The sequence below is a fragment of the Stegodyphus dumicola genome, chromosome 10 (assembly GCF_044657685.1).
Source record: "Stegodyphus dumicola isolate Sdum_Otavi_A_Nest chromosome 10, ASM4465768v1".
Lineage (NCBI taxonomy): Eukaryota > Metazoa > Arthropoda > Arachnida > Araneae > Eresidae > Stegodyphus > Stegodyphus dumicola.
In genome coordinates this window covers 32298276-32431575 of record NC_140777.1, presented here as the reverse complement: position 1 = coordinate 32431575, position 133300 = coordinate 32298276, and the positions used below count along the sequence as shown (strand labels likewise).

General features: G+C 32.8%; 1 protein-coding gene across 2 annotated transcripts; it reads right to left on the bottom strand.

Moving 5' to 3' along the window:
• Positions 1–38566: 38566 nt before the first annotated feature.
• LOC118184367 (sodium/potassium-transporting ATPase subunit alpha-B-like) lies at positions 38567–129124 on the bottom strand. Of its 2 annotated transcripts, none has more exons than XM_085824848.1 (21): positions 129004–129124; positions 118973–119122; positions 113310–113369; positions 109706–109909; positions 108769–108882; positions 107590–107842; positions 105598–105866; positions 101273–101471; positions 92768–92879; positions 92271–92403; positions 83897–84089; positions 82513–82688; positions 79342–79478; positions 78100–78317; positions 67196–67297; positions 62263–62417; positions 60942–61036; positions 47101–47275; positions 45056–45186; positions 44175–44276; positions 38567–41371 (listed from the first exon to the last, which is right to left on the bottom strand). In XM_085824848.1, exons 1-21 carry the CDS (start codon positions 129115–129117, stop codon positions 41251–41253), a joined length of 3213 nt encoding a protein of 1070 aa, XP_085680974.1. In that variant the 5' UTR covers positions 129118–129124; the 3' UTR covers positions 38567–41250. The 2 variants fall into 2 exon arrangements, with proteins under 2 accessions (XP_085680974.1, XP_085680973.1); XM_085824847.1 differs by lacking the exon at positions 60942–61036 and adding an exon at positions 50249–50343.
• Between the last annotated feature and the right edge of the window lie 4176 nt (positions 129125–133300).

Sequence of the window (133300 nt, the reverse complement as noted above, 5' to 3'; positions counted from 1 at the left end):
TGACATTTAGTTTTGAAACACACACATCTTTCTTCACAATAAAAACACTATCGGAACCTTCAAAGGAAGCAAATGTATTGGCATGATCGCTCAATTCTTTCCATACTAGAGGAGAAAGCGAAACTCCATCTTTGCTAGGATGTAGCAAATCGTTGTCATCAGTCACATATTTCCGAATGTGAACACGAGTCAAACCTAAAAAACACGATACAGTGACAAAACTATCCCCTCCGAGATGAAACATATTCTTTGGCAAAGAATCAAGCTTCAGCAAAGTTTCGTCATATGAAGCACCGCAAAACTTCTTTGATGATAAACATGAATTTGCAGCTAGACGTTTCATTATGCACAACAGTACAACAAAGCAAACACAAAACTAAATAAGCAACGCGTGGTAACAACTTCCAAAATTTAGCAAGTAATGAATTTCGGAGGCAATCCAGCGGTTGAAACTCGGCTCCGAACTGTTTACTTTGTCTGAATACGCGGATTGGTTAAGAGGGCATGACATCATTTTTCTGCTTTCTGATTGGTCTACAGAAATGTATTCGTTCACCTACGCGGATGTCTACACAAAGGGAGTGAAAAGGCAGACGCCATTTCCCAACCAAATCATGCACAAACATGATAAGGGTGACGTCATTTACCCACCAAGAAAATTCTTCAAAATGGCGGCTATAGAGGAAATCCAAGATGGCGGAGCACGGAAAAACCTTATGCAGATAATTAAAAACCATATCAACCAAGGAATTGTGGGGTATCGCTTAAAGACTTGGATGCGGTCCCCCTCAATCCCTTTTTTATTAATTATTGGGTGGTAGCGAGTTCGAACTCCGTGAAAAGGAAATATATTACATTTTCATATTATTTTTTTTACGATCCTGTTACTTGTAGATGATGTTCTGGACGCTAGATGGCGCCAGCAGTAACATAGCTTCAAGAAAATCAGTACAGATGTAAAAATATCATTTTAACTCTTTTCCTGCAGATAATAAATAATTTTAAAAAATTTCTTCCATTCGAAAATAATATCACCCACTTAGAAGAAAAAAAATTCATTTGATAAATTGAAAATATTAATTAAAAATTAAGCACAAATAATCTTTATAATATCTTAAAGAAGGTAATCAATGTTCGAAAAAAAAATTAAGAAATTAAAATATATGTCTTCTACCCCTCTTTCATCGTTTAAAAGAAACTTTTCGATCGGTAAACTCGTTGAACGCTTCGCCTTTTTTTTTTTCTAAGTACGAATTTTTAGTCTTCTGTGATAACAAAAGCGTGGCTCAGTGGTTAAAGCGCGTAGCTGGAGATCTCGACATCGTGGGTGCGGGCCCACGCAATTTTTGAGACTGTCATGAAGGGCAGCATAAATCACCGTACAAAACAAAATGGCCGATGTTCTCCAAAGACCACGTGATTAATAAATTAATTAGGTAAGTTAAATAATAATTAATTAAATCCTTCATAAATACTTACCGAATAAAATTAATGAATGCCTCGGCGATTCAGCACGCACGGCATGGCGGGAAAAGGATGAGTCATTCCAAAGGAACACCACGTGATCCAATATGGCGGACGGACACCACGTGATCCAATATGGCGGACGGACACCACGTGATCCAACATGGCGGACGGACGTCACGTGATCCAACATGGCGGATGGAAGTCGCGTGATCCAATATGGCGGAGGCCACGCCCCCGTTGCGTCATCCTTTGTTCTATTACGTCATGGCGGCATTTGATTGACAATTTTAAATTTACTCCATGTTCAGGTCTGAATGGCACGGCGAAAATCTGTAGAAGCGCATTGATTTAGAGAAAGCTAAGTGGCAACAGTGCGAAATTTGGAACTTGGCTTTCGACATGTTTGATGCAGCTTGAATGCTGCTGATAAGATATTATATTAGATTCTAAATTAGATTAATTTGTTTTGGTATTGTTATACACTTTTCTTGACGTGGGTTCTTTATATACATTTACTGCTTAACGTGGATGTGAACGCAAAGTGGGCATATCATATAACATACATTTAATAGCACGAATACTTTATTATCACACCAACAAAACAAATAGTTTACACAAAAAATAGAGCCATCTTTATCATTATTACGCTGGCATATAAGAGCGTTCCTTTCGTTACTATCACATTTTCTTCTCTTCTATTCTAAGTCACGTGAGAGAGAGGCGATGTGTGCCGCTCTGCTAAAATACGCATGCTTGGGCATCAAGTCATCACACTTCCATTCTAAGAGATTTGATTGCATCTTTCAATGGCTTGTCAAATCCACATATAAACGTTTCTTGAACCAAAACAAAAAGAGGGGAAAACTAATATTCATAAAATTTTCGAACTTAATTAATCAATTCTTACTATTTTAAATTAGAGTTACTTCAACATAAATTCAGTAATCTTAATCATTTAAAAAATCTAACATTCATTTAACTTTTCTTTAAACTTAATTAAACTAAGTTAAACGCGTGCACCGAACCCGATAGATATCCTATTCCGTATTTGCAAGATTTTAATAATACACTTAGCGGAAAGAAAATTTTTTCAAAAATTGATATCGTTCGGGCATATCATCATATACCAGTTCATCCAGATCATATACCGAAAACTGCAGTTTGCAGCCCATTTGGTCTTTTTGAATTTCCGTTTTTAAATTTCGAACTGTGCGGAGCAGTTCAAACATTTCAAAGGTTTATGAACGAAATTCTTGGAGATCTAAAATTTGCCTATGTCTACTTAGATGATATTTTGATATTTAGTGATACAGAAGATGATCATAAATCTCACTTACGTACTGTTTTTGAAAGATTAACTACATGTGGATTGACAATAAACGCTTCGAAATGGGTTTTGTCGTTCCCGAAATATCTTTCTTAGGACATTTAATTAATAAAGATGGTACCAAACCTCCGACGAACAAAGTTGAACCGATACTTAACTACCCACTTCCTAAAACGGTAAAAGATTTGCAGACATTTTTAGGATTTTTAAATTTTTACCCTCGATTTTTACCCAACGTAGCCCAGAATCAAATACATTTAACTTCGTATTTAAAAGGGGTAAGAAAAATGATAAGACAACCCTGAATTTGTCTGAGGAACAGCGTAATGAATTTCAAAAGTGTAAACAGTTAATCGCGAATGCGGTTCTTTTAACACACCCGAAGAAAGATGCCCAGTTGGTTTTACAGGTTGATGCGTCAGACTTCGCGATAGGCGGAACGCTATCACAAATAGTTGATGGAAACTTACAGCCTCTCGAATTTTTCTCACGAAAGCTTTCGCAAGCAGAAAAGAACTATAGTGCGTATGATCGGGAGCTATTGGCAGCTTATGCTGCTATTAGGCATTTTAAGCATATGTTGGAAGCACGGAACTTTTCTTTAATCACCGATCACAAACCGCTTACGTATGCATTCCGATAGCGTTTGGATAAGTGTTCACCTCGTCAGGCTAAGCAGTTAGACTTTATCTCACAATTCACCACTGAAATATACCATATAAAAGGTTCGGATAATATCGCCGGGGACGTACTTTCGCGCATAGAAGCGATAAGCCTGCCTAACCCTATCGACTATGAGGAAATTGCTAAAATGCAACAAATTGATCCAGAATTACAAACTTTACTTAAAGATTCAAAAGTTCTACAACTCAAAAAAGTTACCTTACCCAATTGTAGTTTACCAATATATTGTGATTTGTCAACAGGTATCGCCCACCCTTACATTCCCCCGGCATTCCGTGAGAAAGTTTTTGCCACATTGCACAGTTTGTCTCATCCTGGCATTCGTGCATTGTAGAAAAAAGAGATAGAGGGCGCTACGCCGCCCGTATGTTTAGCTAATTAAGAGTTTTCAGCATAGAAGGTTGATGAGAGTGGCATAAACTAGATACTCTGTAATCTGTATATAATATTTGTACATAGTCCTCTCTTCATTAAATAGATTTAGTTAAAGGAAAGTGTCTTTGTTTGGCCAATAGAACACAAGAACCACCGATAATAGAAGATTAAGTAAGTTATTACATACATCAAGTTTTTTGGTAGCATCAGGCCGAAAGGTGAGTCATTTCATTTTATCTGCATGCAATTTATCTTTGAAAATGAGTTTTGAAGAAACCGTCGAGAGAAATAGAAAAATTAGAGGTTCGGTTCGTACCAGTGTAACAAAATTAATAAGGAAATTGGATGAGGAATTGCAAAGCGAGAATCCGAACCTAGAAGTGTTGCAGGAATCGCTTTCAGTGTTAATCGAGAGAGAAACTAGCTTGTTAAAATATGATGAAGTTATTAATGCTCAAAGCACTGTTCAGGAATTAGGGACAGAAGTAGAACATTGTTTAGAATACAGCGAATCCATCATTAGATGTAAATCGAAAGTCAATAGATATATTCAAAATGTGGGTAAAACCGGAACAACTTCACAAGTTTCGGAAATCAAAACTAATTATAATACTAAATTGCCTCGCATTACCTTAGAAACTTTCAGCTGCGATTTATGTAAATTTACTGAATTTTGGGCTCAGTATAAAGCTGCCATTCACGAAAACAATACGCTTCAAGATGTTGAGAAGTTTAACTATTTAAGATCTTTACTCACCGGTTCAGCTGCAAAAGCTATACGCGGATTACCATTAATAGGAGAAAAATATATAAAGGCCATCGAAATCTTAACTGACAGATTTGGGAATAAAGAAAAATTAGTTAGCGCGCATATGAACGTTCTCCTAGCTTTGGAGCCAGTGCGTCGTTCAAGTGATGTATCCAGTTTAAGAAAACTATATGATGAAATAACGGCTCAAACAAGAAGTTTAGAGACATTAGATATTAATTTTAATTCTAACGACAATCTATTACTTCCTATTTTATATAAGTGTATACCACAAGATTTAGGGTTACAGTTTAGTAGGGAGCAAAAGGTCGGCACAGTGTCAGATTTATTGTTGTTTCTAAAGAGAGAAGTAGAAGCGCGCGAAAAGCCATTAACTCTGGGTCTTAAACAACAAACACTTAAACGATAACCAGTGAAAGAAATACCGACAACTATCGTAAGTGTGTTGCTCCAATTAAAAAGAAAATGGTATCAGCGACGACGCTTAATACATCAGTCGAAAATTATATGTGCGACTTTTGTCTTAAATCTCACTTCTCAAAAGACTGCGCCTTAAGTATTTCAGAGAAACACAAAGCGTTATACAATCAATTTAAGTGCAAGCGCTGTTTAAAAAAGGGTCACAAAAAACCATTTTGTAAGGCAAAGTGGGTTAAATGTAATATTTGCAAATCTTTGTCGCATTTAGAGAGCCTGTGTGATGCAGATAGGCAAGAAAATAAATCCATTAAAAATACTGCTAGCTCAGCAAAAGAGAGAAATGTTTATTTTGTATTGCATGAAAGCATATTCGGTTGGACGTTGAGTGGTAGAGTGGGGTGAGAGAGTAAGAAGCTAAGTTCAGGGTTAGACTCCGGCTTGTTTATACACATCGATTCGTAAGAGGAATTAAAAATATCGGAACAGATTCATCAGCTTTGGGAGATTGATTGCGCGTTAGAAAGGAGTGCTGGCGATGAGCGAATAATTAAACAATTTGAAGAGGATTTGAAATATGTAGACGGGAGGTATGAGGCTCGCTTGTTGTGGAATAGGAGTCCAGAGCATTTGGAAAATAATTTTGGTTTAACGAAAAGGCAGTTCGAAAGGGTGCAGCGAGAGTTAAAAGTAACAGCTTTGTGAGGGAACAATTTATGGAAATAATTAAATTTCAGACTCAAAACAACATTATATATTATTTAAGATTTGTTTTTAAAATGGTGGAAAAGCACTTCTCCAGCTTTACAGAAAGCTTCTTTTATCAATTCCCCATCTTCGAATGGTTTTATCAAAACTTCTGTAATTTTAAACGACGCCAATGTTACTGCTTTAGCTTTGGTGCCTGGTCTTGTAAATAACGATTGCTGTAAATGTAAATTCGACTTTGATTCATGCACTTTAACTTTTCGAAGTTCACTGCCGATTGAAAAGTCTGTAGCGTATTTTAAGTGCTAAAATGTCTTTCGACGTTTGCCTTTTTCTTGGTAGTGCCACACTTGAGTTACATATGAGACAAACACATTTCTTCTTCACCATAACAAAAAAGAAATCATCTTCCCACTCATTGTGATAATGATATGTTTTACTTCTCTTAGCACTGGTACCTGGGTGAGTCATTTTGGATGAGTTGTTATAACAACAAATTATCGTATCAGTGCGGTAGGAAAGAGCGAGACGATTAACTGAGAACTGAAACTAAACGGGCGGGTGTGACGGGTAGACTTAGTCGACTCGCCGCGTCGCTATCATCGCGCCACCTACTGGATGTAATCTAAGCATCCCCACTTTGTCAAGTTGTTTCTATTTAATTCTCCACTGTAAAACGACAAATTCATTGTATTACTTTACACAGTTTGTTTTAGGTTTTAAAGCGTAAACTGTAGTAAATTTTGATTTTAAATAATTCATTAATTCTGTGTCATAAGTCTTAAATTAAATTTTTAATATCCGAGGTCATTATGGGGATGGTCGCGCGGACTACCTAAAATGTCTTCGCGGTCGGCCGTCGACCTCGGTCGACGTATTGGCCATCCCTGATATATAGCATTGTTCTAATATAAGTATTTTAACGCAAAATCGGATTTTTTCTGATATAATATGCCAATTGTTTTCTATATTTCGATTCTACAGCTCAAATTATGCCTGAATATTAGATCTTGTAAAATTTGGTGTGAAATTTGTGGAGAAATTCGAAAATTTATCTTTCCACGTTTTTTTAGTTTGCGCCGAGAATACTTCACTTGCGAATTTCTTGGTACATGGCGACCTATTTTCCTGTCCCTTTTTACTTTTGCATGATTGAAAAAAAAGTCACTTCATTCCTACTTTCAGTTAATTTTAATAAAGTGCCTAAACCGCATTTGATGTTATTATCGCTTTCAAAAAATATGCCGAATTTCAAAAGGTACCAATATATCAATGCACATATATCTTCGGAAATTTTGATTAGAAAACTCTAAACTTTATGCTTAGAAATACATCTACTTTAACTCTTTGATGCACACGATATTATTTTTATAATTTTTTTTAACTGAAAACTCTAAAAATTGAATATTATGATTCTTGAGACAAATACAGTATAAAGTCTTTAATCGAGACGTCCACAATCCGGAATAATCTATAATCCAGACCTCAAAGCTACAAATTTTCTGCTCATGCGTAATTGCATAATGTGTTTACGCATGCGCATAGAATCTTTACGCATGCGCATGTGCGTTTAATGTATAACGGACGGTATAAGCTAGGCTAAAATTAAATAATTATCTATTTCAGTTAATGTTGCAGATTGCGTTGTTCCTTAATCTTCTAATTGGATCCGGGTTATTATTTTTTGCAGACTGTTAGAGCAATTTAAAAAAAGTAAGCTTGAACTTTCGATTATGTCAAAAAGAGGTTCTGATTCTGGAGCTGACAAATGATCTACAAAGCGAAAGCATGTTTCGATGTCCCTCAAACAAAAAGTGGAATTGCTGCAAAAAATGAATAAAGGCATGAAGAAAGTGACAGATTGACAAGTTAGTCGGTATTCTCGGAACAGCAATTACAGGACTTGAACAGCGGAACTTTGTAACTGAACAAGAAATTATGTTTGTTTATAGAAAAAACAGAGAAAGTATTGGCACATAAAACGAAGCAACTTAAACAACTTACATTGAAAGAAATGTTTAAGTAAACAAATAAATATTAAGCTTTTTATATATAAATTTTGATACCCTTTAGATCATAATTGCTCTTTATTTCATAAATTACGGTTTCATATTTTTAATTGTATAATTTCTGCATGCCATCTTACCAGATTTAAATTGATGATCTATAATCCGGAAAACCCCTAATCGCCGAAGTCCCGACGAGTCCGGAGTAAAGACTTTGTACTGTATTTATTTATATATTTATGTAAAACAGGTTTTGTGTGCCTTAAACTTTTATGCTTCAGAAAGTTACCAGAGATACGTAGGTAATGACCGATATATTGAACTGAGTCAGAAATCTGTCAGTTGGTGTATTCGAGAAGTCACAAATGCTATTTGTTCTGGCCTTTTCAACAAATGGATTAAATTTCCGATAAATGGTTTCCAACAAAACAAAATTAAATTAGGATTTAATCAAAAGTTTGGATTTCCTGGTGTCATCAGTGCTGTAGATGGCACCCACGTAGCTATAAATGCACCGAAAGACACGGAAAAATGCCAAGAGTTCGTTTATATAAACAGAAAATCATTCCAATGTGCAGTATAACTTTTCCTTCCATTTTACATAATATATATGTGTGTCTGTGCGCATTTATATGCAAGAGGATATATTTTGTGATTTAACTCCAGTTATATAATTTTTTTATTTTCCTTTACTTTTGTGAAAAATTTCTGATATTTTTATTCACTAGTAAATCGCTCTTTAGTGGATCATTCCAAAATTAATTGTTATCGTATGATTCATACATAATGCTGCTGGCACACATACTAACAAGGTAGTAAATGTGAACTTTTTTTCTCATTAGTATTCAAATCAAAACTTTATAAAGGAGTAATAATGAAGTGATACTATATCTGCCTATTTAGAACTACATCATTTTTAATGCAAATACCAGTTATCACTATTTTGTTCTCCCACATGTTCAATTAAAACACGGTTTTTTTTAATCTCTTTATTCACAACTGTACTGTTATAAATATATAAAATGTGTTGAAATTCTTAAACTGTGTTACGTACTTGCAGTATTTGGATTACTTCATTGTGCTTAATATTCTATGGATTATGCTGAAAGAAAAATTACACATGAAAGTGCAAGAATTAATTCTCAAATCAAAACTTTATATATTTTTATTAAACAGCTTCATCAAGTCACACTCTAAATTTTAATCGCACACATAAATTTGCCAAATAGTATATGTAACTGCTTGCTTGAGGTTTTATATCCTATTAAAATTACACAGACATGTTATTGCATATTATGATTTATTTACCTAATTACACATCATAACAAATTACTTTCATATTGCAGAAAAGTGAAAATTGCACCTTAAATACCGCAGAATTTTATTATGCAAAATGAAAAGAAAAAATTAGTCTTAACCTATGCTTCAGAGACGTGAACTCTGACTATGAGGGCAGAAAGAACCTAGGTGATCTTTGAAAGGAAAATTAAGGGCTGTCCTGGCAATGCTGATGATGAAAGTAAGTAAAACTAACGTCTGTCTGAATACTTGAAAAATCTCAATAATGAGATATTTTTCCTACTCCCTGAAAATGCAGGGCATATTTTCTGTTACTCAAGTAGTGTATGTGATGATGCAAAATATTAGATTGTTTGCATAAAATAATACAGTCAAAAGTGTTTAATCTGGACTTATCGGGACTTCGGCGATTCCGGATTATAGATCATCGATTTAAATCTGGTAAGATGGCATGCAGAAATTATAAAATTAAAAATATGAAACCGTAATTTATGAAATAAAGAGCAATTATGATCTAAAGGGTATCAAAATTTATTTATAAAAAGCTTAATATTTATTTGTTTACTTTATTAAACATTTCTTTCAACGTGCGCATGCGTAAAGCATACATTATGCATAGTCGAAATTAGAAAATTGCAACCAAAAAACTATTTGATGTGTATTTGTGATATTTATAACGACGAGGAATTTGATTTAAATCATATCAAAGACGGAGTACATCGAGATGAAATACTACATTTAGTAAGGAATTATAAGCCGAATAAAATAAAATCATCTGCCCTGAAGATGAGGATAGTGCTGACAGATCAACTTTTAAATCATTGCGCGCCGCGAGGTCCCCCCACGCAGAGCAGCGTGAAATTGATAAATAGATTTCGGAATGGTTAGAGAAACAAAGGATATGCCTTTATCCATTTTTTTGCGGCAATTCCACTTTTTATTTGATGGACATCGAAACATGCTTTCGCTTTGTAGATCCTTTGGCAGCTCCAGAATCGGAAATTTTTTTTGACATAATCGAAAGTTCAAGCTTACTTTTATAAAATTGCTCTAACAGTCTGCAAAAAATAATAAGCCGGATCCAATTAGAAGATTTGGAACAACGCAATCTGCAACAGTAACTGAAATAGATAATTAGGTAATTTTAGCTTAGCTTATACCGTCCATCATACATTAAACGCATGCGTAAACGCATGTATTATGCGCATGCGTAAAGGTATTATGCACATGCATGCGCAGAAAGTTCGTAGCTTTGAGGTCCGGATTATAGATCATTCCGAATTATGGACGTCCGGATTAAAGACTTTTGACTGTAATGTAGTATTTCACCTATTAAATTCAGGCAAAATGCTTATCACTCTCAAAAATTAAAAGGAGTGGTCAAAGCCATAAATACTGCAATTGCTTTGTTGAAATGGAATGATTTGGCTGTATCAGTGTATGCATGGGCTTTCTGTGGTTGCAATTTCAGTACTAACATCTCTGACTTACTGTCTACTTTAATGGAAACTTTGGAAAATTAATTGTTCTAATCCATTTCTAATCTTGAAAACCTGTGGATCACTGAGTGATCCATTTGAATTCCAATAATAATGTGTAATATACATAAAAATAAATTACAAAACATACATATGAAACAAACACTTGAAGATTACATAAAAAAATTTAACTGAAAATAAATAATACAGTAAAACGTTGTTTATGCATCTCTAAAAATATAAATAATCGGTTGGAATTTGATCAGTATATCGTGTTATGCTTCAAATAATAAGAAGAAATGCTTACCAGCAAGTGTCGGAATTCGATAGTGGCAGGATCGTTGCCTAGCGAGAGTGTGGATTATCATTCCGTGATATCGCCCGTCGCACTGTTGACATCCAAACACAGTCTGTGAATATAAAATCAATGGGTTGCTGAGTGTCATACTGAATAGCATGCAGCATCTCAACGCCCTCCCATGACTAACGCCCGAGAGGACAGATATATTGTGAGGTCAGCCCTGAAAAACCATATAACCATATCACGGATCATTAGTCAGGAAATGGGCATGTTTGCAGCATGCCCAGTATCCGTTCATAAAGAGCGTCGACTTTGCAGCAGCGTGGACTATCAGCACGGCGATCATTTCTTCAACTACCCTTAACAATGCAGCATAGAGACAGATGACGACTTTGGTACATTGGACAATAAAGCTGGATACAGGTGTGGCACAGTGTCATCTTTTCAGATGAGTCCCGGTTCTGCATACAGTAGTCTGATCCAGGACTTTGAAGAGAAGGGCCAGCTCATAGAGCTTTTCCCCCTGAAGCAGAAAATGAGAAGTGATGACGTAGCGATGATGACGCTGAGCGCGCCAATATAATTCACGGCTTGGAAATTAGCGTTTTTGAACCAGCGTTTAAAATGAGCTGTGTGTGAAAGATAGCTATAATTTGGAAGAGGCAATGTTACTGCTTTATGCATTTTAGACTGAACCATTAAAAAATTTAATAATGCTTATTCAATTTTAAAATAATAGATAAAATGTGCTACTCTTTTAACATTAAGTTTCGTGGTTTTTTTTAAATTTTTATTTGCAAGTTTTTTTATTTAATGCACGTTTATTTCTAATCATTTCTTTATTTGCATGCTAACTGAGAGAATTTTTATACTGCTTCTAAGATAACTATAATAGCAGCTATTTAAATTTACTCAAAAAAAAAAAAAAAAAAAACTTTACATTGACATAGGTTTAAACATATATGGCAACATTTCTGCTAACCTACGTTTGATTTTTTGCCTAATTGTAAATTTTACATTGTTATAATTCTTTTCTGATTCAATATAATAGATATTTTTTAAATAATTTTGTAATTTATACTTATACCTATATTACAATTAAATAAATGTATATAAGATTCTTACCTTAATTTTGACAAAATAGCTTTATTCAGAGTACCTAAAACAGTTATTTATTTAATTTTTCAAAAGTGTGAGTAAAGGAAGCAGGTTTTTTTATGCCAATTACTTTGATGTTTTATACTATTATATTTTATCTAGAATGCTAATCTAGCACAAAATCTAATCAATAATTAGTTACAAGGGATACAATAAGAATAACTTTAACAAGTACTTAACAAAATTAGTTTGTTAAGTACTTGTTATTCTTGTTGGTACTATTTTGGTACTATTCATAATACCGAAAATATTATCGATTAACTCATAGAAGTCAGATGCTTTCTGATTTCCTGTGGGGTAGAGTATACCTTTCGCGGTACTTTTTGAAAATAATGTTTTCTCTGGAGCGACTTTTTGTTTCTCGTTTCCCTTGACCATTAAATAATTTGGTTTCAGTTTGTGACACAATTTGATTTCTTCTCAATCTCTATTTAAAACCTCTTTAATAATATCAAAATTTAAAATAGTTACATCTTCTAAAACAAATCCTCTCTCTAACACGCGGTTTCTCAGTAATTTGAGGCAGAGCGCGAAATGAGACCTCTGATTAAAACGAACTGCTCATTTTTGAAAAGAACCAATTGAGTCCAGTTTAGAGTCATAGCAGAGTTTTCAATCTATATGCATTTCGTCGAAACTGAGAACGCATATTTTTTCTACAGAATACAAATATTCGCCTCTTTCCTTCTTTAGAGTAAGAACATTACTTTGAATTCTTGGGCTACACTAAAATTTAGAAAACACTAAAAAATAAAATAAAACCATTTCTTTAATTTGATAATACTAGGTAAAGATATTCCAATTTTTTTCTTAATTTTTTTTCTTTCCAAAAATCATAGCTTTAAGATGACAGAGCTCTTATGACGATGCAACGTGAAATATTTTCACTAGTCCACCTGATTTTTTTCTTTTTCAGTAATGCATTAATCTGCGTCTTTATAAAAATAGGCTTTAGACATTTTTCCAAATTCTCCGATTTGTGCCCCCCCCCCCCCAAATTTCGCTATTTGAGATTTTAATTTCTGATACCAATTTCTGTCTAGATGTCGTCCACCTTCTTTGTCGCTGAACAAACATTCTAAAATTTTTCTTTTCTCTATTTTTCAATACTTTAATACAGTTTAATACAATTTTCTAAGGATATTATTTTGTTCTTCAAATTATCAATACATTCTTGTTTATCCTTAAACATTCAGGATGATTTACATTTTCATTTGTGAGTTTTATTTCAAAATCATTAAAATTTGATTTATTATTGTCATCATCAATTTCGATTTATTATTGTCATCATAATTTACTTTCGGCACAGCATTCCATTTCAACAGTTTCTTTTTGTGGCTATCCAAACAAGCGATTTTTCATATCATCTTCATAAACACTGCATAGAAAATGTTCGCTGCAGATTTTTCCGCTCTTCACATTAATAGAATCTTCTCGTTGATATTTGTGTATCCATTCTTTCGTCAAAAGCAAACTCTCATTTGGATCCTTTGGTCCCATGAAATAAAATATCTCATCCTTTCATACTTCTGTAAGTGCTACGGCTCGAGTGTAAAAATTACATAATTTTAAAATAATATTAGTGTTTAATATTATTTTAAAATTATGTAATTTTTTAAAATAATATTAAACACTAATGAACATGAAGTTATATAATATTTTAAAAATAATATTAAATCAGTATGAAGATTTCATGTGACCTCGTTTTATTTCAGATTTGATGACCACCAATGTCAATGCGAAATTTTCTGGTAGTTCCCATGATTCATTTGTGTGGCGATCTTCAGAAGTTCGGCATGCACTTTCCATGCATCAAGAAACTGGCTCTTGGCTTTTAGGAAAGCAATTTTTTAGTTTTGTGAGATATATAAATTGAAATCGTTTTGTGTCAGTAATTTATGTAAAGTTCCATTGTTTTTCATGTGGTATATATCTCTCTCGTTAGTATATATTAAGTATTTAGTACTTAAGACTTTAATTGCAAAGTATTTTAAAATAAATTACTTTTCAGAAGTGTAAAAAAAAAATTCAATACTTCAGGTGATGCATTCTATCCTTTGGAACCATGGTTGTTGACTCCTGTGTCTTCTCCAACTGTAGGATGTGCTAATGAAATGTATAATAAGAAGCATGCAACAGCCAGAAGCTGCATTGAAAGATGTATTGGGGTTTTGAAATCAAGATTCCGCTGCCTACTGCATGCAAGAGAATTAAATTATGAACCAACAACTGCTGGGAAATTGCAAATGCCTGTGCAGTGTTGCATAATATTTGCAGGCATTACAAATTACCTGATGTTGAAAATGATTGCAGAGAAGAACCATGGGGACCAATTCCACTAACAGTTTTTGAAACATCATTAAGAGCTGCTGCTCTTAAAATCAGAGATAATTTAATTTTAACACGATTTTAAAACTAATGATAATAAATATTTTAATTGAATAATATGTATTTGATTCAGATTTTGAAGTTATAGAAGCACAAATAATACACATCCTAAATATTTTTCTTTTTTAATATTAAATCAATTTTATTACAAAAATACACATTAGAGTTATTTTAGATTTTGTTTTCTCATTTGAAAATTTATTTTCTGATTATCAGTCTTAACTTTTTTATTTTTTAACTGGAAAATTTTTTTCTGTCCACGCACAATGATTTTCTGCAGCCATTGCACTCTTATGTTGAGCTATTTTAGCTACTTTCTTCTTGATTGAAAATTTGTAATCTCTTCATGTCTACATACAGCAGATATATTGATGAAATTTATGATTTGTATTTTATCCGAGTCAAAAATAATTGCTGATAAGCTCATGTTGTATTTTGTCACACTTCATAGAACTTTATACATGTAGTGACATTGGTGTAATTTAAATATACAATACTTTTTTTCATATAGTATAATAAAAATATTTTCTAACCTGTTAATCATTCGTGTGTAAGTACTCCTATGTATAGAATGCTTAAAAAAGGAATCATATAAAACAAGATTATATTCATAAGCATGCTATACAGAAAGATATACTCTAATAGAATTATCAAAGTAAATTTATGTTGTGTAATGTGCATATGATTTGTAGTAATATTCCCAAGCATTTGCAGTTTATGGAATTCATGGTAAATCATAGCACACAGATTCAGTTTTCTGCTTGACCTGTCAATTCCAGCATGCAGGCAGCTGATAAAATTAGGTTGATTAAATTTTAAAGATAAATGAAATACGTAAATTATATTAAGAAAGAATTTATACAAATGTTCTAAATATTTTGAACAATTATATCATTGACTAAATGAACTGTAATCAGTGGAAAGAATAAACCCCTTTCCATAGAACACATTTTGAAAATCTTAGAATCATAGCAAACAACTGAGAATTTGGCTATCAAAAATATCAGTCACGTTCAGATTGTTCCTTTTTTAATAATATCAAAAAGCGACTTCGTTCCTTACTGTTGAATTTTGTCTTCAATTTATTGTCACAAGAGAATTCAATAAGATTTCCTTCTGGAGAAGTAAGTACAGATAAAAGTTTGGCTCTGAAAAGACCTGGAATCTATGCAAAGATGTAAATATATTATGTTTTTGAGCATTTCTGACACAACATTCAGAAAAACAAATACTTAATAACATCTAAAATACATACTTTACCTGTAGTTACGTGATTGGTATAATTCATGAATAAATAAAATCATTGATATAATCATAAGTTGCTAAAAATTTAATTTTTTTAAAATTCTAATTCAATAGGAATATTAACCACGGGTACGCGATGCTATACTTCAATTATTTGATTTATGATATTGTTAAATAACCTTTTAAGACAAAAAACAAATATTTTTAACATAAAGTTCCTGGTAATAAATAGTTTACAAACATGTAAACTTTTAAAATATCTATTTTGCGAAAGATCATATGTAAAATTATGCTTACTTTCCTCCACATATCTGCACTTTTGGAAGGGCAGTTCCTTCTGCGTTTAAAATATCCATTAAGTCTTCACATTTTTTTCCTATTCTCTTTATTAAATGTGCTGTTAATTTTCCCGCTTACAGCTGCGGATATTTTTCGAAAAATATCACCATTAATTCAAATTGATTAGTAGTTTTTTTTTTTTTTTTTTTGCTGCTGCTATTTTTTGTGAAGCACGTGCGAAGCAGCACTTTTGACAACAACTACCTCCTTTCCCTGAGCCTAGAGCGATGTAGAAGTGAGAGAGACTTGTTGCTATGCAATAAACGTCACTTCCGGACGGAATTTCCACTTCATTTTCCATCGACCGAATGAGATACATTCCGGAAGAGAAGAATGACATTGCTTGTTTGCATTAGCTGTACTTAAGTCATGTGATCTCTGAGGTCATCTGCATTGTCTGTTCACAAAAGGTATACATAAGTCACGTTATCTATGAGGTCAGCGGAATGTACCTCATTAGGAGGGGTCAGACCAAAGCCAATTAGATATCTAGTTGGCCTTGGTGAGACTCACTCTCCCGTTTGCTATCGAGTGGAAAGAGAATCCCGACTGGTTTTCCGATATCGATCTCGACAGGTGTCCAGACTAGACCCCTTAGACTTGATGAGGCCCTAAGCTATTTGAGATATGGGATCCTTTATTAGTCTGTTTTACTACATTTTAATACTATGTTTATACTATATTTTAAATTCTTGGGGTTTGTTTAGCTTGTACGTAAATCCTGCACTGCCCGCGCTAGGTCGGTTATAAGACAGCTGATTTGGAAATGTGTGAAATGTCATCATATACGTGCTAAAACATCTACCCAGATAATGTCGGACATACCATCATCTAGAATCGTTTCGCAGAAGGGTTTCTTCAAAGCTGGAATTGATTACGCTGGTCCTTTTCAAGTCAAGCACAGGCAAGGACGAGGGACAAAACGAATGGAACGCTATTTTTGTGTATTCTTCCTTATGTTTTACTAGAGAGCTGTGCATATTGAATTAGTAGGTAATCTAACGTCAGAATAATTTAGAGCTGCTTTAAAGCGCTTTGTATCTCGGAGAAGAAAACCGATAGAAGTGCATAACGATTGTGGCGCGAATTTTATTGCTGCTGATAAGGAATTGAAAAGAGTAATAAATTCTTTGAAGGAAAATGAATTGGATAATAAATGGGAAGCTGCTGTCAAATCTACAAAGCTCAAGCGAATCGTAGAAAGAAGACAACTTTTGACGCAGGAAGAATTTACGACACTGATAGCTCAAATTGAAACTTGTTTAATTTGAGTTCAATGTCTGAAGATCCATCAGAATTTTTTTCACTGATACTGGGCCATTTTTTAATTTGCACACCGCTAAATGCATTACCCGAAGAAAGTTTACAAAATCGAAAAATTTCCATTTTATAACGCTGGAAGCTTGTTGAGAAAATGCTTCAAAATTTTTGGAAAATATGATCCAATGAATAGATTTCTAATTTACAACGACGTACAAAATGGTTTAAAGTGCAACCTAATTTAGAGATCAATGATTTAGTTATCATAAAGGAAGACAATTTATCACCTCTACAATGAAAATTAGGAAGAATTCTGGAAAATTTTCCTAGCGCAGACAATATTGTGCATTGCGAAGCTCAAAACTGCAAATGAAGGTTTCAAAAGGCCAATTCACAAGACATTGGTTAACATCCGTCGAAATTTGCGAGAAAGAACTTCACATGTCACACACTACTGTCATTGACTGGAATAATTAATTATCTACGGGAAATTTGGACCGAAGACGTTTTGGGCCAAGAATGGAAAAAGTTAGAAGGACCACGGCAAATTGTCGAAGTCGACGATACTCTTTTCACAAAGAGTAAAATAACACTGGGCATATTTTCCCGCCACAATGAGTTTTTGGAATAATTTGGCGCGATACAAAAGATAGTTATTGTTCCAAATAGAAGGCCAAAGTGTTTGCTCAAATGTGTTCAAGAAAACGTAATCGAAGGGTCCATTATGTACTCCGACTGTTGGAAGGCGTATAAGACGAATGTACTCGAAAAAGCAGACTTTTACCACTTTAAAACAAATCACAAATTCAGCTTTGTAGAACAATAAACCGGTGTTCATATGCAGAAAATAGAGCGCCTATGGGAATTAGCCCCAAAACGGAATAAACAATAACGCTGAACAGGCTGATGACATTTACCATCATATTCAGCAGAATTAGAATGGCGAAAGAAAAAATAAACAAAAAGGATTCATTCGAATCTGTCATCGAAGCGATTGTTAAACAGTTTCCTCCAGAAATCAACATTGACGTCTGAGAAAGCCAATGAAGCTTATGGCACTAAATAATAATTATTTAATCTCTTGATATTGTATATATTTTTTAATATTTATTTTGGGCACTTTACAGAATGTAGGCTAGATTATCAACAATTTGGAAATTTGTTTAGATGGCGGGCACGTATTGGTAAAGTACCTTATTTTCTTTCAACAAATATTTGTGAAATTCTTTACACACCATGTATTTGAAATTATAGTTCACCATAATGATCCCTTTAAAAAAAGAAATTGCGAGATTTACTTCTTTTATCCACTGAGTGTTGATTAGAGAAAACACTCTTTTCGTTTGCTGTATTACTGCTTGGTACTGGGAAAAAATGACAAATTTACTTCACTGAATTTACTAGTTGACTGAATGTTTTGATGCTATTGCTGTTTACACCACTGCTTATTGAGAACTGAATTTTATTGAACACTAGAAGTTGTGACATATTTTTGAACACCAGAAAACTGATAAAAAATCATACCTATATAGATACTCCAGACGAAGAAATAACTCCATCAAACTCTCTTTGATTACTCCATAAGAAACACTCAGATAATTTTTCATTTTTGCGGGTAGTCAATACATGCTTCATAAAAATCTAGAATTGTTTTCTGGAAATGCATTACATTTTATTTTTAAATCATTTTAAAATATTGTTTTAATTTTAAGGTCAAAAATTTATTCTCAATGGCTTTCAAAGAAAACGGAGTCTACCCCTTCAACGGAAATTTTCTTCTAGCTGTAGCAGAAATTTTGTCATCAAAAATATGCATGTTAGAATGAAGAAATTACAGCAAGTTATTACAATTTATTATCAAACAAAGTTGTTAACAAAGTAAGGAAAGATTTACAAGCCTAGAAAGAAACAGCCTTTAGTCACTTAACTGCTGGAAATAAAGTCAAACTGTCTAAATCTGATCTTGCTGTGAGATGTTGATAGTTGATTTCAATATGTTCACAAAAGTTTTTGAGTTCTGTTCAAATTGTATATGTATATATATATATATATAGGAAAATAACTGAAAATTTTATGAACTATACAACTCCCTAGGAATGCATCAGCACCATGTTGAAAACAATAATACTTATTATGGGTTTACATAAATTAAATCTTTATTTACATTCTTTTTAAAATCAGAAACTATATTCCTTCTAGTCTTCTGAGTAAAACTCCCAAAACTCACATCTATGTTGGCATCACTGAAACTAATACAGTGTAACGTCCTTAAGCTATTTCTATCGACAATCTCGGAAGTTCTAAGAAAAAGAATATTTCTAACGACCACCTTGGAAGTTCCCAGGGAAAGAGTATTTCTTAACGAATCTTCGGAAAGATGAACTTAACCCGCAGTCACAAACCAATTTCAGTTTTTTCCCCTCTTATAGTGGTCCGAAGGAGAGACATTGTTCCTTTCCTTTACATCCGTTTATAGGTGCATTGTCTCAGACCACCTACTTTGAGTCCCAAGTCGGACTGGAAAGTTCTCACGGAGTTTTTCCCAAGCCTCTCATCATTATATCCAGTTTTTAACCAAGGTGCTCTCGCCAATCAACACCAACAGACGCTGTTAAACTCACGGACAAATAAGGATCATGGAAATCATTCCGATACACCCATAACAAGATGAACAAAAACAGGGAACGCAGTTGTAGAGAGAGAGAGAGTGAGAGTGAGAGTTAGTTGCAGAGATAGAAACCTTCTCTCGTGTTTTTCAGCTCTGTCAAGAGCAAATTTTGTTTCGCTCTGCCAAGAGCAATTATATCTCTGCCATGAGATTCAGTGGTTGGTAGCCGGGTTCGCCGCTACCTTACTGGAGTGAATCCTGCTCAGAGAGCTCATCACCTGGCCGGTGATGAGAGAGTCAACCACAAGGTGGGCTTTAGCATATCAGAATTTTGCACATTGAAACGCAAACGTAAACACCACGTAGAAGTGAAGTAATTCTAAACAACAGAACTTTTCCCGCATCCATGTGTTTTGTGTTCTATATTTTTCCCCCACTCTTTTATGAGAACATTATTTTATCCTGCTCGGAACGGCAACCACCGGCCAAGAGATTGAAGTAAATCTAAACGGAACTTTGCATAATTTTTCCCGCGTCATCTGTTTTGTGTTTTATATTTTTCCCCCACCTTTCGGTGAAATCCATATTTTAAAAGTTTATTTTTTGCATATTTTTTGCTGCTAGAAAAGAACCCTAATAAATTTATTTACGCTACCTCTTGTCTTGTAAGTTCGCCACAACAGGTAGAAGTTACGGTTTTTAACGGTCTCAGAAGTTAAGGTCTCAGAACTTTAAGTTACGGTCTCAGAAATGTCAGCGGAAATGATCTCAAAGTTTCGTCAGGACACATATTTCCCTTTCATAACAGCTGAAATGTAAATATTTATATATGCAAGTATTTATGCAATGTGTATAATTTATGGATAGTTACAAGAATTGTTATGCAAAATATTTATTAATCTAAGTTCAGGGTGACTATCTATCCCATTTACCTACTGATGCATCTGCAAATGCCACCTATCTATATGTCCACATATGTGAAAGAGTACAGGAGAGCAAGAGTCAGAAGGATGAAGCTACTCAAGTATACTTAGATATCTGAAGCAAGGTAAAAGCTTATGAATAGCATTTTAAGGCTAATTAGAAAACAAGTATATTTAGACTTTTATGCAAAATGGGATCCGCTTGACAGTTTTATTAAAATGAATGGATAACCAGGAAATGTCGAAAAAGAGATAGAGTTATAGGGATTTCCTTATTTTGCATAACAAATTTATTTTAAGTTTGACACTTTAGCTGAACTTCTCAACTTCCCCTCACATTCTTTCGCCAGAATGTAAATTTAAAGTTAAGTGAAGTGCTTATTTAAACGGGTGATTCTTTGAGTTTATTCAGAGGGTGTTTCGCTAGTCAAGCGCACGTTTCATTGTTGTTTCGCTGTTACGCTAGTAAGCCTCTTGGTCACATCGGATTAATCATCATGCCGGTTTAGGTTTATGTGAGACCACCTGGTAGGCGTAACTTGAGTGCTATCTTGCACTATTTTATTTTAGTTTTGACTTAAATTATATTCTACGTTTTAGTTTCACCGCAAGTTGGACGGTGCCTTTGTGACGCACGAAGACCGTGTTTTGAATTAATAAAAAGTTATTTTTCACCCTTCTTCTTGAATCAGTAGTTTTCTTCACGCCTGCGGGAGAATTTGCCAGGTCATTTTAGGATGTACTCTAGTTTATGTGGAACAAGAGAGTAAGACTCTATAAGTGGCGCCCGAATTTTTCCGAACTCATGGATGACAACGAAGCTGCACCTGAGCTAGCTCCATCGACATCGCAAACTCCATCGGCTCTTGGCAATATTATGGAAGGCTTTGGTTACCTTGTGGAAACAATGATGGCCTCCATGAAACCCCCAGTGACATTTGACGGAAAAACGTCGGTCACTAGCTTCCTGGAAAATTTAGTTAATCATTTTTTGCTTTATCCCTTTTCTGAAGTTCAGAAGATTACGATAGCAACGACCGTTTTACGAGGACAGGCATTAGGTGGTTTAAAGGCATCGATAAATTTCGACTGGAAGAGATTGGCAGCCCCACATATACGTTCGAAAACGTTAAAACCGTTCTACTAAAAGCTTTCCCCGTGGTTAAAGACAGAGATAGGCTTGAGGCTGAATTATACGGCAAGTAGCAACTTAAAATTGAAGAGTTGTCTAACTTCATCTTACGCAAGGTCCAAGTCGCTAATTTATTATATGGGAAAAAGCGCGACGAAGAATTAATTCAAATTATCTTGCCTCGACAACTGCCGCAAGTTTAAGATTATATTGAAGTGAGAAACCCCAGCACTCTAGAACAATTGCTCGAGCTGACGGTGAAATTCGACAGTAAGGGGGTAGCAGAAAGTACGCGTACGAGAAGTTTTGGCCAAAGACCAAACGGACAGTTTTCTAGGCCATATGCGGAACAAGCAAAGAAATCCTATACTGGGAATAAATTTCAAGATATAAAGAAAGACTCTCTCTAAAATAGGCCGCAAGATTAAAAAAGGGGACATTTAGGAAGGATTTAAACTAGTAGCCCTAGTCTGGACACCGTCGAGATGAAAGAACCGGTCGTTTTTTGCGATCTACTCGCCAAAGTGCGAGTCTCGTGTCTTCGTCTCGATCATTACAGAGATTGACGAGTCAGAAATTTTTCCGTCAGCTGAGTAGCTGCCGTTTAACTTTCTGACTGTCGGTTTGGAGCTAAACTGAGACGGCGGAGGTCACGGATAATTTTTGGAAGTATACGTAATGGATATTTTAATTTCTTAAGATTTATGAAAAACTGGAGTGTTTTGCCATAGAAATAACGTATTTGATGCTGACGATTCTACTTTTATTGGATAATTTCGAATTACCATGGATGGACCCTTATCAATAAATTAAGGCCATACTTTACCGGAGCATTCACATCAAAGACAGCAATAACTCCTCAATTAAAGGTTTGCAATTCGCTTGTTTTCACATCTATGTGATATATAGGCTTCTGGCTATTGATCTATCAGATAAGCAATAACTTAGTGAAAATAATATATGTGGTGCTCTCCTTTTCCGAAAAGGAGTTCATATTTTTAATTTAAAATTGTAATTTTTAATCTAAAATCTATATTAATGTGGGTAATTTCCTGTTTTGATAAGTAATTTATAAATTTTGAAATTTTATGTTTAAATTGTAATGTATTTCTCTCCACTTTTATTTTAACTTGCAGTGTATAAAAATGTAATACATTAACAAATGCATTAAAGTATATGCAGTATATACTGAAATTATGTACATCCTAAATTCAACATTCATATTAAATTGCTTTGAGTTAAAAAACATTATTTAAGTAGTTTTAATTGTACCAATATGAATATCAGTTTCCAGTAGCTTTTAGAATCTCCTGTATATTTTAAGTTAAATGCCTGTATAATTTTCAGTTAAATTAAATTCTTGTAAATATTTTAATGCATGATTTGTAATTAGTTATCAGATTTCTTATGTGGTCTGCTTTTAGATATTACATCAGTTTTGTGTATTTTTTATTCACATTAGAAAAGTGTTTGGATTTGTTTCTATGTGATTACGGCAAAGCCTCGAGAGCTATCTGCCTAAAGTGAGGGTTGCCTTCGTGGAGGACTTTATAAGGGCAATTAGCATGTATAAACGTTGCACAACATGTGGAAAGCCACAAAAACGCCCATGCACCCAGCCCCTTCGCGGGCTTCGAACCTCGGACCGAACTACCATTGTTCAGCGATTTTACTGCTCGGTCGCTGATGGGATGGATTTAAAAAGAGTATAAATAGAAATATATACTGCAATTTCTTTCACTACATATGTAGTATATTTATAATAGAGTTATATATTATATATATATAGTTATAGTTGTTTATTTATTTAAAACAGATTTTGTGTGCTTTAAACTTTTGTGTTTCTGGAAGTTAACAGATATATATGGATAATGACTCCCATGCAGCCCGTCCGTTCGGGGGATTCAAACCTCGGACCGGACAACCAGCATTCAGCGATTTTCCCGCTCGGCTACTGGTAGGATCGATTTAAAAAAGGTATAAATAAGAATATATACTGCAGTTTCTTTCACTGCATATGTAAATATATTTATAATAAAGTTAGATATATATAGTTACAGTTATTTAACAGATATATAGGGCTGAGCCGGAAACATGTCAGTTGGTGTATTTGAGAAGTTACAGACGCTATTTGTTCTAGTAATTTCACCAAATGGATGAAATTTTACAGTAAATAGTTTTCAACAAAACAAAATCAAATTACGATTCAATCGAAAGTTTGGATTTCCTGGTGTCATCGGCGCTGTAGATGGTACCCACGTATCTATAATTGCATCTAATGTGTGAGAACGGAAGTTTCTCACACCACGCAGTTCATTATCATGGACACTATCGTAACATTAATCGGAATAGCAGAATTACCACGTGCATAAATACCTGCCAAACAGGTTTTGCTTTCTCTTTGCTGACTACAGCTTGAAACGAGTATGCGGGGCTGTGGCCTTTGCATCGCTTGCACTCTTGGAATGCAGTCATCTCATTGATGGTAAAAAAAGAGAAAAGTAGGCCAAAAATTGCACGAAATATCCAGAAGTGATTATCCTGAAAATTAATCTATCTTGAAGTAATTAATCTATCTTGAAGTAATTTTGTTACTATGTGTGTTTCTCAAGAAATTGCTGTTATTGTCATCGGGTTGTCACCTCGTGGTGGAGCTGCTCAGACCCTGTCCATTGAATTCTCTTGCGAATAGCATAGATACCATTCACTCTGGAAATAGATGATTATTTTAACGGAATAGTCTACTAGACATGTGTAAAGCAACATCTGAAATGTGTGTACGGAACGCTGAGAGATACCCAACAAGATAAGGGAACGATGACTTTAAATTTAGCTTTGCTTTCTCTTTTCGTAAAACTGCGCAGTTTTTATATTTTTGTGTGCTATGATATTTAGATGATGTATTTAATCCAGATAATGCTTAAGTAATTAAATAAAGTGAGATTGAGAAAGAAAATTGTCTCTGAAGCCTCATGCTGTATTTTTGGGTAAATGAAGCATTTTATTACTCTCTATATTAGGGTTATAACGCAATGTACGAGATATCGTTTTTCAGGCCAGCAAATATTGGGCACATGTAACTTTGATTTGATACTTGTAAGTATCTAATTAAATATGGATTTACACGCAATACCACATAATGACACGGAAGAATGCCAAGGTTTATTTATATACACAGAAAATCCTACCATTTGCTTAATGTGCAGTTGTTATGTAATTTTTTCTTATATTTCATATAATATATATATATATATATATATATATAAGATTTTGGCAAAATACTTTTAATACTATTTTTTTTAATAGTTTTAAATTACTTTGATGGCCAATTCTACTTTATTAACAAATCGGGCCTTTTCATTTTTCATTGTAGCTTGATCGCCCTCTAGCTTGAAGAATTACGACTTTTATTAACAAATGACTTTTTTCCATTTTACTCTTACTTTTGTGGCCATGTTGAGTAATTTTGGCTGAATTAGCCATTTTCACATTTCGAAACAGTTTTACTCTTCTAACAACTTGACTGACGCCATTTTGAAGTCTTTCCATGTTTTTTCGAGTCTTTCAACTCCTTTTTAACTCAGTGGGTACGAGTTCCCGCCAAAGGACAATATAATCGCATTGGCTGTTACACAGTGACATTGTTTCCCCCGCCTACGTCACACGACGAGAGGGATGGCTTTGAAAGACACAGAGGGGATTACAACCCCTTTTCAACTTTGCTTCGCGATCAAGAGGACAGCATAGCTAAAGGTCTGTTTTTTATGTTTCTTTTTTAAAATTTTTTTCTTGGTCTTAGCAAGACCCACGGCGTTTATTTTCATTTGAATTTAATTTCAGATCTATAAAATTCATAAAGGTTTAATTCTTTAAGCTTGCAGGTCCAGCCCGTACGTTATTGTATAGTTTGACTAATAGCAGACCGCTATTTATTTTATTTTAATTTTAATTTTAGCTGTACATCGGAGTTGCATTTACATTTTTTACACCTTAATGTGCCATTTTTTGCGGACGCGTCGGAAAATTGGAACAGAGAATTGAAGCTCCAAAAGATTTTTTGGGACAATTAATATTATTTAAAAAATTTTTCTTCACACAAGAGTTTCAATTGTCTGTTTCGGCGAAACGCGTAATGGAGTTAGCTTGGTTCGACGTCCAACTGAAATTTCCCCTGAAAAGCCAGGTTGGAGGTCGAATTAAGCTAATTTACCATTTTCCGCTTTATAATTTTATAATTTTTGTAATTTTATGTTTTTCATATGTTTTAATTTTGTTTTAACTTGTTCTGTCGATCGGTTTTTTTATATGTGTTAAATTTTCACTTATCACATCCATAGGTTTTTACTGTATTTTTTGCCATTCACATGTTTCCAACGATTGATTTTAAATGTTTTTTATCTTCTATATTTTATTTCGCGTGTAGCCTAATTTTTCACCCTTCAATGTCATTGTTTTTTTTAAAAAATACTGTGTTGAACTATTTCTTGGAGCGACAGCTCCTGGTAACTTTTTGGCGAGCTCACTACAATTTTTCTTCTTCTTATTTCACAATTTTTGCAGCATATTGCGCAAAAAATTTTTAAGACCAAATAGGTCTTACTGCACAGTACTTACTAGCTTTTCAATTATATATATATGTGTGTGTGTGTGTGCATTTATATATATATACAAGATATGTCTTGTGATTTAACCTATAGCTATATAATTAAAAAAAATTTTCTTTCTATTACTTTTGTTAAAAATTTGTTATATTTTTACTCTCTAGTAAATAGTTTTTTAATGCATCATTCCAAAGTTTAATGGTTATTGATGTCTAAGATACGTAGTATATATATGTAGTTACGTAACAAGTATAGTTCATGAATAAATAAAGTTATTGATATGATTATCAGCTACTAAAAATTCAAAAATTTTCTGATTCAAATTCAATAGGAATGTTAAACACGCGTACGCTATTTCAATGAATTTGATTTATGACATTGTTGTATAAACTTTTAAAACAAAAAATTATTTTAATTATAAAATTCCTGCTAAGACAAAGTTTACGAATATGTAACCACCTTTTAGAAAATTCCTATTTTGCAAAGGAATTCAATACGTGAAATTATGCTTATGTTTCTTCACATATCTGCAGTTTTGGAAAGGCCATTTCTTTCTGCGTCTAAAAATATCCATTAACTTTTCCCTTTTCTTTTTACTGTGATCTTTACTAAATGTGCTATCAAGTTTGCCGCTTAGCTGTAAACTTGATGCTGCGGAATTTTTCGAAAAATTTTACCATTCGAATTAATTTTCGATTCGAAAAAATTTCACCATTCTAAAAATTACCAACTCGAACTGGTTAGTAATTTTTTTTTGGTTACCGCAATCTTCAGTGATAAGCAAGTAAGAAACAACACTTTTGACAGCAAACCACCCCTTTCCCCTGAGCTTCGAGCAATATAGGGGTGAGACAGACTGGTTGCTATGCAATAAACGTCAATTCTACGCGAAATTTCCACTTCATTTTCCGCCGACGGAATTTGAAGGGGTCAGACTCGCTTTCCAGCTTGCTGTCGAGTGAAAAGAGAATCCCGACTGGTTTTTCGCCATCGATCTCGACCGGTGTTCAGCATACACCCCTAGGACGGGTGGCTGCGGAAAAGGGGGTACAGTCACCCCATTCGAATAAAATCCCTCAAAAGTTCAATTGAATACGGTGATAATAAAAAATTTATCCTTACCTGTGATACACATTTGATTAAATAAGGTGCTAACAGAGGCCTTGTTCGATACAGGGGAGCAAGCAAACTTCCTGTCCGAACATTTTTTTCGAAGTAATTAAAAAAATTCAAGTGAGAACCTTGAGGACTGAAGTTGGAGAAGGGTACCATGTGAACAGCAGTTGAACATGGGTCAGTCGGTCCTAAGCGATCGGAGAAGTCCGTTCCGAAGGGGGACTTTGAGCTTTGCCTGATATAAGCACGTTTGTCCCCCTGTCGACCGAAAGGGAATGGGGTTAATATTCCCCAACCTGGACACGGAGATTGGAGCTTCGGCTCCAAATGCGGTAACGCAATCGAACTCGGAGACGTCGACGGGAGACCCGGGGAAGAGTTATCTTTTCTTTGTAAGAACTCGTGTCCCTGGAATCGATCATCCGGATATAGGGATGGTGAGTTCGTAAAAGCACCACACAAAATACTAAAGTTATTGTAGCGTAGGTCGAACATTGTGCATGTATAGGTAAAGCGACGTTTAATGTAGAGATAAAGAATGAAGTTCAAAAATCTATATTTTTTGTACTGCGAAATCTACAAGCTTCGGTAATACTGGGGACCAGTTTTTTAAAACCAACAGGAGTCTAAATTAATTTTCAGAATGAGACTTTTCAACTACACATGAAACCGCTGGAAGTAGAAACTGTGGAACCGCCTGAATTGAACTTGGAGCATGTCAAAACCGAACACAGAAGAAAATTACAAGAACTGGTAAGAAAATTTATCTGATTTATTTTCTGGAACACCTGGCCTCACTCACATAGCGCACCATGAAATTAAGTTAAAAGTGAGAAGCCCGTGAAGGCCAGGCCATACAGATATGATCGATTTAAAGAAAAAATCATTGAGGAGCACATTCGGCATATGCTCGAAAATAAAATTATTAAGTAGCCCTTTTGCGAGTCCTGTCGTGCTGTGTAGGAAAAAAAAATGATCTGTCTCCTTCAAATTTTAAGGCCTGGAGGCTAGCTATCGACTACAAGAAGCTAAATAGCTTAACCAAATACCTCGTTTATTCCCTATCTATCATGAAGGAATTTATAAGAAACATTAGGTCCACCAAGTACATGACCACCACAGACCTTACCTCAGAGTATTTCCAAATAGTGATGAAACCAGAGGATGTGCCGAAAACGGCATTTATAACAAAATCAGGAAATTATGCTTTCCTTAAAATGCTTTTCGACTTATGTGGAGCCCCTGAGACTTTCCAACGTACGATGGACATTATATTAAAACCTGTCCTCGGAAAATCCTCCTTTATTTATCTTGAAGATATTATTATTTCAAGCGAAAATATTGATAAACACGTAAAAGATTTAAACGAAGTTTTTACTTTATTAAGAGAAGCAGACCTAAAAATGAATGCTTGTAAGTGTAAATTCGCGGCCGAAGAACTGAAGTACTTAGGCTAAAAGATTTCAAAACGCGGTATTGAAACTGAGGATTCAAATATAACTGCAATAAAGAATTACCCAACGCTCAATATTGGGAAAAAGCTCTTTTCTTTCTTAGGCATGTGTAATTACTATCGAGCATTTATAAAGGACTTTGCACATATAGCCGAACCGCTGTTACAATTGAAAAGAAAGAAAGCCAGATTTTCGTGGTCAGCTGAGGGTAACACGGCCTTTGAAAGACTAAAAACTGCACTAATTCAATCGTCGGTCTTAAAATTCCCGGAGGGGGATAAAAATTTCGAAATTTCTGCTGACGCGTCGGATTTTGCTATAGGAGCGGTTTTGGTGCAGAACAAGCAGCCCGTGGCGTATTTTTCAAAAACCCTGAGGCAAACGCAACTAGCATGTATGGCATTATACATAATTATACTGCAACGGAAAGAGAAACTTTGGCTGTACTTTTAGCTCTGCAAAAGTTTTGAATTTATTTCGGTAAGGCACCGATAGTCGTGTATTCAGATCACGCCGCCATTGGGCGACTATACTCTGGAAAAATTTTAAGTCCGCGACTCATAAGATGGGCATTAAAACTGCCATAATTTAACAATTAAACACACATTGGGGATGGAGAATATCGTGACAGACAGACGTGAATATCAGATGTTTTATCTCAAATAAAACTGGATGAAGAAGGAAAACAAATAAAACGCGCCATATTAACATCAAAAGGGTTAGATTCCATTGAAACAATTATTGCCGTAAAAACGGATCCAGAGTATAGGAATATTTATGCATATTTGCAAGGTCCGGATAATTTTGAACATCCGGATATAGTGGCCATAAGGAACAGAGCAGCAAACTATGAAACAGTCGATAAACTATTATTTTGTACTAAAACAACAAATGAGAATAGTGAAATCAAGACAGTCATTCCAGCCGGGTTGCGACTCAGTATTTTATAAGAATTACTTGATTCCCCTACTGCTGGTCACCAAGGCATCCGGAAAACGGTGCGAAGAGTGCGCGAGCCGGTTTTTTTTCTCGCAATTTCAAAGAGTGGTAACGGATTATGTCAGGTTCTGCCATACATGCTAGTTAGTAAACGATGTAAATTATAGCCCTGCCGTGTAGCTTAATAATATAAGAGCTACTTTTCCAAATGAGTTAATTAGAATAGATTTATTGGGCCCATTTCCAAAAAGTGAAAGTAATAGAAATAGATATTTATTAGCTATAGTCGATCATTTCTCAAAATGGTTAGAAATAGTCCCCCTTAAAAGAGCTTCTGCGAAAATTGTAGCCGATTCTTTTCTAAATAAATACATTTTAAAATATGGTGCACCACTTAGGGTAGTATCAGATAACAGCCCCCAATTTGTAAGTCAAATTTTTGAGGAGCTATGTGCAGGGCTTGGCATCCATCTTAAGATGGCCCCTTACAGACCGCATTAAAATATTGCCCAGCGCGTAAACAGGAACATAGTTAAAATCCTACGGAGCAATGTAAAAGCGTATCACCGACGCTGGGATGACTGTGTACCCAGCGTCGGTGAATGAATTGGCGTATGCTGTGGGAACGGCCAAGCACGATACCACGGTAAAGACCCCATGTGAATTAATTTTAGGAAGGAAGATAATTGCCCCATTAGACAAACTGTTCTTTGTCCAGAAAAGGGAGGCAGAATTGAAATAAAAGGATATTCAGAAATTAATTAATGATGCAATCAAAAATTCAGACGTAGCCAGAGGAAAAGAACAATTATATTATAATAAGAAAAGAAGAGACTTTAAACTGAGGACAAAGTATTGAAAAGGAAACATGCATTGCCATCCGCCCCAATAATACGAAGTTGGTTGAAAATACACTGACTACCAATAAATATTTGGACACCTGTGATAGAAAAGAAAAACTAACTTTATTCAAAATCAATAGTTGGTAGAGCCTCCACGAGAGGTAATTACAGCGTGGACCCTCCGGGGCATACTTTCCACAGGTCTTTGTATGACAGCTAGTGGTATTTTCTTCCACCCGGCTTGGAGTTCCTTCACCGATTTTGCACGAGTAGTGCACCCCTGAATTCAGCGATGCAACTCGTTCCTAGAGGTTCTCGATAGGGATCAGGTCTGGACTCTGGGCAGGCCAGTCCATTCGATGAACTCCATTGGCACCTTACGAAGCCTTGGTTAACGTCGAAACATGACAACTGACATTGTCGTCCCGAAAGTAACAGGGGTCCAACCCGTAAAACTGCCACAACGTAGGAAGCACATTGTCATCCAAAATAGTGCAGTAGGCATCGGAGTTGAGCTTACCATGAATGGGGACCAAGGGTTCCAGCCCATACCAGTAGAAACACCCCCAGACCATAATTCCACCTCCGCCAAACTTGACTGTTGGCACAATGCATTCTGGCAGGAGACGTTCTCCAGGTAGACGCTAGACCCAGACCCTGCCATCCGAACAGTAAAGGGTGAACCTTGATTCGTCACTCCAAAGAACCCGTTTCCACTGATTTAAGGTCAAATTTCGATGTGCTTTGCGCCACATTAACGAAGCAGCGCGGTTGGACTTTGTGATCAAAGGCTTATGGGCAGCAGCACGACCATGAAACCAAGCAGATGTGCTTCCTTACGGATGGTATTCATTGAAACAATACTCCCGGATGCCTGTTGAAACTCCTCGCGGATGAGGGCCATCGGTTGGGTGCGGTTCTTCCGAATTTCTCTGGACAGCACTCGTCCGTCTCTATCTCCCAGTTTCGTTGGTCTGCTGACTCGGGGCACATTCCGACAATCACCGTTCCCCTTCCACTTCTTAATCACATAGGCCACTGTCGAGTTTGGGTACTTCAGATCGCTAGATATATACCTTAAGGATAGGCCACATTTGTGATACCCGATAATTATACCTTTCTCGAAATCATAGAGCTCCGAACTTGCATGCGACTAAAGCAGATGCTGTTTCCTACACGATATATACCGGCGGAGTTCGTGACGTACCTTAGGACCGCAGATATCGTCATTTGCATAGTTGTCCAAATACTTATTGGTAGTCAGTGTATTTATTTCAGTTTTGCCTCGAAAAGAGAAATGTTTGTTTAATTTAGCAAGACGTTTACAATTTTGTATTTAACAAGAAGCTTACAATTTTGCATTTAGTGAGAAGTTTACAATTTTGTATTTAGCAAGAAGCTTACAATTTTGTGTATAGCAAGAAGCTAAAAAGATAATTTTTGTATTATGCAAGTAATTTAAAATTTTTGTATTAAGCAAGTAGCTTTAAATGTTTATAAAAAGCAAGAAAGTTCAGCAAATAATTTTGGCAGATTTAGAACGAAATGTTAACTTTGGTGGTAAAGACTGTGGTAGTAAAATGTTTGTATGATATCAAAAAAACGAACTTCGTTACTCAAATTGTTAGAAATTCATGCATGTAATTAATTTATGCTTATTTTCAGCTGAGTAAAGTAAGAAATTATTTATGTAAAAATGTTTGAATACTTAAAAGTATTTTGTATGCCTGAAATACGTGCATAGAATGAAAGAGTAGTCTATGTTACTTATGAATTGCACTAAAAGAAAGTTAAGATAAATTTAGAATGAATGTAAAGTAAAATGTTAGGATCTCCAGCCAAAACTAATTCTCACTACCGTTAGCACCTCAGGCTGAGATTTGATTGTAAGGTATCTGTCTAGGTCTAATTGGTTTAATTCTAACAAGTAAATGTGAGGTAGTCGGTAAGTGTTGTACTCGTTTTACATAAAGCTTCAACGCATTTTACAATATACAATGCTGTAGAGCAAGGAGATGTCTTAAGGTGGGTAAAGCGATTGAAATGAGTAAAGGTAGGAAAGGTTGAATTGTTAAAAGAAAGTGTGGCAAGTTTAAGATATGTTTAAGCACGTACTAAACTATTCTTCCGGATGCCTGGAAGGAGACAGAACAAGAAATGCTAAAGAAGATATTGTAAATATATACCACATTTCCCAACTGTAAAACCTTAAATTTACTTAAAATGCAGAGTAAGATTGTGAAGGTGAACTCACATGTAGATTTTAGAATTTAGCTATCTTATACAGGCTTTTAAAGCCTTGCTATGCAATAGTTTCTGGCGAGGGAAAATGTAGGTTTTTCCTTATTTTACATAACAAATTTATTTTAAGTGTGATACCTTAGCTGAACTTCTCAACTTCCCCTCACATTCACTCGCCAGGATATAAATTTAATGTTAAGTGAAGTGTTTATTTAAACGGGTGAATCTCTCAGTTTATTCAGAGCGTGTTTCGCTAGCATAGAGCACGTTTCCTTGTCGTTTCGCTGTTATGCTAGTAAGCCTCTTGGCCATATCGGATTAATCATCACGCCGGTTTAGGTTTATGTGAGTCCACCTGGTAGGCGTAACTTAAAGTGCTATCTTGCACTATTTTAGTTTAGGTTTGACTTAAATTATATTCTACGTTTTAGTTTCATCGTTGGACGGTGCCTTTGCAACGCATGAAGACCGTGCCTTTTCTGTTAACTATTTTGAATTAATTAAAGGGTTATTTTCACCCTTCTTCTTGAGTCAGTAGTTTTCTTCACGCCTGTGTGAGAATTCGCCAGCTCATTTTAGGATCTACTTTAGTTTATGTGGAACAAGAAAGTAAGACTATAGAGTCACATTCAAAATGGAAGCTATAATCAACTTAGTTAAGTTAGGTATTTTTGAAGTCTTAACTTATGATACATGGTAGAAAATAAAAATAGGCTTATAAGGTATTTTCTCCCTTCTTTCTGCATGCCTTCGACCTGTAAAGGTAGCACACTCAGCACGTATTCGAGAGGTCCAGGTTCGTGTCCTAACGAAAGGGTTGCTCATTTTTCATTTCTCCAGCATCAGATAACCTAATAAATCTACAGTGGATTAGCGCCCGAACTAAAAGTGGTGGATGATGATTCTTCACCACCAGGATTTGGCGATTGGGTCCCCTAATTCTCTTTTCAAATAATTGCCACCAAGTATTATCGCCCTGTATTATATTTAAAGAAATTAAATTATGAAAAATCTGCATGATTGTATGCAGGTTTCTCGCATTGTGAAAAAACAATGATATCTAGAGCCATCAAATTTTGAATAACGTACTCGTTTACCCGAATATGGGCACTTGGAAGCCCCAATTCTGAATATGTTTTATTATCTATTGCATATTCTGTAAAACTCTAACGAATTTTTGATTAAAAGACTCAATTTCAAAGCGAGCAATGTACGGAATAAAACATTTTTATCTCAAGCGTGCGAGACTGTCTATCGGAAATTCTTCAATTATACTGTTTTTAAATATTTTTAGCCCAAAGGAACGTTAGCTTAAATGCTCTCGAAAAGTGTATGTGTCTACAAATGAAAAAAAAAAAAAAAAAAAAAAAAAGTACTTTTTGGGCGTAATATAAAATCTGAAAGCTTTCAGATCTTTTTTATTGTTTGACTTTGATTTTTTTTGTTTTTGTTTTTTACGTGTATGTGTGTGTGTGTAATGTGACGCAGACATAGGAAGACCGGAAAGGCAAGCGATAAAAGATTTTTACTTGGTGCCTGAATTAACCGTGCAAGCAGAATTCTAGAAAATTGCGCCATTGGCTCAGAGCTACAGCAAGTGTTTCTGAATCTGATAGCCTTTAAGATGGCATCTATTCCAAAATACACACATTTTTTTTAAACATTTGTACAGGAAAATAAAGGTTATCCCAGAATGGAAGGAATACAGTAATTAAAAAGACTACGTTATTAGCAGAGACTGTTACTGACAAAATTTAAAAAGTTAATTATTATAAAGGATATTTTTCCACTGTAAATAATCAAGATAATGTCTCGTGATTCTTCTTTATCATATCAAATAATTATAAAATTCATCCAATTCTCCACATCATTCACTTTCAAGCTTTTAGTTCCTATTAGTATAAATCTGTTGTTCAATACTCAAAGTTTCTGTTTCTGATTTTTATGCTAGAAATTTTGTAATTTTTCTTGTCAGAATGTTTATTATTTCTCTGGGTAAATTAAGAGATAAAAATTTTCATTAAAGAATATGAGTCTTATGTTAGAAAACAGGAGAAGAAGGAGAAAATACTTTCAGAACTAATGATTTAAATATTCATTTAACTTATGCTGTTAAAATTAACTTCAAAATAAGCTATTAAACTTGCCCAAAAGATCTTTTTAGTTAATGGCTTTAAAAGCTTCAGTTTCAGAATTTATCTTTCGTTTGATTTTTATTTTGTTCTGCGCTAAATTTTATATAGCTTATTTAAATGACGTATATCTTATGCAGAAACACATTTCTGTCTTATGCAGAAAAATCTTTTGTTTTTTGGAAAAGAGAGGTCTCATCTCCGTCACCTTCAAAATACGCAGAGTTTTGTTTCAAAATCAAATAGAATCTAAAATAGAATTTTACCTTAATTATGTGAATCACATTATTTCGCTTTCCTTTCAGGAATTTCCTTTGTTAATAATAAGAAAAAAAATTAGCTCCTTTAATCATGTCGAATTTGGTATTCAGAATTTTATCAAAAATTTCCTGTCTAATAAATTAATTAATTACCAGAATAAAAATTACAAGAAAATTACAAGAAAAAAGTGTTTTCAGGACATGACAAAACTGCATGACATGACAAAATCGCATGACGAAACCGAACATGTTACTGATGTTTTTGTCATTTGTTATACGCGATTTAAAACACTAAGTTTTAGAAAAATGAATTGTCAACAAAGTAATTAGCTTAGTTTGTGATAAATATGAAAAGGTATTTTAGCAGAACAACAAGCATTACAACTTGTATAGAAGTAAACAGGTATTACCAGTAAACAGGTATTAAGCAAAATTATATTTCAAAGCAAGTATAATTTTGTTTTGTTACATTAGTTTACGATCTATCCAAATGCTTTCTTAGAAACAACAATGGAGGAAAAATCAATCGCATTAGCTTTACTTTAAATTGAAAAATCAGCTATGTTCAATGTCTATTAAGAAATAAAGTTAAATCCCACTACAGCGAACTCGGTCTACAACGAATCCCCGGATATAACGAACGAATGCTTTAGTTCCGTCAAATTTCCAATTAATGTTATTTTATTTGAACATAGCGAACTTCCAAACATATGAATATCAGATGTAACGAATTTCAGAGATATCTTCGACTGAAATGTTTTTTCGTATTTTTCAGAATTTAGTATTCCAGAATTTTTGCAACTTGCAAAAATTATTTACAATTAAAAACAAAAGTTATTAACTATTAAATATTGAATGTAAAAAATATAAAAATATTAACAGCGAAATGTCACCAGTCTTTAAAATCATTCGTGTTTAGGATGTTAGGATTCCATCCTTATTGCAATAGCGGAAACCTCTTTAATATTACTCCTTTTTTTTATCGTCGCTCTTATCTTTTTTCTCGTATTCTAATCAAAGGCTATAGGAAGCAGGTGTAATGTCTAGTTTTTGGAGAACCAGAATAAAACATAAGCATGTCTTAGGCCATTATATGGCGTCCTTCAAATGGGCTGTATGATTCCATTGAAGCTCTTTGACCGAGCTGTCAAGCAGAGCTCTGTTCAAGGCTGATGCTATGATGGAAACTTTGAAACTTTTTATTTTCAGGAAAATTAGTAGAAGCTAAATTCTTATAATCTTGGGGTTGTACAGGGAATTCATCTTTTACGCAAAGCAAATTTTTGATCCATATCGGTTTCAAAAATTTAAAACGCTGTTTAAGTTTTTCCTTTTGAATGGGAGACGGTTAGCATTCTTCAGATCTTTTGCAAGATTTATGACATTTTTTCTAACGCTGTCTCAAATTTACTGCAGTTAATTTGCAGCAATACATATCTTGAAGGAAATGGATGCTTTCTTACTAGACTGTGAATTGGACGGATTATTGAAGAAAATATCTTCATTTTATATATCATCCAGTGGCATCCTAGGATGCCGTTTATTGTTCTGGCAGAGATCTATACCCTGATGGTCTCGGCACCGGGTGTATAAAATACTCTAGGCCCGTTCCTACTAAAAGAGCTACCTAGGCTTTCCAGGGGGTAATAGTGAGTAGCATGATCCGAGTGGGTAACGTAACCACCAGTATTTTCTTCACCAGTTTCATTGGCTCCGTATCCTGGGTTGAGAGAGAAATTCTAGCGTCCAAGGATTTGGTCTGGTTCAAAATACGTTCGAAAATTTTTATCGGCCTCTTGATAATGGTGCGTCCGGGATGATGCGGCGTAGCTGAGTTTCTACAATTATCACACAAAAAGGAGTTACCGAACCTGCTCTTCCGCCTAATACGAAGAACTGAAAAACGGATGAGTGCCCGCAGTTGTGTTTATTTGTGGGAGCGGTTTATCAAATTCGACTGCTATCTTCCAGAGGGGCGAAATTTCGTATACTTTTTTTTTTTTTTGTTTAATTCTACTTCACTTTGTACCGGTGAAATTTTCGGTGTCTAAACTACATCTCCATGCCAAAGCAATCAAAATACATAGTCTTGCCCTGAAAGTAAGGTGAGCATTATTCGAAAAATACACAATGAATGCACCGAAATCGATATGTGTGGAAATACAATTTATGTAAATCTGAAGTTCTGGCTATGTGGAAAAATTGAAATCCGGTCACTTCTACTCACGGAAAAAAGATCTGGATACGACGGAAAAATTAAAAATGACCGAAAATAAGGATGTTGAAGAAGCACTACTGAAAGTGTTAACCATTCACAGAAGCTGCAATCAGCTATTACCCGGACAAATGTTAATTATAAACTAGCGGGATGAAGCCCGCTTTCGTTCGCCTGAATTCGAAAGTTCGACCGAACTAACAGTGTTCAGCGCTTTTACGGGGAAAACGATTCAGCGAAGTGTTGAGCGATTTTACGGGAGTTTTCAGCTCCCGGTCGTCGTACCCGGGCTAGCGGGAAAGCCCGCTTTATTCACGTATGCATCCACATGATACTGCATACACCTATGGAAAAACACTCTAGGGAGATCTATCTAATTTTAGAGATGCCTTCGTGAAGGACTTTTTAAGCCCGTCAGCTGAGCGGGCTGAAGCTCGCTTTCGTTCGCCGGGAATCGAAAGTTGGACTGAACTACCAGTGTTCAGCGAAATTCTTGCAAAAATTCTGCCAATTCCAGAATTTTTGCTCCTGATGAAGGGGGACCCGTTTTGTTCTCGAAATCGTTTGGGATTTTACAAAATCTGCGCCGAATACAAGGTTGTCGATTTTCCAGTTTTATTTTCCACGTCAGCGTGTTTCTCTTGCGTCTTGACAGACTCATTTGCTTACAAAGCGCAACTTGCTATTTTATGGTATGTTAAAATGGATATGGTTTGCGAGCAAAAGCATCCGTATTAAAATAATACCAGTTAACAGTGAATGATGATACAAGTAAAAACGTTTGACTCAGAATGTTTAACTTTTCGGAAATAAATTTAATAAAGTATCAACACCCATGTTTTGATATAAAACCGTGAATGAAATTCAGGCCACCAAGAAAAGAACAATTTTTTAGAGCTTTATTTTAAAGTGGAGAAACTAAAATACAGTGGATAACTGTCTATAATATCTAATTCATATAACTGGCATTATCTGAAAATATAAGAGAATTATTAAAAGTATATAGATCCATATGCTTTGCCAAATTTGAATATAACTGCTAAATACTGAGTAGTCAGATTGAAGTTTCTTTTCCATGTTAACAAAACAGTTATCTATCTATGTCAACAAAATAGTTATCTTTTCATGTTAACAAAACGGTTATCTTTTTATCTCATGTTTTACTTTTTCACACGTTACATATCATGCAAAATAAAATATATTAAGAGACAATTAGACTTTTATTTTGAAGTAATGAACGACTTTGCTCGTGTGAAGTAGCAAAAATAAAGAGTTTGAACGTCTGAAGTCAGAAAGTACCAAATGAAAATCATGTGAAGAAAATTTATTGCCTTTATTATTAACATAGAGGATAAGGTTTGAAAGTTTAAAGTGAATCTATACTATACAAAACTCCACCTACCAATAGTTTTTGGCTCTTTTTACAACTAATATTATCAGAAAAACATGTTCGAATCAAATATATCGAACAGTTTCCTTTAATTCATATGAAAAGAATATCTTATTTCGAAACTGAAAATATAAAAAAATTGCTAAAAAGTGTGAAAATTCTGATAATGAATAAGTGTTGATAAAATAATGTGAATAGATGATTTCCGTCACAGCTGCGCTAATGGAAGTTTAAATAAATAAAAACTATAATAAAATTAATAATTGTTGCATAAAAACTGAAGCACATAATGGAAATTGATTTTTCTGTGCTTCCTTCAGACCTCATTCCATACTTTACATTAAAATATAAAAAAAGTTTGTTATTTTTCTATAATATTGCGATCAATTTAAACACTTTTAAGCATTTTATTCTGTTATATATTTGTATTATGACAACAGTGGTAAGCATGCTACTTGAGAAAGAGGAATGACGTCACAAGCTACACCTCTTTTGACTCAAGCAGCGTGCCTACTACTTATGACCACTACAAGTACTATTTCAAAGTGCTTAACATATAAGCAAAGAATAAATAGGAAAAATTTCAGATTCCTTGTCAAAGCGAATTTCAATCGACAAAGTAATGGTCCTTGTATCATTTTATTGGCAATTTAAACCTCATCTCACAGCATGAAATATATACGCAAAAACACATATATCACATCTGTAATTTATTTCCCTTGGCTTTCTAAGAAACTACAATTGTATTATTTTTTTCCTGACAAATAATGGAAAAAGCTACAATACAGTTCTTTTCTTGCCATTCTCCCATTGGTGGCTTTCTCTTTTGACTACGTGGAGTGAGAATAATATGAATAAGCGTTCTTGACTAAATCAAGTGAAGATTGCCGCTAAAAGTAAAAATTGTAAAATTCATCCTCCTAGCCTATAGTCATTCTAGGAAGCTACCTTTGCCTGAAGATTTTGCATTGTCAACTTCTAATCCTGGTTTCCCAATAAAACGTAAGAAACAAATTTGCTATTCTTTTACAAGTGAGCTAATTTTTTTTCCACAAATTTCCATATTATGTTGTGTGCAGTCTGGAATTGATTGATCTTACGTTTCAAGGCTATAATTATCATTATTATGATAAACAAAGTGTGGCGAATTGATAGACTAGCTACTCTTTATTTCTAGAGCAGGCTACTTAAGCAAATAACGATGATTCGATTTCAGTTTTCAACAACCAAAATAAATGAAAATGATTTTATACCAGTTTAAAAAAAATCATAGAATACGTTCTGTAGTTTCGTGTAATCACCCACTTAATTTCTAACAAAACATCGTTTGAATGAAATGAAAATTGCGAAGATGGAATTTTTCCCATTTACTACTGCTGTTGATGGCAATGGTAAATATGTGTGATTTTAGTTCCTTGTGTCTTCCTTTCCTGGTTTCATTTTAAGTCTTCCTCATGTAAAATATGAACTTCATATATCAACACATGAATCTATAGAAAACGGCCACACCAGAAATGAAGGAACCTTGAAATTAAAATGAAAGGGACGATTTCGTAAATGGGGTGGGTTCGGGAAAACGATCATATACAGTACAATTAAATTACATATCATGCCCTACACACCATCACAGTCCGCGATTTCTGAAAAGTGGAGTAACGTTGACCTTTCTGTCTTCACACATTTTCTTCTGATATGATCAATTAGTCCACCATTGCTGACCCCGAGGAAAGCAAAGGTTTTGTGTTCATATCAAAACTCTTCTTCAACGTCGGCAGTATTTGTTATCTTTTTTATACTTTCCAAAATAGATAAATTTTAATCGTTAGACAAACATTTTATATGATGTTTTGCAGAGAATGAAAACAAACCTAAATATATATTATTTATATATATATAATCCTCCCTCACTCTCTGTCTCATATATTTTTATATATATATATATGTATATAAGCGCCTCTGTTTCGCCGAAGAACACCTATTCCCATATGTGGCAGCCATCGGCAGGCGTTGAAGCACCAAACTACGAACGAACTATGATGTGATGAAGACCCAATGTCAGGAAGGGAACATCACATACAACGCAATGGCTGATCACACGCATAAATGAAGAAGGCCGGCCGCCGTTCCACCGGATGTTGGATGGGTGTTCCGGGCGACGGGGGCCTGTGGTAATAATTTAATAGTAAGTTTCTCTCTCCACCCATCCGCCTGGATTGCGCCTCAAAATTAAGCGACGTGTTTCGTCGTACACAAAAATCAGGAGGGAAAATGGTAAGGCTGGAAACCACCAGTTGATCCTGAAAGAGAAGAACAATATATTAGAAAAATAACTTCATACAAAATCAATCATAAAAGTGCAGAGCTTCTCACTTGGATCATCACTAAGGCCTATTATTCTCCAAGAAATCATTAAGGAATCTCAGAAATACAGTGACTGAAAAAAATCAACTATAATCATATCTGTAAACATTAATTGCCCTTTAGTTTCAACAACAAAAGTTAACACTAGTTTACAACACTAGTAGTTAGTTACCAACAAAAGTTAACACTAGTAGTATTAAAGTAACACAATTTAACAAAAGTATATAGAAATTCAGCGTATTTCCAAAATGTATAAAGGGTAATATGCAGAAAAAATTTTCATGTAGAAACCGACCGTCTGCATTGATTCCCCATTTGATGCAATATATATAAATAAGAAGAGCAGACCACAGCACTATAAACTGTTATGCTGGTTTGGGAATTATTAATGTCTTATTCTAAGTTTTTGCAATCTTGATGAAAAGTGGTACTGTCATTAGTGACAAGAAATTGATTCAAAATAAATAAATGAAATAAATGATGTGAGCTGAAGGCACTGGGGTGACTGTTTGAAAAATAGAATCGATATCGAGAATGGAATTGAGGCAGTCTCATAAGGAAGTTTGCAGATCTCTAAATATGCCCCAATGTGTAAACTCCAGAGTATGCAGAAGGTTTTGGAGCACTGAAGAGGTTCAGTGTTAATCAATACAATGTGACTGAATAGTTAGTTATAAGTTCTTCACACGACAGATATATTGCATTAGTTACGCGACGTATCAGCGTGATGGTCGCAAATGGTTTGTTAGACCGATAGCCATCATCAAATGTTTTTATGAGTATCAGAAAAGCTAATAATTTTGCAAAATGTTAAGCAGTCGGTCGCTCGCTTGTTCAAGTCCATAAAATACATTCATGTTTACAATACAATATGAAGATATGGAGACTGAAATTGGATTCTTGAATGAAGTAATGTTCTTTTTACAAGTAAGTAGAGGTTGAATCCATTAATTGATACTCCTTGCCCCACTATTTGGAGAAGAACAAGAATAAGTTACCATAACTTCACTGCAAGAAGAGGCCCTAATATTGTAAAGATATCAGGATATTTTTTGGAAACATTCAAGATGAAAAATAGCAAACACCGCCGGGAATCGAACCACGGACCTCTGAAATACCAGCTCAGTGTGCTGACCACTACACCACGAAGATAGGTTAGGAAGGTGGGAGAATACCTTATAATATATAAGGTATTTCAGAGGTGATTGTTTTAAAAATATAGGTGGGCTTAATATTGGACGTATGTAGAAAGCTCCACATTTTAACCTGTCATAATGAAATCTTGGTTTCGCATTCCCCAAAAGTTGTTTGTCTACTATTCATACTAAAAAGGTTATATTAAACTTTCTAAGCGATCTCGAATGGTCAATGAGTTTATTCAAAAGTGAATATTTTCAATGAAAGCAAGAACCAGAAGTCCCTGATGAGAATAATACCTAGAGCATTTAGTAGGATGCATTTAGGAGGCAAACAGTTGTCAGCCAGCCTCATCAAAGATTCTTATTGAGTTGATAATAGATCTAATTGAAAAAATGGTTCATTTTCAATATATATGATGAAAACTTACAGAAATCACAAAGAAATTGATATGAGGTCTACATGGTTGTGAGAAACGACTGCAAATTTTATAACTCATGTACCATCATTTTTGCCTCCCTATTTGGTGTTCTTGCGGAAGTAAAAATCACTCACTGGCATTCTTTTTTAAAATGCCAATCTTCTGCAAAATTTATTTCCTTTGAGAAATATTCATAATTATCAAAGTTCAAATTTTGGATACCAAGCGAATTTTGAGGTAAACTATGAAGTTTTCATTTTTCATGAGCAATATTAACTTTGGATTTTATATCATCTAGACGTACTTTAATCTAAATAAAGCCCTGAATAAAACTACACTGAAGAACCTTGATAACTTCACCAATCTAATCATAGATTTCTCATAGGAATGCAGAATAAAGAATTACAACAGTTAAGGAATTACGTATTATGTAGACAATGAGCATTATACTTTCTACACGCAGCTGTCTATAATTTTGTTGTAGTTGAGCAGAGCTGGATTAACCGTTGAATAAAATAAATCCATGCTTAGGGTATCAATAAAAGAGGCACCACATAAAAAAAAAAAAAAAAAAAAAAAAGCTTTTAGCGGCTCAAGTAAACTAGAAGTTTTAAGATGCAACATATTTCGGGTGCTTATTGAATATCAATATTTAATAAAACTCCAAATTTTATCAAATTACGGAATTCTTTTGAACGTTTAAATTAAATGTTTCGCACGTAAAAAACTTGATTCCTACTATAATATATTCGATTTCATAAAAACAGCTTGAGCCAAATAACCTGAATAGTGAGAAAAATGCATATTATCTTTAAAAGCATTTAAAATTTTATTCTCAGTTTTTATTGAGAATAAAGGAAAACTAGTCAGAGAATCACAAAATATTGTGCAATATCAGTGTATACTATGTGCAAACGTATTTAAAACATTTCTAGAGATAACCTTTTAAGAGCAGAAAAAGTTTTAAATTTAGAAGCTATGTGGAAATAAAAGATACTGAAGATTTCCGTAGATATACATGAATGAGTGATTTACTTAGGTGTTGAACTGCAAGTTCAGATGACTGAAGACAGTAAGAAATTAGAAAAATAAAATAATGTTAACAAGAAAAAGTATTTCTGAAATTTCTAAATAATCATCACAGGTTTCGTTTGGTAGAAACAGAAGCTATATTTACTTACTTCAAAGGATACATTCGAAGACCTTTGTCCATGCCTGGGCAGTAAGATAGGAAGGCAGCTAAGGCCGTTTCAAACACCAGACCAAAATTCAGTACATGATTCCTGTAGAAAACACAGCCTTTTGAATTTGAGTTTAATTTTATTTGATATATCGATAATAAAATGTATATAAATAATAAAATATTCCGCAAAATTTGTCGTTTTCAAATTAGATTAGGATATTAATTGTACTTTTGTTACACATTATCATTTGTTACCATTATCGTTATCATGACAATGCAGTTTATTATATTGCATTGTGCACTTTACACGCATTGCAACTTGTACTAAATATTATCATACAGTTTTTTCAACGCAGAATAAATGCTTGAAGAGTTGTATTTTATTAGACTACTTGTCACTGTGGAGTAATGGAAAAAGAAATAAGATACAAAAGGCCGAAATGGATTTCTGTTTCTGCTATACATTAATTGGCATAACTTATTCGTACCAATCTGAGGAATTACATGTCCATAAGCCACTGAAGTCACCTTAAAATAGTATTAAGTAAATGAATTCGTATAAAGTGTATCTAGAAAATGTATATATCTTAGCAAATTAAAAAAATATGCTGTTTCTTTATTTAGATCATCTTCTTAAATTATGGTACACAGATTACATTATTTTTGGTGCAAATTTTACACAAAAAATTTAAATGAATGTTTCAAATGAATGTAAAATCATGCCCCTTTTGAGACATAATGCGGGGAAAATGATTATCAGCATTGTTTTTCCTTAAGGCTATAAATACACAGTAATATGACTTCTGAATAAGATTTCATGAAATAAATATTAAACTGAATGAATGATTTGAGTAAAACATTAAGATTTTCTATGCTTACTTCATTCCTTGATGTAGAATCGAATTTCTACGAGTCTTGCATATAATAAGATCTGCCCATTGTACTATGACAATAGAAGCAAAGAAGGCTGTGTGGCAAGTGTACTCCAAGATTTTTCTATCGTGGTACGTCTGAAAAGATATTAAATTATCTAAACCAATTATTTGTTTTTAAACAAATTTGGAAAAGTGTAATTCTATAATTATTCACTTTGAGAAGCAAGTATACTTTTGTAGCAAAGCTAAAAGGAACACGCTTTTACTGGAATAAGTTTAGCGGAAATTTAATTAAAAAATTGATTATATAATATTCGCACAAAATATATATATGGCACCTTAGAAGTTTCTGACAAAGGAGCCTAAATATTTATGTAAATAGGTTTCTAATAACCATCATTGCTTTTATTTCTTTTGTTAAAAGAAGCCTTTTGCTTGTTAACTTTTCATACGTGCATGGAAGATAAAAATAATTTTTTTTTTATTTTCGTCCTATTCTGCGGCTATTTAAATATACAACCATCAGCTATTGAAGTGTGTTGATTTGTCAAATTCAGGTTTCACATCAGATATGTTACTGCAAAGTTTTAAAACAAAATGCACAGAACACTGAATATTTGAAGAAAACAAATTTATCACTATTCAGTATTATATAAATTTCTTCTTCGCAGTTTATTATTTAGTATAGTCATAAAAAATCGGATGAATTATTAGAAGAGAATTCTAAGAAGGTTCTTCAGCTTTCTCGTTATTTTTCCGATTTTTTGGAACACTGTAAAATTTGCGGCCTTTAATGTAATATTTTGTTTCAGAGAATGAAGTAGATTCCAACATGCCTAATTTAGTGTATTAATGAAAGTAAATTCTTTTTCAGTCACAATTTTGACTAAACTGTAATAAAAATTCCAATGCCTGGTGGAGTGTTTATGGTCTAACACAGAAAATTATTTTTAGAGGTCGTGTCCGCTGCTCACTGCACGCTTATAGAACATGGAATTTGCTATCTATATTGCTTACTCTTCGTCAATTAATTAATAAATAAACTAGAAAGAGGCCACTAGAGCTACGATAATTTTTCGAGGTCTTATAAATGATGTTTTTTGCCTCTGGCCAAGACATATTTTTTTTTACTCATGCAACTGGTTGTTGGGTTGCAAAGCAAATTATTGGCTTATGTACCTAATAATGGCTTATTTTAAAAGGTTTGGATGACTGACTGGCATTTCAATTAAATCTTTACTATTTTGTTTTATTTTTTCAATTTTTAAATCTGGAACAGTAGATATCGATGACGACTGCATCAAAAGAAGGGTTTTTACTTATTTTTATAAGCAGATGCTATTTTAAAAGAGAAGACAATACCGAAATACATTAGGAAAAATTACCAGTACTATTAGCAGGTCCATTGGAAATGGTTTAAGAATGTCAGTCGTCCTATTTTATAGAAGCATTGTGTACACTGCACTGCATACATTTAAGAATTCTGTCATTGTTTCTATTGCTTATCTCTGCTTTTGATATGCAGCTAAGGGAATGGCTACATGTGTAATCATGGATTAGATCAGAATGCGAACCATTGGAAAAACCTTAGGCATCTATAGGATTGGGATGACTTTAATCAGCTTCATCCCAATTTCGATCGAGAATTTCTTGTGAAAGCCAATTTTACTACAACAAAATTTTCGTGATGGTATTCGATTCGACAGGCAATAAAAGTGTGTTTATTTTAAGATTGATAATAAATTCAAACCTTTTTTTTAACCCGCTCAAAATTCCAATGTTATCGAACAACTGGTTTTTAGTTTGATTTTTAGTGAACTGATTTTTAGCACATAGATGGAGTTGAATAATTTATAAGTTACATATAGTTGTTCATTTTGTTTGTATTTTCAGATTTTTCTTTAGGTAATAACATTATTTTTTTGGCCAAAGTTTATTTTACACTGAAATACGCAAATTAATAAGATGAAAGGATGGCTGACTTTTATGCCTTTTAATATCTGAAAATATTAGATCTCAAAAATCAGTGCTAAGAGAATTTTATCTCACCCATTCTTGATTGTAGGAATCAGTAAGGTCGTTGATGGCTTTCGAGTCCCATTCTTTTCTCAAACCCAAGAGTCGTCCTGGCAGGAATCCATTCTCGCTCATAATTACAAAGTAGGCAAAGAAACCAGCTGCCCCTTGTATCATTCCTATTTGACCGTACGCTATTGATATTAACCTAAGTAAATATTTCAAAAATATTAGATTTGTATTTAAAATTTTTCATGTGATAAATTTTTATTTTGGTTTCATTCACATGACACATTAAGAAAGCTATCACTAAACTTCTGCTTAATTTAGTTCAGTTTATAAGATTCCGAGTACATACGAGGAGATATATTTGCAGTTACTATCACATCTTATTTAAGAAGGATTACAAAAAGGGAAAATTTACCTTAGCTTGATAACTTGAATATAAATCGATACAAAATATGAAAGTAGTTGAGTGTTAAAGGAATAAGTATTGCTTTATCAAAAGGTAACCGGAGAAGTCTAATCAAATTTTGAAAACTTACTTGAACTTATAACTGATTTCTATCTCTATTAAAGAAATTTCCTTCTGCCTTTATGCAACAAACTCAGTATTTCCATAATGAGTGGAATGTTCAAGAGCACTCTTTAACGTAACTATATTTAACATTCACTGCTCTTTGGCTTAAAAGTTTGCTGAGAAGTCAGTTTCTTAAGTCCTACGACTGAGCATGAATTTATGCTGGAATAAAAGGCTATGAAATGGAGACTTTTGAGTTCATTAAGATCAAAGGAAAAAAAGGCGAGGAAAGGTAAGAGAGCAACTAAGATAACGTTGAGATTTCTTATTTTGATATGTAGTGTTTTCTGCTCAAAGAACGTTTCATTCCGGGTCAAATAGCTAAACAAGATATTTTGAGGGGTTTCTCCCAACAGATCTTACGTTTCTAAGTTGGAATCTAGTTTTTTCTTCTCAATAAAGTGCAAGTCACCGTGTAATACTTTCTCTCGTCTTTTTGTTTCCCAAATTTGACATTTGAAGATCTCTTCTTTCTTTTCAAGGCAAAAACCCAACCTGGAGGGTATCCATTTTGACTTCATACGAAATGTTTTAGACCGACCAGCAAAGGGTACTAGATATGATTTACTAGCAAAAAAAAAAAAAAAAAAAAAAAAAGACTAAGAAACTTTGCAATCATAGTGCAGTATATCACATCGATGCATACATACAGAAGGTTAACGTGCTGGAAGGGGAAGGGGATGCAAATCAGTTTAATTCAGGTAAATTTTTCAAAATATGATTGGCCTTGTCCGTTTAATATCTTAGTCTGTTATTTGCCATGATATCACAAATTCCTTTTAGATATTTTCTGTATATTTTGGTGCTTCTTAATACTTAGATGACAATTTCTACCTGAGAAAACCTTTAATTATTTTGAGAAAGTACTACTAAAAGTATTTGCGTAAATCAGAATGTCATGTTATCGATATTAAAAGAGATGTATCTTTATCAGGCTCTGTGAGTGAAGCCATAATTTATGAAGATGTAAATATTTAATACGTTAATTTTTTGATATTAATCACAGAACTAATAGCACCAATAAACATATCCCACACTTATTTTCACATTAAATAACAGAAAGAATTACACCAATTTTCTTCTCGACATAAGCCTGATAATAATCACGAAAGTCGTTTCATATTATGCTAAAGATTTAATAAAAGAATACCGCATTACATATTCAAATATATGATTACATTATGATGACAACGATTACGTTAATGAATACATATATGTATATGTATACATATATAAGTATACATATATGTATATGTATACTTCTTTTTTTTATTGAAACTAACTTTTAAAAGAATATTCTGCTTATTGCACAGTAGCTTTGCGTCAGTTTATGTCGATGGCATTATTATTAATTTTGTTAAAAGAATATTTCCCCTTTGAGTTTAAAAAGAATTCATATTGGTATTGCAATAATTTCTGCTTGTGTTTTGAGAGGGAAAACATGCAGGAAAAAAAAACCGGGAGGTGCACATTTTATTTCTTTGTATGTATCCTACTCTATTATTTTGTTATACTGTTTATATTCTATGTTAGCAATTGCAACTAAATTCATGAAATTATCACACTGTACATTTGTGTCAACTACAATTTTTGTATGCATATATATATATATATATACATAACAACAGATGTAAAAATGAGATAATAATAATTATGTTTCTATCAGAAAAATTCAATATGAGATACTCTACCTGATTAAAATAATCATAGTATAATTTTTCTGATAAGATTAACAAAGAAGCTATTGCGGGATAATATTGAGGAAGAATAATAATGGAATATTTATAAATACTAGAGGAATTACATGTAAGTTATCGTATGATTACTTGAGATTAATACTGCATCATATTTAAAGGAAGTAAGAGATATGAGTTTTAATTAATAATAATTTAATTAATAATTAATTAATTAATTTCCATACTGGCAAAGCATGGTTTTCGTAAGCTAAGTGTTAATTTTATTTTAAATTGATCCTTCTCAGTTTCTTTAAAATTGCATTACCTTGCTCCTAATAAAACAAGAAACAGCTCTGTCGATGAATTACATATTGTATAATTAATGTAGCAGTCAGAAAATTTACTATTATGTACATTACAACCGACAGATAGCATGAAATCTTTCAACCAGAAGATCCACACAATGAATTACGAAAGATAGAAAATTAAATAAGGAGCTATTTGATTTAAAGAGGAATTTAAGTTTTTAGCATTAATAAAAGATAATTTGACGTCATTAATTTTTGGTTTCAATCTCAACTCCAGTCTTCTGTTGTAATTTATAAACCAGGAAATGAAAGTTCAGGAACATTTTTATATTTTGAGGTTATATAAAATATACATTTTTTTTATATTACTTTGCAAAAGATTACATAATATTTGTAAGCAGAGTTCTTGTTCTCTGTCTAGATCAACATAATTCCTTACCACTAATATTTTCCTTAAATTTTAGTACATATAATTTTATCTAGCTTTTATATTTTTTTTAGATCGATAAACATTAGTCATAAAATTGAATCCAAAATTGATTAACATCTTAATATCTCTAGGTTTCTTTAAAAAATACGTGCAATATTATTTTTAATGACTCTTGCTTTGAACATACCTCTCATTGACTAGTTTATCCTTGGAAGGGTCACGTGGTTGTCTTTTCATGATGTCACTCTCAGGGTGCTCGTACGCTAGTGAAATTGCTGGCACCTGTGGGACCATACTCCTATTGTCATAAATACTCATAGCTCTAGCCAAATTAGATGATACTGCATAACACCAAAATCTCTACATCATTACATATTGTATTAGGTCAAATCGAGAGTTGGTTTTATAACTTGTCTAATCCTCTTTGTTCTTTTTGTGTATAATTATAATTGAGAATATAGAGATAAAACATAAAGAAATTAAAGATGATCTGAAAACACATTTTATATTAACCTCAGTATAACTGGTTTAAATAAAATACTTTTAAGAGAGTTAGAATTATGCAATATTTTAAGTTAGTTTGAGATAGCTTAATTTTAGATACTAAGTGTTTAATATTCTTAAAGTATTAATCAATAATAAAAATTTAAAAAATAAATCAGTTTAAATTTATGACCATTATTACTTAAAATTAATATGTAACAAAAGAAAAGACTCCTTGTTAAACGCTTGAGCAGAATTTTAATACTATGTATGTCATAAAAAATCCTTTGAAAGGTGATTAACAGCTTTTTCAATGTGCTATGATTTGTAAAAAAATCGAAAGTTCTGCATTAAATAAAATCCTAATTTATTGTCTTTTCAAAGAACATATTTTAAGTTTCTCTGCTTTATTGTATTTAAAATATTTTAGGAAAATAATATTTTGTAAGATTTAGAAAGAGAAGAATAACGATTAAAATAACGAGATGCTGAGACTTCTGAACTGCGTATAAATATACTGAAATGAAAATATTTTAATAATTGAAGAAATGCAGTAATTTTGAATTTAAAGGAAAATAGTGTTTTGTAAACTTAAAAAGTAAGAAGAATCCAATTAAAAATATATACTAGAATTTAAGAACTGGTAAGTTTTTTTAATGAAAAATGAGAAATATAATAATTGCATATATGGTAATAATAAATAATAAACTTTTAAAAAGAGAAAACATCCTAATTAAGCTATAAGAAATTACTAATTCAAGTAAGTGCTAATACGAGAATAGAAGTAAAATAATCACGATAAATATTTCACGGAAACTAAATATTACAACTGTTTTAAAACATGCAAGAACTCCTCAGGATTTAGCTTTTTAATACTTTAAATTCATAAGTTATAATAAGTTAAAATTTTAGTGGCATATATAAAAATAAAAATAGAGTTAAAATAACAAATATAATTAGATGTGCATCACTTTAGCATTCTATGCGAAAACAGTTTAGAGAGAAAACTTTATTTTTTTATAGTAAAATGTAAAAATAGAAAGAATCTTATATATATATTATTTCAGTTTTATATATATATATATATATATATATATATATATATGAACTGAAATAATTTAAATGAAGGGAAAATGAAATTGAAAACCCAAACTCGTTACATTTATTAAATTTTAAACATGAATCTAAGGACATTAAAGTATAATTGGAAATATGAATTGGCACAAAATATTTTTAATGCAAAAACTAGTGTAAAAAATTAACTAGGATATGACAAATGTTTTAAAGTCTGCAGGAAAAAAAATACAAAGTCAAACCTCAGAGAAACGTTTAGTTTTGAAATTTGGCATTTGTTTAGTTTGTCAGTGGATTTTGGAACAGCTTTCAGTATAATTCATATTTTAGTTAGATTTTACAATACAGTTCTCAGCCTCTTATTCTAATTAGTTTTCTGCAATAGTTTCTTGCATTAGCAATTTTTGTGTAAATTCGTTACTCGAAAATTTAATATGATATTTGAATTTTCTTAGATTATATTTTGAATTTAATAAATGTTGTAACTGAAAAGAGCATAATTTGGGTTTTGGTTGTGAACTTAATTGGTCCATTGGTTTGCCTGAGAATTTGGAATAGCTCTTATACTCTAGTTAGTTTTTTTACAGTAATTTTGTTTCATTGGCAATTTTTTGTGCCAATTCATTATTCCGGAGCTGAATAGGATATTTAAATTTACTTAGATAAAGTTTTGAGTTTAATAAATATAAATATAAGCATATTTATCATGAAATATAAGCAAGTATGTTTTGGAAAAAAATGACTCATAATATAAACGATTAAAAAAGCAAAATTAGAAGAAATAAAAATAGTAAATATCTCAAAAATGAAATAAAACTGAAACATTTAATAATTGTACTAAACATAGCCAGAAATACAGATAAATAAAGGAAGATATAGACAGTATTAACAAACGTAAATTAAGTGTTCTTATGATTTTTTTTGAAAGGTCAAACTTTATCTTTTGCACAGTTACATTTCTGAAATGTCATCTGATAACAGAATTAGACAAGTTATATGTATTAACTTAGGATCCCAAAATGAAACACGTACTTCTTAATTAATTTGGTTGTGAAGAATACAGATGCAGTATCATCTAATTTTCGATGACCGAAAGCCACGAAACGACCATCAATAATGACAAAGAAGCAACAATACACATCTGTGTAGCTGAAGTATACCCACAATAATTCATGCAAAACTGAGCCATGCAAAATTACACACTGCTCCATTTACAGAAACGTTTAATGCACAGCGTATTGAGATTTCCATAAATTTTCCTTTCACAAGAATGCATTGCATATTTTTGTAAAACTGAATATTGTCTCCTTTAGCACTTATTTATAATGTGTTGTATTTCAAGTCTGAAAGGAAATCCTCTATCCACCTAAAATCTAAATTCAAATACATCTAAACTCAAGTAATTACTTTTCGAACTGAGAAAAAAAGATATGTGGTTAGTTTTCTTAACATAATACTTATTGTTATCAAAACTATTGTTTTGGAAGCATTTAGAAAGTCAAAAAGAATGCAGAATTTTGGCATAGTTCTTAATTTTATTAAATATTTTTTCAATTATTTTGCCAGTTTTATTTTGTTGCTTTTCATGCCACCTATAAATATCTTAAACACTTCTCATCTGTATTATCTTAAAATTCCCGTGTAGGAATTAATCGGATTCTGTTAAGTCTGAAGCTAATTCTTAAACGAGCACTTTGGGGAAAAAGGGAAAAAAAAATCATGAATTAAAAATTTTTAATTGATGTATGACATTATGTATGGAAATTCATCCTTAGTATGATTTTACGTGTCATTTCAGACTGACTTTGATGTTTTTAGAAATTAATGATTTCATCATTTATACTGAAGAATCTTCTGTGCATGCGATATTAAATGATTGAATAAGAGTTTTGTGAGTAGCAGAAAACAAAGGAAGGCTAAAGAGTTAAATTATATACCGTTATTTTATTAAATGAGTAATTTTAATCAAAAATATTCATCCAGGGAGTAAATCAAGCGAATCAGTTTCGTTAAAAAATTTTCATATTATTATTATTATTACTATTTATATTTAAAAATCTGATATTATACATTAATTTAACATTCATTATTTATATGCTATAATATAAGATTATATATAAGATTAGATTATATATAAGATATATATAAGATTAGATTTTTCTCAGTCTTCAAAAGGAGAGGCAAATTTTTAGCTAAGTAATCCTCAAGGCATTTTAATTCAGCTATTATTATAACGAAAGTTATATTTAAAGCAATATTAATGCAGGCCGCAAACTGCCATAAATTTTGCTTTAAAGTATTGTAGCTATTTCAAAAGAATTAGAAACCAAATATGGAAGCTTTGATTTCTATAAAAAATTTCAAAGACTCAAATAGCTTATTATAAAGTGTATTCAGGAAATATGCTTATCACTCAGCGAATTCTTTACATAATAAAATTCTTACATATAGAAATTTTGTAACGTTTTAAGAATTACAGCAGAAATTAATTACTACCAAGACTTTGCTCAACTTACCGCAGAGTCAGCTCCAAACGTGGGAGACATAGGCAGCCGTCGAAGGCACCAGTAAGTTGCTCTCACAAGCGACGACTAAATGACGGTATATTTCACTTTGAATTATTGCTTACTAAGAGTAAATAATAGGTGGCCCCTTCACTTATACCTAAGCTAACCATACAAATTGTCTAGAGCGCCGAAAATGCTGACTGAACCAGGCCTGATTTATTATTTTGATAATTTACTGCTTCTAATTTTTTTCCCTTCCATTTCAAAAATCACACTAGTTTTAAAATTACATTAAACGTAATTAAAATATTTATGTGAATAAATTTATTATTAAATATATGCACTTTACGATATTATCTGATTTAATACCATTTTCACGTTAAAAGTGAATATATCTCTAAACTGTTTTTGTCTGTATCTTTAAAACAATAGCCGCTGGCAGCTAGAAATAATAAACACATTGATAACAGTTGTAGATTGATCTGAAGCACAACAAACTGATAACAGAAATTCACATGATACATTTTAATAATTATGATAAATAATAATAAACAGCACTCGCATCACAGCATGCAGAAGCAAGCAAGTACGAGCTTTCATAAAAACAAAATAAATATATGAAGCCCTTAAATAAAGTATTCGATCTCTTTCGTCCATTTGTTAAGTATATTTTCCGTGGTATGTTTTGATATCATACAATTGTGATTACTTTAACAACAGAAAATGATTTTTTTTTATTTTTTTCATTACTATACATTTTTATCACTAATATCAATAAACGACTCGCTGGAATATAAGACCCGCTATAATGGTTAAAGTTTCAATAAAGTTCCTCAATAAAAAAGTGGGCCTTTTTTTTAATTAATGTAATCATTCCAACAAATATATAGACAGAGTTTTGAGAGGTGAATTGAAAGCTTGCGATGATCTTATTAGTTAATGAACAGGCTAGTACAAAATTTATAAATGAATTGTAAGAACTTTGCCTACGCAAAAATTATTAGTATTATTAGTTGAGAAACAAGAAACAATTTAAACGCACCTAAAATGCATTCAGAACGTAGAATAAAATCGAAATAACAATTTTAAATATATATCGAGATGAGGCACGAGAAAATATATATAGTAAGTTATTAATAAGTACTAATTCAGAAGTCAAACAACAAAAATCAGCGTTATATTTACCAAATTTTCACAGGACTAGTTTCGATGGTTTTACCGAACCACCATCTTCAGCTGCAAAACCGCAAAAAAATTTTTTTGCGGTTTTGCAGCTGAAGATGGTGGTTCGGTAAAACCATCGAAACTAGTCCTGTGAAAATTTGGTAAATATAACGCTGATTTTTGTTGTTTGACTTCTGAATTAGTATTTATTCGGCGTGTTATTGTGTCTTAATAAGTACTATTTAATAGAAATTATCTATAATTTTAGGCCTTTGTATAAAATATAAAATTTTAGATATTCGTAAAGTTCTGAGGTTACAAATTGCTGTAATTTTGGATTTCCATTTTTCATACTAGATTACGTTAGTTACGCTTAATAATCCGTGCTGTCAGGTAAACTGTCAGCTTTCAAACTGCTGCCGGAATCGACTATTGCTTTTCTGCAGAAGAGCTTTAAAATAAAAATGACGGCAATCACCAAATATAACAATAATTTTCTGTTTAAAGAAGAACGGACAAGTCTAATTCTAAGTATTAAATGATTCAGTGATAAATCTATTTTTCATAAATATTCAATAAAGCTTTAAAGAAGGATTTTTAAAGTATAAGAAAAGAAATCTAATGGAGAAAATTTATTATCTAGCATATAATCTGTATAAAAAGGGCCCTAAAACTTTAAATGCTTTAATTTCTATATTTTGGATATATTATTAAAAATAAAATAAAGATATAATATTTTTTAGTTTATTAAGATATATAGTCTTCAAATCCACAGCATGTTCTATTTTTAAATAGCCAAGCAGCACTTTTTAAGGTAGGGTTTTGTTAAAGCTCGGATCTTAACAATATGCATGTACATTAACAAAATTTGATACTTATCGATTATAGGGACAGTGAAGTAAAGCATGGCAACAAGTAAGCACTATGCCAAATTCTGTCTTATATAGATTGTTGATATTATAAATAGGTGGCATATTTTCGAATATTGTGGCTTATAGCGCCTGCTGGTATTATAAATACGTGCCGCTATTTAGTAGGATCAGTAACGTGTAATGGCAGTTTGAACTTAGCGCGATTTTATTCGCAATAAACTGTCAATTAGATTTTTCTAACATTTTGCTGCAAAGAGGAAAACCAGCAGTTTGCCGATAAACGAAGAAGACACAGTAAGGTTTCTTTTAACCGAAGGAAATTTTATCACAACAGCATTTTTTCGTCCAAACGGTCAACCCATGCAACTGCAAGTAGGTAATAAGTGCCGCTAGATGTGTTATATCATTGGTTATTGATCTTCGCGTGATGAATTGGTTCTCGTGATCTAGAATTCCGTTTATAGAAGCCTTACGTTTTACTTGCTGCAGGACATACGAAGGTACTTCTATGTTTGGAGTCAACGTCAGATGGAATTTAGCCTAGAAACAATCGTAGATTGAAAAAATTACATGCGCAAAGTTTGTTTTTAGAATCTGCGGAAACGATCCACGAAAAAGATCGCGAGGACGGGGGAGGTCGCTGAAATCGATGAAACTGTTCGCAAATCGGCCGGTACTTCCTGAGCAAAGGAAGTTTGTTGACATTTACCGGCAAACCATGGACTGTTTTGTTGTGGCAGTTCCTTATCGGAAAGTTAAAAAGGCCTTTCGAAGAAATTGTTGAACACATCGATAACGACTCAGTCCTTTTTTCAAACTACTGGCATAGCTACAAAACTCAAAGATTAGAAGAAGTCGGCTTTCAAAATTTGAAAGTAAACCATCGTTATAACTTTCCCTCGCTTCATGGATCCCAAAGCCAGGAATCGTACGCAGACCATAGGAAGAGTCTGGGAATCCGTGAAATATGGAAATAAGAAGCATAGAGGATCCTAGATGGACTGAATCCTTGCCTTTCGGTAGCCATGGTCTAAGACTTACGTTTAAAATTGAATTATAGGGAAATTGTTTAGAAGTAGTAGATGGTACCATCTTTAGGGTCTGACAGGAGTTTTCGACTCATCTTTTGTTTCATCAACTGATCTTTCAGCGATCTTCTCTGCCCCAAGAAAAATGTACTGATTTCACTGCGTTATGTAGCAAAGATAAGCAATGACACTGAACCCATGCAAAAAGTACTATTTTCGTACTGTTATGCAGACTTTGATACCAGTCCCATTATCTTCGTTCGACAAACCCGCAGTATTTGTACACCTGACTTTACAGTTTTGCTCTCACATGATTGCACGTTCAGATGGAATCTGAAAAACTCTTCAACTCTCTTATATCGCACCGTTTGAAGTAGAAGATCACACACCAAAGTATTTTATTTTTCTCAAGCAAGGTAACTGGTGATAATAATTTGGGCAGACCAGCATTCGTCGAGTCGAAGTTGTACAAAGAAGTACTTCAGCTGACTGCCGGTCTTCTTTGTAATACCGCCGTAATGATTTGCAGCACCAGTGACTCATCCTACTCCAGATCCAGATAGTGTTATAGTTTCTGCATCTATTGCAACTCGCCTTGGTCACCGAGTGTGTTTCAACTCACGATATCTCTTTCTATCTTCCTACCTTTGATACCTGAGGAGGGGGAAGTATTTCGGCAGAACTTCTCATTAACGAAGAAATTCAAAGCTGACAACACATGGACTCACGGGACAACTACCTACTATCACGACTTCGTGAGGTTTTAAAAATTTGAAAATGTGTTCTGTGTTCTATACTTCTTATTGCTTCCAAGGATCGAGGATTAAAGTGATTTAGTCCATATTTATCCAGCACATCTAAAGAGTTTTATGAACACTTATACTGTTAGCTTCATATTTTATATAAAAGATATTTTTAACACTATCGGTAACACGGCAATAGAAATATGTTTTAGGAATTACACTAACGGTGCGAATGCTAAAAAATCGTACATTAGATAAACGGCTAAAAATGATAGCTTTTATCTTCATTAGAGATGTCTTTCCAAAATAACCTTCTAATGGAGTCTTTCCAAAATGTCTAAACTTATACTTTCAGAAAGATTTGCTATATTACGCTACCATGCATGTATCATTCCCTCACACAGGGCATGTATTAGCACTTAGTAAAACATAAGATTTATTTTATCTTCCTGGCAATGTATTGCTTGTGGATTGTTCTCAGAATATTAGCATTCAGAAAAAGATAAAATTTTTAATTTACCTTTCAAATTTAACAACTATTTAAAGTTGCTAACAAACTAATTGAATGAATGATTAACGTAACTTGGTTTAAGAGTGATTAACATATTTTTTATAATTTAGATGTTATTAATATTATTTTTAATAGCATACCTAACTGATATAAATTAAAATTAATTTAATTTTAATGTATATAACTGACGATTTTTAAGAGAATTCTCAGTCCTATTGTGGTGAGTAAAAATGTTTTATGATATTACGCATCACCGAATAGTTTAATTTAGCTTTGCTCGTTAACATGATGTTATAATTTCATGAAAAAAAAATCAACTATCTTATTTTCTGAATGAGTTTAAGCTAAGCTAGTATAAATAGACTATAATGAATCAGATTATGAAAACAATAGAACTTTATTCAAGAGAAGCTCGATAATTTCGTTTATCTTAAAAAAGTTTTATTCTCTGATATATTAAATCCAGTTCTGTGAATGTATATAAAGTACATGAAAACAAATTTGACCTACTAAGAAAATATTGGTTAAACATGTCGTATCGCAGATGAAAGCTTTCTCTCAAAGGTTTCGTTATGCAAAATTCTGACAATGTCCAACACTTTTTATTGAGGAACTCTAATTTAAAGAGATAAGTAAATGATGGATCATGAGTATGAGGGAATGAGTATAGTGGAGGAATGAGAACAGTTGTGGGATTTAAATTAAATGCAACAAAATTCATATGAGTAGAACTCAGATATTAGAATATTTAAATGAAAGATAAAGTAATATTGCTTTCGATAAAATAAACAGAAATAGAACAAAAATAATTACAATAAATTTTGCAGTTATAAGATTTCATGACAAATGTGAAAAATTATTTCCTTTGTTCTAATACAACCGCATTTTCAACTCATTTTTAATTAAGGCAAAAAAGATTATTTTGCGTGTCCGTACAAAGCTATTTTGCTCTACGTAAAATGCATAAAGTTTTAATTTTTATTTAGAAAAAGCAGACATGCATTATTTTTAGGGAGAGCATGAACTTATATGTGACTATTTCATAAGTACAGAATTGAGTATATATGTTTAAAATAGTTTTTTCTTTTAAATATGTTGCTAATCTTTGTCGATAATTTCGTTTATCGACAAAGATTTATATCGACTTTTGGACGCGGAAGAGGCTGAGGGAGTTAGACAGCTGAACACTGATAGTTCGACTTGGATTCATTTTCGGTAAAAGAGCTGGTACTACTGATTTCTTCGTACTTTCCCCATTGATAATGTAAATATGAGTCTGTTTCTTTTAGAAAGATTGATTGGAAGATTTGCTAGGGTTTCTAAAGGGTGCTTTAGAGAAGTAGCTCTCGCATGCTCTGCTTTGATAAATTAACTAATTAACTGAGATGCTTAGCTGAAAACAATGATGAAACAACAAATGCTTAGCTAAATATTATTTAATTTTCTAAAAAAATATATTATGCTTATTAACATGTTTAAAATAAAGTCTTTGACTAAGATTAAAAATACAACGTAATGTTTTTTAATTTTAAGGTTAATAAATTCAGATAGTATTCCAATTGGAGAACTATTTCAGTAGCTTACATTTTCTTTTCGTATGCTTATGTTTTCGAACCTTATTTGGAGGAAAAAATTTATTGACAATAAAGAAATGATTTTAGTTTTTTTTACTTATATCGCTGCTTGCCAATTTAAAGACTTGAAACTTATTTATAGTGAACAAAATACGATCATTATGTTTCTAAAAACAAAATAATTTATTTCGTCTCCCCAGAAATGCTAAAAGCTAACTCACATAATGATTTGAACATTTAAACTTTAAGAAGTTTTAATGAGTTTTTTTTTATTGCCAGTAGTTATGTTGAATTTTTTGTTTTAAATGCAAATACATAACATGAATCATTTTTTGTAGATTGAAACTCATAATTCTTCAGCAAAATACTCAAGTAATTTCAGATTGGAAACGTACACGACAAGCTGGTACATATAATTTTAAGTTACATTAGAAATTTAATTATATAGTTTAAAGGTGGCAAATCCTTAGAATTATCCCCGTAATCAGTAATGTAAAACGTTCAGTGGTTTGTGATATTAAGAAACAATGATATTCAGAAGAGTTGAAACGACTAAAAATGTTAGTACAACAATTCAAGCTATTACCAATGAATCGTAGGTTTATCCCGCAAAATATCAAACAAAACCGAAAGATTAGCACTGTAAAACTCGCAGATGGATCATAAGAATTATTTACAATGAAAGTTAATCCTAAAAGGGTCATATGAGTCTTCAGGGCATATTGATACAACTACCCATCTAATTTCAAATCGATATGTAATACTAAGATCTGTTAGAATAATTTTAATTGCTTAGTGTCTTTCGTTGCTTAATAGTGTTATCAATTTGTGTGAATAAAGTTTAATATTTTCTGAAATATTCCATAACTGTTACAATTCCTCCACGCGGTGCGTTTTTATTATGATGGGGTGCTGTTGAATTACCTCTCATTCACAAGCTTATCAACAAGCGGGTCACGTGGTCTTCGTTTCATAATATCGGATTCGGGTTTCTCGTACGCCAAAGAAATCGCCGGCACCTACAGGAAAGTAACCACCAGAAAAAAAAGTAAGGCAACACACAGACATGCAACAAGAACCTTCCACAGTTTTGATGCAACTTGTATCAAAGGCATTCCAACAAAGTTACGACAGTAGGCAATTTCATAACCAATATGCAAGACAATGATGCAATAATAACATACATATTTACAAGCATTAGATAACAACAATAATAAATTGTAGCAATAATAGTATAAAATTTGAATTAATACAAAAGAATCAATTAAAAATACAGTTATAATATCAAAAGTGTACATATTTATAACTCCTTTTGAATGAAATAAAATACATTACTAATTTTCTTAGTGATATTCCTACATTAACTATATAAGTGTCATAATTACTAATTTAGTAAATAGTTTGCTTAGCTTTAGACCTGTCAATGCACAAGAAAACACATTTGAATTTGGTTTTACATAAGCTAACATTACATAAATGTCATTAAATAATGCGAATGAATTACTTTATTACCATTTAAGAAAATGTTAAATAGGTATTTTAGTTTTTAAAGGAGCTAAATATAATAAATTAATTTAAGTTCTTATTTAAAAACATTCTAATGCCTTACACTACCTATTTTTAGTTAAATAAATTATAAATTTTATTTGACTATGTAAAATAAAAATAATGTACATAGAAAACAAAATCAAAACTTCTATGCCGGTTATAAATCAGATGCGTCACATCTAAGCATTACAAACACGTGTTTTAAAATTCAGCTGCATAAATAACGTACAGTTATTTTTAAAAAACCTTAACATAGATTTATTTAACTGCGAGCACTCAATAAGTTGCACTGCAGACAATGTTTAAAACTAATTAAAAAATTAATGACTGGCGTAATTTTAACATTTATGCGATATGTAAAATTTATTTTAGAAATTCATGAATTAATTACTTAGATTTATTTTATACTAAGGGAAATTAAAAAAAATATTGCGATAGTTCTGAAAATCTTAAAAGATGTTCACTATATTTATTTGAGTTAGAAATTATAGACTTCAAACCAATACAAAAATTTCAAGACAATAGCTTTAAAAGTATGATGTTATATTAAAATGAAAATCTTACTTATCGCATACATTTTCAATGAACACTTTTAACGCAGCATTTAGGCCAAAATATAAAGTACTTTAGAAGAATATTTAAAAGAAATTGAAAGACACATATTCATGCTGACTATCATGCTGCTGCCGATACTTACCAAGTCAGTTCCTAAATCAATGCAGAGGATAGTGACTGTCCCCAAAGGCAAAGGTACGTCGGCCAATATAAACAGCAAGAAAGGAGTAATTTCTGGAATGTTGCTTGTTAGAGTATAGGCAATAGATTTTTTCAAGTTATCAAAGATTAAACGACCTATTTGTTTTGGAAGAGAAAAGACAGACAGATAAAGACTTTAATTTATATACAAAATCAATTTAGAAAGCGCGAATTTTAAAAAGCTTTTTATTATCTGAAACATTATCAATCAAAAAAATAAATTAGAAAAAACATATTCTTAGTAGATGTAAGTTCATAATGCAAAAGTTCTTGAATGGCTTGAAAAGGTAAACTGTAAGTATGCTTTTATAAATTTATATAGTAACACAATTCAAGATAAGTACAAGAAAGATATCAGGAAGGAAACTGAGTTTTGATAAAAGGATTTTAAAACTAATTAAAAAAGTCCTTTTAAGCGAATGGTAGCCGAAAATCAATATATATTTGTGGAATTAGTGAAAAAATAGATGCATAAAATTGATGAAAACAGTACTGATGCCAACTAAATAACTTTTAGTGATGTAATACATTTTCATTTGAGTGGCTACGTCAACAATCAATACTCGAATTTCTGGTTAAATAAAACTCACATCGAGGTTGGCAAGTCTTCTAACCCAAAAATGCTACTGCTTATCAGCGAGAGAGTGGATAAGTGTGCTAAATACTGGTAACTGGACCCCATATCCAGTTCATCGATATTTTCATGATTTTCTGCATATGTCACATTAATATGAATCAGTTTTCCTAAGAAAGTCTTGCAAGAAATTATTCCTCTTGTTAGGCAGATAACCCTCATATCTTTTGGCACAATTAACTAGATAACTCAACCCAAAAAGCGTCTTAGTCTGGTTGGCAGTTTCGGACAAATCGGGTATCATAGTTCATGAGACTATCAGAAAGTTAGATTTTTTGCTAATCATGACTTTTCGAAGAAAAAACATTCTTGATAGTCATTCTGGTTATAATATTATGGTGCTATTCAACACCAAAATTCTCTTGTTTTGGATATATTTTAGAACATACGTTATTGGCAATTTATGAACCACTGGGATTCTATAGAATACCGAGGCCTTTTTATAGGATGCCAGGCATTTTATAGAATGCTTGGCATTTTTAGGCAAGTACGAAACATGAGAATTATTATATACTTTCACTAGGCAGTCTATGGAATGGCAAATGTTATTTAGTCAAAGTGTGAAAGAAGGTCAATATTTGGATTTTATTTAAAAGACATGCATTCCTCAAACGAATAACTACGATTAAAAGCTTTTATTCAAAATACATAAAGAAAAATCAAAGGTATACAAAACAAAATTTATACCTTTCTTATTAAAGAAAACAATGAATGAAAATTTATAAAATGCATGGAATAATGGAATGAATGTATTAAATATATGGATTTTGCATTTATTAAATGTATGAATATTCAAAACGAATAGACGATATATTTCATACTTTGCTGGTTTGTCATTTGGAATTCTATAGAATCCCTAGGAGATGTATGAAATGTTAATCTTTCATACACTGCCGGCCAGTTTTTCGCATTTAAAAAAAATGACTGCATATTCTATTAGAATGTCGGATTTTATACACTGTCCAGTAGCACATACATTTCACGATTAAATTATTATCCTAGATTCCTTCAAAATTCAACTCAATATTCATCTGATCTCAAATTCTACGATTTCTTTTTAGGTCTTTCTGATGAAAAAAAGGCATTGCAATCATTGCGGGGAGTGATCTCAGCTGAAACCAAATCAGTGTTTTCAAAGAATGGCAAATAAATCTGACTCACAGTTTGTAACAAAGTTACAATATATCATCGGGCAGAAAAAAAGCCCATTCGAGCACTTCATTCTGTGTAACCGTGCAATAGTTAGTTGAATAAATACCCGTTTAAGGAGTAATAACTTAAATTTCTTAGTTTCCAATATAAGCGGTTTTTTTTTTTTTTTTTTTTTTTTTTTTTTTTTGTGTGTCTCTAATAATCTGTAGTCTGCAGTTCAACTTAATGAGTGCTTGCAGTTAAATAAATCTATGTTAAGGTTTTTAAAAATAACTGTACGTTATTTATGCAGCTGAATTTTAAAACATGTATTTGTAATGCTTAGATATGACGTATCTGATTTATAACCGGCATAGAAGTTTTGATTTTGTTTTCTATGCACATGATTTTTATTTTGCATAGTTAAATAAAATTTATAATTTATTTAACTAAAAATAGGTAGTGTAAGGCATTAGTATGTTTTTAAATAAGGATTTAAATTAATTTATTATATTTAGCTCCTTTAAAAACTAAAATACCTATTTAACATTTTCTTAAATGGTAATAAAGTAATTCATTCGCATTATTTAATGACATTTATGTAATGTAAAACCAAATTCAAATGTGTTTGCTTGTGCATTGACAGGCCTAAAGCTAAGCAAACTAATTACTATATTAGTAATTATGACACTTATATAGTTAATGCAGGAATATCACTAAGAAAATTAGTAATGTATTTTATTTAATTCAAAAGGAGTTATGAATATGTGTATTTTTGCTATTATAACTGTATTTTTAATTGATTCTTTTGTATTAATTCAAATTTTGTACTATTGTTGCTACAACTTATTATTGTTGTTATCTATTGCTCGTAAATATATATGTTATTATTGCCTCATTGTCTTGTATATTGGCCGACAATAACGGATTAATCCAAGAAAAACAAAAATTATACCCTAGATTCTTGTTTCAATGGTTGAGTGGGCTGTGTTCATGACGCGTGTAAAGTGTATATGGACCTGTTTTTGTTTTCAGAATTTCCACTATGCCATTCCTTCTTATATGCTGGTGTAGTACGTTTTGCCCTAATCAACTAATCAATCCCATTACGATTCTATTGTTTTGTGTCATATAAAGCAATTCTGGAATGCTCAATTTCAAATTTTATCGAAATTTATATCATTTTCATTAATCATATTTCATTCTGAATTTTTGTTCGTTCTAACATCAAAAGGAGTCTCACCATCGATTTTTTAATTATCCCAAATTATTCTTTGCATATATTTTAAGATAAGATAAGATAGCTTCCTTTTTCAAAGAGCTTTTCCCTTTCCCCTGAAATTAACCAATTTAATTCATATTCATTATATGTAGTATTTTAAACCATAGTCAGACTTAGAACTGGTTATCACAGAGGATTGAAAACTGACAGAGAGGGTAAGAAAACCTACAGGAACTGTGATAACTCTTCGGACACAGAACTCACAACTGCACATATTTTTGATTGTAGGGCTGTCCATGCTGAATTGTTAAAAACTGGAGTCTTGTTTGAGAGACTGAAACTCTATGATGATAATATTTTGCAAATTACTAGGGCTGTCATCATTGCCCAAGGCACTATTTGAATAGGTTTTATCATAGACACTACATCAATAACAGCAACATCAGTTTAAATCATATTCGTAATATTCCAGTATTTATATTTTGCAATTATTTCTTTACGCTTTGCAATTAATATTGCATTTTTCATATGTTTTTACCATTACGAGAATTTTAGTTTCATTTTCTTTGTTAGTTGGCAAGTAGTTTAACCATACTACTTTTATTGTCCGCTAGATTAATTTTCTTTTTTATCTTAATTTTTTCGTTTTGCTTTACTTAAAAAAAGAAGTTGAAAATAAAATAAACTGGGAACTTAAACAGTAATTTAAATAATCTAAGGCATCGTAAATAAAAGAAGGTTGCTGTTGGCAAGAATGGCAACACAATAAAATGGGTGTCTTCATTTTAAAAGAATATCAAAGAAAAAGGTGACTAAAAATTCGTGGTCAAGAAATCAATACAACACTTAAGCTTAGGTTATTATACTTAACCTCCGGATTTGGCTGCGAGTATTTCAAAAATCTATTCATAAGAGAGGTAAATGTGGGAAAAAATAAAGTTTACGAAAAGTAGAAATTTCCATAGACCACAGACAGCCCTGTTAATACTTCATTAATGAGTAAATGTATTCGTTAATGAATATCTGCTTATTGGTCATAGTATGGAATTTTTAAAAGCATGATGTACTCATTAGTAAAAATATAAATTTTCATTAAGTTTAGAAACCACGGAGAGAAATTATGTTACCATTTATGAAAAATATTAGTTTCTATGGACCACAAACTTGCCCTTAATTCTTCTTTAATGGGTAACTGCTTATTGGTTAAAATATGGTGTTTTTAAAACCAAAATGTAGATATCGTATTTACTAATTAATAAGCCATGGTTAGAAATAGTGCTTTTTGATCTGATGAAGTCCAAATAATACTGATTTACAATTTTAATAGGAGCAATGTGATTTAAAACGAAAAATGAACATTTTGAGATATTCTTAACTTAAAAAGTAGTACTATTCGTTTCTAAGCCATATTTATATCTCATTTTCAAAACTGGAAAGACTAACAGGATTATAAAGAGGAAGATACGTAAAAGTGCTTAGATGCAAAAAAAATGTGACATTAGCAAGCATTTAACTCATAACTGGATAAAATTATGAGTTTGGGATATCAGCAGAAGTAAGTTGTTAAAATATTCGTTTTAAAATTTAGGCCGTACCCTAAATTTACATCTTAAATTTTCAATAAAAATTTGTCTTAGTTCTGCAGTAATGTGATAAATGTTTTATTGCATAAAATAAAAAATTGTGATAAATTATTTTACAACTGGACTTGCTAAGAAAAGAAGCATAATGCTTTTTCTTTGCAAATTCTGCCAATAAAGAAACATAAATTAAAACATAATTTAAGCATTTCTATGAATATAAATAATTATTTGATATAATCTAAGAATTTCAATAATTTTTCTTTCTTTTTAATGACTTGCAGAAATGAAAAATTGGAATGTATACCTTCTTCTACGCCAGTCACGATGGAAGCAAAATTATCGTCCAATAATATCATGTCGGCAGCCTGTTTACTGACATCACTTCCTGCGATACCCATGGCCACACCTATAATTAAAAGAAACAGACATGTAAACTATAACCGTTTTTCACTATTGAAATCTGTATTAAAAACGAAAATAAAAGTACGTAATAAAAATAACTCTTGAAAACAAGTTAGATGTATCAGAAGGTTTTCAAGAAATACTATAATTTATGCATAATTCTAAGATATATAAACATAGAAAACTTATTATTAAGCGGTCTTAAATGACTATACTTAATCAAGTAATTGAAAAATGATTATTAATGTACGGTGCTAGAAATGTCTTTTATTAATTACACTCTAACGGTATAAATGCTTTCAAAATTATCAGTCAGATATATTACAAATTACATGAAAGCTACATTATAAAAAATAAAACAATAGACCTAAGTTGTCCTAATTTTTTCTTAAGGATAAAATTATTTAAAAAGACCTACATTATTTTAAAATCTTTTAATTTGTTACATTTAGACATACATTCTATTAACATGGAAAGCAGCGCACCAGAAAGTAGTCATCCGAATGGGACGAAAATCAGTAGATGTGACTGATATACATGTACTGAAAATTAAACGGTAACACGATCATAGGAATTAAATGTTTTCTTCAAGAAATAGAGAGAAAAAATAATACACTAGCCCACCTCTGGCCCTGGTACAAGATATTATCCGGCTGAGCACTGACTCGAAGAGTTGGCGGATGTCCTTCTGAGAGAATGCTTACCGTACACGTTCCACCTGGCGAATTAGATGGTTGCGATCCAGGGACGGTCGGAGACGCCTCTTGCTCTTCAAAGTTCATATGAGTCCTACTGAGGGAAACCCTGAAAGCGGCCCGGTCAGGGAAGTGTTAGAGAAGCACAAAGACAAGCAGTATAAAAGTATGTCATGTGTAGCCGAGCATTATCCTGTTGAAATGCAAGCCCAGGAGTAGGTGAAAAGAAGAGCCACACTACGGGGCTTAGAATCTTGCCAACATATCTCCGTGATAGTAGGATGTAACAGATGACAATCAAAGGGATCCGGATATCAAATGAAATGGCACCTCTTACCACAACTCGTAACTGTCGGGTTGCGAGGCGGACGACAATTAGGTGAGTATCCCACCGCTGTCTTTGACCGTTCCACACACGTCTTCGCTGATCATCAAGTCGGAAGTAGGATTCATTGCTAAAAACAGTTCTATTCCAGTCTGTGAGATCCCATGTCGAATTCGCCCGGCATCACAGTAAACGTGCTTGGTGGTGTACAGTGGTGAGTGGCATATGGCGCATTGGCTTCCGTGACCTCAGCTTCCCTTCACTGAGTCACCTACCAGTGGTCATTGCAATTACTATTATGCCAGTTAGATGTCGTCTCACTGACAAAAACGCATCAAGAGCTGTGAGTGCCTATCGGAAGATTACACTGTCCTTGCGTTTTTTTTGTCGCTTTACGTCGTAGGATAGTAGCATAGCTCCTACCAAAATGTCTAACGATCTAGCGATTTGATCATCCTGCTTCTTTAAATTCAATTGCACGTCCTTTTATACATGGCGACATCTGCTCATACTGTTCGCGAAGCTGTCTGCGAGGCATTAGTACAGTCCCTGTGAATTGACGGAACGACATTCGTACGGAAGTTATGTCTTAGCATTGGAGTGTCATATGCAGTTTTGTCCCATTAGGATATTTCTTGTTGTTGCGTCAGGATTTATGTTATACAATGTATTTAATTTTTTTTAAGTGTTGCAAGAAATACAGTTAAGTTTTGCAGGGAATATTTTCATTTTGGGTTTTCTTTATCCTTTCTTTCATTTCCTTTTATCATTCAAAACGTTTTGTTTTTAATTTGGACAATTTTGTACCTTTTCATTTTCATATTCCAAACAAATATTTTTCTTTATGTCTATATATTTAAATACTAATTGACAATTCTGTTAGGAGTCGTTTCCTTCCCAAAGGATGTAGATGCTATTCTGTTGCAAAATTTTCTCCAGCTGCCTTCTAAACATAGGTACGTAATTTATTAATATATCTTCTTGAACATTCTACCACTGATCTTCAAGAGGGCTTAAATCTCCATATCGTGGAGGCCACTAAAAACCTGCAACTCAGTTTAATACCATACTCTAAGCTATGGCTGAATGATAATTTCTTGTGAGGGAATGTTCTACATTGTTAAAATGAACAATTCCGTTTTGCATGGCAAATCCTCGTTGTCGTCGCTACATCCAAATTCTCTTGTCAGTTGGTAAAGATTAAAACAGAGCTTATATTATACATAATGTCCAAAACATCTGGAATCACATTGAATTCCTTCATTCATTTCAGTAATTTTGAAGTTTTTAATCTGTCTCTTTCTCATTCTTTCCTTTGGGCTCCTTTTCAATGTAAAAGACGAGGTCTTGAGATTATAAGATGGGTATTGAAAAGTAATGGAAAAATACTTATGTGGGCATTATTTTTAGACTTCTTCCAGAATAATTAAAGTGACATGTACTAATCTAGTACATCAGTGGTTCAAAAAGCATGTAATAATCTAGCAAGATGGAAAAGAATGCATTGAATGAATGACAGCTTTGTGTTACAAATAGCGCGAATGATTTCGAATATATCCTATAATATATTTTGCGGCTCCAGACTTTAGGAATACCCTGTAGAAAAGCTTTTTTTCCAACTGGAAAGCTTAAAAAGCCAGTGGCATCTTGCTACGAAATGGATTATTATACCAGAACAACGCACGGGTTTAATTTCATACAGTATTAACCCGCTGTACACTGCTCAAAAAAAAAAAAAAAAAAAAGGGGACAGTCCTATATCTCCCGATCTACTGGGCCGATTGACAAAATTCAAATTGCGTTCTTCATGTCTCGAAAGCGCGACTTAGGATATATATTAGATTTATATATAGCACTATTCTAACATAGGTATTTTGACACAAAATCGGACTTTTTCTGAAATAACATACCAATTTTTTTACATATTTCGATTCTACGACTCAAATTACGCCTAAATATGAAATTTTGTAAAATTTGGAGCGAAATTTACGGAGAAATTCACAAATTTATGTTGGCACTTATTTGTCAGTTTGCGCCAAGAATACTTTACTTGGCAAACTTCTTAATACTCGTATATGGCAACCTAGTTTCCTTAGGGAAAAAAGTCACCATCGTTCCTTTTTTCCAAATAATATTCTTTATATTATATTTTTAATTATAACTTATTATTTTAAGTAATTTTTTCTTTTCGAATTTCATTTTAATTGTTTAAGTTGCACTTTTTTTTTTTTTTCGAATAACTGTTTTAAAAATTTCTATTTACCTATTCGAACTGCGTAAATAAAGGTGCAGCGTTTATTTATTTATTTTTTTTAAATAGTTTTCTTTATATATATTTTTCGTCATAGCTATTATTTTAGGTCATTTTTAAATTTTTATACTTTTATTTTAATTGTTTGTGTTGCATTGTCTCTTCAGATAATTGTTTTAAAATTTTCTATTTATTCCTTCGAACTGAGCATTTTAAATATATTTATTAATATCAATTTTCCAGAATTTGATTTTATTTATTTGAACTGCGTTTTTTTCGGAAGAATACTTTGTAACCCAGACTACGATGCGTTTGAAAACTGCATACTATATTAAAAGAGAAAATACAGTAAAGCACAGTTTTACACGCCTTTCAATGTTCCGTTCAGAAAAAATATATATAAATAAGAGAGATGTATAACCGATATTTTAACTTAGGATGACTTGCATACACTGCTTTAAACAGTTTTATCATTGTGCCCATTGCTTTACACAATTTTATCATTTGGTTTCTTAAAATGTTATTCATATTTTAGTCAAATATTTTATTTTTGAAATCGCAAGAATCAAATATCATAAGATTGAAAAGTTTTAAATTTAAAAAAATACGAATACTAAATTTTACGAAAAAATTTATTTTTCTTCTCAGGCCCACAAACGGCCGAGCGGTAAAGTTGCTGAACACTGGTAGTTCACTCCGGGGTTCGAACCCCGGTAAACGGGCTGGTTGCATGAGCGTTTTCGTGGATTTTCTCATGTGTACCGCGTATGACAGCTGGTTTCCCTTAGAAAGTTCTTCACGAAGTATTTCGTCAGAGCCTTTATCAGTCTTTAGAGGCTAAACATTTTGAAACTATGAGATGAAAGGAAAGACTGGTTTCATCAAAAGGTTTTGGTTTATTTTATTATGACAAAGCACACTACGGCTATCTGCCTAAGGGGAGGGGGGCTATCTGCCTTCCTGGAGAACTTTCTAAGGAAAACTGGCTCGCATACACGTTACACATGGGGAAAACCACGAAAACGCCCATCCAGCCAGCCCGTTCGCGGGATTCGAACCTCGGTGTGTATTTAATTATGGCAAAGCACACTAGGGCTATCTGCCTAAGGGGAGGGATGCCTTCGTGGAGGACTTTCTAAGGGAAACTGGCTCGTATACACGTTACACATGGGGAAAACCACGAAAACACCCATGCAGCCAGCCCGTTCGCGGGATTCGAACCTCGGACCGAACTACCAGTGTTCAGCGACTTTACAGCTCGGCCGCTAGTTCATTAGGAAGGGAAAAAAACATCTTTAAGTGACATCCACATACATCACTGGATAAACTCCTGAATCTTCAAATAATTCGACTGAGGAAATCATGGGATTCACCATTTATGATACGATATGATGTTCTATAACGTAATTTACACAACCATATAGTTTAAAACCAGTCGCTCTTCACTTTAATCTGCAATGATATCGTTTTGTCTTTTCTGTTAACACAAGCTCAATTGATGGTATTTGCTGGTGTACTCGTCCAAGTGTTTTCTCTTTGAACACCTAAATTCTTTGAAGTATTCTGAAAGTATATTCGAAAGCGTCCAACTTTTTGGAACATCTTGGTACGTCTGACAGCCAAATTTCCCTGCAAATTTTTGCTTACTTTTCTCCCTAATTTTCTTCTTTCCTTCTACAGTTATTTTCAGTGCTCACACAAGAAAATTAAGATTTTTCGACTGCTAGGCTTCCATACATTTTGCATTCTTGTCAATTTTTTAAAATATCAATTATATGAATTGCGTTTCAGCTAAAGACAGCTTTTCATTTTCTAGTCATTTTAGCTATAAATAAAGTTTAAAGCGAAGTCCAAAGGATAAATAATTTAATTAAAAGATTTTTGCTAAATGACAAAGAAATAAAACAGTCCAGCAGGGTTTATTCTGTACCACAGAGTAACCCGATTCTTATATCGGCTGAAACAATCTAAATCATATTAAAGATCATGTTTTTTTATACAATCTATAACGCGAGAGAAAAAATTAGCTTCTTAAAACATGCTTTCTAAGAGAATTAATATAAAAATTTATATTTATATATATATTTTTTAAAGTTGGGACTTGAACCAAACTGTCAGACTTTTAAAGCTTATTTTACATGGTGGTTATTATTAAAGTTCCACTTTGAAATGGTCATAAAAGGAAAACTACCGGACCAAATGTTATCAAACTTGGGAATCGTGTAAAGGAGGTTATGAGAATTTATTTTCGGCGTAAAAAAAAAAAAAAGAGTTCAAAAACAACTCACCATCAGGGGAAAAATGGCGCTGTATACAATATTGTTAAATGAAATAAGACACGAAAACATCTGTTTAAAATGTGTTTAATATTTTCCGAAACGTGTTACAAAGCATGTTCAATGTAGCGTCCAGCATTTTCCGAAAGCAAGTTAAATCATGTTACTGCATTCTCAACAGCAGCTCTTAGCATATCAGGTTTGGTTTTGGTTTGGTTTATTAGATTACGACAAAGCACTCGAGTGCTATCTGCCTTAAGGGAGGGATGACTTCGTGGAGGACTTTTTAAGGGAAACTGGCTCGTATACACGTTACACATAGCATATCAGGAGGAATGTTATCAGTGTATCACATTTTTCATTTCTGCCAAATTGTTTAGATTATCACCATAAACAGTGCTTTTGAGATAACCTCATAGACAAAAGTCACAGAGGTTGAGGTCTGGTGGGAAGAGGGGAAGTGTTGGCCTATAAGACGTTCACTTGTGAAATGTTGCCTAAGTAACTATGCGACACTCTTGAGGTGGTGCCCAGCCCTGCATAAAAATCGTAGTATTTAAAATGCCACGTTACTGCAGTTCATGTATCACGAAACATTTTAATATTGGCTCTAAGGAACTGCAATCGCAGTGGTCCAGCTGTCGACTGCTCTTCAGAAAAAAAATGGTTCAGTTATAAAACTAGCTGTCATTCAACAGTAAACGGTGTGAAATGACTGTTATGCAATCGAATGCAGTAGGAGAATGCAATGGAACTAGATAGATAACATGAGAGATTTCCTTGGCCCAAATCGATTAAAAGCGTTTTGAATCAGTATCTTCATGTTTTAGTGCCGAATTCAGGCTTCAAAAATTACAAATTAGCGATCTGTAAGAAAACGATTTCCAGATTGTACGCACTTGTGCGAGTGATTTGCGATCTCACATTTTCGAATCGCTAATTCGTGGTTTTCACGGACGAAATTCTCACTTACAGGGATGGCGCACTCGACATTTATCGAATTTAACGTCTTTAAATAATAATTTGCCTACTTCAAAGTTTCTTAAGGGTATACAACATATTAAACCCGTTTAACAAAAGGTTAAGTTAGATTCCGACCCATATTTCGTTTAACAATATTGCATACAGCGCCATTTCCCTCCCTGGTGGTGAGGTTTCGAACTTCCTTTTTTTCACGGAAAATAAATTCCCGTGACCTCCTTTACACGATTTCCAAGTTTGATAACATTTGATCCAGTAGTTTTCCTTTTATGACCGTTTCAATGTGAAACTTTAATTATAACCACTCTGTATATTATTAAATTTTAATTTGAAGCTATGCGTTATATGTATACCATGCGTAAAATTTTCGCTTTTATGGAAAAATAAAAAATCGAAGCAAATATACTTAGTATAATGGACCAAAACTGAAAACATTTCCCCTCCCTCCGAAAATAAAATATTGAAATTTGGAACTTGAATTTACTGGGTTATCGAAATATTTAATTTGACTTATCTTCTAAGTCCTAGTTCCGACAACAATTCCGTCAAAAATTCCGAATTACTTAAGCTAAAGTTAAAGATTTAGTATATATTCACTGTATGTTAATAAAGTAATCAGAGTGTAATAAAAATAGATTATAGAATTTACGCTGATGTAACTTTTTGTCTGACTGCACAACATGTAATGGAAGAGAAGGTTTGTAGAGATCTGTTTTTCACATGCCTCTAAAAGTAGATGTCATATTAATTTTGTCTCTTCAATGTCAAAAAACATTCCTTTGAGAGGCAACTTTAGTTTTTGAGAAAGAAAAAAAATCACAAGAAGACAAATTTGAAGAACATGCAGGACGATTGAATATACATACTTATTTTACGAACACAAGCGGTTCTCCGACTGGTTATTGAATAATGAAAAGATGCATTGTCATGCAATACAAAACATTTGGAATACGTTTTCTGGCTGAATAACGTAAGATTAAAAGTCATCTGCTTAATTCACATCCATTTACAAGTCAACTACTCGGGCAATTGCAGAATCGTTTTGATCCTGAGCTTGTAAGACAAACCTAATATCACTGGATTTAAACACTTCTTTAATCTTCCGAGAACGTTCCTTCTTTAGCTCATATTCCAAGAATATTAAGTGAATACAATTATTGCCAAAGAAATTGAATATTCATTTGCACTACGGCTTGGTAGTTTACTAACGAGTTAACAAAACTTAAATTCTGCTTTTTGTGTCAAAGAATACAACAATATTTTAAATATTTACAAATAAAATATTAAATTGGAGATTTAATGGGAGCCTCATCAGTTGCCTATCATTTGAAAAAGAAAATATTGTTAAATACTAATTGTTTGCTGCTCAGTCTAACTCAGGCTGCATGGTTGGTTTTCGTAGTTTTTTAGGTTCTCTTTACAAAGATTCTCTATGAAAGCATCTTAATCAAATAGCTCCCATGTTCTTTCTATGTTCAAATAACCAACTAACCTAGTTTAAGCGCGATTTCCAAGTGAAGTTACTAGTAAAATCCGAATACTCATTAAAAATCCTGTAGCTAGCCAATCGGGAGTAACATGAAAGATACGGAACCAATAATTGAAATGTTGTTACGGTACGCCTTTTCTTAACTTAGATGGTCATTTCTTAATTAAATAGCCCACCAACAGCCGAGCGGTAAAGACGCTGAACACTGGTAGTTCGGTTCGAGTTTCGAATCCCGCGAACGGGCTGGCCGCATGGGCGGTTTCGTGGTTTTCCCCATGTGTAACGTGTATACGAGCCAGTTCCCCTTAGAAAGTCCTCCACGAAGGCATCCCTCCCTTTAGGCAGATAGCCCTCGTGTGCTTTGCCATAATTAAATAATCCAATTCAATCCTTAATTAAATATAATTGATTTGTAAATTCTACTAGAACTGACGGTAAGAATTGAAGTGGAAATAAGTAATATGGTGTGCAATCTTGATTAATAAAAAATTAAAAATATTTGCATAGAAAAATGTTTGCATTCAGACAAAGTTTTTTGAAATATTTGCAATTACTTTATAAGAAGGATTTATTAATAACAGCAATAATTACTTATTATATTACTGATGATTAGGTTTCAGTTCTTGACAATTACATTCTAAATTAGAATTTTAAGGATATAATGAAAATACGCTACGCACAAAAATACATTTTAGGAAAAAAAAACGAGTTTATTTTTTATGTTTTAAAACTTCTTAATTCATTTAGTAAACATCGTATCCTCGTTGTTTATTGAATCCAGAATGTTGGTGTCGTTTATATAATTATTCTTACTTGTCCACAGAATCTGCTGACTTATCCAGCCATTAAGTAGCTGCAGATCATTTCTACATAACCATTGAACTTCCATTAATTCAGTCTCTAGAGGGTTGTATGTTTATATCATAATTTGACTTTTATAAAAAGTGATTATTCTAAATATTATGTTTCTATAAAAATATATTGTGCTTTAAAAATATGGATAATAGTATCAGCCGCTCTTTCAGCCACTTCAAAAGCAACAGTTTGCTTAGAAATAAATTATGCAGTTAATGTCATAAAATTCAAATATATATCAAACGAAAATTCTCAGTTTTAGACAATTCGATTTAAACGAAGTAAAGTAGCAGACGATGAAACGCCGAAGGTAAAAATTTACTCTTACAAAAACTTACTCTTAAATTTTTTAAAAAAAGAAAAGATACGAGAGAAATTAAAAAAAAATAGTTAAAAATTTGAATAATATCATCTATAATTTAAAAAAATAGCCTTTCATATAGTATTAATAAATATTTATTACGCATCATTGAGGGAAAAAATGTCATATAATTAATTCTCCGTAAAATTTTACTTGAAGTTTAAGGTTAAAAATAGCTGTGGCAATTCAGTGTAACAAAAATCCATAGACAACATTTGGCGTTATTATCGCTCAAGAAAAAGGTGCCAAATTTTAAAACGCGAAATTATGTAAATTCGTGTATATCTTAGAAAATTTTGAGTAAAAAAGTCTAATTTTTTGCAGATATGCTTAAAAATACACCTACTTTAAGATGATGGTAAAAATTTTATAGGTTATAATTCAAAATTTTTTTCGAAAAATCTATAGAAATTATTTAAAAATAAAATTTTTAAAAATAAAACGCAAAAAATGGGTAAATTTTATTTGGAATGAACCAAAATTTTGAAATGTGAGAGAAAAAATTAAAAAAGTTTAATAAAAAAAGAGATATTAATAAATATTTGCCAAATTCAATTAACATTGAGGAGCTAAAATTTTGAGAGCTAATATTTTAAAAACTAATCGTACGATTTTTACAAAACTTGGTATTCTGGCATAATTTGAGTCGTAGAATCGAAATATGTAAAAAAATTGGTATGTTATTTCAGAAAAGTCCGATTTTGTGTCAAAATACCTATGTTAGAATAGTACTATATATAAATCTAATATATATCCTAAGTCGCGCTTTCGAGACATGAAAAACGTAGTTTGAATTTTGTCAATCGCCCCAGTAGAACGGGAGTTATAGCACTGTCCCATTTTTTTTTTTTGAGCAGTGTACATTAACCTGTTATAAATTATTATATGCCTATAAAGGAAAAAAACCTGCAAATCAGTTTATTATGTTTCATTACATAACAGGGAATTTTTAAATTAATTTTAGCCGTATACTTATAATTTTCAAATTTTATAGCAACAAGTTTTTTATATTCCATTATTTTAAGACCTAATATTCGTAGAGTCTATAGCAATGCCTTTCTTAGCTTTCATAACTGTTGTACTACCTTTGCTGGGCAACATTTTGAATTTATTTTAATTTCAGCCCTACTTTGGGAAAACAGTGATGCAAAACGTTTCTATTGTCTAAATACGCCTTACATTTAAATAACTATGAAAAGTCTTGGGTTCTTCCTTAATAAAGTATTTGTTATTTGAAATGATTGTTAATACTGCAATCAGTTCAAATTACAAATATTTTATTAAAAGTATTTTTCAAGGTATTATTTTTTTCAAAATGAAAATATTTTAAAGGCAAGCATTGTTTTTAAATGGCTTCTATTGGTTCACCATGGAATTCTAATAATTTATGAATAATTTACGAAATAAATCTATAATCTTAACATATATCAATTACTCACTTGTTATTTCATCTGAATATGATTTTATAGTTCTTTCGTAACTTGTCTGTTGAGTGCATATAAATCTGCCCGCATACGTTATTTTAATTAATACGTATAATTTTTGTAAATAAAATCAGAGGGCACAATCTTACCGATATCAGCTTTTTTGAGGGCAGGAGAGTCGTTGACACCGTCCCCAGTGACGGCTACAATAGCTCCTTGTCTTTGGCATCCTTCCACGATGATAAGCTTTTGCTGTGGTGATGTACGAGCGAATACTATTTCTGTGTGATACTTAAGGATGTTATCCAAATAATCCGTGGCCATATCTCTCAATTCTGAACCATGTACTACGGCAGCTTTGGCGTCTCTGTATGAAATGTAAATGAAAATACACTGCATGAAGTTTCGTCAATATATATGCTACCTTTACATAATAGAAATAGTATTATATATATTAAGGAAATGTGATAAGCTTTAGTAACTTCTAAAATTATTAATGCATGTAAAAGAAATAGATTTGTTAAGAAAAGGGCACTATTTAAAATAATAAAGGTTTAGGAACTTTTACAAAGTAATCTATACAAATTTAAAAAAAAATTAGATTCAAAACGTGTTTTTATTTTAAGCTTAAAAACAAGAATTGTATTTTATTTTGTTTGAATGAAAATAAATATTTAGAAATATTTCTTTATATTGAATTTCTTTTATATGAAATCTTAAAAAATTTCAACATCTTTTAAGATGATAAAATTGTAAGGTTCCTATGTTAATTAACCAATTATTATGCTAATTAACCTTCTTGTTTTGTGTCGACGCCTTTTCTATTATTTTGGTGTTTGATATGTTCTAGACCAGTGATGGCGAAACATTTGAGCTCGTCGTGCCAAAATTTGGAAAATCCCTAGCTTAACTCTGGTGCCGTGTCACATATAGAGTCATGCGCTTGCTGTCATCCGTCTGCCAAGAATGCCTTCGAGGTGAATACAGTGTATGTTGACAAGGATGAGACCGTTGCAAACGACAAATATTTTTGTTTTATACGGTATTCTGTCTCCTCTTCAATGGCTCTGGAAATGCGTGATGCGTGTCATCCAAAGTGGATTCGCGTGTCACATGCGTGAACCTATGATACGCATGTCATAGATACGCCATTACTGTTCTAGACAATTAACATCATTTATCGTGAGATTACATAAATTATTGAAACTGTGGGTTTGATTTGCAGGGGTGGATAAAATTATTAATTACGCAATTTTCTTGACAGTATATCATCAACGTTCATATGTTTTTAAAGGAAAAATTGTTTAAATTACAGTCCTGTAATAAATTTCCTATCATCTTTAGCTGCTTCAAAAGTTTTTAAATATTAAATATTAAAAAAATATACTGACCTTGGATTGACTTCTTCCACAGGAATATTAAGTCTTTGAGCAATATCATCTACAGTTTCGTTGCCTTCAGAAATAATACCTACGGCCTTAGCGATGGCTTTGGCAGTGATAGGATGATCGCCAGTCACCATAATTACCTATTTGAATGCAAAGTATCAGTTTTATATATATGAGTAAGGTTTCTTTTTTATATGAGAAATGCAGCAGTATTTGAAATGGAAGTATTATTTGTCACAAAAAAGGAAAAATAATCTTGCAGATTTTGGGGTTTCAGTTTTGCTTCACAGTGAAAATGTAAAGGTTCAAAGAACTGCGGTTAGAAAATTCTAAAACAAGATTGTAAATTTAATAAAATTTTGAGGTACTTTTCCGTTTTGCCGGCGCAGGCGATAAAGTCGCCAATAATCGTACAACTGATGCCAAACGGAATATCCTCGCTGGTAACCTTTTACGCCTGATTTTCAAAACAAGTAGCAGCCATTTCTTATCAGATTGATTGTTTCTTTCAATACTCGCATACAATTACACAGCAGTTTTACCAAATAATTCAATTTTATGCTCTAAGACTATTCGCGGTAATTAAATCAATTAGGATGCAATCAAACCGCTCACCCGAAGGCAAAAACATAGAAAAGGCAAAGTCAAATCAAATCTAATGAGAATGCACTAGCGAAGTAAAGCACTGCGGTTTTACATAATTTCTGAGTACGCTATTCGTACGAATTGAAGTAATTCTTGCATTTAAACTTGTATCTCAAATTAATATTTAGCTTGAAATTAATGTAGATAATTACTGAGAAAATTAGATTTTTGTAGCGTAGTTTATGTGAGATGAGATCACTTGGGATTACGTGATATGAACCGGCGAATCAGGATGTTGAACCATGAAAGCACAGTAAATTCTTAAATTAATGTCTTTTTACAAATTTATTGGCTTTTTACAAAATTTTAAACGATATTAAAATGTTTATGCCTACAAAATAAAAAAATTCTTAGAATTAACTAACATTTGTTAACGTTTTTTATGTGTATATTGTACGTTGTCGCCAATAAAGTCTGCTTGGCGAGATTTGCGCCGGTAAAACGGAAAAGTACCGTTTTTAATTGCAAGGAAATACAGATTAACCTTGTAAAGTATTTATGCCGTAATTTAAAAATAACAGATAATCTTCTTAGTAAAACATAAATTTTATTTTTAGTTACGGAGAGAGGTAATTTGAATACGATCTTTTAGTTACAAATTTTTCATGCATCTACTAGCTGGTAAAACGTTCAGAATTCTAATTTTTAACAATTTCTTGCGTTGCTGAGCAACGGTTACATCATACAAATATGGCGTTGCCACTTCAATAATAAATATAGTTATTTGTTAAAATAACAAAATATTACAACCTAAACAAAAACTAATTAAATTATTAACTGTTCCTCCTGATAATAATAATAATTTTTTTAGGTACTATTCGGTTTTGAGGGCCGTAAAAAAATTGCAGCGAAAATGTATGCGCAAAAGCGCCAAATCTGGCAAACGCGCCCATATAACAGCGCGCCAAATCTAGCGTACGCGTTGATTTCAGATTGCGTAAGTTTATATACTCTATATTTCTTAAAACGCCATTGACATACTAGTTTAATTTTTAAATCCTTTTTTGATATCCTATGGATTTAACAATTTGGGAATAGCCCATGACGAAAAGTCGGCTATAGAATTTTGGGTAAAGTGCAGAATCCCCCACTGCTTGACGCGTTTTTAAGAATTGCACATACTCGGTATCCATGTACACATCGACTTACTTTCACTTAAAAAAAAAAAAAAAAAAATCCTAGAATTGGAGGGGGGGAAAAAAATGGCACTGCGCACATCCTTGACATTATCTATGTACACTATTTTACACTTAAAAAGTAAAAGAAAATTGACAAAAGTCCAATTGTTTTTACTCTTGTAAAAAGCGGCAAACAAATAAGTGAGCGATTCTGCACTTTACGGAGAATATTTTCAAAGAAAAGGCATCATTCATTATAGAAAATTACGTTTGAACAACCAGCGAGATGAAATTATGCTTTAGCGATAAGTCGGTAGCGAAATAGCGATGCAGCCATCCATTCAGTTATGTTTAGCAATTTTTATATAAATTATAATAATGATTTGAAATAGTTATTGATTCTTATGTTTCCATTCAGTCATGTTCAGCCTTTTCATATAAATTATAATAATAAAAAAGTATTATATGAAATTAACCTTTCATCTAAATTAAAACATCAATCTTAGATAGTTATTTACTATTATACTTCCTTTCTTGCCGCAATTATTTTTGGCAGCATTGGCATCAACAATATTTTGGTGATTTTTACGGCCCTCGAAACCGAATAGTACCTTTTTTTATTTTTAATTTGAAAAAAGAAAATTAAAAATGAGCGCTAAATATAATTTTCAGTTACATTGAACTATTTTTTTGGAAAACATGTTTCTTAATCTATTTTACTATTTATAAATAATAAAATAGATTAAGGAAAAATAGTTAAATTTATAAATTCAGATATTTATAAATTTAACTATTTTTTGGAAAACATATTTCTTAATATGTACTGTTCATTGTATATTTAATTACAATGATTCCGATTGTTTAAGGAACAATTACGGAATTCACGGTAAGAGGCAAAAATAGTGCTGTCTTCAATAAATTTAAGCATTTATCCAGCAATGGAATGTTGCATCAGTATATTAAGTGAAAATTAATGTAAGATGCAGTGTTACAATATAAGATGAATGGATTTTTTTAATTGCTTGCGAGCATTCAATTCATGATGGTGCAAAAAGTGTATAGATATCATTTGAAGTTATTTTGAATGAATAGAGTTTATAATTTATTATAGCATTTTTTGTATTTTTATTTAACATTAGTTTTGTTTTCAAATTGACCCAATACATATAACATTTATCAGTTTGTTTTTAACACGCATGCACATTACAATTTCTATCCTTGAAGATTTTTAACAGTTTTGAATAACGATAAAAAGAGAGGAAATTAAAAAGTTTTCAATATTGCAACATATGATCTGATTGGTTTTATTATTGTATCCTGAAACTATTCCACGTCTTTTCATTAATGTTGCAAGAGTTACTGCTTTACTCATTTCTTTCATATACTGTAAAGTTCCCCTAGCGCAACTTACTTTAATCCCGGCACTCCTACATTTGGCCACTGCGTCCGGCACAGCAGCTCGAGGTGGATCAATCATGGATACAAGCCCCAAGAACCTAAGTCCAGACAAAGGGAAATTTTGTTCGTCGGCATCGAAAGGATACCCGGGAGGAAATTTATCTGCCGGCAGAACGTAATCACAGAAACCTGAAAAAAATAATAATACATTGATAATTATCAGGAAATGCAATGCTTTTAATTATACACTTATTTAATTCAGATATTTGAAAATAAAATATTCGGTATTTGTTTTAATGGAAAATACGCTTTTTAAAATGCTTTGAACACTAGGAATGTAGATCGTTTTCAGAATTATAATTGTAATGACTCTCAGACCCCGTGTAAAAATTCGTGTTACTTGTAGAGTACTTTTACCACCCTAAACGAGATAACAGTTTATGTGAGTAGAAAAAATTAATTAGTAAAACAAAAATAATAAGAGAAAAAATAACTGTTTGAGTCATTTGCATTCTGAATTCTCTAAGCTTCAAGCACTCGCTAAGATGAACTTACTTCTACCTAAAAGGTCCTACATGAGTGTCTCTGCGGACAGAAGAGCATGAGTTTTCCAACGTACTTTGAAGGAAAGCATACAACGGTAAGTAATATATACTATGTTAGCGTCCTTGCATGCATCATGAGGTTTCTTTGATTTGCTTTTTAGGCTTCTGTATGCATTATGAGAATACTTACTTATGTTTCATGGTTTTAATTATTTTTCAAGTTCTGAAACGAAAATAAAAACAAGGAGTCGAAATTTGTCCAAATATGTTTATCAAAAAATTTCACAAACAGGTAGAGTCCATTTTTGTTAAGTGTTTTCAGCAGAATTTGTATTTTCTGAAAAATGCAATTCTCTGAAAGTGCATTAGTTTCTGAAAAATGCAATTCCCTGAAAAGGCATTCCCTGAAAGTGCATTCCCTCCACATTACCCACCTCCCATGAAAGTGCATTCCCTCCACATTACGCATTAGTGATTTCAAGACGCATTAGTGAATAAATCAGCTACATTCGATGTCATAAAATTTTACAGATGAACGAATTTTGCAGCATTTGTTCATAGATATAATGAGATATGTAGTTAGAAAGCTTACTGTCATGATGACCACCATTATCCGTCTTACATGAGTAAGCCACTTAAATTTTCCCCTTTTTCGCGTATGCTATCTTAAGCATAATTATTTATAAATATTAGTTAAAAAGAGAAATACAAAAGACATGTTAACAGTATCTTTAGCAGTATTGCATTCTGAGTAATTTTACTAAAACTACTTCTGAAACCCACATGTAAAGTTGCATTACGCTTGAGGCGAACTGAGTTATTTGACACCCCAAAAACAGAAGCATCACTTACCAATGACTCGTTCTCCGAGACCACCAAGCTCAAGATATGCATTATTGAAGGCCTCTTTCATTTCGTCATCCATGACTTTCTCTTCTCCATTGATATAAATTGTAGCACAGCGATCCAGAATTCTTTCTGGGGCGCCTTTCATGCATAGGAGGTAAAAGCGTTCATTGTTCTCTTCTACTTCGTGTATTGTAACCTATAAAAGAATCCAGAGTCAATATTTACATATATATGTGTTTTTGTTTGAATTTATGAAAAGTATAATAGAAGAGTTCGGAGAATGACGTCATAAGATGCACACACACAGTCATTTGTGAACGACGAAGCGCGGTAAAATACTCCACGACGGGTTTAAACATGTCTGTTTAACGAAGTTTGAACATTTCTACTTAATTACATGTCTGCTTAACCTTTAGCTGAAGAACAGGCAATAAGGATAGTAATATTTTAGCTTGCAAAGGTATAGTAGTGGTTATAAAATACAGCAGAGAATGGATTTTAAGTTCGTTTTAAAGCTTGGTAAATATGGGAAATAAACTCAAGATATTCTGAAACAAGTTTATGGAGATGTGAACATATCTTTAAACGGATTTGTGGATTCTTTAGACGTTTTCGAGACAGAGAAAATTATACTGACGTCGCTGTTCAATATGATAGGCTTATGGCTTCTCGTAGCCACAAAAATATCGAAAAAGGTGATAAATATTTATCTAGAAAGAGCAAAAGGGAATGCTAACACACATAAAGATGGTTTGGTAATTCTATTGCACAAGATCCATCATGTACGTATGTGTTATTCAAAACTATGGATGACTGTTACCGTGCGATACCAACAAAAGATTTAGTCCGCAGTTTTCCGGAAGTTAATATCGAGTTACAAACGGTGGGCATTATTTGTAAGGAATAGCCGCCCAGACGGCGAAGTGGTTAGGGAAGCCTACTGCGATACCGAAGGGCCCGAGTTCGAACCCCGGAGAAAGCATGGCTGTAATTGGCCGTCCTTTCATATGATGTAACGGTGGCCCACCTATTAGGTGCTTCCATAATAAATTGCCTACATTACCGGCCTTAGTAGTGGCCAAGCCTAAACTGGCTAAGTTCTCGCCAACCAGGGAAAAAAAATCACATTACATTCACCGAACTTTATGGTCATTCCATCTGTCTTAATAATATATAAAGGAAATCCTCAGTATTGCAAGAATGAGTGTTCCCGTAAACATTAACCTAGTTCCCACCCTAGTTCAGGGGGCGGCAAACTATGGCATTTTGGCTCCTTGAGTGTGGCTTTTCCACAACTGGCATATGCGGGCGTGCGCACGTAAAAGCAAGAAAATCTTGAAAATACAACACGAAGACCGTCAGGGTTAACACAAGCATGGAAACATGCAGCATGAAACATCCGCCAATGGTATTTTTAGGAAATTGTTTTGTACCAATTTCGGTGTTTTGATTGTGCTGATTATACATCAAATTGTGCTGTTGTACTAATCGTCATATGCCAAATTTTAACTAATGAAATGCTTTGAATTAATACACCATTCGATTTCAGTTTTACCTTTAATGAGAAAACAAATAACGTAAAAACGAAATTTAGTTTCAAAACATCAGGAATTTTAGCATCTAGACTTTTAAAATTTGAAGTCTTTTCCAGTGTCTGATTCAAAAAGTTTCCTAGCTATCGAATTTAGGCAACAAATTAAAAATGTCATTGTACTGATTATAGTAAGAATTTTGTGATATATTGATAAATGGGCCATTGTACTGATTTCAGTATAATTGCACAGACAAGAATAACACTGATATCCGCGTTCGATTGTGTCCCTGCCTCGATGCGAAGCACTTGTTTTCTATGATTATTACTCTATCCTACTGAAAAATTGCTTCTATCACCAGTATTAATTGCTTATCTTCTTGTTTCACACTTCACCACCTTCAGCTACTTGTTCGAAAATCGACTAGTTTTACTGCATCGGATTAGCGACTCAAAGCGGACAACATCAACAGCGATATGCATTTCGCCTGAACCCAGATTCTCCCACCTCCGGCGGCGGTGCAGTTCATCAACGAGTTGAGTGAATGTTATTACTTTTGTGAGCCATTGAGTCAGGAGGCTTGTTGGGGAGTGTTTAATGCAAGAGGTTCCCAGTGTTTTGTTTAAAAACCACTTAAAAGGTGGGGGGATGAATTTCATGGGTGTAAACACGCATTTCTTATTTCCTTGCGTTCCCGGATAGCGTTGTTTTCTTGTCTGACTGCTGTTAGCTGGTCCTCAATCAGTTCGCTGTTTCTGGCACTATCAATTCCTTCTCGTAACATGTCTGCAAAGAAGAAGCAAAGAAAACGAAAGATGAAATATACCGTAAATTTCAAGTTGAATAGACTGAGACTTTCGCGTTTATTCGAAACTCAAATGGCCTTCCGACTTGTGTTATTTGTCAGGAAAATTTGGCTATCAGTGGATCCCAAAATTTTATTTCATGGTAGACTTTATGTCTCATCTAAATCAGCTTAATCAAAAACTGCAGGATAAAGGAAATGTAATTTTTTCGATATTAGAAGAAGTTATTTCAATTGAAAACAAATTACCTCTTTTTGCTCAAGATTTTGAAACAGGATATTTATACAACAGTTTTAAATATGAAAGAAGGTTTTCTCAGCAGGTTTGACAAATTCAAAAACAACAAAGCGACGTTAGCCCTTGTTAAAAAACCTCTTAATACTACTGTAACAGAATTAAAATTTTCTCCCTTTAATATTGACCTTGGCAAGTTTGAAATCCAATTGCTGGATTTAAAAAACAAGGAATTATGGAGCTTGAAATCCGAATGTCTTAGCGCTGATATGGAAACACTGGAGGAACATAAATGTAAGCTTACTTCACAGCACAAGTGGTCTGCTTTGAAAGACCTGGAGAAGGGAGATATGTTGATTTTTAACACACGGAATAGTATTTCTGACTTATATAATCAGCTAAAAAAACTAGCTGTTCTTTCCTTATTCGGATCTAAATATTTATCGGAGTAATCATTTTCAAGCATGAACCTTATCGAGAGTGAATTGAGAAGTCGTCTTATTGATAAGAACTTAGAATTACGGTTACAATTAAAAACAGCAACATACAAACATGAGTTACACAAACTTCTTTCCCAAGGAGATGCAAGGTCATTATTCACATAAGTGTTTGTTCATCATAAGATTTTGGACACTTTACAATTTTATTTTATCGATAAACAGCATCGTTATTAAGTGTAATATGAAGTTTTATTCGACATACCTATAGAGTTTAACTAAAAAAATTGAAGTATTAAGTTAATTTTAAGAAGTGTTGTGGAGTGAGAAAGATGTAGTGGGGAGAATTGAGGAAGGTATGTTAAGATGGTTCCGACATATAGAGAGGATGAACGAAAGAAGGTACACGAAGCGAGTGTACAGCACAAGTATGGATGGGAGAGTTGGAAGAGGGGTGACCTCAGCGAACGTACATTAATTAGATTGAGGACGTTCTTAATAAAAGCCAGAGTAACCATAAACTACAGGTAAAAGGAAACTCAAATTTTTGTCCTAATTAAGAAAATAACAATATACCTACCTATATAATTTAACTTTAAAAATGTGGCTAACTTTAAAAATGTGGATTTGAATCGTTGAACTGTCGATAACTGGTTCTGTTGACCATTGAGTTTGCCGACCATTGCCTTAGTTAAAAGGGTTAATTTTATTGCCTAATTTTTCTCATTAAAGATGAATGAATTAATTAATATGAAATAACTTGTCATTTCAATCTTTAACTTTTCATTCAACTTACTATTCTAAATAAAAGGATAAGGCAATAAATTCCTTTCATGCGGAACTCTAACTTTTCTAGTTTTTAGTTAGAGAAAGGAAAGAAAGAAGAGATCAATAAAAGTATAAGACTTAAACATTAAATATTCTTATATGATTTCTTCCAATTTAAAGAACGTATTAGCTGAAGCCTATATACTCGTATTTAAGTATGAAATATTCATTTAGTCGAAGATAAGTCTAGCTTAGTCCCTTGGTTAGATTTAACTACGCAGTTTATGATAATTCTAGAACATTCAGTTACACGTATTTAAGGAAAATATTATTTAATAGGCATATAGATTTTACGTTGAGACAGTGCAATTTCCATGAACCTAAGATGATGATACTAGAATCTCGACTTTCTAGGAACGAGTGCCTGAAAATTAATAGCAGATCTTGTGTTAGGTTAGTTGGTAACAAGTGTTCAACAATATTCTTTTAACATATTTTTACATTATTAACTCATATTCTTAGGTCGGCATGACGTGCATTGAAATAGTATATATGAAAACATTATTATTCTCTAGACGCGGTAAATTATTTGACAACTGAAATACTGCATTAATTTGAAATTTAAAGTGGTCTGTTAAAAAAATGCTCATGAAAATTTATTGAACATATCTAAGAAATGTTTTCCTTCAGTCCTCATATATATTTCTTTATTACTGGATAACCGCACCCTAACATTTTGTAAAGCTCATAGTTCCAATTAGAATTGCCTTATCTTCTGCTGCGTTAACTGATATTCTAGGCGTCAGGTTAAAATTAAGTTTTTCAAGATGAAAACTTTCGACACGAATTTTTATTGTTTAAATTTCGAAAAGAAAAGCCAAAATATAGGAAACACAGGTTTAAATTATGGGATGCATGTAGTAACATATTTTACACTTATGCTTCAAGTAGCAAATCTTTTACCACTTTAGATGTGTCCAGCACTGCCTTACAGTACAAAATTATCAGCGACATATGAAAAGTCAGACCTATTGTTGTGCATTGTTTTGCCTAAGTTCTTGGCGAACGTAATGTCAGTATTAACACTCTCTTTTATATGATGATATGCAGAGAGCATTACGTGCTTTAATTCCTATTATATCTATTGGAATTTGGTCACGTGGAAGATGAATTTTTGCACTACCGTGATTGCACTTTCAATTCAAAACCAAAATCCGTAATCTAGTGCTTAATAGACTATTTTTATGTACATTTTCATTCAGCAATATTGCTTTGTGTGTATAGAGTTCCAGCCTTGAAGTTGCAGCTATGTGTGTGGAGCCTTAAGAACTGGTAAGCGAATAATCGCCTTAGCTCAGGAAACAGAAACGTAAACTCAAGAAGGGTTAATTATCCTTTATTGCTCAAAATAAGGATTAACAGTAGGCCTTTTCTCAGGACGTACAAAAAAGATTCCACTAGGGTTTGTACTGAAGAGTACTAAGTTTGTAACTGAAGAGTACAAACTTATCTAATGCTTAACTAAAACGATATATTCGAAGCTATCAAAATTCTACAGGAGTTGGCCCCTAAATGCTAACTAAACGGCGAAGCTATCAAGGGCTTGAAACATGGCCGAGCGTAGTAATAGCTTTGAGAGAGTGTAGCCAAAACGCAAACGCGTGCTAGTCAGAATTTCTGGGTCTCTAACGAAGTCAGTGGAACTTCGACTTAAGTACCGCTCTTCCTTCATTTGCATTAACCGCGATTCTAAAAAGACACTCTGGCAGGAAATTTGTAAACTGAAATTAAAAGGGACAGAAAAGTAGCTTTAATTAAAGATAACTGTTAAAAACTTAGGATAAACCTTACTTGTGTGTGAATGATTTCAGTACCTGAAGGTTCGTTGATGTTAAACACTGACCAAACACTCGTCAGTGTAAAACAGCGCTTGCTAAGTTATGTGAAAAGCACATGCTTTAGTCTCGGGAAATAACGGAAAGAAATATATTGCGATCGCTCCATATGATTAAACACATTCATATTACTTCTTTCTTCATTGGTTTTAAAAAGACTGTTATAACTACCAATATACAATGATACATATTTTGCTCGTTCTACCTCATGGCGGCCAAAAAACCGCCGGATAGATTCTGCCATAAACGGCATGATAGTGACAGTAATGATGAAATAGACTCTGACTACTCAAACTCTTCTAGGAATAGTAATAAACTTAAATTAAAAGAGTTCATCAAGGACACTCCTAAAACTGAACTAATTTCGAAGAAAACTAAACGAATTAAAAGAGATGAAAAAACTTCCAGCTAATCATTGGACCTACAAGACGCAGGAATTATCTCAAAATACGAGAATGTAGATAATATACTGAAGCACTCTAGGTTATCTAGAAAAACAGATGATGCACTTGCAAATCCAAATTCCGATGTAAACGATGAGGAAACAAAAATGCAGAATGGTAAACCACTAAAAAGACTTTCTTGCAACTTAATAATACTGATAAAAAATAAAACTTAATAATACTGATAAAAAATAAAAAACTAAACTCAATGGCGCAAATGGGCCAAGGCCTGCAGTGCCCCGAAATCAAATCTGCTTTTCTGACGGTGAGCCCCGAGGTGCGTAAGCATATGCCCTGAACAAGTGGTAAACTTGGTCGCAGGACCCCCAGTTTTTAGTCCCCAATCGAACTTGGTACTCATTATATCGACGCAAGGGATGGAAACCAAGGGATGAAAGGCTGAGTCGACCTTACCTATCGAACAACTGATCGGATTCGAACAACTGATCTGTGGTGCTGCTGCGCAATGCGCTAGCCACTGCGTCACCAGGCCTTAAATAATATTGATAAAAACATCAAAACCACTGCAGCTAATGAGGATAACATTGAAAAAATTCCGTCGATCGTCATAACCCAAGAAGGACTCGACTGGATAGATATTCAGAAAGACTTAAAAAATTTTAAAGAACGAATTTGAAACTCAAATGAAAGCACGCAGAGTTTACCTGTACACATCCAATACTGAAGATTTCGATAACGCAAAAGAATATTTCAAAAAAGCTACTATCGAATTCCACACATTTCAGCTTTTCTCTCAATCAATTGTAAAAGTTATCCCTAAAGATTTACCCAAAAATATTCCAGAACAAGCTATCTTTAAAGATCTCAAAAACGGAAACTTTCCTGTACTAAAAGTAAAACAGTTCACCAAGAAATCCGAAGAAACCCTCATAAAATTACCGATCTACTTCATAGAACTCGAAAGAAACAAATCAGGAGAAGCAATTCACAATGTCAACAATATATCCAACTTTAATGTAACAATTGAGAAGTACTCCTCTAAAACTAAAAGACCAATTCAGTGCTATAAGTGTCAGGCCTATGGACATTCACAAATAAACTGCTGTAAAAAAGAAATATGCTGCAAATGCTTCCAAAATCACCGTTCAAATACTTGTACACTTAAACGAGAAGACAAACCCATCTGATATTTTTGCCGTGGGGAAATCACGTTATTTCTTATCGTGGGTGCCCTGTCTACCAAAAAATTATTTCAAGCCCCTAAAACCCAAGAAGTAAAACAACCCAATACCACAAAAGCAGATTTTTCAGCACTAAAAACGAAAACTTTAGAAGAAATTAAAGAAGCTAAAAATCCTCTATTCAATCCGAGCGACAACTCGCAGAAGATCTCTGAAAAAGAATTCGCTGACATCTTTCAAACTTTCAAAGATCCAAAAGTCTTTAACTTTATTCAAATAATGAACATCACAAATAGAATTAAACAATCTAAATCCAGCACTGAAAAACTCGTAATAGCCTTCGAAGCATTAAGGATTACTTTAAATTTCGCAGAAGAGGAAAATTAACTTGAAGATAAATTTATTAAAGAGGTTCTCAGAACTTACAACAGATGGTGACACAGTTTCCTAGGAGCTAACCCTAATTCTTTGCCCTAACTTTCATTTTCAACACTATCTCTGAAGACCAACGATAAATGGCGACTCCGCTGCAGAGCTTATCTGATGACAGAAGACAACGCTTTCAACTAAAACTCAAGGAAATGATTCTCAAGTCTTTTAACAACTAATTTCTCGTATAGTTAGCAAGCAACTAGAACTCAATAACTTTTCACTTTATTTTTTATAAAGTGAACTTCGTTTTTGTACTAAGACTTCCCCAGCAGGGATTATAATTGTGGAGTAAAGGCCTTCGGGTCGAAGACTTGACTCCACCTTAATTCACCGTTAATTTACCGTAACTGCATCCGGCCCTATGTAGCTGTGTATGCCGTCTCAGCGGCGGGGGGAAAACTGTATGAGACCCGAGAAAGCATCAATTTTAGTATAGTTTAGACCTTAGCTCAGATTATTGAGAATTTTGAGAGACCACTGTGCGAGCTTTTTCATTTGAGGTTTTTGGTAGTTTGAACTGATTGTGGTCTGTCATACTGAAAAGAGCTGTACGAATACTTTTGTGAAAAGTTCCAGAACTGTAAAGTGTTTATTTTGGGATCATCTGTTATTTGTGCATTCAATCCAATATAAAAGCGTATGCACGCAACAATATAAAATAAAAAAAATACAGAGGACAGTTACTTACGTGATATTTGTTTGTAGAATTGAAAGGAATTTCGCATACTTTGGGACATTTACTTCGGTAGGCGGCCACATTTCCAACAGCTAGCTCCATACATTTGAGGATTGCAGATTCAGAGGCATCCCCTGCACATTCCCTGTAAAAATAATTAAATCTTAGGTTAAAGGCCCATTATATGAGATCTTAAGCAAGATTTTAAATAAAATGCCTATACGTAAAAATTTAAACATTACGATTAAAGGAAAAATTTATTTTAAATTTTGAAAGATGATGCAAAAATTCCAGCTCTCAGAGTTATCTGTTATTAAAAGATTCAAATAGAATTCTTTTAATGCTAGTTAGATTTTCTTTAATTTTTTGTTTCACGCTAGTTTTTCTTTAAATTAATTAACGATTTCAAAATGCATTATAGAATTAGGAAAGTATCTCTTTCAATGTTTCGTCAGAACTATTGTACATAATGAAATTTATTGAGTTTTCGTAGAATTAAAAAGAAAAACCTTTTAAGAATTGGTATATTCTCTTGCCCAGCTTTAAAATCTGCTCGGCTGCACAGACAACACACTCTTGATAAGGCTTTCCATCCAATAGAAGTTTTGTCATATTGCATACCTGAAAGAATTAAAGTTGCAAAGCATTATGTTTATTTCTTAAACCGAAATAATGTTACTTTTTTACCAAAATTTATTTATCATTTATAAGTTTTATCTTCGCTACAAAATAAAACTGCGACACAAGAACAAATTATTGTCTAAGATGTTTCTCTAATTTTAAATAAAAATTATTACTGAATAATCTTAAAAGTTAAAATAAAAGAAGATTTTTTTAATAAGATATGGAAAAGAGGCACTTGAAACTATTGTATACAAAACAAAGAACTCATAAATTTTGTTACTGTAAACATAGATTTAAAGACAAATCAGTAGTATAAATCATATTTTCATGGCATACGTTTTGTTCTTTTAAGCAATTAAAAAACTTCCTCGGTGACTACTGAAAATAACTACTGAGAAGGAGATTCTAGCAAAATTATGGGCTCATCTCGAAATTTCCACTTTTAAAACTAAAATTCAATTGGTTAGCGAATCAAACCTGTTAAAAAGACATTAACGATCTCTAAACCTCATCTTAACGAATATTTAAAGAATAATAGGGGAAGACTTTATGCAATACTTCATGTACAGTATTTGTTTTTGGCTGAAAAAAAATTGAGCATTCTTTGTAAACATTTTAAATTTGTGATGAGCAGAGGATACATAAATCCAAGTTTTAATAAAATATTTTCAATACAAAATTGAAATTTATTATTCTTAAATAGAATTTTGCTTCATATCTTTGACAGGAATCCACTAAAAAGCGGGAAAAATATCAATTTATTGAGCTTATAGAGTACTGTTAATTTCGAAAACATCATGTTTCAGAATAAAAACTGCAGTCTGATGAAATTTGCAAGACTTAACATGTAGATTTATTTGCATTATGGTATTTATTAGCTCCTAGATCTAGACTTGGTTACCGTATTTCTGTAATTTTAGATAAACTATCATATTCAGGCAAATTTTCAAGTGTCACATAATTAAAACTGAAGTTGAAATAACAGTGACACACATAACCAATAAATAACCAAAACATGTACTGATGGAGAATGAAATTCTAGCACAAGAAGTCAGTTTAGAGGAATGAAATGTTAGCAAAGCATTCGTCCAGGTAACGTATTTATTTGATTGAAGTTTCAAGGTCACAGGTTAAAGTATGTGCAAAAAAAGGTATTTCAAATGTGAATTGGTGGTATACAGTAATAACCCCCTGTAGTCGTCCTGATGTTGAATGCAAGCATACATACGTGCATGAAATGCGTGGTGCATTTGTTGTATGTCATTTTTTTGGGATAGAATTCCATGCCTGTTGCACATGGTTAATCAAATCAACAGCGGTTCGTGCTGGTTTTGGATGATGCTGAATTTGTCGTTCAGTCATGCTCTATATGTGCTCGATGGGAGAAAGATTTTGCAAGTCAAGGCAATATGCCGAAATTCTGTAGAGTTGGGTTACAGCAGCTGTAAGTAAGTATGTAGGTAGGTGACGGAGGACGGGGACGCCTGATATATAACATAGGTAAACAGGCATGTGTCCCGCGTCCTCCCGAGGTCGAATCAGGAGTTTATTAGTTTTAAAAGAAAATGCATAGATTGCCATACAAGGGCGCTTTTGACATATTCGTTGTACATTGCTATTTTTTTTACATGCGTTCAGATGATGGTGGACATATACATACATAAATACATAACATGTAAATCTAAGATATAAATAATAGACATGCAATTAAACATATAAACAAACATAAATAAATACATATTTAAAGAAGCTGAAACAATTCTTACAAATAGTAACATACATAAATAAAGTATAATAAAAATAAAATAGAATAAAAATATAAAAAAAAAAATAGAAAGAACAGATACAATAATATAATAGCATAAAATAACTAATTAAATATAAAATAACTAATTTAAATATAAATAACACATAAATAAATAGTCACATAAGGCTTGCAGAAAAATATGTGAGCGCTGAGTATAATTATAGTAAATGGAAATAACATGATAGATGGATAATGATTGATGTATTTTATTACAATTGTCATTATTGTGGTTGGCAGTCATCTTGTCCAAATGCTGCAATTGTGTCGGCTATTTTACAAATTTTATTTACAGCGGCTTTATTCTGTATTAAGAAACGGCGGTAAGCTTCCCTATTAATAGACGGCAATGGCAGATGAAGATTTGCTGTAATAGGACATGCAAATAAGTAGTGGTCAGGAATACCCTTTTGTCCACAGACGCATAAATGTGTTGTTGAAATTCCATGTTTATAGAAGTAGGATGGAAACAGGCCATGCCCTGTGATAAAGTTGGTGAGTGGTGCTGTAGCTATAAGTCGTTCTGTTGTAACTTTTGGTAAAAGATCATATGTACGCCTGTCCGTCTAGCCTTGGATCCTTTCTCGTTGCCATTCTTGCAGAGCCTTTGTTTTTAGAGCTACTTTTAAATGTGAAGGAGGAGCAGGAATTGTAATTTCTTGTGCTTATGTTTGTTAGCAGCAGCTTTGGCAAGTAGATCTGCTGCCTCGTTGGTGTCCGCCGATAACATCGCGGACGAGAACGTCGCGGAGAAAACAACGCAAGGCGTAAACGTCGTGCTACAAAACATCGTGGGAGAAAACATCGCAGTTCTAAAACATCGTGGTACAAAACATCGTCGTCGAAAATAAAGCGGTCCAAAAACTTCGCAGTTTAAAAACATCGTCGTCGAAAATATCGTGGTAAAATATAAAGTATCTACAAATCATCGCATGACGATAACATCGCAGACATGCTTTTTTCAGGCTTTAATAACTGTAAATGGATATTCCCATAATGATTTGTGAGCGCAAGATGTAAAGAAGGATAATTTTTACTTTCATATTTTTTATTAAATATTAAATTTTTGCTGAAAAAATAAGAAGAAAACTTAAGCATAGAAAATTAATGCAACTTATAGCACTTAATAGAATTTTAAATCGACATAGTTAACTAACAAAGACCATTAATAAATCATTTTTTATAAAGATTTTACAGATAATTTTTCATAAAAAGTCTAATCTATTAAGTTGCATTTAATTTTCTATGCTTAAGTTTCCTTCTTATTTTTTCAGCAAAAATTTATTAGTTAATAAAAAAATGTGAAAGTAAAAATTATCCTTCCTTACATCACTTGCGCTCACAAATCATTATGGGAATATCCATTTACAGTTATTAAAGCCTGAAAAAAGAATGTCTGCGATGTTATCGTCATGCGATGATTTGTAGATACTTTATTTCTTACCACGATATTTTCGACGGCGATGTTTTTAAACAGCGAAGTTTTTGAACCGCTTTATTTTCGACGACGATGTTTTGTACCACGATATTTTAGAACTGCGATGTTTTCTCTTTGCGATGTTTTCTCCCACGATGTTTTGTTGCACGACGTTTTCGCCTTGCTTTGTTTTCTCCGCGACGTTTTCGTCCGCGATGTTTTTGCTGCGATGTTTTCGGCTGTAACCGGCTCGTTACCAATATTGCCAACATGTGCCATATCATATTAATATGAGGTTGTGGATAGCATTGTAGAGTTTCTTGCAGATTTATTGTAAGCAGTGAAGTATGATTTTGATTTTCTGTTGCATATAGAGTTGATATTCTATCTGCAAAAAGAGTTGCAGTATGTGATTGACAATTAATGATGTGCTGAAATGCTGCCGTAATAGCCAGAGCCTCGGCTTAAAACACACTATTATATGGTTGTAAATGTTCTTTCTAAACACATATGACGTTGTCTGCTTCGTAATAGATGAATGCACTGCCCACACCGTTGTCATATCTTGAGCCATATGTGAAAGTTTTAGTGATGGTGGTTTGTATTGCCGTGTGCGGTTGGTTTATTCCTTTATACTCCTAGGCCTATACGTGCCGATTGAGTGTGCAAAATATTGCCCGGATGTTCAAATGCTACTGGGCTGAAGGTTGTGTCGCAAAAGGTTGCATCTTTGCGAAGATGTGTAAGACTGTCGTATGCTGCTATGCTGCTTCCAGTTGAGCTTTTTATATGCAAAGGGAATAGACCTGCTAATACATATGCTGAGTTTGTCGGTATAGCTCTGTAAGCTTTACACAGGTTGAAGGCAAATGGACGCTGAAGACTGCTAAGTGTCTTAGTTTCCTTCCTCTCATAGGATTGGCCTAAATTGCTGGTGCATAAAGTGCCACTTTTTCTACTGCTGTAAGATATAATATTTTTGCGATATGTGGGTTCTGCCACTACTTCCGTGCTTGAAAATGTTTGGCCATTCGTGCTATTATAGATGAGCTTGTAGGCGGAGAATCCAAGTAAGACCTGGGTCCCATATTGTTCGTAGATGTTTAAGGTTATTGACCACTTTAATATTCTTCCCTTCTAGCTTAATACATGGTTTTCTTTTAGGGTTGGTACCTGGGTTTTGGAATTATTAGTGCCATTGATTTTCCCATTCAAATTGTTAGTTTGAGCTGGCTGCATAATTTGGCAAATAGTGTACAAACTTCAGTACCATGCTTTTCAAGTTCATCGTGCACTCTTGCACTAAGAGCGCTGCGTCATGAGCATACGCTATGACTGTTGTGCGTGAAGGTCATTCAGTATTTAGTACTGCATTAAATATAATATTCCATAATAGGTGGCCTGCGCAAGAACTCTGTGGACAGCCAAGAACTTGTTGGCTGGTTGCAATACCATTTCTATTAGATAGTAATAGATGACGGTTGTGGAGTTAGCTTGAAAAGAATGTTAAACGTTGACCGGGCAATTAGCATCGCGCAGTGCCTGCTTAATAGAAGGCCACTATAAAGTATCGAAGGTGCTTTATACGTCTGTTTATATAAAGGCTGTATGCTGATTATTTTTTCTGTTTCTTTGAGTGCATTGTAATATGCCATTTAATGCATGTGTAGTAGAGGAGCTGGAACGAAAGCCATATTGTCTTGCGCTGAGGTAATTGATAGAATGCAGATGCTATTTTAATCTATTTACTATTAGTTTTTTAATATACCTTTCCCAGCGTAGATAGAAGACAGTTTGGGCGAAAGGAGGATCCATAGGATGTGGTTGACATAGGATGCGGTACAGACTCTTAATTAGTGACTTTCATCTGACAAACAAAACACTCTCTTCGCCGAATACCACATCGTGCCATTCAGATGTTCAAGTAGCTCGTTGGCGACACCATAACAATCTTTTGCGTCGATGGTTTGGCGTTAATGGCAGTCTTCATTAAGGACGGCTCATGTGAAAGCCGATTTCAGCCAAACGCCAGGAAACTGTTCTCCGAGATACTGGAGTATCCAAAGCTTATTGCACGATTCCGCAAAATGTCTATAGTAGTCGATTGTGGGACCGCCAGCACTTCGTTTCGTATGCGTTTTGTAGTACATCTAAATGGACTTAAAATAGGATCTAAATGGACATATCCTAGTAATGGTGGTTTAACAGGCCCTCATTTCTCTAATCGCTGGTTTACCAACTTAAAGTGATACAAAGTACCCCATCTGTTTATTCTTAGATGATTCAATGTGATTGGCAGCGTCCTGGAAAATGTTACGATGTTATCGGAATAAATAGGCGATTACCAATTAAAAGAATGAAATTATAGCAAGATAATGAATCAAATGATCCTTTCTTATCAGTAAATGACTATATAAATAAGTTGTTTAGAAATATATGATCTCAGTGGATTTCTCATTTCATTGCAAATCTTGGAGGATTGTACTTCAAAGCAGTCATTCTTACAATACCAATACTCACGATGACCGAAATATTTGATGATCAGTTAATACTGTCCTATTTTAAAGATTTTCATGGCAAAGAGAAGATTGATTCTGTCTTTGCGGAACTCTGCACGTATCCTTTCCAACCCGTAAAACTGAATATTTACGGCCACCAACATATTCCAGCTCGACTTTGTTGCGCCTTCGAGGATGAAGATGGACTCACCTACAGTTTTTCGGAGAAATTGATCGTCGCCCAGCCCTAGACTTCTATAATTAAAAGTGAAGTGGAAGTACTCACCCACGAAAAATATAATTACGTTCTGCTCAACAAATACCCTGACGGAGATGCCAAGATATCCGATCACAGGGACGATGAAAACTCCCTGGATCCTTCCTACTGCATTCCCACACTGAGTTACGGTACGACGCGAGTAATTCATTTTACAAGAGAGAATTATATGAGTTATATTCTGAGTCTGGAACATGAATCGCTTCTAGTGACGAAACCCCCCACGAATGTAGTCTGCTCACCCGGTATCCCATCCCAGCTCGAGGTGAAGACTATTCGAATAAGTTTGACGTTTAGAAAAATTATATCTCCGCAATTGAACCGTTCTTATGATGAAATGGACTTCGGTTATTATGATGACATAACTAACTCCATAACCCCAAAACCATATATGAATAAAAAGAATTTTCCGCACAATAAAGCACGTTTAGAAGATGAGATACTCGAGATACCCCAGGACGACTGGCTGAGTTGGCATTATCAGTCATCACGAAATCATGATGAAGTGATCAATTATTGGCCATTAGAACGGATATGTCGTCTTCCCATCGTTGTAAGTAGAAATAATAACGTTCGAATTTATATACAAAACTTTGCAGAAAAGAATAATTTCAACTGTGGATCTTCTCTTGAGGGTGTGAGTATGACTCCTGCGACGTGGTATGATTTCATGAACAAATTACCAAATTTTAATTTCAAACATTCGGAAGCATCTTTCATAGCCAATAATCAGTTAGCGGTATTTTGTGCAAACGCGCAATGTGTTCTTCAACAAATTTTTAAAAGCTCCTGCGGTGGTTTAGGTCTCGTAGCAAATTGTTTTGAATTAGAGTCATATCAGACGGATAAACTTTTAGATTTATACAGTTAAATAACACACACTATCCAAACTGCTCTATTTCAAAATGTCTTACCGCATGAGGTATGAAAACGGTGATCAGAATGCCAGTAGTTAGAACTTTGGACTAGCGAGGCAATGTATGCAGAAACTTAACAATATTATTTACGAGGAGTACTTAACCAGTCTCATCTAGGTATTTATCTGTGACGGATGTGCAGTCGATCATCCAAGTCAGCGTCGCCACCCTTGTATAATGGAGACGATTCGGGAAAAAGCTATGAATAATACTGACAAAGCTATATTGTCAATGAACTTTAAAAGACTTCCTCTAAAACTTTATTTAAACACTTGCTGTGAACTGAAATTGGAATCATTTTCTACTTTCTGTAATTTCGCTTTCATTAGTATTATTTTTACATGTTAAAATAAATTTTATGATATATTCAGAGAGTGAGTCTGAGGACAATGAATTTAATATCTCTCAGTCAGAAGACGATACTACTGATTTATCAAGAGATAATACTTTTTCAGAGCCTAGTGAATGAAGTGATGAGGATATGAGCTCAGTAAAGATGTAAGCAGAAATAAAAACAGTGCCTTCTGTTCTTCCTCGTTTCAGTTTTACAGAAAACCATGGAGTATTGGTAAATTTTAGTAATGATAATTTGATTGAATACTGTGAATATTTTTTCGACGTTTCTCTGTTGCAGCTGATTGTGGATGCCACTAATATACATGCTGAACAACGTCTTCATTCTCAGAAATTTAAAATTCATTCAAAGAAGCAGAAATGCTGCTCAGCTTACAAGAAGAGGACAAAATTTTATTTCGTATTTGGATTATGCAAGGCATAATGAAAATACTAGTCGAACAGTTGTATTGGTCGAATGATGAAAAATTATGCACTTCTTTCTTCAGAAAACTAATGCCATACAAGCGAAATCACAATTTGAAACAATATCTGCACTTTTCTAACAATGAAAATTAACACATCCTAATGCAAGATTGAATAAAGTTTGGCCAGTTTAATAAAAAATAAACGAGTTGAGCAAAAATGCAGCTATCTTACAACTGGATGTATCTACTGATGAGAGTCATCTTTTTATATGAAGTTAGATTTGCTTGGAAACAGTGCTTACTTTTGAAAAGGGGCAGATTTGGTATAAAGATATAAATGTTATCCGAGCCAAAAAGTGGTTACATATGGTCGACAATAATTTTTACAGGAATATAAAATTTTTTTTTGATGAAGAGATTTTGAAGCCAGAATTTTTTAAATCTAAGCAAGTTTTCTAACACTTATGAAGCCTTTATTACATAAGGGATACTGTGTAACAGGCATGCGTGTGCAGTGTATCTGTATACACATACTGTGTATACACATACATACTTACGCACATCAAGAAAGACGTAAAAGACATCATGAAAAATCGTTTTTGAATGTATTTAAGTCCATTTTACAATCCGTTTTCGAAAAAAAAAGAGTCCTTTGTTTTGTCCGTATGTATAGACGTCATGCAAAAAACTTACAACGAGCAAAGTTTGTCAGTTACCTGATTGATCCTCAGTAGTGTCAGCTTCAATGATTTGATTATCAAACCACATATGAGCCACTGTCATTCTGTTTTGAGTTAAGGTTCCCGTTTTATCCGAGCAAATAGTTGACGTTGAACCCAAGGTTTCAACAGCCTCCAGGTTCTTTACAAGGCAATTCTTCAGAGCCATCCGTTTGGCAGTGAGTGTCAAACATACCTGTGCGATTAGAAATGTTTGTTAAAACATACAACAACTTGAATACCTAATACCACGAAACATTTATAACCTTCGAAACAGTATTTAAGGTTACTCAGTCAGTGAACATGGCTTAATAAAATGCGAATTGTAGAGTAAGTGTTAAAAAAATCCGAAAGATTTCAGATTTTAACTGTCGCCCAAAATAGTTTGTTATTGGCTGAGCTCGCAGCCTATCAGACTGCTGTTGCACTCACTCCTGATAACACTTTTTTGTACTTTTAGATTTATTATTAAGCATAATTTTATTCGCACTTCCGCCATATACAACTCAACAGCAAAATTATATGAATTTTAAAAGAACAGCATAGCAACATATATTTAAATTCTCGATGGAGTGCTAAGTGTCGGCATACATTTTTCTATTTTTTTTCAATCTTTTCTCAGCTCACAATATCAATGTTCCGTTTTCTTATTAAGATGGGTTTCAAAACTTTTTTTTTTTTTATCTTTGTTTAGCCCAGATTGGATGTTAATTCTGAATAGGATATTAGTCTTGAAACGGCATTTTGCGTTGAAACACTACAAATGGCGTTTCATTTTTCAAATTGTTGCCAACAAATTCTATCGCCCTGTATTATGTTGAAAGAAATTAAATAATGAAGAATCTGCGTGAATGTACGCATGTTTCTAGCATTGAGAAAGACCAAAGGTACCTAGACCCATGACATTTTGAATAATGTTATCTTCCACCCCAACATTTGCACCTGGAAGGCCGAATTTTAAATTTCGAATTTGTTTTATTATCTATTTCATACTTTTTTGTAAAACTTTAACGAATTGTTGATTAACGAACCCACAAGTTCATAGCGAGCACTGCCTACACTGTACGGTGGGGAGGGGGGAATGTGTCTAGCTCGCAAGATTGTCTATCGGAAGTTCTAGAGATATGTTGTTTTAAAATGTTTTGTAATTTTGCTGCTGAATCGAATTTTATGTGGCATAAAAGCTAAGAGCGTAATATTTAATACAAAAGAATACAAACGCAAAAAAAAAAAAAAAAAAAAAAAAAAAAAAAAAAAAAAGTTTTGTAAAGCTATCTTAGTAAGAAAACTAAACATTGATTGATGAACAACTGAGAAAAGACTGAAAACGCAGAAAGATGTATGCCAACATTTAACACTGCATCCGGAACTTTAAATGTATACTGCTATGCTGTTTTTAAAAGTTTTTATGGCTTTATTTATGGCTTAAGCATGAAGAAAATGATGCTTAATAGTAAAGCTAAAAACAGTGGGGGTTAGAAGGAATGAGTGTAACATCACACTAGTAGTCTGCGAACTTTGCAAGAGCATAAATAAACCTTAGCAAACCCTTTTGACAACTTTTAAAATCTGAACACTTTCATATTTTTTCTTTTTATTATTAAGTGTTAACTTTGTTCATTAAATATCATGTTCTTCACATTTAAGCCACATAAAATCTAATTCAGCAACAAAATCACAAAATATTTATAAACAGCATAACTTTGGAGTTTCCGATAAACAGCCTAGCGCACTGGAGACAAAAATGTTTCTTTCCGTACACTGTTGTCACTAGTCGCTCTCAAATCGTTGATTTTCTTAATCAAAATGTCGTTAAAGTTTTATAAAATATGAAGTAGTTTGTAAAGTAAATATGAAATTCAAAATTCGGGCTTCCAGGTACCCATATTCAGGTGGAAGACTATATTATTCAAAATTCGATGTCTCTAGGTACTGTCGTTTTTCACAATGCAAGAAACATGCGCACATTCATGCAGATTCTGAATTATATAATATCTTTAAAAATAATGCAGGGTGATAACATTTGGTGGCAATAATTTTAAATTGATACGCCATTTATAATGATCAATGGAAAATTCCATTTGGGCTAACGCCCCTTTTGGGTTAATAAATAATAAAAAAATATAACGCCATTCTGCAAAAATATTAAATATTAATTAGATAGATCATGAATTAAACGATTTTTTATTATTTAAATCAACCCGATTCAAAAATAAGAAACGAATATTCTTAAGAACTGCATATGTTGTTTTTAAATAGCTTAGTTGGTTAATCCAACAGACAGATTCAATTTGAAAGACATTACATTTTGAAGAATGGCAACAGACCCGAATCAAAAGTGAAACTATGCATTATAGTGATTTGACTCAAAATCGCATTTCGAAACTAATAGCTCCTTTTAGTCTAAAGAAAGGGAGTTAGAGGAGGGACAGCTTTTTATCTCCCACTATAGTTCGAGATGAAGCACTGATGATCGAGATGTGATCGACGAAGCTCATCATGTGTTTTTATTTTCTCGAGCGCGCGATTTAGGATATATTACATAGATTTGTGTTTAGTATTAGTCTAACGAATGAGTTTTGAGACAATATCCGAGTTCTCTTTTTAAATGACATGCTGATTGTTTTGCATAGTTCGATTTTTTTTGCCTTAAACTATGTCAAATCAACAAGTTACGTAAAAATCGTAAGAACAGGATTTTTTTGTTTTTTTAAAATTAAAACTAAAAATTGAGTATTATTAACAGAATTTGAATAACATCGCTTTTTAAATTAAACTTCCTTACTTTCTTCTTTTCTAATTTGACATTTAGTTTTAATTCAAAAACTTAGAAATTTGTTTTGTGATCTATTTAAAACATTTTGTATTAATGGAAGAAAAACACGCTAATGTAAAATTTAAAGCTAAGCAAAATGCTCCTGAAGAATAAGAATGTGTGCCTGATCGCCTTGAAATCGGTAAAGTTTTATTCAAAATGTGCGTTAATTGAGCTTGCTGGTTTCCCTAATATAAATTTTCATACGTTTCTAAAATTACTTTGAACTATAACCTATACAAATTTGCAAAAGAAGAAGAAAAGAAAAAGTATCTTTTTTTTTTGTAACACTTTGAATTGTAACCTATAAAAATTTGCAAGTGTTCTTAAAATAAATATTTTTTAATCTATTTTCGAATAGCTAGAAATTTTTAATCCGATATATTGAACATATGTTGAAATATTATGAATATTTGGTATGATTTCAGAACTGCAATAGGATTATAAGCAATAATGATGCCAAAACATGAGCATCCTTTCCTGGTTGGTTTTCTATTTATGTTTATTTTTCGTTTCATTTTATTATCAACGAAATTTAACAGATTGGTTCTTATTAGCGTAATATTTCAAATATTTTAACTTTAAAAAACGTCAATTTAATCATTTTTGGAAAATTACAACTGCACTAAAATTTTCAAGAATATTTTTAAAGAAAATCTGGTAGCTGTTTAAATTTGAAAATAGGGATTTTATATATGTCTGTTAGCATATCTCCTCAGCTTGATCTACAAATACTTTAAATGAGTAGTTTTTATTTATATTGCTGTGCCTTTGCTTAGATGTATTTAATTTTTGCTTTTAAATAGTTGAATATTACATATTATGAAAATAAAGATAAAGATAAGCATTGAAGAAGGTATATATATATATATATATATATATATATATATATAATATAAGAAAACAGTTAATAATAATTTCGTACCAGGAAATAATGCTAAAAACTTTAGCAGGGAAAAAAAATTCCTAAACAAATCGAAGGGGGGGGGAAACCGTTTCTCATAATTTTCGGTTCTTATTCACGAGTTACTTAAGAAGAGAGAAACAGAAACCAATTCCTGCAAAGTAAGTTAAAGTAACACACCGAATAATAATTATTGGAAATGCTAAGGCAACAAAAATGAATTCAAACCTTCGAAACGAGTCGCGCAAATTTATGTAAACTACCACTGATACTTGTCTTAGCAACTCCAGTAACAAAATCCTTAATGTTTCAAACAGCTTTGTAACAGCAAAAAATAGTTCATTTGAAATAAAAAGCTAAAATGATTCCGTCTTCTCCCTAACCTCACATAAATACTAACTTGGATTTCATTTCCATTGTGATTCAGTTCTTCAAACATGATGTAATCAGGCAAAATACAATTGGATTAACGTAAATCTTTCTCTTCCTGCAAGTTAATGCTTCTCTCTTTTTACTCCCTAATTTTGTTTTAGACGAACAAGGAATCTGTTATCTCAGTTAATATTCAGATGAACGTATGTGAGATTATGTTGTAATACTAACAGTGACGGTAGCTAGTAGACCTTCGGGCACATTGGCGACGATGATACCGATGAGGAAGATGACTGCGTCCAGCCAATGGTAGCCTAAAATGAAGGCTGTGACGAAGAAGGCCAGTCCCAGGAAAACGGCCACTCCCGTGATCAGGTGGATGAAATGGGCAATCTCCCTGGCGATGGGCGTGTCACCCATCTCCAGACCAGAGGCCAGGTTAGCAATGCGACCCATCACCGTTCGGTCTCCAGTATTGATCACAACGCCACGACAGGTGCCTGAAATGACATATAAACGACTAAGATCAAAAATCATTATTATACCATCATACTTATATATCATTATTGAAATTTATATTTCAAAACTTTGGCACGTTTAAAGGTCAATTATACATCACTGAAAACTTTAAAAATATTTTTTTTTGTGAAAAAATTATCCAGATTTGAGAAAGAATTACTGAGATACATTATTTGAGAATAGGATGCGAAAATAGTAATCAGACAGCGCTATACTTTTATAATTGATTTCCTTTTTAATTGTCACGTAACCAGTGGTATGTGGATGGATTCCTTGGGTTTCATGCCTTAGTTACATTCTACCATCTGCTTTGTTATCTATTTGCAAGTTTTCATCATTTTTTAGGAATGTATACTAAGATATGTCAGAAATGATCGGAGCCCGGCTCCTGTGCTTTTCAAACTGAATGAAAACGTAATTCCAAGTGAGATGAACTTCGCTATTTTAATTTATTATTTAACTATTATTTAACTATTTGCCAATAATTTATTATTTAACTATTTGTCAATAATTTAATTGAATTTAATAACTTTTTAATTTATTTCTTTTGATAACTTAATTTTATTATTCATTATTTCTTATTTTATTTTTCTAAATTTGTTTAACTTTCCTCATGACTTTCCTTGAAGATCCGATACTTCTATGTTTAGAAATCAAGCCCAGCTGTTATTAATATCTATACGTATACTTATTATCAAAAAGCTAGTAAGTAACGATACGATGACATATAATGATAAATAAGGATGCAGTAAAGTTAGACATAGTCAACTTGCTTGACCACAGGCTGCTTCCATTACTCTATCGTTGCCTAAAATACTTTTCTCAGTTTTCGTGTGACCGCCACCGACATTAGCAATCATATGTCGTTGAAGCCACTGGCTATTTTGAAGCTGCTGGTTATCACTTTGTGCATTTTATGTTTCCATTACCGGAGGAGGTAGACATCAGAGTGATTCAGAAGATAGTGAAACATAAATACATGATGAGTTTCATGGAATACAATATTTCTCTTCATCATAAATTGAAGCATTGCAAATACTGCCGATAAAGTGCTGCCTCAATCTGTTAAGAACCAAAGCTTCGAGAAGAGCATTTGATTCCAATTGCGACTCGAATAAGTACTGTTAGCATACCGAGACACACCTACATCTGTGCATTTGAAAAAGAGACGCAAATATTTGTAACCTACAAGTACGAGCGAGCGTTCTTTTAGATTTGTTAATCAACTAGTATTTTTCTTGGTGGGAAGAGGATTCATGGATTTTTGGGTGTAGTTTCTCTATATTTTCGTATGCATTTCGTATGTTCCAAAATCATAACACAACGCAGTGACTGTCTCTTTTTGGATAAGTACATGCTATAACAGCAGGAATAAAGATTTTGTTTATAATTTGCAAAAAGTATATCGAGACTTGTAATCACTTTGCGGATGCTAACGCATAAGTGGTATCAGTAAAAATATGAAGAAAATGGACGTTGTTTTACCTTCATTAAGTGAAGTAACGTCTAGATCAGTTGAAACGAAGAGAAATGCTAGTTATCGGGGTTGAAATGAACAACTTTGCTTACTCCTTTTACTAAATTGGCAGGAATGTAAGTATGTGTAACAAAAGTATGAATGTCACAACATTGTTAGTTTTAGGTGTTACAGAAGAAACTAAATTAGAAATTAACTTAGAATAAACTGGCAACGAGCTGTCATACCTTCAACACAATTCGTTGAGAAGTAAGCGAGGTTCCTGGTCTCTAGGGGGTTTTCATTAGTCATTTCGGGGGATCGACTTTGGGGTTCGGATTCGCCAGTCAGAGAGGAGTTGTCCACTTTGCAGGAGGATGCGGATATGATACGGATATCTGCGGGTATCCGGTCCCCACCCTTCACTTCCACGATGTCCCCGACTACGACGCCTTCAGCTGGAATCGTATACTTCTGTCCTTCTCGTACAATGGTGGCGTACTGTTTCAGAAATATGTCAGTAATTGGTAAATTGCATTAGCATATAAGAAATAAGTCTTTCTAGATGAATGGAAACTAGTCCCCAATTTATAAATTAAAAAGAGGATATGAATGAGTTAACCATATTATGAGGAACATAATATTGTAGTCTTAATATAGCTGCTTTAAAAGATTTTTACATTGCTTAAAATTCTCAGGCTATGCTTATTTATATAAGTAATATAAAAATTAGCATTGCTTATAAGATGATACTAGAAATAAATATTTTCCTATAATAAACAGACTATGAATAACTTGCAGTCTAATAAATAAATATATCGGATGTACTGCCGAGAACTGTTAAAGTTGTTATTATTTTGCTATACAAAAGTCTGCTTGATTAATTGCCATTCTATATAGGTATCATACGCTTTCAAAAATGAACTTATCTATTCTTGCATAAAATTTTTAAAAACTGAATGAATGATATTTAAAATAAGTTGATGTAATTTAGATCATATTTCCTATGTAACTTTCAAAAAATTTAATGCGAAAATTATAACTCCAAGAATGTTTTGTCATGTAAGAATGCTATCATGTAAAAGAAAGGAAGAAAATAATGCAAGGAAGAACAAAATCATTTAATACGCATGATACTACAAATGCAATTCAAGCCTGAGGAATCTAGAAGAATTTCATCAAGGTCAAAGTGAAGTTCTTAAAAAAAAAAGACTACAAATAAAAAATTGCAGTTAAAATACTTTTAAGTAATGCATGTTTGAGTGATAATTATCAAAGTGATAGAATCTGAAAACATGTGCAAAATGTTACACGTAACTAAAAGTTAAGATTAACATTAATTATAAACTTTTTATTTATCAATCCAATACATGAATGCAATGTAAAATAAATACACAAGGAAACTTAAAATATAAAATTCGACTTACCTGAGGAACCATATTTTTGAAGGATTCCATAATTTTGGAGCTTCTTGCTTCTTGATAATAGGAGAAACAACCCGTAACAATAACTACAACCGACAATACGATACCCAAATACAGCTGAAAAAAGGAAGTAAAAATTTAGCGTTACAATTACGTATGTTCTATGAAAAGTGCAGTGAAAGAAATATAGCACATTCTTAAAATGAAGAATTATTATTTCATCTTGGTAACATTCAGAAAGTGGTTTTTAAATCTTATCGTTATAAATAGAAGTTAAAGCAGCTGAAGTAATATTTGTAAAAATTTTTCTGAAGGCCAACTCCCGCACACACAAAAATCAACTGTATGTAAAGATGCAAAAATTTGCTTAAAAGAAAATGCAGTAGGATTTTATGAAAGCTAGACAAAGGGTATTTCCACAAGTTTTAACATTATGCTGCTTATCAAATGTTCCCTTAAGACTGTGGCATTTTTTACTAATCCAAAACTTGTAACTATCTTGGTGGTTCAGTTTAAATGTAACAGGCGTTGAAAAGCTCAGTTTTAAACACAACAATAACAAATTTATTTACAACGTTACTGAAATAGTGAATAGTATTAATCGTGCCATTAATTATTAGGACCGGTGACTCCCTTACAAACATTCTTACTCATAGCTTATTCATATCACATCTCATTAGTACAAATTGCAATTCTACACTGAAGAAACAGGCGGGGTACAGCGCCATCTATAGGCGTTTCGTAACAAAGACTGCATAAACACCCATCTTTGTTATATAGAATTTAAATCTCTTTCAGAACAGCGTAATCCTATAGAAGTAATTATTCCTTAGATTGCAGTTATTGTGCGTAAGTACCAGACGTGGTAATTATGGAAATATTTATTAAATCATACTAAATAGTTATCTAAGCTTATTTTGAAAAGTAAATTTTATCTTACATTGTCATCTGGAGGCTCTTCGAAAGTGCCAGCTTGGATGGAATATGCAATGAAGCAGAGGATGGCGCCTATCCAGAGTAACAGGGCGAAACCACCGAACAGGTTCTTACAGAATTTGACCCATTCGGGAGTCTTCTTTGGGGGAGACAAAGAATTGGGCCCGTCTCTCTCGTAAATATTCCTAGCTTGAGCTTGAGTTAATCCCTGTAAAAAGATAAAGAATAAATTAATGTTATAAAAGTTTCAGAAACCACCTGCTGCTTTGCAATTCTGGAAAGGGGAAAAAATTTAAAAAGATGAACGTTTTTGCTGAAAGATGAAATTCAAACTTGTTTGTTAATTGTCCCGCATCTTGAACGTTAATAAACTAAGAAGCATTGTAAAGAATTGTCTCATTTATTTCATTTTGGACCGGCATGATGGCAGCTTATACGTCTAAAGCCTGACTGCATTGTCTGAAATTTCTCTAATTAACCGTAAATCATCCCAGTTATGTTGAATATAGCTTGTCACCTATGCGATACATTCAAATCATTTTATCATTTTAAATTATTTATTATTCATTTCACATTCAATTCAAATCATTTGGAAAAAAAAAACTGTTTCTTGCTTCGATTTGAAGAAAACTTATGTGACTAGCATCTAGACACTGAATGCAAAACTATTGGTAGTTTAAATCATGCTTTCAATAATAGATTGCAGGAAAGCTTCACAGTTTTGTTACAGATTACGAGTATACAAAGAAAGAATCAGATAATTTGATCGTGGTTATATATATTTTTTTATTTTGAAAGCAGTACAGATGTATTACGCAGTTATAAAACAAATATTATGTAACAAGGTATTTGTTTTATTAGCTTATAGCAAAACCGTGAGCTTTTCGCTTTCTATAGCAACACTTTAGTGGAGACCTCAAGAACAGTGAAATAAATTTGCCAGTTTTAGCGTCTTAAGTATTCTACTAGAAACTTACAAACTACATTATTCAGATATCTCTCTAAGATAAGTCCATCATTTTCTCTATCAGCTGCATTTTTTCTTTTAAATAAAAGTAAATATTATCAGGAACATTAAAGACGTCGTTATTTCAAAGAAAAAGTATATTTCAGAAGTATTTTTCCAACAACATCTAATACAGTACAAAGTCCGAAATCGGTACTTTGGAGCCTAAATTTTTTTTAAAGTAATAAAGTACCAAAGTACTCGTCGGTACTTTGGCGATTCCGGATTTGGGATTTTTCCGGATATTAGATCATCAGTTTAAATCTAGTAAGATGGGATGTAGAATTTATAAAATTAAAAATATGAAATCGTGATTTATGAAATAAGGAAGTATTTATGATCTAAAGGGTAGTAAAATTTACAAAAAAGCTTAATATTTATTTATTTACCTTATTAAACATTTCTTTCAATGTAAGTTGTTTCGTTTTTTGTGCTAATACTTTCTCTTTAATTCTGTAGACAGACATAATCTCTTGTTGAGTTACATTGTTGAAGTCCTGTAACTGCTGTTTCGAGAATTCCGACTAATTTGTCAATCGAAATTTTCTCTTTTTAAGTAAATTCTCTGTTTTCAGGATCTAGAACCTTAATACAGATTTCGCCATTCATTAACTGATTTGATGATTGAGAAGCATTGTCATCACAATGAAAAACCTCTTTTATATCATCTTCATTTATTACCCCTGCTCCACATTTCTTTATAAAATCCGTTAACTGGAAAAATTTCACCTTTGTTTTGCGATATCGGAAATTAGCGGCTATCATCATCAAATTTAGCTATCCTTCACTATGCATCATGAGCTTGGCGACTAACGACAATTTGTCTCGTTAAATTTTATCTTGCTTCTATCGCGCACTGAGACAATTAAGCCTGCATTGTATTAGTTTAGGTATACTGTTAAAAATTTAATAATAAATATAATAAATATATTTATTATAGTTTTGTCAATTTCTTGCACATGTTTAAGGCTTATCAGAGTTCTGAATAAATAAATTCCTACATATACATAAGCCTTATTGAGGGCCGGCGCTAGATATCTTACCTCGTGATGCAGTCTTTGTGGGTCCTAAATTCTGCGACTTGGTGCGGCCATACGAGCCCTGGCTCTGGTTCTGGGTTTATGTGAATAACAAATCAGTTATTCTTAATTCAAATAGCCCGAAATGTAATCTTTGGGTCTATGAGTATAATCAACAAAATCTAGTTTTATCATATGGCAAGAAAGGTTTGGTAAATTCTTCCCCGTCAACATTTTTTTTAGCATTTAATTTAAATCTTTAATAATCGCCAAGCGTAGCGTAATGTCATCAGAAAAGGTTACCACACTTCTTTATTATTCAATTAACTAACATAAAATTGTTTAGGCATCGCTACATAAGTCATTACTCATTTCTCAATTTGTCATGTTTTCATAAATATGCAGTGATGAAAGGAAAGTATAATAAATAATGATTCACCAGGTTGGTGTTAGATCAACGATGTATCTATGTGGAATATTTCGGTTTGAGATGTGTGGCAAAGCAGATATGCAGCAACGGAACCAAATTACTGATCGTACAAATTTATGCTAAAATGATTGTTATTTATTTAGTATCGAAGTGAAATTAAAAATCGGAACTCTCCAGATGTTTTATTATGCGTTGAGGGGGGAATCAAATGCGCATGCGCAAAGCCTACGAGAAAACGTTGTTGGTGGTTTTGAGGTCCGGATTTTAGATCATTCCACATAATTAGGACGTGCGGATTTCGGACTTTGTACTGTATATCTAAAATCCAAATACCTTAGGATAATACTTTAGATACTGATATTTTAGGCACTTTAGATATAAGTAAAAATACGTTACTTCAAATACTTTAGATATAAGTAACATTGAAATTTTTGAAACATTGGCACACATTGTGCGTTAAAAAATTATTGGGTAGCTACATATATTTAAATACTTTTATGTGCACCGACGATAATTTGTGTCAACGAGTGCAATTTAATTATCGCAGATTAAATTTTGAAAGAACAGAAAATGGAGCTGACGTGACAGCATGAATGAGCTCTATGAATTTCTAAAAGTTTGGTTGTTGGGAACTATTGTGATTTGGTAAGTTGAACATATACCATTTAGCTGTATCTAAAAAGGTTCAACATGATTCTTGTAGATGTGGTTTTTAATACCATCAGTTTTGTGCCATTAATTTGCACCTTTCATGGTAATACTGTCAAGAACATAAGAAACCTTCTTCTTCCATGTGTTTATTTCATATACTTTACGCTAATAATATTTAATCGAATTTTCCAGGATAGTATCAAGGAATTTAGGTTTTTGCCTTGACAAATTGAATCATAGTTCTTACTCTAGATAATTCCTACATGAATTATTCAACAGGATCAAAGGTAAACGAAACCTTTTTTTAAATTTGAAGACCATGTAAAGCAAATATGTCCGACATATTTTCATATATTTTCCTTTCTAAAACCAGCTTTTGATCATAACATGTTTGATTCAGTGCAAGCAACAGCAAGTTAGTGTCTGAAAAAACTTTTATTTCATATAAACAACTGAATTTGAACTGAAATTAAAATAATAAAAATTGTTAAAAGAAAAGTACCTTCTCGGGATCTGTTCCTAAACGCGTATACAATTCCTGTAAAGTGATTTTGTGTTCGTCCTGAAAAAAAAAAGTTAAGTATTAGTGTAAGAATAGAAATTATAGGACATTTAGAAATTATAGGACATACCGAAAATATTACTTAAAAAGTAGTAACAAACAAACACGAAATAGAAAACAAATTGTCATATTCCAGCAAAAAATTAATTACCCATCTCAAGCTTATTTTCAGTGCAGCTAAGAAGATCAGAAATGCAGATATATACTATTTTACATTAGAAGATAAACGAAAAAAAATAGTTTTGAAGTTTTAAAATATTAGGATCAAACAATCTCAAGGGTACTTTTATGGATTTGAATTTTGACAACATTTGGAAACACGAAAACTTTGATTTTAGATCAGCATTAATTTTAGAGAATGTTTATTTTAATAGGATCTAGCGCAACTGAATTAAAGTCTAAGAACGTAAAGAAGGAATAATGATTTGAATTTCAGAATAATTTTAAAAAGCATAAAAATAGGAGTTGAAGTTGATTCTGAGAACGATGTTGCTTGCATTTCAGAAAAAATATGAAGATGACTTAAAATCTTTATGCATTTGGAATTTAAGGAATTTAGGACGATAGTCAGATAATGATAGACGATAATCATGTTGGCAATAACAATATGTTTGGATGATAAAGGTTTTAAAAACATACAGAAGCAAAACCAGACAAAATAGGTTAATTTTAATTAAAAAAAATTGAAAAATTAAAAGCAGTGATTAAGAAACTAAGGTGAGAAACAGAGTAATAATACGAGCAAAGCGAAGGTAAATAATGATTTCAAACCTAAAAGTTAAAAAACAACAGAATTTTCAAAATTTATTGATAGGGTTATCAAAATAGCAAATGGGAGAAAAATGTATTAACCCGAGAGTTAAAATTTAGCAAAATTCAATTTCCTATTGGATAACACACGATCTCCAAATGCATTCAGATTTTCTCAAATGCGCATGCGCAAAGCCTACGAGAAAACGTTGTTGGTGGTTTTGAGGTCCGGATTTTAGATCATTCCACATAATTAGGACGTGCGGATTTCGGACTTTGTACTGTATATCTAAAATCCAAATACCTTAGGATAATACTTTAGATACTGACATTTTAGGCACTTTAGATATAAGTAAAAATACGTTACTTCAAATATCTTAAGCTGAAGTTTCTTGATTTTAGAATAAATATGTTTCTATTTTGCCTGCAAAATAATGATGTGCTTTTTGATATATTCATGAAACGAGTACATTTTTCCTTAGCCATTTTTGAAAAAATAACCGCGACGTTTCACTATTCATCTGTGCTAATGTAGAACTGAGTTTGGAACTGTGTTTTTATTTAATGCTAATCCGTATGTTAAGTATTTTTATGCACTTTTAAAATTTTCAATAGATTCTTTCCAGTTCTTACTTTACCACAGATATTTTGAGCGAAATGAAATTTGGTACAAATTTGCATATTTCTAACATACGAAAGAATAATTCATTTGAAATTTATTAATTTATTTACTGTTTGAATAAGACTAACAATACCAAAACTAGAAATATTGCATATATTTTTCTATTTTATTAATATGCTTGCGTTAAAGAATGTAATTTTAATTATTGTAAACGAGATAAGTATTCTTGGACAGGTATTAAGTAAGTAGTCACTATTGTCACTAGTTACGAAATTGCTTAAACTGAATGCCTCATAGTTAGAATAAACATATTCAGAAATCAAAATCAGAATTTTTTTTTTATATTTCATTTGTACGGTGTCAAGTTTATCTCTTGAAAAATAGGTAAAACTCTCAGAGAGATCATTGGGTAATGAAATTTTGCGACAGTTTCGTTGTCTAGGATATGCACTAACAGTTGGAGGGAATTTCGATATTAGTTTGTCTGTTTGAACACAATTTTTCCAATTAATTTGCCTTTTACAAACGCACATTTAAAAAAAAAACTCTGGACATGGCAAAATCAAAAAGTGCTTACAATCAAAACACATAGCATTCTTGTACTGTACTATAATCATCTTTCATCTGAACTTCTTGACTATGTGGCTTATTTTCACATTAAGGAATAATATCTAGAATTTCCTTGTAACAAGATATTTTCATGTGAGTTGTTTTCTCTGCGAAAATTAGTGATATAGCTGAATAAATGAGGCGACAAATTGCCAGCTTGGTCATTCAAAAAAACATGGATAGAAATCACACAAGACTGATTGCTCTGATTATTTGATTTCATGTAGTCTCTGAATCTTCAGAAGTAATTCAACGTTTAAAGTCTTGATTTGCAAAGTAATTCAAAGTTGAAAGGTTCCTTGGTAATCAAGGCTCCTTGGTTATTCAGGTTCCTTTGTAATTGCGTTGGCAAATTTCCTTGGTGTTGACAACGTCCCTTAGCAATTCAAGGTTCAGTCTTGTAGAATTATTTTACAGCATATTTTAGGCATAAAATCTAACGAATGGCAGTATCAAAACAATTTATATATGAAAATAATCCAACACTTGTAATAGAAATTAAAAAGTAATGACAAAAATATGAAATTCACAGATTTATTCGATACTCACGACTTCGATACTCACGATTCTGTAGTACAAAAAGTACTACAGAATTTAAGAAAATAAACGGGAATAATCCCGCTACGATAAAATTGTCAACAGAGTTATTGGAAATAAATATATAACACTTAAATTTCAGTCTTCGCAGAAATTTCTTCATTCATAAAGAACTTTTCTTAAAACAAGCCTGTTAGGTTTAGTATTAAACAGTTCCGTGTTGACCATTCATATATTTCGAAACATTAACCTTTCTTTTTCTTTCTCTCCCGATAACACAGCAACTATCCGATAGGTTTAGTTTAGTTTAGCTTTTCGACAAAAAGCCTTATTGAAACTATCTTTATAACTAGGCGTTCATGGCATGCGCCTGTTTATGCATGTTTGAATCAAAGCAGAAATGAGTAACTGTGGATGGAAAGCTTGTCAGTCAATTAATGGTTGGAAGTCTAGTAGGAAGGAGGACGTCCAGCGTATCTGAGAGTAGTGCAGTAAGAAAAAGATGACGAAATCTGTACAGTAGCGGAAAAAAGGGATATCCACAAGGAAGATGCCAGTTGACTTGAATGATACATATTTTAGATAGATAAAGATGTGTTAGACAGTTAAATTCTATTAAATACATTATTTGCATGCACAGAAGGAAAAATAGCTTACACAGACAATTATAACAGCCAAAATTACTAGAACAGTACTGCCCAGCAGCAGGGATGCATAATTACAACGCTAATAATTAACAATATTAAAGCATTAAGGGATAGGAGACTCTGCAGATATTATCACTAAAGAACTGTAACAACATGATATCATTATGTGATGTTGTTAAGAGCGCAAGACTATGGCAGCATACTATTAAATACCATGTAGGGTTATTAATATTATTTTTTAGTAATCAGATATTTAAAGTTTTGGATCTTTAATGTCGCTTATCGTTTCCCTACCAGAATGTAAATGAGGCAGAAAGAGTTAGTATATAAAGGAAGGTTTCGGGAGTTTAATTCAGAGCGTGTTAAGTTCTAATCACATTATGTTTCGGCTACGCGGGACTGTACATTGAAAGGGACAATTTTCAGAACCCGCACATTTCCAGGAAACCCACGTAGCTAGGTTACCATTTTCACTTACTACAAAGACTTGAACGCCAAACACTAATCAATTATCGCTCAGATTGGGATCATGTGATCCTTCAGAAGCAGAACTTTCTGATTGGTTGACTCTACCCGGGACAGAGCTCCAGCCAAGACATTTTCGGTGATGTTTGAAAAAATCCTGCGTAGCCGATACATCGTTTCCGTAGCTGGGCAGGACTTTCCTTCCAGCGGCGCTCTTTTTTCTAGGAATCCTCCCGTTTAAACCAGTGCTCGTATCTCAGAAAAATCCCGTCTAGCAGGGACTGTTGCTAGAAGAGATAACAGCATTATGCCTCTCGAGGCCAAGTTACTAGATAAAGCTAGCTCAGATAATATTGCATTATTCACCTTTGCCCCATAGTTGTCGATATTTAAATTGATACGCCGGTAGGAAGTTTTGAGCCAACTTCCCGTTAAATCCTTTATGTAGCCCTTGGTTATTAAGTTTTAAGTTTGAAATTACTATTTCTTTACGTTATCTCGCCACAAGTGGCTGGCGGAGTTTGTAAGTAGGAATCGTGGATTAATGTTCAAGTTTCTGATGTATTGAAATGGTTTGTTTTAAAAGCTTTGTTTAATGAAATGGTTTGGTAAGACATTGCAGTTTTGTCCAGACATAGCGATAATTCGCTTAGCATCTGTTAGAAGTTTATGATGCCAAAGCAAGCCAAATTTTATAACATTGAAGAATCAAGACTGCATAAACACATTACTATTAAATAAAACTATTAATGAGACGAAACTGTTACAAAACACGCAATTATGAATTTAGATATGATAATGTGTATACTAACATTTCCATATAAAGCCAGTAAAAAAAATCAAATCCCTGTTACTCATGTGACAGGCAAGGCTATTGACCCACTGTGTATGAAGGTAATGAGTAAGAAAATGCTATGTAACTTGCATATGGTCCAAAACTTCTTATTCATAGCAAACGTTTTACCGCAGAATAACGTTTTTAAAATAAGTCACAGGTGTTGTTTCCCTGAGTGAACGTGATAAAACTAACAAATCGTCCTTGGAAGCCTGTCAGCAGAATGAATGTTTTCATTTTAACAGAGATTGGATCGCTTCCAGCCACTGTGACCTCGGAATAAGCTTCCGAGTGTGTTAGTTTACTATGCAATAAATTATAGTAAACTCATTCATGTTTTCGGGTTTACTCAAAATGTGAATGAAAACTGGAAAGGGCATCTGCTGTGTATTGTGTCCTTTCATTCGGAGCTAAAAAGAACTGATTTCGATTTATGAATGCTACTTCAAAGAATCTTGAAATATAGCTGAGGTGTATGTACCCTTATAGAAACCGAGTATTTTATCCTTTTGTACAATTATACTGAGTTTTGTGGTTGAATTTTACTTTTACATTTTCTTATTTTTCATCACAAATATTTCGTCCAATCCAGAAGCAAATATGATTTATGTGAGAGTAAATTTAAATACTGCAGACTAGAAATGCACTAGAAAACTAGTGCTATGGCTCAATGCGGAAGGCTCAATACGACTCTTCAATACGGAAGGACATAGCTGTTCAACTTCAGGTTTATATGTATGTACATCAGTGTATGAGTAGCCCTTGCAAATCTACTGACCCTTTAATCTGAATAACAAGCATGATACTCAGAATCAAAATGCAAGGGTAAGTGTGGTTATTCATCGGACTTCCTGAATTAGATATGAAACATCATTTGCTATTATTCACGTAACAAAGGTGCGGCCATAACGTTTCAACTCTTCATTGTAATAATAATCATTTAACACTTTATTTGTTTTGGTTACTAATATTATATATTTCGCAACGTTTCAGCAGTATGAAATTTAAAATAATTAATTGATTATGAGAAGATCGCACTCTACATTAATGAAAAATAAACAGTTAAAAGAATTGCATTTTTAGTCTTTAAAAATAGAATTAGTTTTTAAGAAAAGTAAAAATGCTGTCTTCTGCTTACCATGTCGACCTCCTGCTTGAGGTCATTGAGATCAGGTTTCTTCTTCTTCGCTTTGTCCTTGTTCAACATGGTTAATGTTTTTGAGGGTTTCTCTTCACTCCAATTACTGTTGGCAGATACTGCCGCTCGGTAGCTATCTGAATCTTTAGGCTAGGGAAATATCATGGGTATAAGTTGAGAATACTTTTAATAACCTTTTATAGCAATAATAATAATAATAATAATAATAATAAAATTAATAGAAAAAACAGCAACCATACTTATGTATCATAAATATGAAGAGATATTTGAGCAGTCAATCAAATAACTGAAGGGAATATTAACGTTACGTTTATTTTTATTATGAGATTTGATAGAATTAGAATGTTTTTTCATGCTAAAGTACTTCTTGAGACTATCAATGTTAAAAAAAGCAAATAGAAAGCAGTCGAACGTTTAGCTTATAAAACTGCTTTCTTTTGATTTAATCATTCAATAGTAAAGATCAGAAGTGCAAATAATTCTCTGCTTCTTATTTGATTCCCATTTCCAAAACGTTGCTGTTTTTTCAAGCAGAAGTTTATTTCTATTTTCTAGTAACTCTTTAGTATGTTTTAGTTTCTAGTTTTTTTTTAAAGATTTTGATAGTCGGCGTTCTTTTCATTCCAAGTTGATAATTTTTTTCCATTTATAACAAAATATGTATTAAATTTTTTAAAATTATAGTACACTTTAAGAATGTATACTATAATTTAAAACAATTATCTAGAAGGCGTTAACTTCATTTCAAGTAAACACTTCGTTTCCTTTTCTGAAGGACAGCTAACTGATTCAATAAAATTCTTTTAGTGATGGAATAATTTGTTTGCAATCAGAAATTATGTGAGTCTTAAAATTTGACTTGCATTAATTTTTCCTTATGACTGATGAAGAACAGTCCGTCGCTTATATAAGAAGATATGTTTGAAATTTTTTTCAGGCACTAAAATGTCCAACATTAAGAGATATACAAGTTTAGGAATGATTTACTTTAATAGGTTATCATGAAAGCAACTTCGATGATAAAGTAAAGATTTTACATTATGAAGTGAAAGAAAAAACAGTGCTGCTAGTCGCTGAAAAATTACTATTTACGCGTCAATGAACACGCATCTTATGCATGGTTTAAAAATGAGAAAATGAAAAATTACTAATAGTTTATTCCTTTGTAAAATAGAAAAATGTGTAAAAAAACAGCTTACCCTGTCTGAGTTTAATGTTGCAAGAAAATTCGGTACAAACACAATATATGCGTCTCTAAATATGTCGATAATAATGTTTCAAAAAATTCTGATGCGATAAATTAATGAGCACTCAGATCTACATATGTATCACTCAACTGAAACAAATAAATTTTCCTCTTTTAAATCTAACGCAATCAAAAATATGAAAACGAACGTTGGATTTATATTTGGATTAATCTCTGCAAGTTTAAAAATACGAAAAACATGCGAAAATAGATGCTTATTAGATTAAAAAAACGATCTTCCCGGAAGGAACGATAGATCAAATATAAACCAGGTAGCAAGAAATGGGTTTGAAAGAATCTATTGTAATCACGTTTTTGAACTATTAAACCGAAACTGGCTCTGGCATTTTGGGAGCAACAAAGAAAGATCGCCAGTGACTACTACAAAGGAAGGAAGAATTTCAATTCAATTTCTCACGAAGTATGAACTCTGAAACCAATGAAATTGTGCTTCAGCTACTACTTGTACATCTGCAATGCAGCTGAATGAGATTGTATGAGAATTTCAAGTGCAATAAATTTATTGCTTGGTGGAGTGCAAAGACTCTAGGCAACTGGGAGGAATATAAGAATTCTAAACTATCAGGGAAATGGGACTATTTGTTGCTGCCGTTTCGCTGTCATGCCATTTCGCCTTCGAGATATTTCGCGTGGGAGCGATTCGCCGACAAGACAGTTTTGCTTTAAATGCTTATCTTATATTTTGCCATATCATATTAAGTTTATTTAGTTTAATAATTTTGTTTGCCTATTTTATAGTCGAGACATATTTTTCTTTTCATGCCTATATTCTATCTTGGTATATTATATTATTGAGCTTATTTAGTTTAATAATTTTGTTTGCCTATTTTATAGTCGAGACTTATTTTTCTTTTCATGCCTATATTCTATCTTGGTATATTATATTATTGAGCTTATTTAGTTTAATAATTTTGTTTGCCTATTTTATAGTCGAGACTTATTTTTCTTTTCATGCCTATATTCTATCTTGGTATATTATATTATTGAGCTTATTTAGTTTAATAATTTTGTTTAGCTATTGTATACATCTGGCTGTTTTAAATTTTAAAAGGTAAAAACTTTTGCACTTAAACACATCTTCTAGAATTACTAAAATGTTTTCTAGAGTTGATAATTTTTTCCCAAGTAAAGATTTTATATGGAAGAGTTTTTATTAGTGTCGTAATTAGATGTACTGTATATATATATATATATAATAGGGTACAGTAAAAACATTAGGTCATTAAAGTTTAAAAGACGATGGTCAAAAACCTTTTGGATAAAACATAAAATGTTTTTCTACACAAATTTATACATTAGTATGAGTATATCATTATGCATGACATAAAAGTTAACTTATTACTCTATCTCTATATATATTTATTAATTTTAAGACGGTAATGTGCTAAAAAGATTTAAAAGTAATTCCATTTTCGATTAAGTTTTCATAAAAATGTGAATTTCCTGCTTGCATGAGTGATTTCTTTGAAGTAGCTGATTAAAATTTCAAAACATTTCGACAAATCGTGTAAACATTTACTCTGCATAATTTTAGAAACGATAATATAACTTCTGTTTTAGCAGAGGTTTAGCCCAAAATAATGAAATGTTATAATTTTGTTCTATTTGATACTGACATAACTTTCTAACTATGTGTAATTTTTTATATCCCACATCTCTAAACAATTATACTGTATATTATAAGCAACCTTTATAACGTATTTCCTTTCTACTCGTACGTAAAATGGCCCACGGCGAATCAGCTACCGGTGGACTGTCCTGTCAACGGCGGCGGCCAAACGGCTGCGGCGAAAAGTCCTAGAAACAACTATCAACGTACCTAATACAACGCGCCTACTGATTTTTTGATAAATTACCGTTTAAGTGGATTACTTAATTAACTAAAAAGGGTTTCTTAAAAACGGAAAAGATTTTTCATCTTTTTTACTGTTATTATAACTATGCCTGGCATCTATATCTTTGTGAATGAAGGTCATCGATTTTTATATGGACTTGAAATAAATTAACCAACTATTGCCAGTGGATTACTTAGTTAATTAACAAGATTCTCCTAAAAACTGAAAAGGTTTCGCTTCTTTTTTACCATTATTATAGACATATCTAGGATCTGTACTATTGTTAAAGAAGGCTATCCATTTTTACAATAACATAGAACAAATGCTTTGTCATGAATGCTTGTCATTAAATATTGTCATGAAGAAGGACAATTTTTATAATGTTCCACTTCCCATAATTCCGAGTCAATTGTAGAAGCTATTGATTCTGAGCCTCCGTAGAGACTATATTACGTTTTACTCAAAATTCGAACCCATAAATGTTAAATACGATGGGAACGATGTAGTAAAAATCTTGACTCTTCATTTCTATATTAGAAAAGTGCGTTCTTATTATTTCTGATATGCGAACTCCATTATTTTATCACCTTATAGCTAGGGTGAGTAAACTATTATCCATTAAGATATGCTGTTGTTTTTACTATTATTATATTAAAATGTTCCCAATAGTGTTTAACATTAACAGTGATGTATTTAATTTTTAACATAAATTTATTAAAAGTGAAATGCATATAATTTCGTACTCAAGTAAAAGCAATAAGGGGAATTTTTTAGAGCCAGTACTTTAACCCATTTAATAATTAATAACGGACAATCCTTTAAGACCATAAGTGACCTCCATAACTCTCCATAACAGAAGCAAAAATGTTTAGCTTTTCTAAACTTCATCATTTAGAAAAACAAATAGCATTAGATGAGCCACAAATAAGGAAAAAATGAATGAGTTTTGTAATTCGAATAGAAGAGTTTTAGAATAGTGAAAGAACCAGAGCTTAAATCTTGGAACCGCAGACATCGCTCAACAAAAAAAGAACTCAAATACATACGCAGACACAAGATGATTCTTGTTTCTTGTGTCTAAAATCCTGTTTCTATTTCCTAAATCAAAGCTGAAATTAAAATTCCAAATCTAAATATTGAGATTTAGTGATGGGAAGAAATTGCTGCCTTTCTTTAGGTTAGCGTATTCTTAAAAGTACAGTGGTTCAGTCATATGTTTGATATTTTTATTAGTTAAAGAGATGCAACTTATGCAGATGAGCTAAATAATTATTAATTTTTGATATTTCTTCATTCTGCACATTTACTAATTAAGGAGATGGTAACTTATGAAGATGAGAAAATTAAATTATTAATCTCTTGATATTTCTTTCCTCCTCATGATCCATCCTGAAGCTGACTGTCCAGCAATAATATGAATGCAGGAAGAATTTTTTTTGTGTTAAATGTTGACGACTTCAACAGTTAAGATGAAATCAGTAAAACGAGATCAGTGCATAATAAACTACAACAAACGAAGCAGCAGCTACCACAGTTCAAGCTGCTTTGGTGAAGAATCCTCAACTATCGTAGGCGTCGAATAATCTCGGAAAAGGTTGTCAGCCAAAGTTCGATAAAACATATCGAACACACGAACAAATTCCACCGGTATTATGTTCAGTTTATTCAAAAGGCAAGCTAAGTAGGCCACAATAGGTGTCACCAGGAATTTAAAATGAATCTTATGATGTCCTGAAAGATTCCGTATAGTGCTTGAGCATTCTGTTTAAGGAATTTTCCTTTAATGAATAGAATCCATACGCCAACCTCATAAGACGTCTCCTAAAGAGAAAAGATACTAAATAAAAATAACTCCGAAAATGTGTTTTTAAGAGCATTTTAACTTGAATTCATCTATCTGATAATTTCTTTCTTAATTAAAAATTTTGAGTAAGATTTAAGATACTAGATAGCCTTCAAGTTGGCAGCCATGATGCTAGTATATCCCAATAGGATTGTTGATCCGTACCTTATACTTAGATTTGATGTAGACGCTAGGATACGATTCTGTATTTCAAAGAATAGAAAAAAGTTTACAAATCTTTTTTTTTATATTTTGTATATACGAATACTTCAAATATAACAGACAATACTACATTTTTGAGTGCTTTTGCGAGAGCAAAGAAAACTTGCATGTGTAAGCCGATTTCAGTATTCTATACAAAATGAATAATTAAATCACCGAAATGCCTGATTTTGAGGTACACATAATTAGTACGTGTTTTAGGCTATAAAATAAAACTAATATAATTCAAATAGTAGTTTACACACATTCATATTTGGATTAAATATGTTATATCTCTTTTCGGAAATTATATTTAAAACAAACTTTGTTTTCTCAAAAGAATAATTATTTTCAACTATCCTTTTAATTCTTTACATCGCATTTCATTTCGAAATTGCTCTAAAAATGAAAAGGCACATGATTATTCCATATGTAAAATGTTCCAGAAAATATAAAAATTCATCTTCCGGCCCATTTTACCTTTAAACACATTACATGAATTTTCACGCTGAGCTTAAACAAAAATAATAAAACTTATTACATCAAGGCAAACTCCGATGAAACTTTCCATCTGTCCACGTCACAAGCACGTTGAGAGGGTCAATACTTGGGCGTTGCCTTCTAGTTTCAATTTCAACCTGAACACGCACGAGTCCCCACCCAATTACATCGAAACTGAAGATTCTTATTTTAGATGTCAGTGAGTGACATTTTGACCCAAAAATCAATAAGTAATTTAGGTTATCGGTATAAGAGCCCTTCCACTTCTACAATGGTCTGGACCAAATGCTTAAGCCGGCCATGATTCCATGATCGATTATGGAAAGAGTTAACAGATGTTTCGTTGTGCATTAGTTGCTAAATGTTATTAAACTTCTATTTTCCCGCTGGCAGTAACCTAATGAAAAAATTAATTACAGGAAAATGAATCGTGTAAATATGTTTCGGAAAGGCAGAACCATTACATAATATTTTAGGTAGTTGATAAACTTCTGGAGATAAAAGAAAAGAAAAATCTAAGAAATCCCCAAATCTCCATTCACTTGAAGGAAATAATTTAGATACCAAGCTATTTTTTTTCTTTGAAAGATTGTTTATCCAACGTGTTTAAAAGTAAACTCCTTCAGTTTTAACGCATGTTTTAAAACTTTCTTCCTCTATTCGGATTAAGATTAAATCAAGATTATGAATTTCATTGAAACTTCGAAAGCCATATGCTTCGATTTGCATTCTGTTCTCTTGATCTGATCATAATCCATATTTTACCTTTTCCATACGCCTGCTAGGACTGCTAAAGCTGCTAGGACTAAGATTATCTCTTTAAGTAGCCCTAAAATTTGGAGTATATCCTGATACACGGATGCCAGCACCATATTGTTTTTTCACATGCTCTGGAGACAACGCATTCCTGTACTTGCCTTTCATTATTTTAAGTTGTGAAGAAGCCTGCAGACGGAGATATATCTTGAATTTTGAGCTAGGTAACAGAAGATTTTCAACATGCTTGGATCATACTTCAGAAAAATTGTCGCATATAGATTGAAGGTAAATGACGGTAAACGTTGATAGCCTTTCCCCAAAGAGTTACTCTTCCACAAATCGATTTTAGCCAGTAAAGAAGAATTCAGCTCATGATTTCGAATACGTACTTTCCCTTTCCTTATAATATATTGTAGTAGTATTCAGGTAGATGTTAAGTCAGCAAGCCACTCACAAGACTGTTTCAAGACTGACCCACAAGTTTGGTCAAACTGTCTTTCGATTTCGATATAAGAAAAGCTTTCATCTCCAATAGCATTCCAACAAACTTTGTTAAAACGTTTCTCGACTCAACCACCTTAATTCTTCATAGTAAATTATATCATCATACTCACCATCTAGCTCATCAAGTAAAGCTTCAAAAAGTCGATAATTCTAACCTCGTCCTTGGATAAAATATTATATGATAGTATTCTTCAGTAAAATTGTTTTAAACTGCGTTGTATATGTCTTGCCTCGAGTGTGTTTTGCCAATAACAGCATAGCCAATAGTCAACATAGCCAATAATATTTCTTTTACGAAGAAGTCAGTAAACAACCTTCTCATGAACATCAGAAGTTGCAGTGAGGCAAAATATCAGTGGATTCATTAAACTGCAGGGTCATACGCATATTTTTCCAAATCAGATCTCATCTGTAAATACATGTCGTTCGCCATATCGTCCACTCGTTGTGCCACCGTATTTCGTGATAAAAACACATCTTTTATAGCTGAGATCATTTCATAGTTTCGCACTATTCATGAAATAAAGACTAACATTATTAACCTCCTTCACCACAGCCACGTCTGAATATGCCTTCTTTTGGATGCAAGAATATAACTTACTTTGAAGGATGCTTTTATGTGATTCTTTGCTTCATTATTTCGAGTACAAAGACTGATTTGTTGATCTTTTAGAGGAGATTTCAGTGACTGAAATTCATGCCTACATACTGAGTGGATATTTAGCATCGAACTCCTTACGAACGGTTTTATGATAACGCTCAACATTCGGTCACTTTGGTACCGCTACTAAAGCACTGCATAATAAACAAATTGCTCTTTCGCTAACATTTGCAAATAACAGCTACAAGGTATTTCCTCCCTCCTTTCTGCATGCCTTCGTGGTGTAACGGTAGCACACTCGGCGCGTATTCGAGAAGTCCAGGTTCGAGTCGCGGCAACGGTATTGCTCATTTTTTATGTTATCTTCCTTCAAAATAAGTTAATGACTTCTCTTCCTCTCATTTGTTATTGAAGAGGTAAGAAAAAAAGGTTTCTTTGTCTTCGATGGCTCTGACACTTCACTCAGCTCAACAAGCTCACCACAAAAGCAATTAAAGTGTTATTTTAAAACTCACCAGAAACAGCGTAGTTTGGTAACGTTACTGCGAATTTTTATTAACTTATTTCAATTGAACTGATGACTGATGACCATCGAATGCATAGCCGGCTGGAGGATTCATCGTTTGTGCAGACGTGCTGCGGTGCCAGCAGAAGACAGGTTTTGTGTTAAAGCATAGACTCTAATCCTAATCCACCTTGCAGATAAAACCGCGGTAGAGTGAAAGTGATAACACGCGAGTAGGTGAACATAAATGCATTGCTCCTGTACGTAACGTGTAATTGTACCCTTTTCATGGTTGTTTTGTACTTTAGGATTAGAGTAAAAGTTTTGTCTCATGACGATATTGTAACTGTAGTTGGTGAGCGTTTAAACATTAACTGTAGCTGGCGGCTGGAGGATTGCGGGCTAACAGGCGCCCGCAAGTCACCGGTTGGACACCACTGACGTAACCTAACACATCGTAAACTGCAAGGAAAATATGACGTTTTAATATAATAATATAAGCAGCATATGTCTCATACTATAGGACACACGAGAAATCTTATAGTATGGGACATACGCTACTCATATAAAGGACGTGTGCCCTATAGTATGGACATACGCTGCTAATATAAAGGACGTGTGTCCTTATGAGAGACATATGCTGCTAATATAGTAATTAAAAACTTCACATGAAGGATAAAGGATCCCATATTAGAGAATAAATTATTTGAAGGTTTAAAAATATGACATTAAATTGAGTATTGTTGAATTTTATGAAAAGGTGTCTAGAAGTGACAGATATAAATTAATAATGAAATGTTTAATACCTTTATTCAGCAGTAAATTTTGTGTATGCTTACTATTAATTTTTTAGTTTGAACTTACGTAAATTATTCAATTCTTTTTAAAAGTAGCTTAGAATAAATAGTTAAAAAACTTGTTGTTATGGAACTAGCAGCTAAATGGAAGTTACTGCAATATTTTTCGTAAGCTGACGAAAGAAACCTAGATACTTTTTTGTGTGCTATTTGTGATCATCTATTATTTACAGTTTCTGGAGTGTCTGATAATGCAAAGCAGTGTCATCTCTCAAACGCAATCAGAAATTTACTAGCGTTATGTGTTTTTTAATTACATTATATTGAATTAAAGGTTATGAATCGAACTAAAGCTTATACTGTACAATTTTTTTTTTACTTTTCGATAAGGTATAATATTTTAGTACTACTAATAAAGTATAATAGTTTTGAATCGCATAGAAGATTGATGTATTAACGGATAAACCAGTTTGTATGTTAAACTCTAAATTAATAAAAGCTTCTGTTTATTATAAAATAATTTGAAGCCATTCAAACGTTTTTGGGAAAATAAGTTAAATTTAAGAATAAGGATTAAAAAAGATGCCATAGATGGACCATTAGCAAAAATGTAATAAATACTGAAAAATGTAAAATAAACACCTTTTAAAAATTTATATTAATTAAACAAATCTTTTAAAAATGTATGTTTAACGCTTTAACTTTTAATATTTATCTTATTTACATGGTGCTCCGGGTTTGAAGCTCTTTAGTGGGATCATCTGCACAGAATTTGAGAAATTAGAATATGAATTCTATACTATACACAGCTATCTGATATTTATATCTAATTATTATTCTTATTTTTTATCCTTTGAAAGTAGTACATTAATTCACTATAGAACAAAATGAAGAAATCTCTGCTTTTACTATCCCCGAGTCTAGAAAAGCCCTTTATAACTGATTTTCCATATTTATAAGCTTAAAATTAATATCAACGCTATTGCTGAAAAGCAGCAGTTCCATTATAACGGAGCTGAGAAAGAAAGTTATCTGTTGAATAAAATTATATGTAAAACTGATATATCAGTACATAAGCAATTACGAGAAAGTACAGCAAAATAAAAAGTGCCCATTACCCTGAATGACAAGATCTTAGAAAAGGCATATAGAAAATGGTAAATTATGTAAGCATAAACTATTGTTCAATCTCCTTACCTGAGTATGAATTTTGTTTCTAGTAACAACACAATATACGTAAAAATTTTTGCCAAATAAATTGATATGTATTTCGGCTCGAAGGAGTGCGCGGGCTTGGCCCAGATGTTGCATATGAATCCTGAAAGGACAAAAGTATCTCTCAAACAATTTTCAGGAATTTGATAAAGGATAATCAAAGCTTTTCATTTTAACCTGGTTCACTAATATATAGAGAATAAAGCTCAAGGATGAGCTTATACTTTTGCTATGTGATTAATGATTTCTGTGTGTTAGTTTTAAAATTACGGTACAAAAGATTGATTGAAAAGTCTTATTATGTATATAAAAACCTAATTAACCGAATAAAGCGTTATCTAAAGTTTCAGATGTCGTCTAGCTCTTCCAATACTATTTTTGTAGTAAAAAGTTCAAAATATTAAAAAAATATGTTAGAAAAGTAGATAAAAAATTTAACAAAAGTTTGCAATCAGACATCTGTACTCAGATTCGAGGTTAACATCTGAAACAATTTTTATGGCAAACAATTATCCTCGGAAGTTCGAGATAAAGAAAGCTGAATCATATATTTGCAACGGGTGTTCAAATTACCAGTACTAAACTGAAGTGTGTATGGGGAGGGGATCTCGCTGTAATATTATTTAATTATAAATTAATGCTGTGTGAAATATTTATATAAATTTCTTGCAATTGCTTGCGCATAAGGCTTGCAACAAATCTATCTCGCAAATGAAGTGAAAACGATTTGTTTTTCTCCAGGACTTAACACTTATGTATTAGAAAAGTAACACTTTATTAAATCTGTTAAAAACAGCAAGAAAAATAACACACTATATGCGTAAAACACAAGATTAATACAGTCTGTTCATTCTATGTTAGTCAAAGCCTTCGTTGTAAGCTCAGGTTATTATTCATAACAGACTAGAATAACTAATACAGTGTTGTATGAAATAAAAGACTGGAAGATAATGTAGTATTGATTCAGAATAAGTAACAACCAGAGAAATTTTTTAAAAGGAATATATATAGATGTTTTTGATATAAAGCAAAGTATCTTAAATTCAGTTATGAATGTAGTGTGTTTTGAGTGTTGATTAATTGACTTATATTCCGGTCAAACGCATACGTGTAATACGTTGCACTTATTATAACCCGCAAAACCTTGGTTACATCAAACTCAATAACATTTTCTTACCCAAATTTTCTAATTTACATTGAAATATCGCATCGCATAAGCAGTGGTCCTTCACTATTATTAGTAAGCTTACATGAACAAAAAATTGAAGGTATTTTACTTGCCGAAATTTAGATGCTGAAGTAATTGAAGAACACTGCGATAAAGAAGCCAGAACTAGTTTACAACAAAGAGCTATAAAAGACATTTTTCAAGAAAGTTAGAAACATTAAAGTGTGTTATAAAATAATTGGTTTTTGCTACTTTTTGACTTTCTTATTAACATGTAGCTAAGAAAATGCAGATTCTTTTCTTATAACTATTGTGATCTGACCAGCATACGCTAATATGTATATTACAGCACATTATTATTTATTGTAAAGCTGTTGTACATATTAGTTTTGTAAATGAGACAGCTAACATGCCCAATAAGTTTAAAAACAAAAGAAAATAACAATACCTAAGAACATTTCCTACATTATTTTTTAGAAAAAAAGATATGCATAAATTTTAAATGTACTTATTTTACTCTCAGAAAGTACTTATTTTTTTGTTCTTAAAATACTTCAAAAATTTAAGAACGAAAAATACACAACTTGTGAAAGGAAAAATGTGTATAATAATTTTATGAATAAAACGGTGTATGAGAGATAGTTACGAATACGCATTAAGGCGCATAAAATTGAGTGCAAAAGTTTAATGTACAGATTGTGGTTGTTGTATTTGCATTTTATGTATTATACGACTACATAAATAACTATTAAGTATTTATATATATATGCAAATAAGTAACACATATATTATTCCTCATATTTTACGTTTATAATATTAAGGTATTACACTGAATGTTTCTATGCAAAGTGTTTTGAAATAATAAATTGTTCAGTAGCTTTTCTTGTACTTAAACTCGGAGCCTTATGAATCGTCAGCTGTTCTTCCTTTGGTATGAAAAAGAAACTTATCGCTTATATCTATATAAAAGATTCAATTCATAAGTTTCTTTTGATTTTAATGTTTCGTTTCATTCATATTCGCATTTATACAAGAGCATTGGCCGATGTTATTTTAAAAAATATGCATTCTGCTCATTCAGCTAGTGATAAAATATTCTAGAGCGTGATTGAAAAAGTGTGAAAAGATTTTTACATTTTGTAAGCCATTGCAAGAATCGGAATTAAACGTTAAGTATGGTGATGGGTAAAAGCGCTATCTGTTGGTGGGGGGAGTGGTATGAGCACCATGACCGCCATATTAAAATTGGCGATCTTAAATCTTAAGTGAGAAAACAAGCATGTTTACATGAATTTAAGCTATAATTTTCTTAAAAGCACATTGCTGCAGTTAGATTTTTATATACTTATTTTAAAGGCATAATAACTTATGAAGCTGATATAACAGGTTATTAATGATTTGTTTATTTGTTCATAGCCAGATAAACACTCATACCTTATGGCCCAGGAACAAAAAAAAAAAAAAAAAAAAAAAAAAAAAAAAAAAAAGCCTTGTAAGAAGTTCTCGCATTATTGCTTATGAATTTATTAACTTTCAGCTTAACAAAATTCTTATTGCTCACGGAATTTCAGATACGTTATTAAAAGATAATCAGTGAAACGAAATTAGAGCATGAATATAACCCCAGTGAACATCAATAAAATGCAAAACGAGACAACAGCCATTGGCCATTGCAATTGTGGAAGCTTTCACGAAAATTCATCCAAGTTATTTGCATTAGGTATCCTTGAAAATGGGTATCAAAGTCAACTGATTTTTCTATATAACCAAATGGCATCTAAACTAATGTTTGTGAAAAATGCAACACCCTGAAGGAATTATCGTAAATGAATGAAATTTATTCTCCATATTTTACTGATAGTGGTACAAATAAACGATCAAATTTACAAGAAAGAAAACCCGAACGTTGGAAATCAGTATTTTGTATGTCCGCCACGTTGAGGGACGAGAGCCTGTACATGTCATGGCATTGAATCATACAGGTTCTGAACGTAATCCTGGGGAATGGCGTTCCGTATGGCTTTGATTTGATGTCAAAGGTCAGTCTTAGTGTTTCTCCTACCAGCTGTACGAGAGAGTTGCCGATCGATGAAATACCAGACATGCTCAGTGGGCAATATATTCGTGGAATAAGCAGGCCATTGAAGAAGTGAAACCCTTTTTAACCTAAAGAAAGCTTGTGTAGTCTGAGGAACACGTGCGCGGACATTATCCTGCTGAAATACAGTGAACGGAATGCGTCAAAGAAGGGAGTGGACCTGTGGAAGTAGCGATCACTGCTGAGATTACCGCAGTCTGCACTAGATGAGATCGGCAATTATACCCAATAGCCCCCTACACCATGATGCCAGGCGTTTGTGCGGTATGACGCTGGATAACATACTGTGGGGCAGACGTTTCCCTCTCTAATGTCTACCGTGTACTCACTGTACTCCAAATTGAAGCGAAAGTCATCGGAGGAAACAACTTTTTGTCACAGAGCACGCCACGCACTGCGTTGTCGTGCCCATGGAAGTCGGAGGCCTCTGTGATTCAGCGACAGTAGAATCCTTGCACGCAATTCATCCTGCAAGAGACGTCGAAGAACGTAGAGCTAGACAACACAACACCTATAGCCGTTCTCCAACGTTGTGCTAACACACAAGACGACGCTATACGATCCGTCATAGTCATCCGGATGAGGTGTCCGTCGTTCGGTGCCATTGTGCTACTGCATGCCTCATTGTCAGGATTTCGCCTTATTTGGTTCTCCAACCACGCATCGCTGTTGTGGCATTACGCTGCGTGTGGGCTGAGATTGCTCAATTCGAAAGACAACTCTCTCGCATACGAACGATGCGGTATCGTCGAACTCCGTTAATTGTTGGCATTGCACCCTCCGCTGTTGACGAGGCATATTGAACACTAATTGAACGTTAACTGCAGATAGAGGACGATAAACAGATTTCAACGTAACTTTGCCATCCTCTACATGTAACAAGCGGCCGGTTCTTATTCCACGCATGCTCAATTGCTTTGTAATTATAATCGTTTGCATGTCTTACCTCACTTTATATTTCCTGTTAATCCTAACTGATTAATTCATGTATCACACTAATTGTAATTCATGTA

What these genes read in the sequence shown, in the direction of transcription:
- LOC118184367 (XM_085824848.1), bottom strand. Translation starts at nt 129,117, where the DNA reads ATGCAACATCTGGGCCAAGCCCGCGCACTCCTTCGAGCCGAAATACAT. An exon ending in AATATACCAATTCTTAAAAG is followed by an intron (nt 92,404 to 92,767) that starts GTTTTTCTTTTT and finishes TTATTTTTACAG; the next exon opens with GGAATGTGCAGGGGATGCCT. An exon ending in CCTCAAAAAAGCTGATATCG is followed by an intron (nt 67,298 to 78,099) that starts GTAAGATTGTGC and finishes TTTTAATTATAG; the next exon opens with GTGTGGCCATGGGTATCGCA.